General features: G+C 43.9%; 1 protein-coding gene across 4 annotated transcripts; it reads left to right on the forward strand.

The window, feature by feature from the left end:
- Positions 1 to 16,044: 16,044 nt before the first annotated feature.
- On the forward strand, positions 16,045 to 105,269 carry UCK2 (uridine-cytidine kinase 2). 4 transcript variants are annotated; one of them, XM_028164048.2, is made up of 8 exons: positions 16,045 to 16,459; positions 18,570 to 18,954; positions 74,135 to 74,294; positions 75,120 to 75,216; positions 82,416 to 82,558; positions 88,542 to 88,639; positions 90,905 to 90,953; positions 92,313 to 105,269. In XM_028164048.2, exons 2-8 carry the CDS (start codon positions 18,943 to 18,945, stop codon positions 92,450 to 92,452), a joined length of 699 nt encoding a protein of 232 aa, XP_028019849.1. In that variant the 5' UTR covers positions 16,045 to 16,459; positions 18,570 to 18,942; the 3' UTR covers positions 92,453 to 105,269. The 4 variants fall into 4 exon arrangements, with proteins under 4 accessions (XP_028019849.1, XP_028019848.1, XP_057400448.1 ...); XM_028164047.2 differs by lacking the exon at positions 18,570 to 18,954 and having other exon boundaries at positions 16,050 to 16,459; positions 92,313 to 105,266; XM_057544465.1 differs by lacking the exons at positions 16,045 to 16,459; positions 18,570 to 18,954 and adding an exon at positions 16,538 to 16,744.
- The last annotated feature ends 38,910 nt before the right edge of the window (positions 105,270 to 144,179 follow it).

Consider the following 144,179-nt stretch of genomic DNA (forward strand, 5'->3'; position numbering starts at 1 on the left):
CCCTTGATCATTATATAGTGTCCTTCTTTGTCTCTTGTAATAGTCTTTATTTTAAAGTCTATTTTGTCTGATATGAGAATTGGTACTCCAGCTTTCTTTTGATTTCCATTTGCATGGAATATCTTTTTCCATCCCCTCACTTTCAGTCTGTATGTGTCTCTAGGTCTGAAGTGGGTCTCTTGTAGACAGCATATATATGGGTCTTGTTTTTGTATCCATTCAGCCAGTCTGTGTCTTTTGGTGGGAGCATTTATTCCATTTACATTTAAGGTAATTATCGATATGTATGTTCCTATTCCCATTTTGTTAAATATTTTGGGTTTGTTATTGTAGGTGTTTTCCTTCTCTTGTGTTTCTTGCCTAGAGAAGTTCCTTTAGCTTTTGTTGTAAAGCTGGTTTGGTGGTGCTGAACTCTCTCAGCTTTTGCTTGTCTGTAAAGGCTTTAATTTCTCCATCAAATCTGAATGAGATCCTTGCTGGGTAGAGTAACCTTGGTTGTAGGTTTTTCTCCTTCATCACTTTAAGTATATCCTGCCACTCCCTTCTGGCTTGCAGAGTTTCTGCTGAAAGATCAGCTGTTAACCTTATGGGGATTCCCTTGTGTGTTATTTGTTGTTTTTCCCTTGCTGCTTTTAATATGTTTTCTTTATATTTAATTTTTGATAGTTTGATTAATATGTGTCTTGGCGTGTTTCTCCTTGGATTTATCCTGTATGGGACTCTCTGTGCTTCCAGGACTTTATTAACTATTTCCTTTCCCATATGAGGGAAGTTTTCAACTATAATCTCTTCAAATATTTTCTCAGTCCCTTTCTTTTTCTCTTCTTCTTCTGGGACCCCTATAATTCGAATGTTGGTGCGTTTAATGTTGTCCCAGAGGTCTCTGAGACTGTCCTCAGTTCTTTTCATTCTTTTTTCTTTATTCTGCTCTGCCGTAGTTATTTCCACTATTTTATCTTCCAGGTCACTTATCCGTTCTTCTGCCTCAGTTTTTCTGCTATTGATCCCGTCTAGGGTATTTTTAATTTCATTTATTGTGTTGTTCATCGTTGCTTGGTTCCTCTTTAGTTCTTCTACATCCTTGTTAAATGTTTCTTGCATTTTGTCTATTCTATTTCCAAGATTTTGGATCATCTTTACTATCATTATTCTGAATTCTTTTTCAGGTAGACTGCCTATTTCCTCTTCATTTGTTAGGTCTGGTGTGTTTTGACCCTGCTCCTTCACCTGCTGTGTGTTTTTTTGTCTTCTCATTTTGCTTATCTTACTGTGTTTGGGGTCTCCTTTTCACAGGCTGCAGGTTCGTAGTTCCCGTTGTTTTTGGTATCTGTCCCCAGTGGCTAAGGTTGGTTCAGTGGGTTGTGTAGGCTTCCTGGTGGAGGGGCCTAGTGCCTGTGTTCTGGTGGATGAGGTTGGATCTTGTCTTTCTGGTGGGCACGTCCACGTCTGGTGGTGTGTTTTGGGGTGTCTGTGGCCTTATTATGATTTTAGGCAGCCTCTCTGCTAATGGATGGGGCTGTGTTCCTGTCTTGCTAGTTGTTTGGCATAGGGTGTCCAGCACTGTAGCTTGCTTGTCGTTGAATGAATCTGGGCCTTGATGTTGAGATGGATATCTCTGAGAGATTTTCGCCGTTTGGTATTACGTGGAGCTGGAAGGTCTCTTGTGGACCAGTGTTCTGAAGTTCGCTCTCCCACCTCAGAGGCACAGCCCTGATGCCTGGCTGGAGCACCAAGAGCCTTTCATCCACACGGCTCAGAATAAAAGGGAGAAAAAAATAGAAAGAAAGAAAGAGGATAAAATAAAATAAAATAAAACTATTATAATAAAAAATAAGAAAAAATTAAGAATAAATTTATTAAGAAATTTTTTTTATAATTTGTAAAAATAGATTAATTTTTTATAATAAAAAATAAGAAAAAATTAAGAAAAAATTTATTAAGAAAAAAATTTTAATTTTTAAAAATAAAAAATATGAAAAAACTTATTAATTTTTTTTTAATTCCTAAAAATAGGAAATAAGGAAAAATTATTAAGAAAACATTTATTAGGAAAAAAAATTTTTTAAGTAAAAAAAGAAAAAAAAAAAAAAGGATGGACCTAACCCTAGGACTAATGGTGAAAGCAAAGCTATACAGACAAAATCTCACCCAGAAGCATACACATATACACTCACAAAAAAAGGAAAAGGGGAAAAATTAATATCTCCTGCTCCCAGAGTCCACCTCCTGAATTTGGGCTGATTCGTTGTCTATTCAGGTGTTCAGCAGATGCAGGCACATCAAGTTGTTTGTGGAGCTTTAATCCGCTGCTTCTGAGGCTGCTGGGAGAGATTTCCCTTTCTCTTCTTTGTTCATACAGCTCCCAGGGTTCAGCTTTGGATTTGGACCCGCCTCTGCATGTAGCTCGCCTGAGGGCGTCTTTTGGGAGGTCTGACGTCTTCTGCCAGCGTTCAGTGGGTGTTCTGTAGGAGCAGTTCCACGTGTAGATGTATTTCTACTGTATCTGTGGAAAGGAAGGTGATCTCCGCGTCTTACTCTTCAGCTATCTTGCCTCGTCTGCACATATCTTTTTGAATTATGGTTTTCTCAGGGTATATGCCCAGTAGTGGGATTGCTGGGTCGTATGGTAGTTCTATTTTTAGTTTTTTAAGGAACCTCCATTCTGTTCTCCATAGTGGCTGTACCAATTTACATTCTCACCAACAGTGTAGCAGGGTTCTCTTTTCTCCCACCCTCTCCAGCATTTATTGTTTGTAGATTTTTTTGATGATGGCCATTAGGGTTGTGATTTACAGCTAGGAAATAAAGGGTTGGGGTTTTAAAAAGCACAATGGAGATGGTTACTTACACACTAATGGAGAAGTGTATGTTACATTAAGATTTGAGATTTTAAGGTAAAATATTTACATCTGTAGTACACTAACCAACTGCAGTAAATGAAATGCCAAGATAGAAATATACTGCTAAAAGTTCCTATGAGGTGTAAGAATGTAGAGAAAAATGGTAGATAAGCTACAATATCATAATTATATAAATTCAGAGCTGGGAGGGAACTTAAAGCACCTAAATGTCAATCCTTTCATTTAATATATGAATAAATTAAATAACTTATAAGGTCACATAGCTCATTATTGATAATACCAGACCATGGGCAAGGACTCCTGACTTGCTGTTTCCACCAAACCTAAAGAAGGATTGACTATCATCTAAACCAAGGAAAGGGGGGTGGTCAGAGACAATCATCTTGTTTATTGAACATGCTGGTCCAAACTGGTTCTTCAGCCACAAAGAGCAACAAAAATGTGGGGTCATTAAGAATGGCATTGTAAAGGAAACAGAAGAATTCACATCCAGAATACAGTATGTAGTTCTGTGTCCACACCAGAGGAAAGATACATTAAAGCTAGAGAAAGAACCACAGGAGGAAATGAAACTGATCTGAGAGTTGGAAAAATAGGATATAAACACTCTGACATTTCAGCCTGAGCCCTTAAAAGAAAATAATTGTTGGAACTGGACCTGAAACGTTTGAAGTTGTCAGCATAGAGGAAAATGAGACCCTTCCACAAAATAGCCCTGGACACCATTGTCAGATGTTGTCATGAATTAAATGACCCATAAGACTGATCCAGTATGATAATTACTATGGCCTTATTTACAAAACCCTTTTTCTTGTCATTTCAATTCCCACTTGATCCCTAGAAACGCCACCAATGAAAAGGGGACAATGAATGCCTAGTTGTTTCCCTGGGTGACAGTGGTGCTTCAGGTGTCAACAGGATGACACTTACTTGGAGCCCCTCCTCTGTTGACCTTCATTTCATTCCAAATCCTGGATTATTGTGAATGAGAGACACCTCCTCCCCATCAATCATAACTGTCAACTACTGATGTCTTTTATCCATTTTCTCTTGTTGGCGTAAACAGTAATTTCATGCCTGTGAATATTTTCCTGTGTAAGTATGCCTTGATTTGTAATAGCCATAGTGAAAACTGTTTTTTATGAAACTGTCAGAGCATTCAAAAGATAAGTGTTTTGTGTATCCAGAAATAAATAAAGTATCCCTTTGTTTCCCATCTTTGGTGTGTTCCATTTCTTGCTTCAAGTTAATCAGATGTCACAGTCATCGGCTTTCTTTTCCTAGGGTTTTTTCCTTCTTTTATTTTCCCTTTTGTATTTAACTTTTAATGTTCATCTTTTGTACATATATTTTTAAACTCTGATATTTTCATATTTATTTGAAAGCTTAGAGGTTTTAATGGTATTAATGTGTGCATTTTCATTAGATAGGAAAAACTGACCAAATCCTCTGCTAGTGAGCAATTATTGTAAAAAAACTTTGCAAAAAATATGAATTTTAAAAACTGAATAATAACACTAAACTGCTAATAATGATGATCTCTAAAGGAGGGGATTAAGGAGAACTTTAGCATTCTATATAAAACTTTTCTGCATTGCTTGATTTTTATACACTAAACATCTATAACTTAAGTGAGAACATAATTATAATAAATTATTAATAACTGAATACTAAACATGAGATATGGAGCTAATAGAAAGCTGAAGTCAATAAATATCTTTCTCAATGTAAATAGGTCTCTTAGGACCACTTCCAAGCTAGCAAAATACTGTTTAGTTCCTGGTAGGAGATAATTTGCTGTATGGACCCTTGGTTACTATAGACAAGCATTTCTTAGGGTGAGCTCCACAAAATACTAGCTCTGCCCCTTAGTAATAGTCATACAGAAAAAAAAGGATTCTGTGCTTTGGTAACTTTGGTAAAACACTGGTTTAAACAAACATAAATAAGTTTCTTCACTGCAGTATTTCTCAGGGTGTTTAATATGCTAATGCACAAGTGGGAACAGAGGGTATTACACAGGTTTTTCCAAACTTGTGTAATTTGTTCCCAATACCTTTGTTCCTCCCAGAACTACGGTTCCAAGGCACATATTTTGGGAAACACTGCTGTAGGTGTTCAAGAAAGAGTTCATTTCATAGTGATAGGTAATGAAGGACCCTACCCCTTCTTATTTATCACAGGATTTATCCATATATAAAGATACCCTTACTTACTGAGTGAAGTAAGTCAGACAGAGAAAGACAAATATATGATATCGCTTACATGTAGAATCTAAAAAAATGGTACAAGTGAACTTATTTACAAAACAGAAATAGAGTCACAGATGTAGAAAACTAACTTATGGTTATCAAGGGAGAAAGGGGGCGGAAGGGATAAATTAGGAGATTGGGACTGACATATACAAACTACTATATATAAAATAAACAACTAATAAGAACCTACTGTATAGCACAGGGAACTCTACTCAATACTCTGTAATGACCTATATGGGAAAAGAATCTAAAAAAGAGTAGACATAGGCATATGTATAACTGATTCACTTGGCTGTACAGCAGAAACTAACACAATATTGTAAATTAACTATACTCCAATAAAAAATAATTAAAAAAATAAAGTTACCCTGTTTGTTGCATGTCATTTTTGAGCCAGATCTAGAATATTGAAGGTACAGATTTTTCCAATATTAAACTAACCTTACATTTTTTTTAAATAAACAAAACTTGTTTGTGATGGACTGTCCTTTTTATGTATTGATGGATTTAAAATTGTGGTTTATGTTCAGGATTTTTATATATTACGCTTATAAGAGAGACTAACCTTTAGTTTTCCATTCTTGTAACATGTTGTCAGGTTTTGGTGTTAAAGTTCTGCTGGTCTCATAAAATGAGTTGTTAAGTGTTCCATCTTTTTTCTTCTCTCTGGTAGAGCTTGTGAAATCTTGGTATTAACTCTCCTTTGAATGTTTGGTATAATTCACTAATGAAAGTATCAGAGCCTGGAATTTTATCTTGCTGTGTTTTAATTCACTCGATAGTTTTCAGTTTTGCAAGAGAATCTCACTTCTGCAAGAGGAGTCAGATCCCATCCAGTGTAGTGGCCACAGTCCCACAGCCTTGCCAGCAATAAGCAGTGGACTTAGTTGAGCACAAGGAAAATGCTTCAAGCAGCTCTGCCAGCTTGAAGATGAGGTTCAGGTTCAGAGCAAGTGGTGAAGCAGCCAGAAATTTAACAGGGTAATTCTGGAAATGAGACAGGCATAGAATAGCTGAGATAAGCTCCTCATACATCCTTGGCTGACTGAGACACTACACATGGTTAGAGAAGATCCAAGAGACCTCGGAGAGCCCAGCAAAAAGTAAAAGATGAGGGAGACTTGAGCACAGGCTGAAACTTTGAATGCATTCCCCAATCCACACACATATGAGTCAGCAGAGGGTAGGAGCCTAACTGGCTCAAGATGTTTGAGTACAACCTCTGCCCAAAGCCTTGACTGAGCAGTAAGCTATGCAGTCACAGAGGAAATCACTAGAGAGCCAGTTTAAGCAAACATAACAAACTAACAAACAAAAATAAAACAGCAGAGACATCAGTGGCTGCACATCAGGGAGATAGATTCTGCAATTTAAATCTAGGCATGTTATTAAACAAAAAATCAAAAAATCCAACAACCCTCAAAAATATAAAATGGAACTCAGAGTAGCTACAATATATTATCTAAAATGTCCATTTTTTTTAAATCAAAAACTACTAGATATGCAAAAAAACCCAGAAAAGTTCTACCCATATACAGAGGAAAAAGCAGGTAGAAGAAACTATGAGTGGGCCCAGCTTTTAGCTTTAGCAGGGAAACACTCCAAAGCAGCTATTATAAATATGTTCAAATAATTTTAGAAATGCTAACAATGAATCAACACAAAGCAAATCTCAATAAGGAAACAGTATAACAAAGAAGCAAATGGAAATTCTAGATTTGAAAAGCATAATAACTCAAATGAAAAATTCACTAGATGGTCCCAGCAGCAGATTTGAGATGACAGAAGAAATAATCAGTGAATCTGAAGATAGACTAATAGAAATTATCCACTCCAAAGAACAGAGAAAAAAGAGGATTGAAGAAAAATAAACAGGGTCTTAGAAACCTTGGAGTCAAGCATTCCAACTTAAATGTAATGGGAGTCCCAAGATGGGGAGAGAGAAAGGAGTAGAAAAAATATTCCAAGAAATAATGGCTGAAAACTTCCCAAATTTAATGAAAAACTTTAACTTACACATCCAAAAGCTCAATGAAATTTGAATAGGATAAACTAAAAGAAAACCACACCTAGACATATGAGGCAAATTTCTGAAAGCCAGGGACAAAGAGAAAAATCTTGAAAGCAGCAAGAGAAAATGACTCATCATATATAGGGGGAAAACAATTAACTAACTAACTTCTAACTTCTCACTAGAAATAATGAAGGCCAGAAAGACAGTGGGATGACTTATTAAAAGGGCTGGGGAAGACGTAGAGAACGGACTTGAGGACACGGGGAGGGGGAAGGGTAAGCTGGGACGAAGTGAGAGAGTGTCATGGACATATATACACTACCAAATGTAAAATAGATAGCTAGTGGGAAGCAGCCACATAGCACAGGGAGATCAGCTCGGTGCTTTGTGACCACCTAGAGGGGTGGGATAGGGAGGGTGGGAGGGAGATGCAAGAGGGAGGAGATATGGGGGTATATACTTATGTATAGCTGATTCACTTCGTTATAAAGCAGAAACTAACACACCATTATAAAGCAATTATACTCCAATAAAGATGTTAAAAAAAAAAAAGGCTGGGGAAAAAATACCATCCTCTTAACCAAGAATTCAATATCCAGTAAAACCATTCTTTGAGAAAGAAATTGAGATAAAGATATTACCAGACAAGCAAAAACTGAGAGAAGATGTTACTAGCAGACTTATTATATTATACTGTTAGATCTACTACAGATTGTCAGGCTATATAAAGAAGCAAGATCCAACTATATACTGTTCACAAGACACACACTTTAGATTCACAGACACAAAGAAGTTAAAACTAAAAGATGGAAAATGATATACCATGCAAATAGTAATCATAAGAGAGCTGGAGTGGCTTATTAATGTCAGACAAAATAGGCTTTAGGGCATAGAATATTCCTAGAGATAAATAGGGACATTTTGTAATGGAAAAGGATATGTATATCCTTTATATATATCTATATATATATGACCACTCATAAATTTATATGTACTTAACAGAAGAGCCCCAACATACATGTAGCAAAAAGTGATATAACTGAAAGGAAAAATAGATAATTCAACAATTTTAGTTAGAGATTTCAACACTTCACTCTCCATATGTGGTGGCCAGGAGAAATGCCTCAAAGAACTCCACGCACAAGGAACAGAACTGACCAAGAGCCTCAGCTAATGTGCTGCATTTGCTCCCTGACTGTGCTTCCCATTGGCTACTGTCAGCCAATTGGAATACTCCATGTCACTGGAATACTAAGGCAGGTCCATTCCTAGGAGAGATGAGGCTCTTCTGATTGTTAACTTTAACTTGAGGGCTCCCAACAGCTTGGCTGAACCTTTCTTAGTCTACACAGTAGTCTAGCATGCTTCTGCCCAATCTTCCTTACCTCTCTCCTTCACTCAGGGCCAGGTCTGTATTGCAGTCTGAGGTCTCTTCCACGTTTTTCCAGCTCCCTCTTTCCTCTCACAGTCATTTCCCCTAATCTTCATGTGTTTAATCCCATCTTGGCATCTGCTTTTTAGAGGACCCAGATTAGCACCACTGGTACCAAGAGTGGTCCAAGAAAATAGGTGGTCAGACAGAGATTTGGACTGGCTCACTTACTGCCCAGCAGAGGAAGAAGATGCTGTCCTGGTTGGGGGGTGGGACGTGGCACAAGATGGTGGCTCAGTTGCTAAAGGTTTCACTGGTGGTGGCCTGTGAAAATGTCCTGGTGGCGGAGAAAGCTGTGGCAGGAGCAATGTTTCAGGCCTCTCAAAAAATACGGGGGACCAATGCCTACAAAGACCGGAGCTGGCTGGTTGCTGCTAAGTTGTGACATGCTATTGTTAGCAAGCAGTTAATGGTTAAGTGTGAGAGTCAGAGAACCTCTGGTAGCTTACAAAGAGGTCCTGATCTTTTGCAGTGGAAGTGCAGGCACATTTGAACAGCAGGCTGAAGACCTAATTGTTAGAGGCTCAGAGATCAATAGTTGTTTATGCTGGTCAGCCAAGGCGGGACTGGTAGGAAAATGTCAGGGCCTTGTTGATAAAAACCTAGGATCCTAAAATATGGGTGGGGACATCGGGATGGGTGCCTTTGAGGATATTGCCTAGGCAACCACTATGCCCCTGGGTCCTCTGTGCTCGCAGAGGCGGCCCATATTCCTTAAAAAGAGATTAACACTTCCATTGTGCTGGCAATAGGTGCTCTCCTCAGAAGCTGTCCTCACCCCCACCACCTCCCCTGGCCACCAGGATGAAAACTGGGGCTATGTCAGCCCTGAGTAAATTATACGCAAAATTCTACTTGTGGGCTTCCCCGGTGGCGCAGTGGTTGAGAATCTGCCTGCCAATGCAGGGGACACGGGTTCGAGCCCTGGTGTGGGAAGATCCCACATGCCGTGGAGCAACTAGGCCCGTGAGCCACAACTACTGAGACTGCGCATCTGGAGCCTGTGCCCTACAACAAGAGAGGCCGCGACAGTGAAAAGCCTGCGCACCGCGATGAAGAGTGGCCCCCGCTTGCCACAACTAGAGAAAGCCCTCGCATAGAAACGAAGACCCAACACAGCCAAAAAAATAAATAAATAAATAAAATAAATAAAAATAGCATTCTCTCCACTAAAAAAAAAAAAAAATTCTACTTGTGTGTGTATGTGTGTGTGTTCCTGGGGAATCGGTTGCTTTTTTTAGTTTTCTCAGTCTCTGACTAAAAATATTTCTGAAACACTAGGTTCCATCACTCAAAGCCTTAGGCCTCTTTGCCACCAGAAACAGCTGTAATTTCATTATGAAGCAGATTTGAACTAATTTTCTCTCTTAATGATCTGGGGAGAGGTTGCTTCGAGATACCAAAGTAACTTTTCAGCAACATACCATTTGAACCCTGAGCAAAAACTAATCTGCTAAATCTGCGATCTCATTTAGCTTCCAACACCAATTAGCACCTCAGTCCATCACCCTGAGGACAGTCAAACCCGCCATCCTTGGCCACCAGTCTAAATACAAGCCAAGCCACCAGACCAAATGTAGCTACTGCTCTGAGGTTGATGCCATTAGCTGTACTGTCCTCTGCTTCTCCTGTTGACAATTACCAGGGCTGGGACTGGGGTGAGGCAAGGAAGGCGTCTAGAGCAAACACATAAAGAAGACTTCTTTTTAAGGCCCACCCTACGCTAGCACTTCCTCCATCCAAGAGTCAGAGCCTCCTTACATTTTGCACCCTAGGGGTCTCCCTTGTGTCACCCTAGTCCCCAGCACTGTACATCACCAACCACAATGCATCCATTATGATGTAATGGACAGAGCATCAGCCCCAGGGTGGAGGGGGAGGGGTAGAAGTAGAAGTAGATGAATTACAGAGAAAGTGACCTTGTAGCTAATTGAGGAAGGTGAAGGAAGTCATTGTAGAAAAGTGGGATGGGCAGGGTGGTAATCTGGTGATAGGAAAAGAAGCAAAGGGTCAGATGCAGGTCTGGGATAAGACCTGGGAACAAAATGAAGCTAAATGGCTTAGAACATGGAGAGTGAACAAAATAGTCATGCTGGGAGCTGGCTGGGCAAGACAACTGAACTCCTTACTTTATTTAAAGTCTTATTTTCATAGAATCACACTAGAAAATCCTGTTATAAGGTAGGGAGAGAAAATCAGAAAATCCCTATAGAACTAAAATCTATATGTTAACGTTTTCAAAGTCTGGGAAGACTTCTGCGGGCATGTGGGATTTCTGAAGTTGGGCCAGCTAAAATTTAAGGGCCTTTGTATGACTATTATCTTTCTGAGGAAGGGGAAGAGCATATGTGCAAAAATCAATATATTGAATTTAACAAAATTAACGACTTGCATTTGGGTACTGTTTTATAGGTTACAAAGTCCTCTGACCATTGTCTTTTTTGTTTTGTTTTGTTCTTTTGTTTTTTTTTTGTTTTTTTTTTGGCTGCATTGGGTCTTCATTTCTGTACGAGGGCTTTCTCCAGCTGTGGCAAGCGGGGGCCACTCTTCATCGCGGTGCGCGGGCTTCTCACCATCGCGGCCTCTCTTGTTGCGGAGCACAGGCTCCAGACGCGCAGGCTCAGTAATCGTGGCTCACGGGCCCAGTTGCTCCACGGCATGTGGGATCCTCCCAGACCAGGGCTTGAACCCGTGTCCCCTGCATTGGCAGGCAGATTCTCAACCACTGCGCCACCAGGGAAGCCCCTGACCATTGTCTTTTTAGTTCTCAGTCTTTTTCTGTATCTTTGCCATTTCTGTTCCCAATTCTGAAAAATCTCTTCCCCCTCCTAGACTGCAGGTTGAGACCTATTTTTTGAAACTGCTTTGAGATATAATTTACATACCATACAATTCACCAACTTAATGATTCAATGGTTCTTAGGCAAAAGTTGTGCAGCCATCATGACAATTAATTTTAGAACATTTCCATTACCCTAAGAAAGAGATCCTGGACCCATTAGTCACCACTCCCTATTTATCCCCCAACTTCTCTAGCTGTAGGCAAGCTCTACTTGTAGTTACCTATTCTGGAATTATCTTTTCATTTTTAGTTTAAAGTGTCCTTGGGGATTAGGAGTCCTTACCTTTGGAATTCCTAATATCTAAATGGTATGACTCTTGCAATAATCAGGGACCTGTGACAGAAATAGGAGGGAAAGAGAAATGATATTTAACAACCACTATATGTATACCGATATAGATTCATTATTTTCACAACCATCCTATGAGCCAGGTACCATTTAACAGTTGAAGAAACCCAGGATTATAGAAAGTAAGTAACTTGCCAAAGGTTACAAAGTTAGTAACAAAGCAAGGATGCAAAACTTTCTTTTCTGACTAGAGCTCACACTGTCTTTGTTCCACTAAATCAGTAGTTCTCAAACTTTGGTGGGCACTAGAGTCAAGTGGAGGGCTTATGAAAGACAAATTGCTTGGCTCCTTCCACAGAGTTTCAGGTTTACTACCTCTGGGGTGGGGCCCATGGATTTGCCTTCAGAGGCTGCAGATGCTGCTCTTTCTGAGACATTGCTATATCCTGCTGCTTAACAGTATCTGAGAACGGGATTGATTAAGATCACAGAGCCAGATGTTGAAGTAGCTTTCATATCATCTGGTCATCTTTTCAGAACAGTACTTATGACCTGTCAAAGCAATTGCTGATTGATAAAAGGCAGGAGGTAGTTGGAAAGGCAAAACAGGGAACTAACATGCTGCAGAAGACATACTGAAATGTGAGAACATTTTTTTCTGGTTGGTAAATGTGATAAGCAATTAGAGAGTTAGCTATGGTGTATGAAGCACCTAGAGGTAGCATTTGTCAGTTGGAGGCAAAATGTAAGGTTGCTTGTTTAGTTCAGAACTATAGCTGCTTTAAGGAGAGAAGGCAGGCAGACAGAGGACTGTCAACAGCAAGGTCTTTTCTCCTTCTTTGGCTACAGCTGTAGTTGCACACTCATGCTGACTTCATTCCCAAATGTTAACTAGGCCAGAGCTTGATCAGACTGAAATCTGAATTTGTATTAAAAAAATTCTCACAGATACTGAGAAAATGTGTTCCCTTGAATCTGTTCTAGCTCTGGATTTTATTGAAAATGTTTGATGTTTTTTCTTAGTGGGAGGGGAAGGAGGGCATCTGGAAATCACTTAATCCAGAATCTGCAGTGTAATTGCTAGAGAAGGCTCAAACATGATTTGAACATCCCTAGCTGTGGGATTTTGTGACCAGGCTCCTAAGAGAGGATGACACAGCACAGGGAATAGCACAGACAGCCTGCCTTGCTTTTCAGAGAGCAAAGATGCAAAAGTCCTTGTTCAGGTCACCAGTGCTGAGAATATTCTTAATAATTTAAATGGACGAGGGGAACTTCCTTATGTGTAGGTGAGCCTGCCCTAGAGACAGAATAGAGAAAAAACAGCAAAGTGAAAACACGGAGTGCAGAGTGCAGCTGTATTAGGCCTTTATATACATAGCTTTTGTTTTTTTTCAGAGCACTATTTTTTTTTTAAGTTATTTATTTATTTATTTTTGGCTGCGTTGGGTCTTCGTTGCTGCGCTCCGGCTTTCTCTAGTTGCGGGAAGGGGGGCCACTCTTCGCTTCGGTCTGCGAGCTTCTCATTGTGGTGTCTTCTCTTGTTGCAGAGCACGGGCTCTAGGCACGAGGGCTTCAGTAGCTGTGGTTCACGGGCTCTAGAGCGCAGGCTCTGTAGTTGTGGCGCACGGGCTTAGTTGCTCTGCGGCATGTGGGATCTTCCCCAACCAGGGTTCGAACCCGTGTCCCCTGCATTGGCAGGCAGATTCTTAACCACTGTGCCACCAAGGAAGTACCCAGAGCACTTTTATGTATATTAACTCATGTCAAATATTATTATTATTAAACAGGGTGCAGATAAGAGTAATGAGTTAGCTCAGTTAATGAGTTAGTTTAACTAGTTAATAGATGCACATACTAGGATTAGAGGTAGACAGTTACTTGGAATGCCAGGAAAACAAAACATTCAGAAATAATAGTAACCACATAAATGCAATCTGGGGAAAATCACATTTCCTTCCAAAGTGGTGGAAGTGAAGTTTACTTGTTGGTATTTTCTTACCTCTTTCATATTTGTTCATTCATTCATTCATCCATTCATTCAACAAACATGTATTGAGTGCTTCCTATTTCCAATTATTCTGCTCTGTGGGCCTTGGGAATGTAAAAATGAGATATGGTGTCCATTCATTCAACAAATATTTATGAAGGTCCTACTATGTCTCAGAAACTGTTTTAGGTGCTAGGGATATAGTAGTTAAAAACAGACAAACAGGGGCTTCCCTGGTGGCACAGTGGTTAAGAATCCACCTGTCAATGAAGGGGACATGGGTTCGAGCCCTGGTTGGGGAAGATCCCACATGCCGTGGAGCAACTAAGCCCGTGCGCCACAACTACAGAGCCTGTGCTCTAGAGCCCGTGAACCACAGCTACTGAAGCCCTCGTGCCTAGATCCCGTGCTCTGCAACAAGAGAAGACACCACAATGAGAAGCTCGCACACCGAAGCAAAGAGTGGCCCCCGCTTGCCGCAACTAGAGGAAGCCCGCACGCAGCAACAAAGACCCAACACAGCCAAAAATAAATAAGTAAAATAAATAAATTAAAAAAAAAGATTAAAAAAATAGACAGACAAAGCAAGAAATGTATAAAGCAGTTTGGAGTAACAAAGGGAAACAAACTATAATAAAAATAATAAAAATGTGATAAAGGATGGGTAGACAACTAGTGTGATAAAACAAGTATAGTACAATGTTAACAGCAGAATCTAGGTAGTGGCTATATCAGTGTTTACTGTAAAAATTTTCAACTGTATGTCTGAAAATTTTTATGATAAAATATTGTAGAAAAAAGTTATAGGAATGATAAAAAAGGCAGAGAGTTGGGGAAAGTTCATGGAGGACATGGCATTGTTTTATCCTCTTCTTCTTCCTTTCAGCTACCTAATATTCCCTTAGCTATGAGTCCATCAAGTTCCAAATTCCAATAGGCCGTATCTTGGGCTGTGAAGAGCTCTGCAAAAGTCCTTGAAGATCTTATCTTTTTAGTGGAGAAAAACTTGGAGGAAGAGAAGCAAACACATGAATCAGCTAAAACTCACCCACCCCACAGGCATTTGATAAGGCATCCTTCTAGCTAACCTCTCCCAAATGCCTGCCTCTGGGTACCAGGTAGCTGCTCTCCCCAGCTTAGTTTCCTGTCTGAGCTTCTGTGGAGTTTGGTTTTGTATGGTTACCTGAAATATTTAAAAAGTGAAACGAACATTTGTTTTTTCTAATACTCAATTTTCTTTAGTAATTTTTTTTCAAAATAATTCTGAATTTTAGGTAACTTACTAAGTTTTGAAAGAGTATGCTATAGACTTAACTTCTCCTTTAGACTGTAGGACCCCCATCAGCTCATTTATACCAGTCCCAGGTTCACAGGGGCAGCGGCTGTAAGTGACTAGTCTAGTCCTCCCTTTCTCCCCTGTGCCCCAAAGAAGGTTCCCTTTCCAGTTTCAGCCCTTTAGGGGCTTCTCCTCATAGATCATTTATATAGGGTCTTGTACCTGTGCAGGGTACTACGTTAAGTACTTTAAATATAACAGTTCATTTAATATAATAATCCTAGCATGTAACTGCCATTATTATTCCCACTTAACAGATGAGAACATTGAGCAAGGGAGATTAAGTAACTTGCTCAGGGAACTGCACGTCAATGCAGAAATCTGGCTCCAGAGGTGGCGCTGCTCTGAGTCATCAGCAGCTACTGCCTTTGTAACCAAGTGCCTAATTCCCCATCTCTGAAAAACCAGTTCACTTAAAGGTATTCATAAGTCAACGTGACATTAAGTATTATTTTAACGTTTCCACAGCCCTAACTCCACAGGAACCTCAGTGTTTGGGATTTCGAACTATGGTTAGAAAGGGCGTTGATGTTAGGAGGGAGGGCTTCCCTCAGATGAGCTCCTCAAATTACCTTTCTCTAGGAAGGACTCCAGAGAGTCGCCGTTTAAGGAGGATGGTGTTTGGGGGTTTCCAAGAGAGGAAATATTTAAAACCAGCGGCTGACATATGATGGCAAACGGGAGGGGAAAAAAAAAATCTCATTTTCGGAACACAAGTTTTTAGTCTGGATAATGGGTAAATGACATTAACTCTTTGTTTCATCTTAACCTTCCAAGCTTGTTTTAATTTTGCTTCTCAAACCTGAGGCATCTCCTCCATTATTTGATCTGTCCTTTTAGCTTTTTATCCCTTTTGAAATAGGTGGGAGCATACCCAATTAAAACGCAGAAGGCTCCTTTCTTTTCCCTTGGGCCCGCCGCAGGTCGTCGTCGCGGAAAGGGTTAAGCAGGCGGGTTGGGAGAAGGGTCGGGCTCACACCTTTCCCAGAGACCCCAGGCGGCGGCGGCGGCGGGGCCCGGGAGGGGCGGAGGCTGGGGCAGACGCCTCGCCGCCGCTGCCTCGGCGAATAGCAGTGCGCTGTCCGCCCGGATTGGAGCAGCAGCATCACGCTGACCTCTGCCTGGGATGTAAACCGAGGCGGCCGCAGCCAGCAGAGGAAGGCTCTCGGCTCCTCCGGGAAAGCCAGCTCCAGCACCGGGATCCAAGCGGTGCGCAGGGAGCCGCGTCAGCCTCGACCTGGGCAGCGCCCAGCGGAGGCTGCAGGAAGCGGAGGGAGCCCGGCGCGGGCGGGGACCGTGCGTCCGTTCGCACAGGCAGCGGGAGGAGGGGCGGCGCGAGCCATGGCCGGGGACAGCGAGCAGACCCTACAGAACCACCAGCAGCCCAACGGCGGCGAGCCCTTCCTGATCGGCGTTAGCGGGGGCACGGCCAGCGGCAAGGTACGGCGGGGCCCCGGGGCCGCGCTCTCTTCTCCTCCCCACCTCTCCCCACCCCGGCCCCGGCCCGGCGGCGCCGCATGTGGCCGGCGGCCGCGGGCCATGTCAGTTCCTGCAGCCACCGCGTGGCCCGCGCGCCTCCGCTGCTGGCCGCGCTCCAGTGCAGAGTCTTCCCCGCGCAGACTCCGGGCGCAGCGGCAGGGGACGGGCGGCCGGGGACTCGGGCCATCTGAGGTTCCAGGGGTATTCCGGCCACCGATCACAGGGCTGGCACGCTCCCCGGCGGCGGTAATTCGTGGCCGGGGTCCTATGGGGGAGGGGCATAGAAAACGGATGCTTATTGTTTTGCAAGTCCGTCATGGGGGAGAGGGCTTTAAGCGGGGTCCTCTACGAACCCCCGGTACACCCGTCTTCCCTCGGCCTGGCGTTGATGTGCTCGCCCGGCGACGCAACCCCGGTGCCAGGGGCGGAGCGAGCCGGGTAGCCCGACCGGAGGGCTGCGAGAACGTGCGAGGCGGCGTCCCGGGGAAGGGGAGCCCCACTTGGGCTGGACGCCGGGGCCGGGGATTGCAGGGGTTTCCGGGTAAAATCCTGAGAGCCTAATAGGCGAGGTGACATCAATGAAATGATCATAGTCGGGGCTTCTCTTTTTGGGGGGTTTTAAGAGGAAACGCGGTCGGCTTCAATGAGAAAGTTGTGCTGGCCCCATGCTCTTAGATGTCTGGGGCCGTACGCGTCTTGCATCCGCGGAACGGGGTCGTCCTCTGGCTGTCTGAATCCTCTAGGAGCCTGCTTTCTTTGTTTTTTCAGCAAGGCAAGGAGAGACTAGGGATATGCTTTCTTAGCTTTGCCCGCGGCTTTTTCTGCAGGTGGAGAAGGGTGGAGTCCTCTCAGATGTTTTTCTTTGCTCCCCTGCCTTTAAGATGTGGCTACTTGTTTTCCCTACTGTTTAACAAGTTCATTTGGTGCCCGGGCTCCTCAAGGGGAGCCTGCGAGAGATAGGTGCTGCGCGCTGGGTTTGGCGAGGTGGGATGATGCCTCCTAGGGTCAGGGAGAGCGGAGCAGGAAGGCTGGTTGGCGCCATGAGAAGTGAGCCACGAGGTTTTTGCTCCGGAGCAGACTCTGCCGTAGCCCCTCCTCCATTTTGGTTTTACATTTTCCCCTCCAGGTCTGGACTACTTTGGCGCAGGGGGCCCAGGCAAGGCAGCTGGCGCGATGGAACTTCTTTATTGATTAGTTAATCTCGGCTGTAGCTCCCAGGGCTTGGGATATGCCTGCTTTGTGTCCCAGAAGTTTATTTTGAATTTGCCCCTGGTTGAATGCCTTTTTAAATTTTTACATGTTTTTTATTGGTACTATTACTAGTAAGTCAAAGCCAAACCAGGATGCCAGCTCTTTTAGGAAATGTACCTGTTATATTAGAATTTTCTCAGTCCCCCTCCGCACCCCACCCCCCGCCCTTTCCATAGTATATTCGTGTTATGTGGGGCCTTTTTTGTTGTTGATGGCCGTATTCCCAGCGCTCCTAGAATGATGCCTGGCACATAGTTGGACCCAAATATTAACCTGAGATCCAACCCTCCTAGGGGGAAGGAGACCGAAACTGGCAGATGAGTGTAGCATTTAGGAGCAAAATGACCTTGGTAATCATCTAAATAATTTAGTCACTACAGAGGTGGAAACTAAGATCCTAAAAGGTGAACTAACTCGCTTCTTATTCTTGTGTGTTCCTCAATCATCACCTTTTCTCAGTGGATAATCAGTATAAATGTGTTATTTGGTAACGCGTCAAGTAGGAGCTAGGAATGAGCCATTAAGGGATCTCTTAACTCTGCTGTCCCTATTTCTCATCAAGGAGGAAGATACTCCCAAGAAAGGGTCTATTTTCATGCAGTTTTTAAAGCATGTTGTATCTTTTGGGCATTAACAAATACTTTGTCATTGTAAGATTTTATAATTTTTTTGTTACTAAAAAAAGCCCAAAGGAGCATTGGACTTCAAAAATTCTTTACTGCAGTCAGTTTGCTGCAATTATGTCTTGATTCTTTAGTCCAGGCCTTAGTGCCTTTTCTCCAAGGAATTTGAAGTTTTTGTTTTTGTTTTTGTTTTAAAGGATGGTCAGCATTAACAAACTGGACCTCCTTTGGAAGCGTCAAGTCTGAACATTGTGGTACAGGAGGGCCTGGAAGCAAAGTCGATACTCTACCCCCTGCATATTTGCTCTGTGCCTGTTAAAGGAATTTGGGAGAAGGCAAAGGGCCCAAGGACATCAACAAAAAAGGACAGTTTTAGAGCTAGAAGGAACCTCAGAGGCCCTGGAGTCCAACACTTCATCTCATCACTTACGGATGAGAAAAATAATGAATTCAGATCATATATTCGTCCCAGCTATTGGCCTTGTTTAAGAAGAATTGACTAAGGCATGCCCGGAGAACACAAGTTTACACCTTCAACCTGGAAAGGGGCTACTTGGAAATGGCTACAGAATGGTTTCAGAGGTACTTGACCCAAAAGGAAATGGAAATGCAGATTGCTTTGTACTCAGTGGCCCGGCAATATAGATCTTGATTGCTTTTTCCCCTCCTTTATAAGAGAAAACAACTCCCTGTTCAGCTTTTCTTGAGAGCTCTAATTTGTCTCAATGTTGTTGCTGCCCTGAGTTAACAAGTATTTTATCTTAGCCTAAGTTATTTTGGTTGTAGAAGGCAAAAATAGAGATTGTGGTCCATATATTACATTTTTTTGTTTGTTTTGGCCATGCCACGCAGCATGTGGGATCTTAGTTCCCCCACCAGGGATCGAACGCGCACCCCCTGCATTGGAAGCGTAGAGTCTTAACCACTGGACCGCCAGGGAAGTCCCATACATCACATTTTTAAAGTTTGTTTTATACATGAAGATTAATTAGAGCTCTAGAGTAAGCTTTGCTAGGCTGACATGGCAAATCATTGTTAAAAACTCATCTTAAAATTGTGGTGGGTTGAGAAAGTAATTCTGATCTATGTTAAAAATCACATTCTCATATTTCCTCCTAAAGGACAGGTCTAGAGAGAGCAAGAAGTAACACTGGATGGGGAAGAAAAACAGTTTAAACTTCTTTACCTGAATATATATATATATCCATGACTTTAGGTGCCATTCCCTCTCCTCTTTATTTTTGCTGTTTACTGCCCTGTGACTTCTTGGCCAATTGAAATAGCTTCTCGGTCTGCACTGCTGTCAGAGTGGTCTTCCTTAGTGTAGCTCTGACTGTGTCACTCTCCTTTTTGGAAACCTTGGATGCTTCTCCATTGCCCAGGCTATAGGTCAGCTATTTCAGCACAGTGCATATCCCCCTGGCCCCCAAATGTGGTCCCAGACTATTTATTTATTTATTTAAAAATTTTTTAAAAATATATTTATTTATTTACCTATGGCTGTGTTGGGTCTTCCTTGCTGTGCGTGCGGGCTTTCTCTAGTTGCGGCAAGCGGGGGCTACTCTTCATTGCAGTGTATGGGCTTCTCATTGGGGTGGCTTCTCTTGTTGCAGAGCACAGGCTATAGGCGCACAGGCTTCAGTAGTTGTGGCTCGCGGGCTGATAGAGCACAGGCTCAGTAGTTGTGGCGCATGGGTTTAGTTGCTCTGTAGCATGTGGGATCTTCCCGGACTAGGGCTCAAATCCCGTGTCCCCTGCATTGGCAGGCAGATTTCTAACCACTGCGCCACCAGGGAAGTCCCACCAGACTATTTATTTGTCCACTCTTGTCCCCCTTCCCCACACCCAAATGCACACACATACATCTGTGGAACTGCTTTCATTTATACTTTTGCTCCTGGTCTTCTCTCTGGAATGGCCTCTAATCCTTTCAAGGTTTCAGTTTTGTTAATACTTCCCACAGGGAACTTTGTTATCCATTTTCTTAATCAGAATTATTTTTTGTCTCTAATGCTTCCATAGTTTCACCACATTTTGCCTAGTGCTGGGGTTATTTGTTGACTGCTTCCCCCACTATAGTAAAAGTTCTATAAGAGCATCTCATTTATTTCTGCCTTAATGCCCATTACAGTGTTTGATACAGCATTTGTTGAACTGAGTTAGGCAGACCATCATTTGTAATTATCCTTTTATTCTTTTAATTCATAAGACTATTTGAATTAGGCTTTGAAGCCACAGTTGAAACCATATTTAACTGTGCTATTCGTGTTGCAGTGACTAGGCAGTAAAAAAAAAACCCTGAACCCTAGTACTGTGCATTGGTATTGCTTATTCAGAGCCTAGCATTTAATTAGTATGTACTAAATGAATATTTGTTGAATGTCATTGTGCAGAATACTGTATTAAAAGGAAGTCAGGTTATAAGGAAATATGAGAGAAAGTCTTTGTCAGTATTTTATAGTTACAAGCTGCTTAAACAGCTCAATCAAGCCAATTTATCATTAAAGCATTTCCTTATCTCTTCCTTTTGAAGTGGGGCAGGTGTCTTCCCCATTGATGGATAACACTGGAAGGTGTTAGGAGAATTTTTGACTTGCCTGAGGTCATGTGTAGCTAGTAAGTGATAGAACTTGGATTGGAATCCAGGTTTTTCCTTTACTAAATCTATGCCTGTTTTGAACTTTCTCCACAAGCAGGGACCAGCCTTCAGACGTATTTTGAGGGAGGTCAGTCGGACAGTGTATGAATAATACAGACCAAGAGAGGACATTGCAGTCCCCTCAGAGGTGGGGGCTGTCACCTCAGCTCGGCCCGACCATGAGTCAGCATCTGCTTTTGGAGCGCTCTGGAATGCTCCCTGGACCTCCGGCTCCTCGGCTCCCATTGCCAGGTTCCTGGAACCTCGGCAGCCATCCCCATCCAGCCAGATCACTCATTCCGCACCCTCCCTCCATCAGGTGCTCCCAGAACCATGGGACTGCTTTGGTTCTTTTGCTGTTTTTCTCAGAGCTGGCATTGTCTGCTTTGTACCGCCTCAAGCTGCTGCCTGGGAGGTCTGACGTGATCTGGCCCTGCTGACCTCCTGCCACTCTCCCCTTTGCTCTTGATTCCAGCCACATCCCCAGCTTGGCCCATCATGCTTCCCCCCTGCCCAGGGCTCTTCACACTTGCTGTTTGCTCTGCCTGAAATTCCCTCTTGTTCATTGTGCCAGTGCCTAGCACATGCCTGCTAGAATGAAGCCCAAGCAGCAGGTCTTGCTGCTGCTGCCTTTCCTCAGCTGCTGCCTCATTTCTTGTTGGAAAGTCTTTGAAGTGTGTTTCTGATGCACACTGTCTGTGCTCACCTAACTCCAGCTCACTGTACCTATAGCATTTGCTTAGGTCTTCTGCCTGATATTATTTATTTTTTATTTTTTTTAAACATTCCCACCAACAGTGTAGGAGGGTTCCCTTTTCTCCAGCATTTGTTGTTTGTAGACTTTTTGATGATGGCAATTCTGACCAATGTGAGGTGTGATACCTCATTGTAGTTTTGATGTACATTTCTCTAATAATTAGTGATGTTGAGCATCTTTTCATGTGCCTGTTGGCTATCAGTATGTCTTCTTTGGAGAAATGTCTATTTAGGTTTTCTGCCCATTTTTTGATTTTTTTTTTATATTGAGCTATATGAGCTGTTTATATAATTTTAGAAATTAATCCCTTGTCAGTTGCATCATTTGCAAATATTTTCTCCCATTCTGTAGGTTGTCTTTTCTTTTTTTTTTTTAATGATCTTTTGAGTTATGTTGCTTTATATATATATTTATTTATTTATTTTAAGATTTAATTTTATTTATTTTTGGCTGCGTTGGGTCTTCATTTCTGTGCGCGGGCTTTCTCTAGGTGTGGTGAGCGGGGACTACTCTTGGTTGCGGTGCGCAGGCTTCTTATTGCAGTGGCTTCTCGTTGCGGAGCACAGGCTCTAGGCACGCAGGCTTCAGTAGTTGCGGCATGCGGGCTTCAGTAGTTGTGGCTCGCGGGCTTTAGGGTTCAGGCTCAGCAGTTGTGGTGCACGGGCTTTAGGGTGCAGGCTCAGCAGTTGTGGCGCACGGGCTTAGTTGCTCCGCGGCATGTGGGATCTTTCTGAACCAGGGCTCGAACCCCTGTCCCCTGCATTGGCAGGGGGATTCTTATCCACTGCACCACCAGGGAAGTACTGTAGGTTGTCTTTTCGTTGATATTATTTCTTTGTTGAGTCTTGCTCTCATGAGGTCCTGTGATGGAGACAGGTTGTGTTTGGGAATTTCATGGCTGAAGACCTGACCTTTTTTGCTAGTGGGATCTGAGATGGTGCTGTTGGAATTGCTTAAGATCTCTAAGGTCTTTTAGACATGTGTCTCAATTTTTTAAATCAATAAAAACACTTGAGAGTATATTGTGTGTGTGTGTGTGTGTGTGTGTGTGTGTGTTTATGTGCTTTCTTGTCCATTAAACTTTTTATCATTAAACCAATTTATCATTAAAGCATTTGATCATCTTGTTATTGTAATGTATCATGTATCTGAATATGCAAATTATGTAAGTATAATCAAAATAATTAAAAACAAAAATAGGGATTATGAAAGGATAAGAAAAATGAGATAAACACTTAAAAATTGTGGTTTCCTTAGCAGTATAAAGACTTTTGGTTCTTACTGAATGTTTTATTTTTAAAAATCTTATTTCAAATGTGGTGATTCATGAATCTTGGATGATCTTGGTGATATTACTCTTAGTGATAATATAAGGCTGAAAGTTTGGTTCTAAGTTAAGTATCATGAATCTTGATTTCGTGACTGTATTTAAAAAAGTTATTCCCCAAAATGATCCAAGTACAAGAAACTCATCATTTGCAGTATTTATAAAATCATGAGAGTCCCATCCCCCAATTATGCAGCTAGAAAATTTTCATCTTCGTTGTTGTCCATCAGCTATTTTTGCAAACCAAGATGCTCCATTTAATGTTTTCTTTTTCTTTTCTTTTTTTTATACAGCAGGTTCTTAGTAGTTATCCATTTTATACATATTAGTGTATATATGTCAATCCCAGTCTCCCAATTCATCACACCACCACCATCCCGTGTGATCCCACATTTCATTTTGGTGGAGCATTCACTTTTGCAATAATAGTGACAGAAGATTCTACCACTTGCTTTTTGTATGACTTGTGGCACATTATTGTAGAGCTTTGGTAAGGTAAGAATTTTGCCTGGTACATACATGGTAGAAGCATAAGAATTTTGTGTGTGTGTTCTTGAAGTTGAGTTGTGCTTCTTTATTGCTTTAATCAGGCTGTAAGTATGCTGTCTGGTCTGATATCCATACCTCCCTTCCCCTCAGCTGGAGAGCTGTTTTGTCATATCTCAGCAAACATCCTCTGTTTGTTTGCCTGTCCTGTAGGAAGTCCAGAGTTCTGCAGTTGTCTGTAGGGTTGCCTCCTCCCGCATGGTGGAGGGTGAGCTCTGTCTGTGCAGGTTGGTAGTCTCTCTCAGACTCTACACAGAGCTTGTAGTAGAATGGGATGCTAAGGGTGCTGACCTGTGATTTTGAACTGTGGTCTTTAAACATGTTTGCATCCATTTCTGCTAAGAGAATTTTGGAGAATTCTTTATCCCTGTCACATGGTTTTGACATCAGTTTTTTTCATCACATGAATAAAGAGTAGCAAAGTATGTAATTTCTGATATATTGTAAATGTTGACGTTTTAAAATAATAATTGTTTCATTCTCTTAAATGTGCTCTAAATACTGTAATAATTTGACCTATTACCATCCATTTAAGAAATACATGAATAAGCTCTTCATTGAATCAGAAATGTTAATTTTTCATTTTTTTCTCCTTGAAATCTTATTTCAATTCCACTTCCTCCGCAAAATGTTAATTTATTTTTATGCTTGAAAATTTTTTATCGATCACTCTGTCATCCTTCTGCAACAAAAATATATATTACATTGGAATGATCTTTATTTCCTGTTCTCATAAGTCTCTTCAGTGTTAATTTCCTTTGGATTGCATCAGTACAGTTATTAGCATAAATTAATCAGATCAAGTAGATATACATTTTGATAAGTAATTAGACACAAAAGGTAGAATTATGTCGGAAAGCAACTTGATGAGACAGGTGGAGCTCCCCCACCCAATTATTTCATGTATTGGGGGATGATTCCTACTTAATGCTAGAATAAGATTTTTTGCTTGTTTAGATGTAAACTTTGAGAAACCTTGTTGACGTAAGTAGATGGGAATGGAAGAACTTTTGTTATATCAAGGTCACCCAGTTTTCATCTTTCTATTTATATGTCAGAACCTGATGTGTGTTTATGAATCAGCCAGCTTGCCACTCACCTCCCTTTAATTTTGTTGAAAGCAGAAAACTGGAAGCCTCCAGAATTGTAAAAGCATTTGTTACCCACTCATTAGGTCATTCACTTTTTAGTATCGGCACTAGTACTTCAAATCAGTTTATGGCCACTGATTTAGGAAACTTGGGTTTCGGTCCAACTTTGCCAGTTATTTATTAGGTATATTCATCTATAGAAGAGGGTCCTTACAGCTCTTAGCGTTTCACAATTCCACAGCTTGCCTTGAGTATCCTATAATTGTTTTCTTACTACTGGTCACACAGATCAAGTACTTTTCAAATCTTCAACTCCGAACCTCTATGATGCGGTTGGCATTTGTAATCTTTTGGTGGGGTTCTGAAGGACTGTCATCTCTTGGCCCTTGCCAACACCCACCTGAACTGGATTTCTTGGAGGTCCTGGGGCCCTGTGTGCTTTCTCTCACAGATAGATGTTGCTCCTTTTCCCTAGAGTCCCTTCCTCCCTCCATCCTCCTTCCTTTTCCTTACCCGGATAGCCCCTGCTCATCTTTCCATTGGTCTCTCTGTCTCCTAGGCAGTCCTCCTAGGCTGGCATGATGGAGTGACCCTCTGCTGTGCTGCTAAAGCATCCTACCAGACCTCCATTGTAAAATTCTCCCCCAGCCAGGGCAGTCCTTGCTTCTTTAGTCTGTCTTCCTCTCTAGACAGAGCTCTCAGCATCAGAGACTATGTTTACCTCACTGTTGCCTGAACGAGGCTCACAAATGGGCTAAAAACAGTCTATGTGAGTTCTCAATAAGTGTTTGTTAAATAACCAAACATTAAGGACTCTTCTCAACTCCCTGACATCTTCACTTAGATGTATAACAGGAGTCTCAATACGTCCAATATTTAACTCCTGCTCTTCCCTCAAATGTGCTCAACCTGCAGCCTTCCCCATCTCAGTTGATGACATTTTCAGCCTTCTAGTTGCTCAGGCCTAAGACTTTGGAGCCATTCTTCACTCCTCTTGTATTCACTTGTATCCAATCCATTAAGGAATCTTGTTGACCTTACCTCCTTACCTACATGTCCACAATCTGACCACTTTTCATCTCCACTGCTTCCACTCTGGTCCAAGCCACCAGCATCTCACAGCTGGGTCATTGCAGTAGAATTCTGACTCATCTCCCTGATCTACTCTTTTTTTTAAAATTTATTTTTATTTTATTTTATTTTGTTGATTTGAGTCCTCTCCCTCTTTTTCTTGTTGAGTCTGGCTAATGGCTTATCAATTTTGTTTATCTTCTCAAAGAACCAACTTTTAGTTTTATTGATCTTTGCTATTGTTTTCTTTGTTTCTATTTCATTTATTTCCGCTCTGATCTTTATGATTTCTTTCCTTCTGCTAACTTTGGGTTTTGTTTGTTCTTCTTTCTCTAGTTCCTTTAGATGTAAAGTTAGATTGTTTACTTGAGATTTTTGTTGTTTCTTTAGGTAGGCTTGTATAGCTATAAACTTCCCTCTTAGAACTGCTTTTGCTGCATCCCATAGGTTTTGGATAGTCGTGTTTTCATTGTCATTTGTCTCTAGGTATTTTTTGATTTCCTCTTTGATTTCTTCAGTGATCTCTTGGATATTTAGTAATGTATTGTTTAGCCTCCATGTGTTTGTGTTTCTTACGCTTTTTTCCCTGTAATTCCTTTCTAATCTCATAGTGGTGTGGTCCGAAAAGATGCTTGATATGATTTCAATCTTCTTAAATTTACTGAGGCTTGATTTGTGACCCAAGATGTGATCTATCCTGGAGAATGTTCCGTGCACACTTGAGAAGAACGTGTAATCTGCTGTTTTTGGATGGAATGTCCTATATATATCAATTAAATCTATCTGGTCTATTGTGTCATTTAAAGCTTCTGTTTCCTTATTTATTTTCATTTTGGATGATCTGTCCATTGGTGTAAGTGAGGTGTTAAAAGTCCTGCACTATTATTGTGTTACTGTCGATTTCCTCTTTTATAGCTGTTAGCAATTGCCTTATGTATTGAGGTGCTCCTATGTTGGGTGCATATATATTTATAATTGTTATATCTTCTTCTTGGACTGATCCCTTGATCATTATGTAGTGTCCTTCCTTGTCTCTTGTAACATTCTTTATTTTAAAGTCTATTTTATCTGATATAAGTATAGTTACTCCAGCTTTCTTTTGATTTCCATTTGCATGGAATATCTTTTTCCATCCCCTCACTTTCAGTCTGTATGTGTCCCTAGGTCTGAAGTGGGTCTCTTGTAGACAGCATATATATGAGTCTTGTTTTTGTATACATTCAGCAAGCCTGTGTCTTTTGGTTGGAGCATTTAATCCATTCACGTTTAAGGTAGTTATCGATATGTATGTTCCTATGACCATTTTCTTAATTGTTTTGGGTTTGTTTTTGTAGGTCCTTTTCTTCTCTTGTGTTTCCCACTTAGAGAAGTTCCTTTAGCATTTGTTGTAGAGCTGGTTTGGTGGTGCTGAATTCTCGTAGCTTTTGCTTGTCTGTAAAGCTTTTGATTTCTCCATCAAATCTAAATGAGATCCTTGCCGGGTAGAGTAATCTTGGTTGTAGGTTCTTCCCTTTCATCACTTTAAGTATATCATGCCACTCCCTTCTGGCTTGTAGAGTTTCTGCTGAGAAATCAGCTGTTAACCTTATGGGAGCTCCTTTGTATGTTATTTGTCATTTTTCCCTTGCTGCTTTCAGTAATTTTTCTTTGTCTTTAATTTCTGCCACTTTGATTACTATGTGTCTCGGCATGTTTCTCCTTGGGTTGATCCTGTATGGGACTCTCTGCGCTTCCTGGACTTGGGTGGCTATTTCCTTTCCCATGTTAGGGAAGATTTCGACTATAATCTCTTCAAATATTTTCTCTGGTCCTTTCTCTCTCTCTTCTCCTTCTGGGACCCCTATAGTGCGAATGTTGTTGCGTTTAATGTTGTCCCAGAGGTCTCTTAGGCTGTCTTCATTTCTTTTCATTCTTTTTTCTTTAGTGTGTTCCGCAGCAGTGAATTCCACCATTCTGTCTTCCAGGTCACTTATCCGTTCTTCTGCCTCAGTTATTCTGCTATTGATTCCTTCTAGTGTAGTTTTCATTTCAGTTATTGTATTGGTCATCTCTGTTTGTTTGTTCTTTAATTCGTCTAGGTCTTTGTTAAACATTTCTTGCATCTTCTCGATCTTTGCCTCCATTCTTATTCTGAGGTCCTGGATCATCTTCACTATCATTATTCTGAATTCTTTTTCTGGAAGGTTGCCTGTCTCCACTTCATTTAGTTGTTTTTCTGGGGTTTTATCTTGTCCCTTCATCTGGTATATAGCCCTCTGCCTTTTCATCTTGTCTATCTTTCTGTGAATATGGTTTTTGTTCCACAGGCTGCAGGATTGTAGTTTTTCTTGCTTCTGCTGTCTGCCCTCTGGTGGTTGAGGCTATCTAAGAGCTCCCTGATCTACTCTTATCTTCCTGTTCTCTTCTTGTCATCGCAGCCAGAGTGATTCTGTTAAAATGAAGGAAGGTTGGATAGCAGTTTCCCTGCTTCTACTCACAACCTTGCAGTAGCTTCCCATTTTACTCTCAATAAAAGCCAAAGTCCTTACAAAGATCCACAGGGTCCTACAAATGGGCCTTTGCATTGGCTGTTCATTCTGCAGGGACAGCACTTCCTTCAGACATCTGAATAGTTAACTCTCTCACCTCCTTGGTCACCTTATTTAGAATTGCACCCAGTGGGCACTCAAATATTTGTTGGAAAATGGATGAAGAGTTCATTATTTCCTTGCTCAGTTATCCCTTCTAATACTAGTTTTCAGCACTTAAACCCAGTTGCTTTGGCTGTTGCTGGGAGATCACTGTCCCTTTGCTGGTCACGTTTGTACTTCCTCTTGGACATCACTTCACGAGGATAGGATTGTGGGCACGTTGCCAACCACAGAGCTCAGTGTCAGTGTACATGCTAGATGGCTTAGGTGCCTGTTTAATGGCACATTTAAAAAATATATAATGAACCTTAATATCTTGCTGTCAAATTCATATTAGGGATGCCACCTAATTTTGTTTAATGAAATGCTTGTTGATATGAACTAGATTTTTACTTTAACTCAAGAAATGCTAGAAGAGTAGATCTTTTAAACCAAAGCGATTATCTTCTCTGTCTTAGAGGAAGGTAGATGCATCGTCTTTTGAGAAAAAACTATCTCTGCTTTGGGCAGCTTGCATTCCTCTGAATATAGGCCTTTCATAGCATGGATTGGAGTTGCAGAAGTGCTGAGCAGAGCCATAGGGTGGGAAAACATGGTAGCTTTTTAGGTTCTTTTGAGTTTAGTGTGGCTTGTAGGCAACAGAGTATGTCCTTACTGAATTAGAGAGATTCGACATGACAGACACTGTCCGAAGCTATGTGTGTAATTTTGTATTGCCCCATTGGGGTTATTAGTGTTCTTCCTTTCATCAACACAGATGAGACATAATTATATGTATTACAAACTTTAGTTTCTGCTGTAAAACAGCAGTGTTAAGATCTGAGATGCTACTATTTAAAATGTTTTCTTTTTTTTGACAAAAGAAATGCAGATACTTTGTAAACTGAAACAGTTATGGTCTTCACTGTTCTAGTAAATTTATGATAGGACTGATAATAAGTAGTTCTGCGCAGGAATAGAACTTGAAACCCAGGGCAAATACCCAGGAGCCACGGGTAGCCTGCCCCATCTGTGCAGCTGATGGGTTAGCACCTCTGCCAACAGGTGCATTGGAATCAGCGTGGCATTTATCAAAGCAGCTGTGGTATGACTGCCCTTTGTCTCAGTAGAAGGTTTCTTTTCTTTTTTTTTTTTTAATTTTTATATTTTTGGCTGTGTTGGGTCTTCGTTGCTGCGCCGGATCTTTCTCTAGTTGCGGCGGGTGGGGACTACTCTTCGTTGTGGTGCACAACGGGCTTCTCATTATGGTGGCTTCTCTTGTTGCGGAGCACGGGCTCTAGGCGCACAGACTTCAGTAGTTGCAGCACACAGGCTCAGTAGTTGCAGCATGTGTGCCCTAGAGCACAGGGGCTTCACTAGTTGTGACATGTGGGCTCCGTGGTTGTGGCTCACGGGCTCTAGAGTGCAGGCTCAGTAGTTGCGGCGCATGGGCTTAGTTGCTCCGTGGCATGTGAGATCTTCCCGGACCAGGGATCATACCCATGTCCCCTGCATTGGCAAGCAGATTCTTAACCACTGCACCAGCAGGGAAGTCTCAGTGGAGGGTTTCTGAGGACCTGTTTCTGTTGTATGGTGTATTGGTTGTCTGTACGAACTTTCTCCAGAATTTCTCCAGTAGTTGAGTTTGGTGAGGAGATTGGTTAAGAGCCCTGCTGTTTCAGGTGGGCTGCATTTCCTGGGGACCTGTTGATTTTTCTAATGAGGTAAAACATGCTTTAAAAATTTATTTTATTTTATTTTATTTTATTGAAGTACAGTTGATTCACAATGTTGTGTTAATTTCTGCTGTACAGCAAAGTGATTCAGTTATACATATGTATACATTCTTTTTCATATTGTTTTCCATTATGGTTTATCACAGGATATTGAATAGAGTTCCCTGTGCTATACAGTCAGACCTTGTTGTTTATTCATTCTATATATAATAGTTTGCATCTGCTGATCTCAAATTCCCAATCTATCCTTCCCCCAACCCCCCTTGGCAACCACAGGTCTATTCTCTATGTCTTTGAGTCTGTTTCTGTTTCATAGATAAGTTCATTTGTGTCATATTTTAGATTCCACATGTAAGTGATATCATATGGTATTTGTCTTTCTCTGTCTGACTTCACTTAGCATGATAATCTCTAGGTCCATACATGTTGCTGCAAATGGCATTATTTCATTCTTTTTTATGGATGAGTGGTATTCCATTGTATATTCGTACCACATCTTCTTTATCCATTCATATGTCGATAGACATTTAGGTTGTAAAACATGCTATTTTAATTAGTCAGTGGCTTCATTTTCCTCTACCCCCCTTGTAGAGAAAGTAAATTTTTTTTAATATTTACTTATTAATTAATTTATTTTGGTTGTGCTGGGTCTTAGTTGTGGTAGGCAGGCTCCTTAGTTGCCACACATGGACTCCTTAGCTGTGGCATGCATGTGGGATCTAGTTCCCTGACCAGGACCGGGCCGCCTGCATTGGGAGCATGGAGTCTTAACCACTGCACCACCAAGGAAGTCCTGAGAAAGTAAACCTCTGAAAGCATAAGGAGCAGACGACTGAGTGACACATAGCAATTGAATAAGGGGCAGTGAGTACTCTTCTGAAGGCATTGGAGGCAGAGCCCTCCTTGTCTGACTCTGGAGAACACAAGCTAGAGGCTGTGCTGGATTGATCATTTGGGTTCTGGAGGGACACGATCACGGGACATCATGCTGGAAGTGGAAAAGCTTGTGTTTTGTACATCTGAGAAGAGCTAATCCCCAGCCTGCCATGAGGCTCCTTTTGCAGGTCTTTGTGGGGTTCAAGGTCTTGGTGTGATAGAATCAAAGCTTTATGATGTCTCTCCTTGCAGCAGGGATTGCAGTAGATCTCCAGTAGGTCCAGACAGCTCGATGGGCTTTGGAGTCAGCGGGCTTGTGTTAATGTCCCAGTTCCAGCACTCTTCATCTGTTTCTTCCGAACCCCCTTCTCCATCTGTGAAAAGGAGATCATGTCTCATTTGGAGAGTTGCTAGGATTCCATAAGAAGGAGCAGGAGTACATACATCGCAGGGAGTCTACAGGGGACCTGTTCTCCTGCACCGTGGTTCCTGCTCTGCAGCAGCCGTGCTGTCACTGCGGGCTCTTTGGCCATCCTGCTGACACTTCTGACCAGCACGGCTCCCTGAGCACATGAGCCTGGCGCTGTCCAGGCGTTGCGGTGTTGATAGTGATGAGGACCCATTAGGGCATTGTGATTCCCACTTGCTAACCGTGATGCTGTCTCCTTGAGGCCATGGCCTGTCCTCTTTGCTGATAAGGCCATGACTAGTCAGATGTTGACTTCTCAGTGTTCTTTTTCTCATCCCCAACTTGCTGGAGGCCTTAGCGATCCTGTTCTGTAGCTGTTAAGATGGACTTGTTTTATAAAGGGTAGTTATGGGGAAAAAAAGCAATTAATTAACATTCCTTTTTTTTTTTTGGCTGTGCCACATGGCTTGTGGGAACTTAGTTCCCTGACCAGGGATCAAACCTGCGCCCCCTGAAGTAGAAGCATGGAGCCCTAACTGCGGGACCACCAGGGAATTCCCTAACATTACTTTCTTAAAAAAAAAAAACAACCCTTTTAATTAAAAATAGAACATACAGGAATGGGTGTAAATTACAAGTGTGTGGTTCAGTGAATTAATCACAAGGTGACTGCACCTGTGTAGGTACTGGCCCAAGTTAAGAAATATATCGTGACCAGCATCACTGCAAGTCCCTTGCCATCACTACCCTCCTCTCAGTTGTCTCTTGATTGTCTGCTAGATGCGAGGCAGTGTTTCATAGCTGTAGAGTTACCATGTATGACTTGTGGGACTCTAGGAACTTGGTCTTGTATAGGAGATACATACATATGAAAATAAAGCCACGGAAGCTTTCACCCTTGTCTGCCTCTGAGAGAAAAGGTCTTGTCTTCCATTCATTGGTTCATTCTGTAAATATTTATTGATTTCTGACAAAGTGCCAGGCACGCTGTTAAGTACTGGGACTACAACAGTGATTAGATAAAGCCCTTGACCTCATGGGGCTCACATGTCTAGGTCTGACTCACGGGTGCTAACCTACTACCTAACTACGTGGTAGGTGTTTAATAAATGTCTTCCAAACCCAACTAAATATAATCCCTTTACTCTTCTCCTATGGCATTTACCCTTTTGTAGTACTGTGCTCAGCTGTTAGACCTCTGACTTTTTTCCCCCGTATTTTAAAAAAAAATTATTTATTTTTGAGATATGGTTGACTTACAGTATTATATTAGTTCAGGTGTACAATATAGCAATTCAAAATTTTTGTAGATTATACTCCATTTATAGTTACTGTAAAATATTGGCTGTAATCCCTGTGCTATACAATATATCCTTGAAGCTTATTTATTCTATTCATAGCAGTTGGTACCTCTTAATCCTCTACCCCTATCTTATCCCTCCCCGCTTCCCTCTCCCCACTGGTAACCACTTGTTTGTTCTCTATATCTGTGAGTTGGGTTTTTGTTGTTGTTGTTATATTCACTAGTTTGTTTTATTTTTTAGATTTGACATATAAGTGATAATATACGGTATTTGTCTTTCTCTGACTTATTTCACTAAGCATGATACCCTCCAGGTCCATCCAAGACCTCTGACTTCCAGATTCCAGGATCCTGGAATGCAGGTTGTGCATCTTTGTATCCCTAGCCTCTTGCATAGAAAGGACTTCGGTCTGATTATTGAAGGTGTGACAAGTGCCGAGTAAATGGTACAGTCAGTAAGTGTTGTCGGAAGTTAAGAGGAGTTGGAGAATGTTAATGGCTATGGTAAAGCTTTTCTTGCTAAAGTCACCAATAATCACCTAGTCCCTAAAGCCCATTAAAGCTGTTGATTCCTTAGTTTACTTTTCTGTAACAATTGACAATGACCAATTCCTCTGACGAAAGTTTTTTTTTTTTAATTAATTTATTTTTTTACTTTTGGCTGTGTTGGGTCTTTGTTGCTGCACGCGGGCTTTCTCTAGTTGCCGCCAGTGGGGGCTGCTCTTGGTTGCGGTGCACAGGCTTATCATTGATTGAGGTGGATTGTTGCGGAGCACGGGCTCTAGGCGTGCGGGCTCAGTAGTTGTGGCACGTGGGCTCAGTAGTCGTGTCTCGCGGGCTGTAGAGCGCAGGCTCAGTAGTTGTGGTGCACAGGCTTAGTTGCTCTGCGGCATGTGGGATCTTCCCAGACCAGGGCTTGAACCCGTGTCCCCTGCACTGGCAGGCGGATTCTTAACCACTGCGCCACCAAGGAAGTCCCTGGGGAAAGTTCTTTGATTTCACCACTCTAGGCTGACTTTCTCCCTGTCTCATGGTTCTTCCACCTCTGAGGGTTTTTTCTGCCTGTGAATGTGTCATGCCTCAGAACCCCCTTCTTGGCTCACTGGTTTGCACCCTCTGCATACTCTGTATCCTCCATTTGTTGATGACTCCCAGGTGATTTCCTGCCCTGAGCCTGTTCCTGGGTTCCTTTCCCACTTATCCAGCTGTGTCCTGGGCATTGCCCTTTGATGTTCATGAACTAAGTTTATTCAGAACTAGACGCCTAGTCCCTAGTACCCAGTCTCAACTGCTCCCAGCCACAGGTGCTGCACTACCCGTATTTTCTCTCCGCACAAATGCATGGGAAAGAAACCGCAAGTCATCTCTCTCCAGCGCTCCTCCATCCTCCCACACCCATCCTGGCTCCCGGGGTCCCACCAGTTCTACTTGCTGAATTTCCCTTGGAATTACCCCCTCCCTCCCTCGCCTGCATCCATCATTTCTTGCCTGGATAACTCTCCAGTGGCTGACTTGCCAGCCGCCAATCTGGACTTCTTTCAAGGCATTCTCCACACTGTTGCTGGAGTGATCATGCCTGTCACTCCCCAAAAATGCTTTAGTGGCTCTTCTTCGCCTTCAGTCTGCTGTCAGCATTGCCTCCCACCTAAGCCATGGTTTAGTCTCTCCAGGCTTACTTCCTGTTTCTCTCCATACATACACCATGCCTGTCCTTTCCAACCCAGATGTCAGCTTACAGTTCCCAGATCTTGGAGAGCTCACCTCCACACCTCTGGACGTGTGGCTGCTTCTTCTTCACATGTTGTCCCCTCTCCTTTTGTCCCGTCCCTTCAAAACCCTGGGAGGTGTTCTCTGGCCGTCCACTGTGCTCTGAATTGAGGTTCCCATCCTGTGTTCTCCTCCCTCTAGCACGCTGTTTGCTGTTTGCTTATTTTTCTTCCCAGCGGACTGAGTTTTAAGAGCAATGTCTTTCATTTCTACTATGCCTAGAATATCATAGGTATGAGGGTTTTCTTTGTTTTTTTGTTTGTTTTGCTACGAGTGTAGGATTGAGTTATGTGTGGGTTCACCTGGATAATTTTTTTTTTCATTCGAACATCAGAATTTGAGATCTGAAAAATTAATCTCACATATATATAGTTCTTGGTTGATGTGGCACAGATGTTCATGGCAGTTGCTCTCTGCAGAGCTGAACATTAAACTAGTGTTGGTAGGAAGTATACTAGCAGGAGGCACACTTGTTGATTTTATTTTATTTTTTTAATTTTTTTATAAGTTATTTCTGAGATATACATTTTAAAGTAATAACTAGAATTATGACTTATAACATTATACCAGAACATATAAGATTTTTAGAAATTTCATGTAATATCTGAAACATTTATATTAACATATTTCCATACAAATAACCCAATGAAAGTTTAGTATTAGTTGTTTTGCTTGTTTGTTTTTTTATACTGCAGGTTCTTATTAGTCATCAATTTTATACACATCAGTGTATACATGTCAATCCCAATCGCCCAATTCAGCACACCACCATCCCCACCCCACCGCAGTTTTCCCCCCTTGGTGTCCATATATCTGTTCTCTACTTCTGTGTCTCAACTTCTGCCCTGCAAACCGGCTCATCTGTACCATTTTTCTAGGTTCCACATACATGCGTTAATATACAATATTTGTTTTTCTCTTTCTGACTTACTTCACTCTGTATGACAGTCTCTAGATCCATCCACGTCTCAACAAATGACCCAATTTTGTTCCTTTTTATGGCTCAGTAATGTTCCATTGTGTACATGTACCACAACTTCTTTATCCATTCATCTGTTGATGGGCATTTAGGTTGCTTCCATGACCTGGCTATTGTAAATAGTGCTGCAATGAACATTGGGGTGCATGTGTCTTTTTGAATTACGGTTTTCTCTGGGTATATGCCCAGTAGTGGGATTGCTAGATCATATGGTAAATCTATTTTTAGTTTTTTAAGGAACCTCCATACTGTTCTCCGTAGTGGCTGTATCCATTTACATTCCCACCACCAGTGCAAGAGGGTTCCCTTTTCTCCACACCCTCTCCAGCATTTGTTGTTTGTAGATTTTCTGATGATGCCCATTCTAACTGGTGTGAGGTGATACCTCATTGTAGTTTTGACTTGCATTTCTCTAATAATTAGTGATGTTGAGCATCTTTTCATGTGCTTCTTGGCCATCTGTATGTCTTCTTTGGAGAAATGTCTGTTTAGGTCTTCTGCCCATTTTTGGATTGGGTTGTTTGTTTCTTTAATATTGAGCTGAATGAGCTGTTTATGTATTTTGGAGATTAATTCTTTGTCCCTTGATTCGTTTGCAAATATTTTCTCCCATTCTGAGGATGGTCTTTTCGTCTTGTTTATGGTTTCCTTTGCTGTGCAAAAGCTTTGAAGTTTCATTAGGTCCCATTTGTTTATTTTTGTTTTTATTTCCATTACTCTAGGAGGTGGATCAAAAAAGATCTTGCTGTGATTTATGTCAAAGAGTGTTCTTCCTATGTTTTCCTCTAAGGGTTTAATAGTGTCCGGTCTTACATTTAGGTCTCGAATCCATTTTGAGTTTATTTTTGTGTATAGTGTTAGGGAGTATTCTAATTTCATTCTTTTACAGGTAGCTGTCCAGTTTTCCCAGCACCACTTATTGAAGAGACTGTCTTTTCTCCATTGTATATCTTTGCCTCCTTTGTCATAGATTAGTTGACCATAGGTGCGTGGGTTAATCTCTGGGCTTTCTATCTCGTTACATTGATCTATGTTTCTGTTTTTGTGCCAGTACCATATTGTCTTGATTACTGTAGCTTTATAGTATAGTCTGAAGTCAGGGAGTCTGATTCCTCCAGCTCCGTTTTTTTCCCTGAGACTGCTTTGGCTATTCGGGGTCTTTTGTGTCTCCATACAAATTTTAAGGTGATTTGTTCTAGTTCCGTAAAAAATGCCATTGGTAATTTGATAGGGATTGCATTGAATCTGTAGATTGCTTTGGGTAATATAGTCATTTTCACAATATTGATTCTTCTCATCCAAGAACATGGTATATCTCTCCATCTGTTGGTATCATCTTTAATTTCTTTCATCAGTGTCTTATAGTTTTCTGCATACAGGTCTTTTGTCTCCCTAGGTAGGTTTATTCCTAGGTATTTTATTCTTTTTGTTGCAACGGTAAATGGGAGTGTTTCCATAATTTCTCTTTCAGATTTTTCATCATTAGTGTATAGGAATGCAAGAGATTTCTGTACATTAATTTTGTATCCTGCAACATTACCAAATTCATTGATTAGCTCTAGTAGTTTTCTGGTGGCATTTTTAGGATTCTCTATGTATAGTATCATGTCATCTGCAAACAGTGACAGTTTTACTTCTTCTTTTCCAATTTGTATTCCTTTTATTTCTTTTTCTTCTCTGATTGCCATGGCTAGGACTTCCAAAACGATGTTGAATAATAGTGGTGAGAGTGGACATCCTTGTCTCGTTCCTGATCTTAGAGGAAATGCTTTCAGTTTTTCACCATTGAGAATGATGTTTGCTGTGGGTTTGTCATATATGGCCTTTATTATGTGGAGGTAGGTTCCCTCTGTGCCCACTTTCTGGAGAGTTTTTATCATTAATGGGTGTTGAATTTTATCAAAAGCTTTTTCTGCATCTATTGAGATGATCATATGGTTTTTATTCTTCAGTTTGTTAATATGGTGTATCACATTGATTGATTTGCATATATTGAAGAATCCTTGCATCCCTGGGATAAATCCCACTTGATCGTAGTTTATGATCCTTTTAATGTGTTGTTGGATTCTGTTTGCTAGTATTTTGTTGAGGATTTTTGCATCTATATTCATCAGTGATATTGGTCTGTAATTTTCTTTTTTTGTAGTATCTTTGTCTGGTTTTGGTATCAGGGTGATGGTGGCCTCATAGAATGAGTTTGGGAGTGTTCCCTCCTCTGCAATTTTTTGGAAGAGTTTGAGAAGGATGGGTGTTAGCTCTTCTCTAAATATTTGATAGAATTCACCTGTGAAGCCATCTGGTCCTGGACTTTTGTTTGTTGGAAGATTTTTAATCACAGTTTCAATTTCATTACTTGTGATTGGTCTGTTCATATTTTCTGTTTCTTCCTGGTTCAGTCTTGGAAGGTATACCTTTCTAAGAATTTGTCCATTTCTTCCAGGTTGTCCATTTTATTGGCATAGAGTTGCTTGCAGTAGTCTCTTAGGATGCTTTGTATTTCTGTGGTGTCTGTTGTAACTTCTCCTTTTTCATTTCTAATTTTATTGATTTGAGTCCTCTTCCTCTTTTTCTTGATGAGTCTGGCTAATGGCTTATCAATTTTGTTTATCTTCTCAAAGAACCAGCTTTTAGTTTTATTGATCTTTGCTATTGTTTTCTTTGTTTCTATTTCATTTATTTCCGCTCTGATCTTTATGATTTCTTTCCTTCTACTAACTTCGGGTTTTGTTTGTTCTTCTTTCTCTAGTTCCTTTAGGTGTGAGGTTAGATTGTTTACTTGAGATTTTTGTTGTTTCTTTAGGTAGGCTTGTATAGCTATAAACTTCCCTCTTAGAACTGCTTTTGCTTCATCCCAAGGTTTTGGATAGTCGTGTTTTCATTGTCTTTTGTCTCTAGGTATTTTTTGATTTCCTCTTTGATTTCTTCAGTGATCTCTTGGTTATTTAGTAACGTATTGTTTAGCCTCCATGTGTTTGTGTTTTTTACTTTTTTTTAAAAAAATAATTTATAGGCAGGCCTTTTTTAAATTAATTAATTAATTAATTTTTGGCTGCATTGGATCTTCGTTGCTGCATGCGGGCTTTCTCTAGTTGCGGTGAGCTGGGGGCTACTCTTTGTTGTGTTGTGTGGGCTTCTCATTGCGGTAGCTTCTCTTGTTGTGGAGCACGGGCTCTAGGCATGTGGGCTCAGTAGTTGTGGCACGTGGGCTCAGTAGTTGTGGCTCACAGGCTCTAGAGCACAGGCTCAGTAGTTGTGGTGCACGGCCTTAGTCGCTCTGCGGCATGTGGGATCTTCCCAGACCAGTTATCGAACCCATGTCCCCTGTATTGCCAGGCGGATTCTTAACCACTGCACCACCTGGGAAGTCCCACACTTGTTGATGTTGCATCTGGTTTACCTTCTGCTGTGCCTGTCATGTGAGTGTGTAGGTGTGTGAAAGGAGAGGGGCAGGCATGGGGATGGCAGATGGACTGGGCACTGATGTTTTAGAACATGGGACTAGTGCAGAAAACTTTCATCTCTTGAATTTATAAACTGCTAGTTCATGTCAAAAGTTATTATACATGAGTGTGAAAAAGAAGTCAGCTTTAAATGAACCCTGTATTTATAGGAAAACCCATTGCTTTTCTATTGAGCTCCTAGGTAGATATTTCAATTTCAAGAAGTTGTTGGGTCACTGGTGTTTTGAGGGGTGGCACAGTCTTTTTTAAAATTTTAAAATTTAATTTAATTTAATTTTTTTCCAGCCACGCCCCACGGCTTGCAGGATCTTGGTTCCCCGACCAGGGATCAAACCCATGCCCCCTGCAATGAAAGCATGGAGTCCTAACCACTGGACCGCCAGGAAATTCCCAGGCACAGTCTTTTAATTTATTAGAAAGTACAACTTTTATCATCTTTTGCCACTTCTTTTTTTTCTTAATCAGAAGTAACACATGCTCTTGTAAAACATCAGCATGACATGTTGGAGTGCCTGCAGTCACTCTATTCCACTGCCTTATTTTATTTTCCTTGCATCGCTTTATGAAATTATTTGTACGTATGTTGATTTTCTATTTCTTTTCAAAATACTGTTACAAATAATAGCTAATATTTTTCTGAGCACTGACTGTGTACTGTTCCAAGTGTTTTATTAACTCCTTAAATCCTTCTAAGAGCCCCGAGAGGTACGTTACTGTAATTATCCCCGATTGCCAGATGAGGAGATTGTAGTACAGAGAAGTTAAGTAACTGTCTCAAGTCCGTAAGCACTATGTGGTAGTAATGAAATTTAAATCCAAGCAGCTTGGCTCCAGAGTCCAAAACCCCACTCTGTTCTGCTGAGTCTCAGTGTAAGCTGGATAGGACAGGTGGCTTTGCTTCCTGCAGCTCCCAGTGTGGTGCTCTGCACTAGGTGTGTGGAATGAACATGAAATATACCAAGCAAAAAGTGGAAATGAAGTCCTCCTTCAGCACCCTTCTGCAGTACAATTTGGTTGGTTTCCTCATAAAGATTTTTTCAATTACAAGCATACACTTATTCACAGATAGAGTCCTTTTACATAAATGTTATCCCTCTTGGGAAACATTTCTTTTCCTCCATGACTCCTTGGGGACATGTCCCTTGAGCTATGACATTATGTTAGCTGTGCAACAATGAACGGCACTGAAATTGTTTTACGTTACCTAAATGTCAGTCTTCTTGAGATTTGGGGAACATTTTAGCTTCATCAGCAATATCCTGGGGAGAGGGGTGCTCCTCCAGATGGCTGCTGCCATCTATTTTCTGTTGATTCTTACTAGAAGATGTCATCCCTGTAAAGAAAGTTAATGTTGCTAAATTCTAAGTATATACCTTATTTGGAGGTCTGAGCATCCTGGTTACTGACTGTGGTCTTTTCCTAGTTCCTATAATTGTGCTGATGAGAAAAAAAAGACTGTTTAAAATTTTCTTTGTGTAATAACAACCTTTTATAATAACGTTTGGGAAGTGGTTAAGTCATGTCTTTCCTTCTCTTCCCTTCCAGTGGGAGCAGAGGCTTTCCCTGAAGGGCAGGGGCTCTTAGGTTAGCCTGGGGACCTAGGATGGTGTTCCAGAAGGGCCATCAATTTCTTAAACTATGTAGAATCTTGTTAAGTGTGCACATTTTGCTGGAGGAGCTTTCCATCCCAGAATGGAGCATGAGGACACAAAGAGCCCTTTTTGATACGGGTATTAACACACTCTCATTCTCAGGCTGCAGCGGTCCTGGAGGCTGACTTGATTTAGAGATTGGAAATACTTTTTTCTAGTCTGAGGAAATGAGGTGGGTGTGAGTAAAACTCTAGAGAGGGCAGTTTGGACGTTTCCTCATTAGGGCACAGAGGTTCTCACTAATTGAGGAGAATGTGTGGGCTCAGCCTGTATACAGGGGGCACCTGTTCAGATTAAATAAACATTTTGGTGTGACACCACTGTCATGCCCACTTTCGTCCCCATCTGAGCCTTTTATCATGTAGTCTGGAAATAGCTCACACCCTCATATTTAACTGGCTGTTTTTATTTCCAAATGCTGCTGCTTTTGTGAAGGTACCTGATTAAAAATTTAACCTGTATGTTATTACTTGGTAAAAGTTAAAAAAATGTATTTGGTATAAAAAGACAAATAGTTCTGCCTTTGCTCCGCTCCTGCCTAGTGCAATGGGCTTGAGGAAAGTTGCTTGCTGTGCCTCATTTTCCTCATCTGTAAAATGGGTACCAAAATGTACCTCTCAAAAGAGGTGAAATAATACAGAGATGGCAGTTGAAATGTTACTGGTATATAGTAAACAGTCAATAGACGTTAGCTTTGAGGAAGATGATGATGACAATAAGGATAACTACCTCTGCAGAAAGGCTTATAACCCTAAATAAGGAGTCCTTTCTCCTTCACTCCATCCCATTTCCCAGAGACAAACACTTTCAGTTCTTTTGATTATTTCACTATTTCCGAATTTCAAAAAAATCACATTTCACTGCTATTTTCTGATTTTTCCTCTCCCAATATTAAACATTCTTTATTGACTCCCTGTTGTAGATGATGAGGTTTTAACTAACACCTCTTCCCTACGTCTCTTCTTCTAATATAATTATAACAAGTTTCAGTTAGAGCGACATTTATTTATTTATTTGTTTTTTTCTTGTTAAAAAAATGAATTTTCTTTTTTTTTAAATTTTTATTTATTGATTGATTGATTTTGGCTGCATTGGGTCTTCGTTGCTGTGCGCGGGCTTTCTCTAGTTGCGGCGAGCGGGGGCTACGCTTCATTGCGGTGCGTGGGCTTCTTATTGCTGTGGTTTCTCTTGTTGCGGAACATGGGCTCTAGGCGCGCAGGCTTCAGTAGTTGCAGCACGTGGGCTCAGTAGTTGTGGCTCACGGGCTCTAGAGTGCAGGCTCGGTATTTGTGGCACACAGGCTTAGCTGCTCCACGGCATGTGGGATCTTCCCGGACCAGGGATTGAACCCATGTCCCCTGAATTGGCAGGCAGATTCTTAACCACTGCGCCACCAGGGAAGTCCCATAAATTTTCTTTTTTATTAATTAATTTTTATTGGAGTATAGTTGATTTACAATGTTATGTTAGTTTCTGCTGTACAGCAAAGTGAATCCGTTTTGGGTTTTTTTTACATCTTTATTGGAGTGTAATTGCTATACAATGTTGTGTTAGTTTCTGCTGTATCAGTGAATCAGCTATATGTATACATATATCCTCATATGCCCTCCCTCTTGAGCCTCCCTCCCACCCTCCCTATCCCACCCCTCTAGGTGGTCGCAAAGCACCGAGCTGATTCCCTGTGCTATGCAGCTGCTTCCCACTAGCTATCTATTTTTCATTTGGTAGTGTATATATGCAGAGCGACATTTAGTGTTTTACATTATTATGATCATATAAACTTTGTTCATAGCTGAGTTGTGGGATAGTGTTGGGTGTTACTGAATATTTCAACTGCTATTTTGAATTGAAAAAAAATGAAGGGGGCATTGTTGATTTGCTGTCAGTTATGAAGTTAAAGGTTGTCATGCGGTTGCTAACTGCTTAGATGTATTTTGTGACTCGCTTATTTTTCTCCTCGGCTGTTCAGTTTTACCTCATTCGTTCGTATAACCATACAGGAATCTTAGAATTGGTAGAGGTTGAATTTCTAGAAGAAACATTGAGCTTTAGATAGACTGGGAGTTTGGAGCAGACATGGATGTCTGTGAGTCTGTTAGCTTTTGGTACTAGCTGCCCTTCAGGTCCTCATCCTTAGGCTTCAGAAAATATGCCAGGTTTCAGGGAAGCACAAGGTGGGACTGCCTAGGTGGGTGTGGAATGAAATGAGCCCAATGTGGGAAAAGGCAAACTGCTAATATGATTATGAAAAGGAAATACGAATGACAGTAGGGAAGAGCAGAGTCTTCAAAGTGCACTCAACAGAAGGACTAGGCAGATTCTCACAGATGGAATGTCAATGTTGATTTACTTCTATAATGCTTGGTACAGTTTACCCAGCATGGGGGGAGGGGCGGAGCTAAGGACAAAGGAGGAGTTGTGGTTTTGTGGGTCTCAAGTGTTTACCAACGAACCAGACAGGAGGTCAGGTGGTGCGGTGCCTCTGCTCTGAGAATCCTAACTGGAGACAAAACATTGTCTTTGTGTAGTTCATGGTGAAAGTGTGGGTTCTGGATTTGGGACAGGGGTGGGGGACAACAAGACCCAAAGCAGAATTTCTCTCTGGAGCTGCAGTTAATCAAGTAGTCCTGAAGGGATCCTGGTCTGGGACTTGCTGGCCTCTGAGATGTAGCGGGAAAGGGGCAGGGCAGGGCCGGAGTGGGGGGAGGGTGGGAAGGTGGAGAGAGAGGAGGAAGCCAGTGCTCAGGTACTAATGATTGTTTTATACAGAATGATCAGATGCAGCATTGAGGGAGAAACACAAGATTAATTCCTGCTTAAGACAAAGTTCCTTTTCTCATCTTTGGCTCTAACCTTTTTTTTTTTTTTTTTTTTGCAGTATAATTACTTTACAATGTTGTGTTAGTTTCTGCTGTACGACAGAGTGAATCAGCTCTATGTATACATATATCGCCTCCCTCTTGGCTCTTTTTGTGTTGGGGGTTAGTGACCAGTTTTGTAGGGTAATTGTAGTGAGGGTTTATACACACTGGAAAACTGGTTTTAGCTGGGAAAGCATGTCTCTTGGAGTGAGTAGCAGAGGATTTTCTTGTTCACAGTAGTTCTTCTTCCCTTTCTATTCTTGGTGTGGTGCCTTCCTCCACATTTTTCATTCAGCCTTTACCAGGTTTTGCTGAATAGTTAATAGTAAGTCATAAGCCTCTGTAACTTGGTCATCTTCTATATCAAGAAGGTATAATTACTAACACTCATTACTCAGAGAGATGGACTGGATTAACAGGTAAGAGGTTTGACTGGGGTGACCCAGAAATGGTAAGGAATAGCCAGGAAAAGAACCCAAGATTGCTCCATATGCCAGAACAGACACCTTCTTTAGGTCCATGTTGAGGGGAACTGGATTAGACAGCTTTGAAATTCCCTTCCAGGTCACATAGTCTGAATCTTTGGGAAGGTAAACACAAGATTCTTTTCCCTCTGTGATCTGTGTCTCATCTTTGGAGCTGACCCAGCGCACCTGGGTATCTCTGAGATCCGGTCATGTCCGTCAGCCCCCAGGGGAAACATTGAGAAAGGTGCATTGTGATGATGGTTCTTCTCTCTGGTTTATTCTTTTGTCTCCTGGCTTCATCCATAAGCACACAGATTCTCAGTCTCTTTCCTTTGTCTTAGTTTCCTTCTGAATGTTTGGAAGGAAGCTTTCATTTTGTGCCCCAGTTTTTTTTTTTTAACTGGATCTGGGTGATGTTCTTAGGGGTGACCTCCGTGCCCAGCCTGGATACCTGGTACCATCTGGCTTAACTGGGACATTCTGGAAAGTCCTCTTACAGAGTGATGAGAATCAAACTCAAGCCGGTACAGCTCTTGCTGTGGCTTTGAGTCAAACATCTCTCAAGTATCAAAGCAAGGTCTCCCTCGTCAAGGCTCTTGTTCCCCAGGCTGTGCCCCTCTCAGGGCCCTGGCTCTGGTTTCTTTTCTTCTAAGTTGTCCCTTTCGTTGTGAGTTATGTGTCATGTGAATATCAGAGTTCCAGCCTGGCGTCTGTGAGCTCTGAGCGGCCACCTTCCCAGAGTTTTGCAGAACCACATGAATCATAGAGAAAGACTTTAAAGCTATGGATTGCCGTCAGGCTTTCGGATTAGCGCCTGGAGGCACCAGGAAGAGCCCAACCTACTGACAGTTTTTCTCTCCTGGATCTGGTCAGAGATGGGAGGGCGGGATGGGAAAATTTGGGTGCTGGGGAGCAACTCAGTGTAAAGCAGACCATCTCAGTGATTTTAATGCCCATCTGTTTTTGCAAAGTCAAAGGAGAAGGATATTCCCCTATTGCATCTCCAACCCTGAACTTGTCAGGAATATTTATGAGATATTTTTTGTCTCTCCATGAAAAATAAACCAAGCATGCCAGTATACCAAATAGTTATGTCTTTTAAAGCACGCTAAGTATCATGTCTGCCTGCTAAATCCAGTGGGTTCTCTTTCCATCTCTCCCCTCCCCAGCTGGGCGTTTGCAGAAAGGGTCTTTATCCAAAAAGGAATCACCTCCCTTCCTGAATGTCATCCTACGTCAGAATGCATTTCACAGAGAGCTTTTCTTCTCTACTCCCTCCTCTGTTTGGTGCTTATAACCTGTGAAGATAATGGAAAGTATTTATTTTGGGCCCCTGGTGACACAAGGTTAAGGTACTAGTGATATTCTGGAACTTTTCATTTCCATCTCCATGCCTTAGTTGTGTCTCCCTTCATGAGTATTTCACAACTGGGGACAAGTGAGTTATCTCCTTGGGAGTTCTTAACTTGCACAAACACAAGGCTCTGGATAAGCCATCAGAGCTCTTGGAATGTCCGTTTATGGGAGCACTTGTATGTAGTTATCCAAATGTAAAGATCTCATCTTTCAAACTTTCTTCCTTAGCAGTTTTAGATAGAATCTTGGGTACCGCTTTTTCACCAGCCTTCTCAACTAGAGCTGAGCTGTCAGAATCCCCTGCTCCCAGGGAAGTGTGAAGACTGGGGGAGGTGGGGTCGCATTCGTATCTCCCTTCATTTGGGGGTTCCAGTGGTGAGGCAGAATGCCTGCTGAGAGTTCCTGAGGGAGAGGTAGGAAGCAGTCAAGCAGTGGATTCTGGAATGGCTTTCCCCCAAGGCACCATGGAGTGTGGCGGCAGGCCAGAGAATGCGTACACCATCCCACACAAGAAGAAGGGGCTTAGCTTCTGAAACCACCCATGCCACAGGGAGGGATGGGGAACAAGGGGCTCTGGTCCTAGGATATGAGCTAATAACTTCATTCAGGTGATTCCCACGCATCCCATGGGGAAGTAAACTTTGGTTTCTCTGGTTTCCCTCCAGGACTTGATCACTCGGATAATGCAGAGAACTGGCAGGTAGTGTAAGGCCTATGACCAACCCGACCAGTGTAGCTGTGTAGCTGCATGCCAGTGGCCTTTTCAGTGACCTGTGTCCCCTCCCCCAGCCCCACCTCTTAGAGTTAGACTGTACGTTGCTAACTCAGCCTCCTTTAAAAAAAAAAAAATGTATCTTTTGAATCTTCATAGTTTAAAAAAAGAAATTTGTATTTTCCTCTCTTGATGTCCTGATTTTTGTTCAGCTCTTCACTCTAAAGCACCCCCCCACACCATAGCTCTTACTTCACCATATCTTTTTTTTTTTAAGTTAATTAAAAAAAAATCACTTATTTATTCATTTTTGGCTGCGCCGGGCCTTCGTTGTGGTTCAGGGGCTTCTCTAGCTGTGGCACGTGGGCTCAGCAGTTGCAGCACGCGGGCTTTGATGTGTTATGTGGGATCTTAGTTCCCTGACCAGGGATGGAACCCAGGCTTGCTGCATTGGGAGTGTGGAGTCTTAACCACTGGACCACCAGGGAAGTCCCGACCATATCTTTTCTTTTCTCTCTTTTTTATTTGGCTGCACCGTATCTTTTTGAGTCCATAAATAATACCTTACTTTCTTTATTTCAGTCCCCGAACTCTTTCCTTTATGCTTCTGTTTTTCCTACAGATTCCCAACACTTATTGGACCCTACTTTAGAAGGACATAGTTGAAAAGATTTTAACTGGTTTTGAAAAGTTATGTAAGTCTCTTCTGAAGGTGTAATTAACAGTTTGCTAGGTACCTTGCACACAGGGACAATGAAAAGAGAAGGGACAGAATAAAGTATCTTGCTGGAGAAAATGATGATTGCCACTTTTTCACCCTGTGCGAAATGCTTGCCAACCTGTATTTTTTTCTGCCTGTTCTGAACTGTTTTACCTTGGATAGTTGGACACTTGTAAAACAAAGGAAAAGGACATTCTTCATCTCTGGAATGATATAGATTGTAATCGGCAGGGTCCAACTAGCTCTCTTCAGGACCTCTTTCCCCATGTTGTAGGCCTTAGCGTGTGAAGGTTAGTTCCAAGGAGTCAGGCTTTCTGAATTCATTCCATAAACATCTATTCCTGGTCTCTCTGAATCTCCATTTACTTTGCAGCAAAGATGTCCCCCAGTAAGTCACTTATATATATATAGCAACAGATCCTACTTCCTTGCATCTTGTTTCAGAACAGCTCACAGTTAAACACATTTCAGCTGGCACACAGCCCACCACGTTAGGAAGTAAAACTGTTTTCACATGTGGGTTCAGTCACTTCCCAGTTTTTGCATTTTCTGTCACAAGCTCCTTCTGTCTTGTCTAACTGGGACCCACGTGACCTCTGTCCGCCTGTGCATCCCAAGGTTTTCGTAGATGTCCGAACACAGGTGGGGTGGTGGAACACGTGCTGTTTGAACCTTGCTTTGGGTGATGCGCCGGAGTCGCCGTGTCTGAGGCTGTGGCGCGTGGAGGCAGGGCACCTGTGATGTAGGACGTGGGGGCAGAGGTGAAGAGAGGGGCCAGCCTGGTCCTGGGAGACTTGGAGCTCTGTTTCCCTGCCCTGGCCAGCACGGCCCCCGGGAAGAGCCGCAGAGTAGAGAAGTCAAAATACTCTGAATCTGCGCTCTGCTCGGCCTCTGGGTGTGTCCTGGTGCAGGTCGAGTAACTTCCAAGATGTTTGATCATCTCTATAAAGTAGAAAGGAATCTGCCCTATCTGTGGCACTCAGGTGTTACGAGAATAAAAGGTGAAAATAGGTATGAAAATGTTTTTAAACCCTAAAGAACTCTCCATGATAAGGCGATATGCGTTTTCCAGGGTAGAAGGTATTATGTATTATGTGTTCTAAACAGTATGTTACATTTTATATAAAATAGATAACGCCATCCCACTTACTATAGATGATAAAACTAAGGCTCAGAAATAAGTGTCTTCCCCAAGCTCATACAACTAGTGAATAGCACAGCCAGCACTTCAATCTTCTTTTTGAAACCTGGTTTATACTAAGCTAATCAAGGTCCATCAAAGCAGTAGGCAACTTATAGTACTAGGTACCATCTGATGGGTTAATTTCTTCAGCAAATATTAAGTGACTGCTGTATGCCTAATACCTGGCATTTTAGGTGTTAAGTGAGTTGTTTGTTGTCATTTCAGTTTTTTCTTCTAAGTAACTTGTAATGATCTTTAAAAGCATTGGGCTTAAAATTTTTTTCCCTCTTTTTAACTACTCCAACCTTGGTTCTCAGTCTTTTTTTTTTCTTTTTTAAATTTTATTTATTTACTTATTTTTGGCTGTGTTGGGTCTTTGTTGCTGTGTGTGGGCTTTCTCTAGTTGCGGCAATCTGGGGCTACTCTTTGTTGCGGTGCGCGGGCTTCTCATTGCGGTGGCTTTTCTTGTTGTGGAGCAGGGGCTCTAGGCGTGCGGGCTTTAGTAGTTGTGGCTCGCGGGCTCTAGAGCGCGGGCTCAGTAGTTGTGGCTCACGGGCTTAGTTGCTCCGCAGCATGTGGGATCTTCCCTGACCAGGGCTCGAACCCATGTCCCCTGCATTGGCAGGCAGATTCTTAACCACTGTGCCACCAGGGAAGTCCCTCTCAGTCTTAATTTCTTAGTTGACATTCCTGTGTGTATATACCCTGCAACTGGCCAGAGGCGTGTCTCCTAGGAAGAGAAACTTGGAATGACTTCAGTAAGTGAACTAGGAGTTGTGACATGTGATTGTGTCAGCTTTGCTTGTCTTTAGTTGGCCAGGTGGTGATTTAACTGTTAACCTTCCTGACTCTTCAGCTTTGGACTCACCTAGGGGGAGCTGGAAAGCTTTGATAGATAAATTAATTGGAAAACACTTCCAGAGTCAAATGTCACTCCTTTGGCAGTTTCAGATGTCACCCGGGACCAGCATTTAGAGCCTGAGAATGAAGAATATGCGTTAAACGCAACCTTCATGGGCTCCAGGGCTTTCTTTTTAACATTTGGCAACCTGTCTACAGAGATGAGACTGAGAAGGCCTCATACAGGTGATGTGACTTCATTCTCTGCGGAGAGAACGTTTTTTAGGGGCTTGGGAAAGCATTTGCCTGAACAGTTCCCAGAATTCTCTTCTACCTGCTTTCTCGAGATCCTGAGGTCCATCACAGTCATGTAAGGTGGACGGTAGTATTCACCCCTCCTTTTAATACATGAAAAACTGAGGTTCAGAAATGAGCGTCTCCCCAAGTGTCTTGCCTGGTCACATATGGCCAGCAGATGGTAGAGCTGGTACTTGAACCCTCATCTCGCTGAATCCTGGTTTCCACTAAGCTGACGAGGCTCCGTCAGAGCAGGAGGCAAGCTATGGTACTGAATGCCACCTGAGTCATCCATTTACTCAGCCAACACTGAGTGCCTCTTGAGTCCCTGGTACCTGGCACACAAAGACGAGTTAGGCAATAGGAGAAGACAGATAACTGATAACAAGCGATGGCCGTGCAGTTGGGTAAGTGACATGATGTGGGAACACCCAGAGGGAGATGTCATCGCAGGGGTGGGGAGTTGGAGAAGGCGGAGACGGTGACTGAGCTGGAGTAGGAAAGATGAGCAGGAGTTTGCCAGATTGGAAAGGTGGGTGGGGACACTCGCAGGGTGGCGTTCCAGACAGAACTGGAGGGCTGGGGACAGCAGTTTGTGCTCACACGGGGTACATGGCAGAAGCGAGAGGCAGGAGCGGCCAGTAGAGGCCAGCTTGGCAGCTCTGTGTGCCAAGCAGAGGCATTTGAATGATATCCCATTGCCACTGTACCCCACATGTCCTTTACGTGCTGCTCTGGCTGTCATCTGGCTGTCATTCTGGCCACCCTCCCTCCCCTTCCTTTCTCCTTTTTTTTTTTTTTTTTTTTTTTTACACCCCTCCCAGCTCTTTCCTTAGGCTGTCAGTGTCAGCCTCGCACATTAAAGGGTTACAGGCTCTCACCAGGCCAGCTGTGTCCTCTCGGAGTGATTTCCCTATGTTGTTTCCCTGTGTCTGTGTCTGCTGGAGGGATGGAGACAGCGGTACAGGAGGAGTTCTGAGGATCTTGGATCTTGGCCTCTAGAATCAGCACTCTGAGAAAGTGAGGGAGGTGAATGGTAGGAGGACTAGAGAAAGGTTTGTTTTCCAGACCTTTACAAAAAATCTCAAGTTAGGGTACATGAGGTATGTGCATGAGGTTGGTTTGTGAGACCACAAGCATTATTGAGTGTTCTAGCCACTGTGCAGCGTGCACCTAAAGATAGAAAGCTGCCCATTTACTTCTATCCTGAGGTGAGGTTCTGGTCCTCTGTTTCAGGGGACAAAGTGGAGACTCAGAGAGGTTAAGTAGCCTGCCCAAGGTTGCTCAGCCAATAAGGGATGGACCCGGGGATTCACACGTGTGTCTGTCCAGCTCTTCCTGCTTGCCCTGTGCCTGCTGCAGGTGTCAGTGGGTCTGGTGGTGCTGCCCTGGGTGCCATGCAGAAAGTGGCTGTGGTTCCCTGTCTGCCCCCTTGGCAGCCTTGCCTACATTAGCTCGACTTTTGCTGGCAGATGAGCAAGCCAGCAGCAGCTGCTCTGATAGGCCTGGGAACTTGTCCCTGGAGGGGAAGGCTGAGTCCAGGAGGGTTATACCAGGCCTTGCAGCAGAAGTGTCTGGACATGTCACAGAATCTACTGAACTGGCAGTTGTCCCATTTCAAATCCCATTCTACAGATTTACAGGTGATACTGGTGCTGACTCCCTGCCATTTGATTTGAAGACTGAGAAAGATAAGACAGTTCACTGGGTGGTGACATTTATGACACAGGGAATGGAGGTCTGTAATAAAATCTATATAAATTACTGTATATAAACCTTCCCCTGCATTTCAGACCCAAACATCACCCTGTTATCAGGCTCAACTGGAGTGAAGAGAAAGTCCCTTCCCAAACTCGAATCCCGGGGGAGGGTCCCTCACCCTCTCTGGTGAACACTCCGCCCTCCCTGCCCACCTTGCCTCCCCTTGACAGTAGCCCTCCCATCCCACTGCAGTGCCCTCCCCCTTTCCCCAGCCTCCTTGTAGGTTGCTGTGTGCCGGGGCTGTCTGTATTCATCGCTCCCAGCTTCGAATCAGCTCACATCACCATCGCATTTGCAGTAGGAAAGACCCCTCCCGTCCCATGGGAGCTCTGGACTTCCATCTGTACCTTTCATCTGAAGCCCATCTGTACCTTAACTCCAAGCATGCCTGGTGCGCTGCAGGGCAGGTTTGAGATGTTTGCCCTGTTTCCAGTGTTAACTACCTGCCTTTCAGGATCCACTTCTTTTTTATTAAACTGTTTTGTTTTTTTTTAAATTAATTAATTAATTAATTTTTGGCTGTGTTGGTCTTCGTTGCTGTGCGCGGGCTTTCTCTAGTTGTGGCTAGCAGGGGCTACTCTTCGTTGCGGTGCGCAGGCTGTAGGCACACGGGCTTCAGTAGTTATGGCACGTGGGCTCAGTAGTTGTGGCTCGGGGGCTCTAGAGCGCAGGCTCAGTAGTTGTGGTGCATCGGCTTGGTTGCTTTGCGGCATGTGAGATCTTCCCGGACCAGGGCTCGAACCTGTGTCCCCTGTATTGGCAAGCGGATTCTTAACCACTGAGCCACCAAGGAAGTCCAGGATCCACTTCTTAGTTGTTCTTTTCCCCCACCTTTGTCCCCCTCCTTCCTTGAAGTTGTTGCTAAGGCTGCAACACCACCACCATTGAGCTGCCTTTTTCTCTGTTGAAGTCTTTTCACTGTTGTTAAAAAGAGAGAGTACTATGACCGCAGGACTCTAGCTCACCTCCCTGCAATTATGCGTGACGTTTATACAGAGTAAATTCTTCATCTTATCTAATATCTAATCTAATATCCCTTGTTTGGTAGTGTCCTTGGGATTGTGATGATAAACTCCAAGAGAGTAGGGATTAAGTCTACACGATTTTCCATAAATGCCCCATACTTTACCAGGCATAAGTAAGTGCTTGAAACTGCTTTTTGTTTTGAAAAAGAAAAGAAAGCAACTTGTCAAATATAATTTGCGTCTTAGCACCAGTAAAATGAATTAGCTCTGGTTTATTGAATGCTTGTACATTCCTATAAGATAGGTGTCCCCTACCTGGCCATCCTGTGGATGAAGGAACTGAGGCTAAAGGAGGTGAATCACTTTGCTCAAGGTCACCCATCCACATCCGGATTCAAGCACAGATCTGTGTAATGCAAGCCTGTTTTGTCTTCACAGTGCTCTTCTGCCTCCAGGGGAATACATGCCAATTTCATGAAGCCACTTTTAAATTTCAGTAAATTATATTATCATTTTCAGTAAACTGATTGATAATTATTGGGTGACCCTCGGGAGAGAGGAGTTCTGATAGGAGACCCTCATCATTTTTTTTTTTTTTTTATTCTTTAATGAGTCCCACTTGGAAGTCCTTGCTTATTGAAAAGAAAGCCATCAGTCCTCTTAGGAGCCTTGGTAGAAATCCTTACTGAATACTTGACTGAAAACATTCAAGTCCCCAGGTATGTGCTCTCTTCGGTCTCTTTATTCCCATGCACAGTCTCATTTTCTATTTTCCCTTCCTCTTGAGTGGTCTCAGATGGTACTATTCTCGGAAGCTAATCCTGTCACCTGTGCTCTGAAGTGTCTCTTCCTGCTGCTTCAAAAACACTCAGGGAAGCGTGAGGTTGCCCTTGCTAAGGCAGCCAGGGCCAGGACAGGGCCGCATCCGCATCAGAAAGCATCCGTAGGGTTGTAGTCTGGCCACATCTCTGCTGCTCAGGGAATGGCGACCTGAGATGCCTGGAAGTGTGAGGTCCTGGGGAGTAAAAACCCCAACACCCCCCCCAACCCTGCCCCCGGAACCTCGAGGGTGGCACATTTCAGAGAGTCCCCTTTAAGTACCAACACTTGGGAAAACTTAATTTTAGGGAGAAGTGATCGAAAAACATCCCAAGCACCCCTTTGTTTCCGCAGGGAGCAATTAGTGAATGGAGCTGCTGCAGTCTGAGACTTGTGTCAGCTTTTGTTTTTTTTGTTTGTTGTTTTTCTTACCATAATAGTGCACTCAACCTGTTGCTGGCTGCTGACTCCTGGCATTGACTCTGCCTCCAAGGACTTCAGATCCACCAGGTGGGGTCTAGTTTCAGGTCACAGGTCCGATGTCATTGCTGAGTGGCCTTGACAAGACACTTAGACCCTTAAATGAGAATAAAATAGTGCCACACAGAGGCACTCAACAATTACTGTTAGTTAGTGTCCCTTTGACTTGAAATCTGGAAGGGAAGCTTCTTAGATTTGTGGGCAAAAATAAGGAGTAACCTATAATTGAGGATCTCCCTGTGTAGAAAAAGTAGAGCTTTATCTAAATCAGGGACCTTGCTAGGCATTTGGCTACTTAGTGATAATTTTACTGTCTGGTTCCCAACTGCCCCCAGCCAGATCTGGAACTTAGGAAACATGTAATTATGTGTGAGCCTTTGGGCCCCAAGACAACAGATGCACAGCTATTGAGGCCTCCATTTAGAGGCTGCTGCCTTCTCCTGTGCCTGGTTCCCAGCTATGCTAAAGATGTGCTTTGCAGGTTGACCCTAAGGGGGATTTATGCACTTGAGGGCTCGTCTCTGGAGACACAGAAAACTAGTGAGGCCAAGAGGTTTGGAGTAGAGACCTCTGGAGAGATGGTGGACGGGTTATGTGTTGAAGAACCAGCCACGCTGGCCATTTTCTGTGAGTAGCATGAAGAAAAAAGCTTTAGAAGCATAGGTCTATGTCCTCAAGCAGCAGCATTTACTCAGTTGTACTGGTTCTTTTCTACTTAAATTTTAGCAGTGCAGCAGTATTGCTTTCTCTTGTTTTGTAGACTGATCGTCAGTATGGGTTAAATGACATTAGAAGCTATGCTGGGAACCTAATCCTCACTCATTTATGTGGAAAAATGTGTTCCATTTTTGCACAGCCAGTGAACTTTTGGGTGGCAGTGTGTTTGTAAGTTGGGGACTGCTTGTAGGGTATTTTGTAAAGAAGGAAACATTCTTTTCAAGTCAGGACCTTCTGTGGGTTAAAGGGGAGTCACTGGAACCAGATGCTAAAAAAGCATGCTCGAAATTAGTTTTGGACTTGACTGTAGTATGGATTAGCCTGAATAACTTCCAACAGGGTGTTTAGAAATTCAGAATATTAGTAGTAGAGTCATAGAGAAGATCTAGTGCTTCCTAATTGCTGGTTTGCAAACTGGTTTGTCTGTAATAAAGAATTAAGTTGTCTGCAATGTCTATAGAAAGCACATATGGTATATATCAGTTACATTATGTATTTGTGAAATACTGCAATCACCTTACATGTATTATAAAAAGTCATGTCATTTATTTTTTAATAGTTGCCCCCTTATTTTTTCAACAACTAGGTAAGTGACCCTTCATATCAGGGTCCTGGATCTGCCACCTGTTTTTGTGCATTCTTTGTTCTTTTGTAATGGTCAGACTCAGGGTGCCAAATGAGAATAGGAAACCACAGAATTTTTTCCATCTCTACCTGTCCTAATGAATGATAATGGGTTGTAAACCTTACCAGAGTGCACAGCTTTTCCTCTTAGCAGTCTTTTTAAAATAAATAGACTGATTTTTAAAAATAACATTTCAGAAACAAATGTCATTTTATTATTTGTATGGGTATCAGCATCTTGTGTATGGGGTTTTGGATTGGACCTTTTTCTGTTTGAACTTTATCATTTGGTGTGTAAAAAATAAGTAAAATAGTGTAAGGAGGAAGAAAAATGATTTATACTTGCTTCACCCAGACCTAACCATTGTTAAAATTATTAAATTTCTTTCTGAACTGTAATATATATACATCCATGGACCTTATTTTGTTTTTGGACAAAACTGAGAAAAACATAGCTTTTAAAAACTTGGGCTTCCCTGGTGGCGCAGTGGTTGAGAATCTGCCTGCTAATGCAGGGGACACGGGTTCGAGCCCTGGTCTGGGAAGATCCCACATGCCGCGGAGCAGCTGGGCCCGTGAGCCACAATTGCTGAGCCTGCGCGTCTGGAGCCTGTGCCCCGCGACGGGAGGGGCCGCGATAGAGAAAGGCCCGCGCACCGCGATGAAGAGCGGTCCCCGCACCGCGATGAAGAGTGGCCCCCGCTTGCCGCAACTGGAGAAAGCCCTCGCACGAACCGAAGACCCAACACAGCCAAAAATAAATAAATAAATAAATTAAAAAAAAAAAAAAAAAACTTAATATATCCTGAGCATTTTCCCATATTACCAAAATTGTTTTGCAGACATGGCCTGGTACCTGTGTTGTATTTTATGTGCAATGTACAAGAATTTATTTAACAAACCCACTCCCCTCATTGTTGACTTAAGTAGGTTGTCATTAACTTTTTTGCATTGATGAACATCTTCATAAATTTTTTGTTCCTCTTTAATTATTTCCTTAGAATAAATTCCTAGAAGTCTAATTATAGGTTAAAAGGATGAACGTTTTTCATGCTCTTGCCAAGCCGGGAACAAAATCCTCGGTGCATGCCATTGGCAGCATCGTGAGTAGTTTCCCAGGACAGCTGGGCCCCAGATGCAGTGTGTCGCCAGGGCGGCAATGCAGTAAGGGTCTCCCCCACCCTCTGCAGCAGGCGTGGTGAGTGCAGCAGTGAGAGCCGTAGAAGAAAAAATGAGAAAACCGGTTGTTCCTAGCATTTTTTGCTCTTGCTTCTTTTGGGGTTGGGGCGGGGTGAGTTCCTTCTCGAAAACTCAACCCTATTTATATATTCCTTATTTTTTCATGTAAAAAGAGAGACCTATATTATATTGCCTTTATCTATCTGTTTATTTATTTAATATACATGTATCTATTCTTTCTCAAATTCTTTTCCCATTTAGGTTGTTAGAGAATATTGAGCAGAGTTCCCTGTGCTATACAGTAGGTCCTTGTTGGTTACCTATTTTAAATATAGCAGGATTATCATACTAAGTGAAGTCAAGTCAGACAGACAAAAGACAAATATCATATGATATGGCTCTATGTGGAATCTAAAAAAAATGATAAAAATGAACTTATTTACAAAACAGAAACAGACTCACAGATTAGAGAAAGAACTTAAGGTTCCGGTGGGGGAGGGATAGATTGGGAGTTTGAGATTGACATGTACACACTAGATTGTCTTTTTTTTTCTTTTTTTAAAAAACCCTCTCTCGTACAAAAGCGAGCCACTGACTGTTCATTCCATTTCAGAGTGTCCACCATGAGAAGACAGTAGAGGTGATCTGAAAGGAGCAGACCTCCCATCATAGCCGAGGACCCCATGAGAGAGCTTGGAAAAGCCAGGGGGTGGTTAACTAGGGTGACCACAGCCGTGATAACTAATCACAGAGCACACTTGTGGTCAGACTTGACTTCCACCAGTGATGGCAGGACTCACGTCAGGATTCTTGCTTCCGTGTAGGTGTGAGACCAAGCCTGATCTAATTCTCTTTTCGCTAACCTGGGCTTTCTTCTTAGCAGTTAGGTGGTGTGTGGCTGGAAACGGAAGAAGGGCTGCAGAAAACTGAGTGGTTGGCCAGTGTGGGGAGTAGGGAGAGGAAGAAAAGGAGGAGGAGGGGGGAGCAAAGATACTTTCAAGGAGCAATCTTTTAAGTCTTCTTGGAAGAGGAAGTTAACTCTGAGAGATTAGAGTATATGCTGTGTTTTGGGCATATACTAGGAAGTAAGCACCTTTTAAGAGCTTGGCTTGAAGTTGGTAACTAGTAATGCAAACTATTGATTTTTAATTTTTTTTTGTTAAGTATTTGTTAATGAGAGAATTGATTTCTATAACTAAGAAGAGGGTTATAAGACATGGTGTGTGTCTCGCCCCTCCCCCCAAATCATGGCTTCAGGGGCTGCTTTTCAGTACTCTGAACCTGAAGCTGGAAGATATCTTGGTTTTAGACTCTACATGAGAAATGTGACTTTGGCTCAGTATACTTTTATTGAGGGCTTGGCACTGGGACAGGTGTACAAAGATGAATGAGATCAGACCCTTGTCCCTAGTTTGGTGATGCAAGGTTAGTAATATAAATAATAGATAAGTTTTTATTGCGGCAAAATACACATAACATAAAATTTACCGTTTGAACCATTTTGAAGTGTACAATTCTATGGCATTAAATTGTTGTGAATGTATTTACCATCATTCATCTCCAGAACTTTTCCATCTTCTCCAACTTAAAACTCTGTACTTGTTAAACAATGACTCCTCATTTCCCTCTCCCCCCAGCCCCTGGAAACCACCATTCTACTTTCTGTCTCTGTGAATTTGATTATTCTAGGTACCTCATAAGCAAATCATACAGTATTTATCCTTTTGTGATTGGCTTATTTCATTTGGCTTAATTCTTCCAGGAATTAAGTTTCATCCATGTTGTAGCGTGTGTCAAAATTTGCTTCCTTTTTAAGGGTGAATAGATATTCCATTGTATGGTTATATACCACATTTTGTTTATCCATTCATCCATCAATAGACACTTGGACTGCTTCCATCTTTTGGCTATTGTGAATAATGCTGCTTTGAACATGGGTGTACAAATATCTGTTCCTTTCTTTCAGTTTTTTTGGGTATGTATCTAGAACTGGAATTGTTGGAGCTTATGGTAATTCTATGTTTAGTGTTTTGAGGAATCACTGTACTGTCTTCCACAGTGGTTGCACCATTTTACAGTCCCACCAGCAGTGCACAGGGTTCCAGTTTCTCTATATCCTTGCCATCACTTGTTATTTTCTTCTGCTAATAGCCATCCTAATGGATGTGAAGAGGTATCTCACTGTGGTATTGGTTTTCGTTTCCCTAATGATTAGTGATGTTGAGCATCTTTTCATGTGCTTATCGGCCACTCATATATTCTTAGGAGAAGTGTCTGTTCAAGTCTTGATCATTTTTTAATCTGTTTTTTTTGTTGTTGTCATTGTAAGAGTTCTTTGTGTATTCTGGGTACCAATCCCTTATCAGATATATGATTTGAAAATATTTTCTCCCATTCCTTAGGTTGCTTTTTTACTCTGTTCATAGTGTCCTTTGATGGTCAAAAGGTTTTACTTTTGATGAGGTCCATCTTATTTTTTTCTCTTGTTGCCTGTGCCTTTGGTTTCATATCCAAACAAAAAATAATTGCCAAATCCAACATCATGATGCTTTCCTCCTGTGTTTTCTTCTAAGAGTTTTGTGGTTTCAAATCTTACGTTTAGGCCTTTGGTCCATTTAGAGTTAATTTTTGTATATTGTATAAGGTATGGTTCCAGTTCTTTTTTCCCTTCCCTCCCTCCCTCTTCCTTCCTTCCTTCCTCCCTCCCTCCTCTTCCTTCCTTCCTTCCTTCCTTCCCTCCCTCTTTCCTCCTCCTTTTCCTTCCTTCCCTCCCTCCCTCCCTCTTCCTCCCTCCTTCCCTTCCTTCCTTCCTTCCTCCCTCCCTCTTCCTTCCTTCCTTCCTTCCTCCCTCCCTCCCTTCCTGTGGATATTTAGTTTTCCTAATACAATATGTTGAAAGATAACTTTAATTTATGAAAGAAGGTGCTTAGCTGCCACTCACAGGAGTTATTGAGCCACAGTCTCTGTCAAGAGGGTTCTGTTTGACTGATATAAGAGGAAGAGATTCAAGCCTCTCACTGCATTATGGAGAGACAGCACATTGCAGGAAGCTTCCCTGTGGGTACTTCCTGTGCAACGCAAGTCTGGGAATTCCCACAACACAAGTCTGGGAATCTGCAGGAGCCATTTCAAGTGAGAAGGGGGGAAAGAGAAGGACATTATCAAGGTAAGATGAGAAACACATGGTACATAATGTGCTTCTTAATCTGTTATCTTTCGTTATATATGTATTCTTTATAGGAGGCTTGTTTGGACTGGAATTCCCCGTTAGTCTTTAGTTTGTGGGGGGTTTTTCAGTGGGGATGTGTGCGCTTACTTTAGCTATTTGTCACAGTAGAGAAGAAACAGGGTTTCATGCTGGTGGGAAGATATTACCTTGTTTGAAAGAAAGATAACTTTGCACATGGCCTTCATCTGTGATGGACTCTAAACCTGCTGCAGATTTCTCCCCTAAAAGTGGTTCCACAACACAAGTCTGATCTCAGCATGTGTGCAGCTGTGGACCAGAGGGTTGAAAGCAGATCCTGTGTCTCTTTCCGGATGAATTCCAGAGGGACACAGCAGCAGGTTTTTCTGTAACCCTTTGCATGTGCGCAGGAAGTTCCTTACAACCCACTCTGTTAGATCTCATTTCCTTTCAGTTTTTTGCCCTCGGTGCTCCCTGGGTGTCTGGCCTGTAGGTTCAGGGTTCAGAGAGCCTCTGGATTGGTGCCCTCTTGTGGTCCTCCTTTGATCTGGTTGGGATCTTGGGAGTTGAAGGCCAAGAAAGGGTCCCTAAGAAGAAGAAAACTCGGGGGAATTGATTATAAATTTCTGCATGAGGAAGTCTTTTTAAAATACAACATGATAAAAGCATTACGAAGTTAATCAATTTAACTACACAAATAAAAATTTTCTTCAGGAAACAACCCTTTTTTAAGGGTAAAAGTTCACTGGAAAGGATATTTGTAATACAAATGAGAAATGGTCAATTTTCTTAATGGATATCAAGAGCTTTTCAATAAAGAAAAGATCAGTAACTCAACAGAGAAGTGAGGATAGGATATCAACAGACTGGTTTCAGAAAAAGAAAAACAAAGGCTTTTAGGCATATAAAAGATGTTTAGCCTCACCTAAAATGGAAACGTAAATTAAATAGGTAGATAACATTAAGTTAGATACTAAGAGTATGAGGAAATAGATGTATGTAAATCACTGATGCTGGGGGATATCTGGGCTTATGTATGGAAATTTAAAAAAATACAGATTCTTTGCCCTAGCAGATCCACTACTAGAAATGTATCTGACAGGTGTATACATTTGCCCATACATGATGCTTGTTTTAGAAAAAGTTGGGCACGACTGAAATGTTTATCAGTGGAAGACTAGCTGCGGTTCCGTTCATACAGTGGAATGTATGCACTTGTAAAGGAAGAGGTCTTAAATGCACTGATGAGAAAATCTTCAAAATATATGAGTGAATGAAGGTACAGCATTGTGTTAGTGTTTGTTGGAAAAGTTTGCACACACTTCTGTTTTTTATATGCAGTGACCGCCTCTCAAAGGATGTGCATGAAAACCGAAAAGAGCACCTGCAAGAAAGTCAGAAAGGTGGTTGGGATGTGGGGTGGGAAGAAGGCAGACTTCACACTTTGTGCTGTTTCATACCTTTTAGATTTTGTACCGTGTTTCAGATATTGCCTCTTAAAAAGCTAACTGCCTTGAAAAGGGTAATAGAGATTAAGTAAGTAGAAAAACCAAGATAAAAACTAAAAAAATCAAAAAAACAATAAACCCCCCCCAAAAACCCAACAACAACCTAGAATTTCAGCTCAGGTGTTAGATCACCAAGGTTTAACAATGAAGCAGGGACAAATGACAGAATTCTGAGCTGGAGACAGAACGTAGTCCTGTACGGTTTCATAGATGTGAAGAAAATAAAATGAATGGCCATGAATCAGGATGAAGTCTTCAACTGAGTTACAAAATAAAAAGTTTCCCAATAGATTGTTTCTAGGAAATATTTGTATAAATGAAAAGTTAAGGGGTTTTAGAGACAAGAATAATTTTTATTGAGCATGTATTTTGTGTTAGCCACTATCTTATATATATTGACCTGTTAACACTTAGAGCCCATTTGTGGAATGGCTGTCATTCCTACCATTTGCAACAAGGACAGTTAATGGTCTGAGAGGTTGAGTTGTCTGACACATAACTGGTGTAGGTGTGGTAAAGTCAGGAATCAAGCCAGGTCCCGTGTGCCCAGCCTGATTCAAAAGGACCCATTTTTCACCTTTTAGAACTTTGTGCTAAGTGGTAGTTTTTGTCCATCTCGGCCTTTTTTTTTTTTTTAAACCTATCTTGCTCAGAAGCTTAGGGCATTTCTATCACGATACAAAATGGCACTTTTTACACATCTGCAGCCTAATAATTGGTACTCATTTTGAAGACCCTGAAGCACATTGCTGGATCTAAAAGCAACTTCTTAGTTACCAAGGAAACAGTAGATTTAGCCTAGTGCTCAGTCTAGTTTCTTTTGAGTGTAGTTGAAATCTTTAAAAATTGGTTGAGTCTCTTTAGCATGTATGATAATTATTAACCAGGATATTTGATGAAGGTGACACTCCTATATGCCAGCTAGTAATAGTTTACACTTAGAGCAAATGGAAAACATAAAGAAAAATTCTGCAGGAAAAGATTATAGAATGAAATGATACATATCCTTATGGAATATATCCTCTGGAAGAAGAAAAAAAAATTGTGTCCAAGAGTATACATGAATAGAAGTTGAAGAACGTGCTCATATTCTCTGTGATTTAAAAAACGAGAGAAATTGAACTCACCCATTGAAAAATGACAGGTGTATGAGCTTTCTAGGGCTGCAGTAACAAATTGTCACAAACTTGGTGGCTTAAAACAACAGAAATTTATTCTCTTACATTTCTGGAGGCCAGAAGTCCAAAACGTAGATGTTCGGCAGCATTGGGTTCTTCCGAAGGCTCTGAAAGAGAATCTGTTCTGTGCTCCTGTCCTAGCTTCTGGTGGAGTTCCTTGGCTTATAGATACATCACTCCAATCTCTGCCTTCATCTTCACGTGGTGTTCCCTCATGTCTCTGTATTTCCTCCTTTTCTGTTTCCTACAAGGACACTTGTCATTGGGTTTAGGGCCCATCCATTCCAAGGATGGTCTCATCTCGAGACCCTCAACCTTAGTTACATTTGCAAAGACCTTTATGCCAAATAAGGTCACATTCTGAGGTTCCAGCGTTTAGGACATGGTCGTATCTTTTTGGGGGGCCACAATTCAACCCACGACAGAAGTTGAATCACAAAAGTTGGATGGTCATTGATCTTTTTTTCAGATAAACTTCTTTGGGAGATAATTGTAGATTCACATACAGTTGTAAGAAATAAAGCAGAGAGATCCCATGTACCCTTTACTCAGTTTCCCCAATGGTAATATCGTACAGGGCACTGACCTCAACAAAGTGAAGATATAGAACATTTCCTCACCACAGGACCCCTCCTTCATGTTGCCCTTTATTAGCCACCCCTGCCTTCTCCCACCCCTGCGATCCCCCATCGTCCCTCATCTCTGTCAACCAGTAACCTCTTCTGCATTTCCATCATCTTGTCATTGCTAGAATGTTACATAAATGGAATCATACATTACCCCCCTCCCCCGCGCCTTTAGCATCATTCTCTGGAGATTCCTACAGGTAGGTGGGAGCTCATTCGCTTTCATTGCTCACTGGTGCTCCTTGGTGTATGTCACCAGTTTGTTTAAGCATTCACCCACCGGAGAACTTCTGGGTGATTTCCAGTCTCTGGCTATTATGACTAAAGCTTCCGTGAACATATGCGTACAAGCCTCTGTGTGAACATGTTTTCATTTCTCTGGGCTATATAAATGCCCAGGAAGGAGTACAATTGCAGGATCATATCGTAGTTGCACGTTTAGTTTTTAAAGTGCCGAACTGTTTTCCTGAGGATGTGAGCCATTTCCACGTCTACCAGCAGCGTGTGAGTGGTCGCTTTCCTTCCCGTCACCAACATTTGGTGTGGTCACTATTTTTTATTTTAGCTGTGCTGATAGGTATGTAGTGAAATGTCATCCTGGTTTAAATTTACATTTCCCTAACGGCTAAATGATATTGAGCATCTTTTCATGTGCGTATTTGCCATCTCTATACCCTCTTGGGTGAAATGCTTCTTCATGTCTTTTGCCCATGTTCTAGTAGGAGTGTTTGTATTTTACTGTTGAATTTTGAGAATTTTTTATATAAGATACTAGTCTTTTGTTTGATATGTGCTTTGTGAGTATTTTTCTCCCAGTCTGTAGCTTGTCTTTTCATCCCCTTAAGAGAGAGGTTTCACAGAGCCAAGTTTACTTTTGACAAAATTCAGCTTATCAGCTTTCCCTTTTATGGGTCATGCCTATGGTGTCAAGTCTAAGAAATCTTTGCCAAGCACTAGATCCTGAAGACTTTCTTTTTTTGGCTGTGCCACGTGGCTTGCAGGATCTTAGTTCCCCCACCAGGGATTGAACCCGGGCCCTGGCAGTGAAAGCACCAAGTCTTAACCACTGAACCATCAGGGAACTCCCCCTAATAAGTTTTCTGTTTTACATAAGTCCGTGATCCATTTTGATTTAATTTGTATATCAGGTATGAGGTTTAGGTCAAGGTTCATTTTTTTTGCCAATAAATGTCCAGTTGGTCCAGCACCATTTCTGGAAAAGACTGTCCTTCCTCTGTCAAGCAAGTGGACTTATTTGTGTGAGTCTAAAACAAAAGTTTGGCCTGTGTCTACTGATAGTTGCTTCAGTTTCACAAATTAATAAAAGAAAATCATTCTCTGCAAAGGATATGTGCTTTAACGCCTCTTATCTGCCAACAGTAGATTAGCCCTGGTGACTTATGATGATTTACATTGTGGTAAACTCACCATACTTTATAGAGTAACATGGTGTGTAGCTTTGGGAATTCTTTTATTTATTTATTTTTGGATTCCAGAGGAGTTTGGGGGCCAAGGGGGTAGTTGATGAATGATGAATCCATCAAAATCTGGAAGGGATAACTTGAGGCAATTGAATCTCTTAATAGAGGATTTGAACCCCTTTCTTCAGACACTATGAGGAATAAGTGGGAAGTTCAGTTTTCAAGGACAGTGAAAGAGACTTTCCAAAAGGAAGGAGAAGTGGGTGCGTGGCACACGCTTTTGGTTTCCTCTCCCTGCTGTGCTGCAGTTAGACGCAGGTGCTAGAGGAACCCTAAAGAGAAAATTAAAAAAAAAAAAAAAAAAATCTTTTGACCGCCAGGTAGTCTAACTTCTGGTTTTCCACAATTTGGATAAGGATTACTGGAAAGGAAGAGTTAACTCCAATATGCTTTGTACAACAAAGCAGTCTTGTGCTGTTTAGTCCACGTTAAACGTTTACCCATGTGTGGCCTTCAATTTGCAAAGATTCAGCCAAGGATCCAACTGGCACATTGTCCTCGCCTTTTTATCCATTCATTTTTTAAAAACAGGGGGGAGTCAGCTTTCTTTTTTGTGCCTCTCTCCAGAAGGACTTCAAGTCCTGGGCCATAATTTCTGTAATAGGCATATTATCCTTGCTTCGTAAGCCAAACTGTACGAAGTGGGTGGGCTTTGGCACCCCTCGTCCAAAGACGTGCTCAGCTTTTCCTCGGACAGGGGGTTCGGTTGGCTGGGTTTTACCATCTCAGCTTGCCTCCTGCCCCTCAAGTAAAAGGGGAAGAAAAGAGATCCAGCCTCACTTGCACCCATGAGGCAGTGAGAATTGACCCTCCAGCATGCCTCCTCTTGCTTCTACCTTTTGCAGAGGGCTTCATAAGGAGCAAATTCATCGAAGCTAGCAATAAGCCTAGATGCATTCCATTTTTTTAGGAGTGGGGAGAGTGGTGGTGGTGCCTTTTGTGTTTGTCCTGTGGGGAATACAAAGAAGTGTCCACAGATTCCATATTCAGGCTCAGAATCAGCAAGAGGAGGCTGAAATCAATCATTGTTTTATACCGAATAATTGTAACCCGGTGGTGAGGCCTGCATCGCCACTTGAGCACAAGCACAGTCCTGTCTTGCCTGATGTTTTTTTTTTTAAAGATCAAATTTATAGAGAGAATGTTTTGCTTATCTCTTTTTAAATTTTATTTATTTATTTATTTATGGCTGTGTTGGGTCTTCGTTTCTGTGCGAGGGCTTTCTCCAGTTGCGGCGAGCGGGGGCCACTCTTCATCGTGGTGCGCGGGCCTCTCACTATCGCGGCCTCTCGTTGCGGAGCACAGGCTCCAGACGCGCAGGCTCAGTAACTGTGGCTCACGGGCCCAGCTGCTCCGCGGCATGTGGGATCTTCCGGGACCAAGGCTCGAACCCGTGTCCCCTGCATTGGCAGGCGGATTCTTAACAACTGCGCCACCAGGGAAGCCCCTTGCCTGATGTTTTGCCTGAGTTTTTTTAACTTAAGTATAGTTATTTTACAGTGTTGTGTTAGTTTCAAGTATACAACAAAGTGGGGGATCAGAAGTGACTTGTCTTACTCTTTTCCTAGTAAAATATTTCTGAGGAAAACTAACTTCTAAGGAAGTCCAGCAAGCCTGTGCTTTGGAGCCCGAGGGGAGGAAATTACAGAGCCATGCTGAAAGTGTTCTGTTCCTGGCAGCTCCTGTATTTTTTGTTGTGGACACTGCACCTGTGTTGTAGGGTCACTGTGGCTCTCGGGAAGAGAAGAGGTTTCTGTCCCCTTCTGATGCAGTGGCAAGGCAGGCAGTGTGTGTGGTTGTTAAGAGCTGGCGTCCTGAAGCCAGCCTGCCTGAATGTGAAGACCGGCTCAGCTGCTCTCTCGCTGTGTGATCTTGGGCCAAGTCTCTTAATCTACCTCTGTACCTCCATTTCCTGTATGTAAGATGGGCACAGTAAGACCACGCACCTCATAGAGTTGGTTTGAGGATTAAATAACATAGTAAATGTAAAGTCCTTAGAACAGTTCCTGGCGTCTGTTTGTTAGCTATTGTTCATCATCCCTCAGTTGATTCTAAACAAGTTTAATTTCATGAGTGAGTGTTCTTTGAGGGGGTTTCTCTGCAGGGGCTCGTGACTCCAAAGAGAACAGAGCCAACTAGGTAATTTTACAAACCCAGAAGTGAATTATTTTAAATGTCTTTGCTAGGAATAGAGCTTAGATGGACAATTCACTGAAAAGTCCTGGGAATATGTTTATATTGGTGACTGTTGATCAGCTAGAATTTTTCTCAGCTGCAGGCTAATACCTGGGATTTTCTAGGCTGGACTACCTTTGCAGTACCAACACGGATCAGGAATTAAAACTGTGCTCTGTGATGACCTAGATGGGTGGGACGTGGCGGGGGAGGGAGGTCCAAGAGGGAGAGGACATATGTATACATATAGCTGATTCATTTTGTTGTACAGCGGAAACTAATACAACATTGTAAAGCAATTAATACTCCAATTTAAACACACACACACACACACACACACACACACACACACACACACACACACACACACACAAGTGAGAGCTTCCATGGTGGGGCGTTTTCATCTAGTACTGTTTATAATCTGGTTTCCCCCCTCCCAGCTGCAGCTTCCTCTATGGAGTGCTTGGCCTGCAGCACAAGTAACGTGCTAAAAGATGAGGAGGATGTTTAACTCCACTCTGACACATCAGGGTAAATACAGAGAAAGAGACTGGCAGGTGGCAGAGAGGTGCGCAGTAGTCTGGGAACATTGGTCCAGGCAAAATGCTCCTCACCTCACCTTTTTAAAACTCACAAAGAAATTACTTGTCTGAGGGGATGCACGTGACGCCTGTGATGAATAAGGCAGACTCTTGGCCCAGGACAGGAGAATTACTGCAGCTTTCAAGAGGACATTTACACTAAGGTATACTGGGCATGTGGGTGTTGACATTAGGATTATTTAAGTTGAAAGAGACAGAAAACTTCAAACAACAGGGTTTAAACAAGATAATTTACCTCATTCCTATCTTAGTTCCATGATCCTTTGAGTCTGTGGCTCCTTTATTTAGCTGCTTCACTACCCTTAGTTAGCATGATATCAATCCTACAGTGTGGCCGCTTGAGCTCCAGCAATCAAGTCTTCATTCCAGCCAACAGGAAAGAGAGAGTCAAGAGGGGACCCTTATCCTTTTAGGAGATTCTAGAAGCTTCCATTTCACAATTGGTCTAATTGGTCAGAACTTAGGACAATCACAGGCTGTAAGGGAGGCTGGGAAATGTAGTCATGTGCGCAGCTAAAACTCGGGGGCTAAGATTTGGGTACACAACTAGTTGTCTCTCTACCTGAGTATGTGATATGTTTTAGGATGGAATCAAGGCTGATGCTAAGGATGAGCAGGGCAAACTATAGTTTTGAAATTCCAGGTCTGAAGGAAAAAGAAAACTGTTGGGCCATCAATTCAGACATTTCCTGTGGTCATCCATTTAACTACGTTTGAGTGAGCCCCCCAGGTGCCAAGGCCTGCCAGGCCCTAGGAATAAAAGCTGAGTCCTAAATGGTTCCTGTGTTCTAGGAGCTCTTAGTTACTGTAAGGCAGCTATGCTCACCAACGCCTCTTAGTGATTGAACTGATCTGTGGCTACCTCTTGATGTCTAAGACCCTTTTTATCACATAACAGCTTAGTGAGTTTCTGATTTAGATCTTATTTATTTGTGTGTGTATGTGTATGTGGTGGTGGTATTGTAGTTGTAGCTAGGAGAACCCATTTAGCAGTGCATGGGTTCTGGGGTCATCTATGGACCCAAGGCTGGTTGGCCTTACCGATATTCCCAGGGAAGCATTGAGTGACACCTGCCTATTGCTTCCATATAGTTGGCTTGACCAGGAATTGAGTCAGCAGATTTGAGCTCTGTTCTGTCTCAGGGCAAATTACTGGGGCTTTGGTTTTCTCATACTTGTACATTAGAGCTTCTGAGCTACATGGGGAGCAACCCCAGCCCCCAAAGGTGTGATGTAATGTCTGGGGGCCGTGCTGAGCACCATATAAGTTAGTAGTGTGTTTCTTTTTTCTTTTTCTTTCTTTTTTTTTAAACTTAATTTATTTTTGGCTGTGTTGGGTCTTCACTGCAGTGTGCAGACTTCTCATTGCGGTGGCTTCTCTCGTTACAGAGCACGGGCTCTAGGCGCGCGGGCTTCAGTAGTTGTGGCTCGTGGGCTCTAGAGCGCAGGCTCAGTAGTTGTGGCACACGGGCTTAGTTGCTCCGCGGCATGTGGGATCTTCCCGGACCAGGGATCGAACCCGTGTCCCCTGCATTGGCAGGCAGATTCTTAATCACTGCACCACCAGGGAGGTTCCAGCGGTGTGTTTCTTACTTGATGATAGTGACAGGGAAAACTGCTTTTAAGAGTTATCGAGGTGACTTGTACACAGTCCCAGAGTGACGGAGTTAGATGGGGTCTTCCTGCCTGAGGAGGCTAAGCATCTGGCCTTCTTGCACTCTTAGCTGCTGGGTGGTGCCTTCAGGGCAGGTGTTAACTGATGCCCACAACCCATTCTGAAGGGTGGGGAGGGACTGATGAGTCAGGTGCCTCACCTGGAGCTGGCTGACTATTTTAAGCTGCGTGCTGTGTGGTTGCTAGGTTTTCCTCCATCTCAGCAGCGCTCCCTCTGATAATGAAGCAGCTCACTCTGAGCGGGACAGACAGCTTGATGCGATTCTTGCATGTTGGGCGCATAGCCCTCAGCCTGTACTCTTCTGTAAGGTTGCGCATGAGAAATACCAACCCCGTCCCCTGGGGACACACCCAGCCTGAAGCCCTCTGTAGGGCTGAGCTATGTTGCTCTGAGCTGACCATCTTGGGCTCCATCCAGGTTATGTGTTGGTGTGGTTGGTGGTTCACCCAACAAAAAGGCCACCAGAGCTCATTTGCTCTGTTTGTTTCGTTTGTTTTCCTCATTTGGCAATATTGGGATTGGACAAGAGGATCTTAAGGAAGATCTTAGAAGACACACACACGCTAGAAATGGCACACTAAGGTGGTGTCTAGGCTGTCTGAGCCACCTGCTACGTGAGAATCAGTTTAGAGAATTGCTGTACTTCCTATAGCAATATGGGAACCTGTGCAGACTCACCAGCTGCCCTGTTGGAAACCGCTAGCTTGAAGGGCCTGTTGATTGGCTGTTGACTGACTGCTCCTGGGTCTTCCTGAATGAATGGGAAGTGTCCCCGAGAAGGGAGTCTGCCATATTGGTTAGCACATCTGGTGGACTGACCTAATGATGAAGTCCAGTGTTGACATGTTCTTGGAATTACAATGTGGGAAAGAATCGTAAAGTCATTGTGAGTTGTTCTCCATCACTGTAGTTGTTTGTGAGACTTAGTCCTACAGATTTTTCTTCAGAGAATTTTCCGGGCCCTCCAAATTTCTGGCTCCTAACAGCTGGATTTGTTGAATATAATCCAAATTTAGGTTCCAAATACCTTGAGCGTGTGTGTGTGTGTGTGTGTGTGTGTGTGTGTGTGTGTGTGTGTACTTTTAGCTTCTTTTTGATATCACTTGCCTGCCTTGAGTCACATGAAATTCTATGAAAGTTGACTTTAATGATACAGCGGGACAAAACAGAATTACGTTTCTAACCAGTTCCCTCCCTGTTCTCTGGAAGTGGAGTAAACTTAGAGAGAGTATTGGGGCTGATGCCAAAACTGCTTCAGTTTGGAATAGTGAAAAGAATTGTGCCTTTGCAATTAGAAGATCTGTGGCTTGAGATTAGGCTCCATGACCTTGAGCAAGTCATTTAGCTTGATTGAAATCTCTAAGCTTCAGTTTTCTCATTAAGAAAAAAAAAGGGGGGGGCTTCCCTGGTGGCGCAGTGGTTAAGAATCCGCCTGCCAATGCAGGGGACATGGGTTCGAGCCCTGGTCTGGGAAGATTCCCACATGCCACGGAGCAACTAAGCCCGTGAGCCACAACTACTGAGCCTGTGTGTCTGGAGCCTGTGCTCCGCAACGGGAGAGTCTGCGACAGTGATAGGCCCGCGCACCGCGATGAAGAGTGGCCCCAGCTCGCCGCAACTGGAGAAAGCCCTCGCACAGAAACGAAGACCCAACACAGTCAAAAATAAATAAATAAATAAATTTATAAAAAAAAGAAAAAAAAAAGGTAAAATAGTATCTTGTTGTAAAACAATTGAGATAATATCTTCAAAATGGCACAGGAGTGAAGAAATTGTAAATCACCTTCCCTGAGTCTTCCATATGATTTCTTTTTTTCCTTTTCTAAAGCTAACCTCATTGATCTTAACTTTGTATTCAGACAGCAACCCCAGCTGGCTTGTGGCTGTGTGTCCTGTCCCCCACCCCCTCTTCTTTTAAAATAGTATAGTAGAAGTGGCAGGGACAGAAGACATTCTGGATACATCGCGGTTCATGTGGAGATACCATGCAAAACTGAGTTTACCTCCAGCCCCACGGGTGGTACCAGTTTGCCTGGGAGGTGCAGCTGGAAGGAGGGTGGGCTCTGGGGTTGGACTCCTCGCGTTGGAATCCTGGCTCCACTGCCACTTGACTTGGGGAAGTCACTTCACCTCAGGCTTCACCGTAAGTAGAGTGGGTATAATAATAATGGCCAGCACACACGGTTGTAATAAGTAAATGGGATGATTTAAAAATGTTGAGCCCAGTATCAGCACATAGCGAGAAACTGCCCCTTAAATGTGGACTCTTCTTATAATAATAATTATTATTTTTAATTGTGGTAAAATATACATAACATAAAATTTACCATCTTAAACCATGTTTAAGTGTACGTTTCAGTAGTGTTAAGTATATTCACATTGTTGGACACCCAATCTCCAGAACTTTTTCATCATGTAACACTGAAACTATATCCATTACACAGCTCCCCACTACCCCGCCTCCCCCAGCCCCTGGCAACCTCCATTCTACCTTCTGTTTCTATGAGTTTGGCTACTCTACATACCTCCTGAGTGGGATCATATGGTACTTGTGGTTTTGTGACTATAATTATTTAATAAGTCTTAGCTCACCACAGCAATTGCGCTGTCTCCCATTTTTAGCATTCTACAAGCTCATGATTGCCTGCCTTCTTCTCAAACCCTAGTCATTAATGACTTACTTCCTTTCTTGAGGGAACAAGACACCTTGCAGCTCCGTTTCATCCTTTTGAAAAGGGTAGGGTTAGAGAAAAGGGAAATTAAAGTGAAGGAGACATAAAAGGAGGACCTTCAGTAAGGAAAAAACCATTCACTCATTGCAGACGTCCTCTGTAGGACTTCTTCCTCCTGACTGTGTGAAGATTCAAACCTAAGAACCAGTAGAAGCAATGAACCCCTCCCCAAGTATCTGTCGCCCCGATTTGACAGTTATCTAGATATTTTGGGCCCAGCTTTAACAAGTTCCAGAAAGAAGAAAATACTAGAAAAATCTAAATTAACCTACAGGCAAGTGTTTCTTTGCTTGTTCATGCAGTGGTGTTTATCTCCTGAATGATAAAAGGGTTTCTTCTGCTTGGAACTTCTGACTACCTTTTTTTTTTTTTTTTTCTTTTGAAGCATAGTTGACTTACAGTGTCGTGTTAGTTCCAGGTGTGCAGCAAAGTGATTCACTTATACATATATCTATATCTATTTTTCAGATTCTTTTCCATTATAGGTATTACAAGATATTGAATATATATAGTTGCTTGTGCTATACAGTAAATCCTTGTCATTTGTCTATTTTATATGTAGTAGTGTATATATGTTAATCCCAAACTTCTAATTTATCCCACCCCCCACTTCTGGCTACTTTTTTTTTTTTAATAAATTTATTTATTTTATTTATATTTATTTTGGACTGCATTGGGTCTTTGTTGTTGCGTGTAGGCTTTCTCTAGTTGCAGCGAGTGGGAACTACTCTTCATTGCTCACGCGGGCTTCTCATTTTGGTGGCTTCTCTTGTTGCGGAGCACGGGCTCTAGGCACACGGGCTTCAGTAGTTGTGGCACGTGGGCTCAGTAGTTGTGACTCGCAGGCTCTAGAGCGCAGGCTCAGTAGTTGTGGCACACGGGCTTAGTTGCATCCATGGCATGTGGGATCTTCCTGGACCAGGGCTCGAACCCGTGTCCCCTGCATTGGCAGGCGGATTCTTAACCACTGTGCCACCAGGGAAGTCCCTGACTACTTTTAAGTTGAAGAGGAAAGGAACGAGGAGTGTATGACTGTAGCCAAGTCCTTTAATTTGGTGTCCACATCTGTGAAGGGTAACACTTGTGACTTCTGGGGGTAGCTGTAATGGAGCACTTGGCCTAGGGCCTGACACCTAACCAATAATCAGTTAAAATGTTAGCAGTTGGTTGTGGTATGTTTGTGGAAAGAACGATCACCAGCTCAGTCCTTGAAAACATAGAGCTGAGACAAGCAGCTGTGGACCAACAAAACAGCCATCTTTACTCTCTTTTTTGTTTGTTTGTTTGCTTTGTTTTGGCCACGCCACGTGGCTTTCAGGGTCTTAGTTCCCCGACCAGGGATCGAACCCAGGCCCCGGCAGTGAAAGCGCTGAGTCCTAACTACTGGACCACCAGGGAATTCCCCAGCCATCTTTACTCTTGATTGAGAGTGTGATGAGCACTGACGTTCTAGAATTGTACCTATTGTATGTTCATTAACCAGTTTTATTGGCCATTGGATAGGTTCTGTCCTAGGTTGTGCCTGGGTTAAGGGAAATGATGGTTTATCTGTGAAATTAAGTAGTGTAACTTCCTTATATGCTTTCCTGGCAGTGGTGGGATTACTATTCTTAGTAAAAAAAACACATTTAATGTGTTTTAGCTACAAATAAAAAAATACCATTATTTGAATAACCTGATAGATTATATATATCTGGCTCCATGAATCCCTGTTTTCATTTTTGTTCTTTGGACTTCTGGAAGGAATTCTATCTACTAGTGAAGGCTGCAGGTATAAACGTTGCCCTCTCATAGCCTTGTGATGTAAGAAGCAGATGGAAGCTAGGAAAAGGAAATTATGGGCCTATACATGTTTAAAAACTTAGAGGTTTTGATTGCATAGAACCTTTGATTCTGTTGTAGCATTTTCATTTTTGAATGTAGTTTAAGTCATGTGCAAGCTTTATGCCTTCCTGTGATTCTTTTTTTTTTTTTCTTTTGGCACGTCTGTAGTTCCAAAAATCCTAAGTAGTTTTAAATGCTTTTTTGTGTGTTAATGTGTAAAAGTGTCATAAAATAATTTTCTAATAATTAACAGTTGAGTCAAAATATTTTTCCCCCACAGATCCTTATAATATGGCAGTGTGTTTCACCACGTGTACAACAGGACATATTGTGCAAAATAGTTTTTTTTTTTTTAACATCTTTATTGGAGTATAATTCAAAATAGTTTTAATTTGCACTTGCTAGTACAACAGGAATGACCAGTTTTCCTTATGCTTGGACAAATCAAATACATTCTTCATAAGAACTTTTAAAAGTTTCCTGGTTTTTCCCTGTAAAATCAGTTGGTAAAATAAGTTCAATAGGAAGGCTTCTAAGGCTGAGCCCAAGAAACCTCTAACTGCTCATTTTTTTATCGCTTGTAATTAGGTCACCCAGTTCCAGAGGGGGCTTGAGTTACAGCTTCTAGAGGTTTTGTAATGTAGACATTCTTATTTTTCAAATAATCTTTGTATCAAATGAAAAAAAAAAAGAAAAGAGTTATTTGGTAAATACAATCTTTCACTATCTCATTCTTTTGAATGCACTTGGTTTTATAATTTTCCTTTTACAAAGAGCGTATGTTATTGGAGAGAAAAGGAGTCAGATATGTGTATTACTAGCAACACAACACAAAGCACGTAGGTTTGAGTTCATCTGGAACTGGCGTCCGTACTCTTAGTTGGGATACCCCTAGGTTGTTTCAGGTATTGGTTATGTTTATGTCTCCAGCTCTAAAAGCAGGGGCACACATGTGTGACAAGGCTGCCCGGGGTACTGTGAGGGCGATGAAGTCCACGGCTCTGGACCAGAGCAAAAGAAACAAACAGAAGTAGGATGGAAGCCATGACCTTGGCCTTACCGCCAACCAGTCAAGCTCTCTGCTATGAGATTCCTTTGGCATAAAGAGATGTGCAGGGGCTGTGAGATGTCTAGCAAATGCCCAGTCACTTCAGGACCCAGAGGCCCTTTGGCCCATCAGCACAGCCTCAGTGTGCCCTTTCCCCACTTTCTGCTGTCTTTTTTGTGTATCTATCCCAGGGTGCAAGCAAGGAAGAATAAAATAGTGTCACCTTTTATTAGTAGCTTTGGGGAAGGCTTTATGAAAGAGGAGTTAGAGATTACTGCCCTCCTCCCCCTGCCTTCACTGTGATACCTGAGCGTAGTAAATTGTGTTAAGGAAAGAGAGGAAGAGACTTTCGGGGCCCCTGAATTCCTTCTCAGCAGACGTTTCCTCCCTTCCCCTAATGCATCATCCAAGATATGGTAGCCTTGGGGTTCTTCCTTCCAAAGGCCCCCTTGCTCAGGGCGCACACATCAGCTCAGTGACTGGACCTCCCTTATTCCGTGGTGTTCCCTTCTCTCCTTACAGTCTTCCGTTTGTGCTAAGATTGTGCAGCTCCTGGGACAGAATGAGGTGGACTATCGCCAGAAGCAGGTGGTCATCCTGAGCCAGGATAGCTTCTACCGTGTCCTCACTTCAGAGCAGAAGGCCAAAGCCTTGAAGGGCCAGTTCAATTTTGATCACCCGGGTGAGTTGGGGCATTGAAGGGGCATGTGGGGGGGGGATTGGTTGAAGAAGTTGCTTAACCTCTCTGTTTCCCATCCATAAAATGGAGGACTGATAGGTACCTTGCGGGGTTGCGGTGGGGCTTATAGGAAAGAAGCACTTTGCAACGCATCCTCTGGTGCTTGGCTCCTTAAATACTGATAGAATCTGTGTCTGAACAAGGGTGACTCTTGGAGAAGCCTATTACTCAGGGTGGGCCAGACACAGGTTAGCACACACACACAGCTGTTTCTCCCGCCTCCTGATCCGCAGCAGCCTGTGTCACACCCTCCCGCCAGCACCCAGCACGTGCGTGTACATGGCTCGTGTGTTAAACTCTCCGACTGGCAGAGTGGGGTGGAGGGTCCAGGATGGCGGCCTGAATGGTTTTTGCCCTGACAGTCCCAGATGAGCACACTGCCCCTTTAGCTGGTTTGGAGTTCTTATAACTGTGGAAATCAAAACTTGGTGTGATGCCTGCTGCAGTCCCCTAGTTGTGAGTATGCTTTCCAGGTTATCATATGCTGGATTTAGAGAGAGGAGAGAGATGTCTGAGGCCAGAGATGGAATGGCAAGCCAAAAAAAAAAGAATCCACTTTTCAGAACTCATTTATACACTTTGGTTTGAGATGCAGGGAATTCGCATTCTGCTTTGGGTAGAAATCTGGCTTTTTTGCAGGGAGGGGATGCTTCTCTAGAGTGTGATACACATATGTGAAATAATAGGTTTATAGGGATGCCCTGTTCATCATTATAGGAGAAATCATTTTACAATTAAGAAACATCTTAATAGTTTGATTTCCTTCAGATGCCTTTGACAATGAACTCATCTTCAAGACACTCAAAGAAATCACCGAAGGGAAAACAGTCCAGATTCCTGTGTATGACTTTGTCTCCCATTCCCGGTAAGTGAGCTGCTCTGGGCTGGGGATTGTTACCTGTTGCTCCCCAGAGCATCCCCAGAAGTTCCAGGCTTCTTCCCGCCCCCCCACCCCGCACCCCCGCCGCCCCCATGTGCCTGGTGCCCACTGCAGCCTGTCAGTGACAGGGCGGTGGCGTCAGCATGCCTGTAGGTACACGGGGTCAGGAATTCATCCAGGTGCTTCCTGGAACAGTCCAATCGTGATCATCATGCTCTGTTAACTCTGAAGGGATAGATTTGTGAATTTGGACTCAGGTGAGGGACTGCGCATTCGTCCTCATCCACATGCCCAAGCTGTTGTTCCTGGAACAAACGCAAGGGGGTGTGGTAGAGGAAAAACAGGAAGAAGAAGAAAGGAAGCTGTTCTTTCTGCTCTCCTGGTTTACTTGGGATCGAGCTGTGTGGGGAGGTGTGAGGGCACTGGGGTCACCAAAGACTAGACCCACCAGAGAGCTTCTCAATCACGTCAGACCTGTCCTTTCCATTTGTCGATTTTCATGCTCCTAATAATGAATAGCAGAGTGGCTTGACCTCCATCACAGCCTCCTTCCCTCTTGAGTGGTGGGAAGGGGCTTCTGGAGGACTTCCCTCCTGCTAGCCAGACCCCGAGCTCCTTCAGAGCTACACAGAGCTCTCTGCTCACTTCGTCTCCTTCGGGGGACCTCCCAGGCACACTCGATACTCCTAAATGGTGTGTCACACCACGTGTAGCTCCTTAGTAGTGGCTCAGTAAGTGTTGTTTTTAGCTCTGGGCTCTTTTGAAAGTTTCTCCCTCCCGCTTTTCATTTTCCTTCTTGGTTTCTTTATCCCACTCTCTCTTGAGTTGATTTTTTAAAAATGGGAAATTCGATTTCGTACCAAATATTTCTATAATTAAAAACAAATGTTTCTATAATTAAAATGTTTCTACTACCAAATGTTTCTATAATTAAAAGCCCGGGGCTTCCCTGGTGGCGCAGTGGTTGAGAATTCGCCTGCCAATGCAGGGGACACGAGTTCGAGCCCTGGTCTGGGAGGATCCCGCGTGCCGCGGAGCGACTAGGCCCGTGAGCCACAATTACTGAGCCTGCGCGTCTGGAGCCTGTGCCCCGCAACAAGAGAGGCCGCGATAGTGAGAGGCCCGCGCACCGCGATGAAGAGTGGCCCCCGCTTGCTGCAACTAGAGAAAGCCCTCGCACAGAAAATAAGACCCAACCAACACAGCCAAAAATAAATAAATAAATAAATAAAAATTTAAAAAAAAGAAAAAAAAAGCCCTATCTTCATCTCCCTGTTGTGTTCCTTTAGGACACATCTCAGCCTTTAATGCAGTTAGCTCACATGTTCTGTGCTCTTCTCATGAACTTTCTCAGAACTTGAGGGTGTGGCAAAGATTCGGTTGGAGGAGGAGAAAAGAGAGAGCACACTGTGATGGAAAGCCGGGCTGCTTTGGCTCTCACCTTCATCCCTCACTGGTAGCTACTGAAGTACTTCCTACTATGGACCCGATTCTGCTGTGCAGGACATTCAAAGAACAAGATATGCCTCCTATATCAAACCTCTACAGACTGTGCAGGAATAAAGGGGTGTTTAGAATAGGGAACTGGAGCTAACATGAATAATGAGGGGGCTGGGAGAGCAAAGATCTGGGAGGCCGCAGCCAGAGGATCAGAGACATTCGTCCCCAATGATGGCAGCCTGAGCTGCCATCTGGAGAAGAAGCTAGGTTCATGCAAAGTCCAAGAATCTGCTGCATCCATCCGGACCCACAGCCTCTGAATGGGAACTTATGTGGAGTTTCTGCAGTTTCCTTGTCTAGCTATTATGATCTCCTAAAAATTACAGATTTTGTTTCACTTTCATTTTCTTTTTAAATTTAATTTTAAAAATTTATTTTATTCATGTATAGTTGATTTACAGTGTTGTGTTAATCACTTTCATCTTCTAGGTTTCCCATTGGCAAAGTAGCTGGGACCATATAGGGAAAGGGATTCTGGGAATTGTAGTTTCTAGCCTTGGGGGAGTGGTGGTGATGTCAAGTTGACAAGAGACAGTCTAGCCCACCACCTCTCTGGTCCTGGGTGGGGTACTGCTACAGAATTACAGTGCAGCCTGACGACTGAGGCACGGGGATGTGGAGGAGTAGGAGGGAGGAAGGGCTGGATTATTTAGTGCAGGTTGTGTAAAGGAGATGATATTTAAGCTGTGCATTGGAAAGCATGAGAAGTTGTTGGGAAAGGGATTTCCAAGGTGATGGGTAGGGAGGCATTTCAGGGGCAAGCTTGGTGGGGAATTGCAGTAGGTTAGGTGTGGAGGGATGGGGGTCAGTGTGTGGGGAGAGCGGCAGGAGGTGGAGGAGGCTGGGAGGCAGGCAGGCCTCAGATCAGGAAGGACCATGGACCCCAGGGCCAGAGGACAAACGTGTTGGCAGTAGGGAGCCATAGATGGCAGTTATGTAGGAATGGAGAGGTCATTCTGGTGGCAGGAACGAGGATTCACAATGCTGTTTATGCAGCCCTTGGAGTGGCCCAGGTGAGAGGCTGATATGGGGCCGATGGAAGGGAGTGGAGTGAGGGCAGTTGGCAGGAGTCAGGGCCTGACCAGTGTAGTCGGGCGGGGGGGGGGCAGGAGGTGAAGAAGAGTAGCTTGTGCAACACGAGCTCCATCCAGTTCACGTATTAACAACAAAAAAAACCCTGCAGAGTTGCCCATCCAGCTGTGTTTCCCTTTTTTCTCCAGATTCCTCTCTCATACCTTTTATTTTAAAATCCTGTTCTTTAGTGGCCCAGAGCCCATCTCTTGCATGAAGCTTTGTGACCACCTAAGACCACAGCAGTCCCCCCCCCCACCCAACTCTTAAGGGCCACTTGTGAGGGACCCAGCTGTCCAGGGTTAACTGATCCCAACCCACCCATGGGTCTTTCATGGTGACTACAAACAAATGTTGGGCTGAAACTGAGAAGTCACCTATTCTCTGTAAATACCTTTCTCTGGTCTTCCCCTTCTTTATCGTAAGGAATAATTGTCAAATGAGAAGGTTGGGCTAGGTAATCCCAAATGCTCTAATACTCCAGGATTCTTATGTGAACCTCCCAGCCCATCTCTAAATTCCTAAACAGAATATTGCACCATAGGTTCCTGGCCCATCCTGGGCTAGTAGGTGCTCAATAAATGTTGTTTTTAGCTCGAAGCTATTTCTAAATTTTCTCCCACCTAGACCTACATGTGGACTTGGGTAGTGATTGATTTCAACTTTTTGGGGCACCACCCACAGAGCAGACAGTTTGTTCTCCTTACTGTCCCAGGACTGAAGAGGCATGATTGTTGAGTTGGAAAACCACCTGTTCCTTTTTAGTGTTTATCAGTTAGGCAAGCTGATCAGCACTGCCACACAGCGCCAGTCTGGGTAAATTAGCACGGTCATTGCACTCACTCTGTGTATTCCAAATGGAGCCCTAGGAATCCCACACACGTGTTTTGTTTCCCAGCAGAGCCTTTCTTCTCTCTTCTTGGCCCAGGCAGCTGCCTAGAGTGACTTATTATTTCACTCACTCGTTGATCCTTTTTTCTATCCATCTTGCTTCTGAACTCTGCCCAGTTTGGTTCCTTATCCTAAACCACAGTGAGCACCCTGTTTTCCAGTACCTGACATTCTTCTAGGGTTGGCGTGTCTCAACCCTGGCTGCACAGTAGACATACCTGGGGAACATTTTTTAAAAAGGGCTGACATCTTGTCATTTGTGACAACGTGGGTGGACTTAGAGGGTATTATGCTAAGTGAAATCAGTCAGAGAGAGAAAGACAAATACTGTATGATTTCACGTATTATGTGGAATCTAAAAACAAATGAACAAACAAGAAAACAGAAACAGCATCATAGATACAGAGAACAAACAGGTGGTTGCCAGAGGGGAAGGGGGTAAGGGAAGAAGAAATGGTGAGGGAGATTAGGAGGTACAGACTTCCAGCTACGAAATAAATGAATCACAGCTATGAAGTGTACGATGTGGGGAATATACTCAATAATAATAATGTAATATCTTTGTATGGTGACAGATGACAACTAGACTTACCATGGTAATGATTTGGAAATGTATAGAAATATGAAATCACTGTGTTGTGTACCAACAACTAACGTAGTATTGTATGTCAATTATACTTCAAAAAACAAACTCATAGAAAAAGAGATCAAACTTATTGCTACCAGTGTGGGGAGTTGGGGGAGGTGGGGAAATGGGGAGATGGGCTTGCAGGGGGAGGGAGAACTAGATAGTCAAAAGGTATATACTCTAGCTATAAGATAAATAAGTACTAGGGATGTAATGTACAACATGATAAAGATAATTATCACTGTTGTACGTTATATATGAAAGCTGTTAAGAGACTAAATCCTGAGTTCCTTCACAAAAAATTTTCTATTTCTTTAATATTTCTTTTAATGTTCCTTTAAATATTTCATTTATATGAGATGATAGATGTTCACTAAACATTATTACCATTATTGTGGTAATCATTTCATGATGTATGTAAGTCAAATCATTATGTTGTACACCTTAAACTTATACAGTGCTTTATGTCAATTATATCTCAATGAAACTGGGAGAAGAAAATGTAAATTTAAAAAAAAAGAAAAAAAATTAAAAATAATGTATCAAATATGGGAAAAGAACAAACATTGCTTCTAGAAATGGAAAACACAATGGCACATTTTTAAAACTCAGTAGACATATTTAGCAGCAAAATGGACCTAAAAAAACCCAATTCAAACACTAGGGGATTGATCTGAAGAAATCATTCATTAATGCATTAAGGAAAGAAAAAGACAGAAAAAAAAACAGAAAAGAGATTAAGAGACATGAAAGACAGTGAAAAGACCTGAAAAATATTTAATAAGAAGGAAAGAAAGAGAATAAAGGCAATATCTGAAGAGACAGTAGCTTAATTTTCCCCAGAACTAATGAAACTCACTAAATCCACAGATTCAAGAAGCCCAGCAAATCCCAAGCAGGATAAATAAAAAGAAATACACAAGTGAGTTCTACTTTTTGGAATTGGTTAATATTCCATTGTGGTCTAACAGTTAATTTTTGTGCCTGCTGCAGTTGTATTTCCAAGTTTTGTACAAAGTTGTGTGCACGCACAAACATACATGCTTGCTGGGGCTTCCCTGGTGGCGCAGTGGTTGAGAATCTGCCTGCTAATGCAGGGGACACGGGTTCGAGCCCTGGTCTGGGAAGATCCCACATGCCACGGAGCGGCTGGGCCCGTGAGCCACAATTGCTGAGCCTGCGCGTCTGGAGCCTGTGCCCCGCGACGGGAGGGGCCGCGATAGAGAAAGGCCCGCGCACCGCGATGAAGAGCGGTCCCCGCACCGCGATGAAGAGTGGCCCCCGCTTGCCGCAACTGGAGAAAGCCCTCGCACGAACCGAAGACCCAACACAGCCAAAAATAAATAAATAAATAAATAAAATCAAGTAAAAAAAAAAAAAAAAAAAAAAAAACTTTAAAAAAAAAAAAAATTTAAAAAAAAAAAAACATACATGCTTGCTAATTGTGTTATTCATACTTTCCATTTCCTTCTTTATTGCTACTTCATCTGTCAGTTTCTAAAATACAGAAGTTAGGCGTCTCTCCAATACCAACGTGGATGCAGTTTCTCCTGGTATTTTTATCCGCTCAATATACTTCGAACCTCTGCTGTTAAGTAAATAAAGTTTCATGACTTAAAAAAAAAAAAAAAAAGAAAAGAAATACCTGGGGAGCTTTTAAAAAATATCGATGCTCTAGCTCCACCCCAGACTAATGAAATCAGAGCCCCAGGGGAGTAGGGTCCAGGTATAAATATTTTTAAAAGCTCCCCAGATGGTTCTGTGTGCATCCAGAATTAATACCACCTTCCTAGAGAGTCTCCTAATTGCACTAACCTGGTGCTTTTCTGCTGTCTTTTATGCTCCATATTCTGCCACCTTGGTAGTTGCTCCAGCAGTGCCGCCTTAGAGTTTAGACAGGAACCCAAGGGACTGAGCCAATAAAGAATCAAAGCATGTTTATGGGAAGGAAGTCCCTCCTTAGTGGCCAGCTGCTGCTGACTTCGCTGTTTGCACAGATAAAACCTATCATCTTAAGGAACTTTTGAAATAACTGTTTGGTTTTCTTCACAAATGTTTCTTCACAAATGTCTGCTAGTTAGGGTGAGTGGTAAACCTTGGAGTGGCGTCATTACTTCCCTTTTAGTGAATTTTGAGGTGAAGTGCAAGGTGGTTTTCCGACAGAAGCAAAAGATAAGATTGCAGTGAAAGTTGAGACCGGGCGGAGCTGGACCCCAGCAGGCCCCAGTTATCCATTTGGTTTCACTCCCCTGGCTTTTGAAAAGTCGTGTTGACAGTAGTATCTGCCTTGGGCTTCCCAATCCTGTGGGTAGATGGATGAGGTAATGTATGTCCCTGATTTACTGATAAGGAAGACAGTTGTAGGAGCCCGGCAGAGCCAAACCTGGCAGGACTGGGACTCTTTCCCTCCACAGAAATCCTTTCCCCTTCCCACCCTCTTACCTAAAGCTTTCTTTTCCCCTCCCTCCATCTGCCCCTTCCTTCTTCCTCCCAGTTGCCTCAGCACTGGGGGAGGGGGTGGAGTTGTTGGGAGAAAACTGTGAGTTTCTGTTTTTGAAAGTTCAGAGTGTTAGGTTCCATAAATGCCAGGACTGAGAGCATTCCTGGAGACGCCTTCGGAGGGGAAAAAAAAAAAAAAAAGTGATCACATCTTCTTTTGTCTGTCTTTATTCTTCATTCAACAGCAGGTTTTTTTGTTTTTTTGACCGTGCTGTGTGGCATGTGGGATCTTAGTTCCCCGACCAGGGACCGAACCTGCGTGTCCTGCATTGGAAGCGCAGAGTCTTAACCACTGGACCGCCAGGGAGGTCCCAACAGCAGGTTTTTTATTCCAAGGAGAAGGATGTCTACCCTTCTGCTTTATGGCAAAAGCTCAGAAGAACTGGTCACAGGAGACCTTTGCTCCAGCCGTCCTGGCGCTCATTCTTGGGTCTCCCGTGGTGGTGTGAGGGCTCTGTAAGGTTGTGTTAGCTAAACCCTCTCAGCGCCCTTTCAGTCAAGGGGCTGGGACCCCAGACTCCCAGACAGCTTCTCTTGTTTCCTCCTCCTGGGCTCCCCCCGCCTGGCTTGGCCCATCATCTGCTCTGGTTTGCAGGAAGGAGGAGACGGTTACCGTCTACCCTGCGGACGTGGTGCTCTTCGAAGGGATCCTGGCTTTCTACTCCCAGGAAGTGCGAGACCTGTTCCAGATGAAGCTTTTCGTGGACACAGATGCGGACACCCGGCTCTCCCGCAGAGGTGCGTTCCAAAAGCCTCTGATGGCCCTGTCGGTGGCCTGTGACAGGCCCCTGCCCTCCCCTATTCTGGGGCCCGTGCCTTCCCAGAGGCAGCCTTGTGGCTGCGTGGCCCAGCGCAACTGAGTCAGTCTAGCCCCAGGGATGTCCTGCTGCCCAAACATTTGGTGACATCTGAGAAGGGATTAGTCACTTATTGTTTCAGGTAACGAAAGGCTCGTGAGGTCACAGAGATGACATAAGAAGTTTACGTTTTGGTTTTGCTGGGGAAAAGTTTGGTTAAATGCTCAGTTCCTTATGATTTCCCCACAGGTGTCAGAATCAAGATGGGAACTCACTGTAGGACATCCGGGGGGGGGGGGCAGGAACACCCTCTGCCTGAAACTCTGGGCAGCTGATCCCACCTGCCCGCTTCTCTCACCCTTCGCTTTCCGGAAAGTTCTGTGGAGGTTTGGTCACTCTGTCCACCCAGCTTGGGAGCAAAGTCAGTTGTTCTCTCTGCAGGCCTTCCTTCCGCGTGTGCTGAAGACACCAAACTGCTTGCTGGTGGGAGAGCGGAGCCTGTGAATTCAGCTCTGCGGGACACGAAGCAGAGGGCTTGCTTCCACCAGAGAGCTTGGGAGGCTTTGTGGGGGAAGTGGGTTCTGGACTTGGATGTGGTGGGGTGATGGCGTAGGCAGCCCAGGAAAGCATGTACCGCAAACAGAGACACCATGGCTTGTTAGGACTGTCTTGCTGATCTGGACAACAGGTAGGGCTGTCGCCCGTGGGTGGTGTGAGGGGCAGTGGAGAGTTGGGGAGAGATGAGAAAGGTTCCTAGCAGAGTTAGAGCTGACGGGACCCCAACCAAGGCAGTGGGGTGTGGGTGACTGAGGAGGGGGATGAAAGCTGACTTAAGGTTTGAGTCCCCATCGTGCAGAAGAGGAGTGACACAGGAAACGCCAGGGTTAGCTCCTAGTCGCAGAGCAAGTCGTTGGCAGAGTCAAATTTCATAAGCTCCAGCCCAGAGCCTTCTGACCTCAAAGTCTGTGAAGTTTCCTCTTTTCCGGTTCATGAAACAGATTTTCAGTTTATCCAGTTCAGTACTCTTGTCACAAGAACTATAAGTGGAAATGGCAGAATCTAGAGAAATGACTCCCTGGGTTTTGCCCTCCTGAGAAGTAATAGGAGTCACACTCTATTAAGTCAGGGGAGCTGTACTTCCCCTCCCCGGTGGTGTTGGGCAGGGGGAGTAACCTGATGGAAAAAAGGAGAATTCTAGTCCCAGCAGAGCCCCTTGCTAACTTTGTGACTTTGGTGGTTCTTGTGACCTCCCAGGCATGGGTTTTTTTTATTTAAATGGGTAATATGAAGGGGACAGGCCTGTGTTTTAGGGTTACACAGGCCAGATAAGAATTGCAAAAAAAAAAAGAATTGCGTGATCTTTTTTGACAGAGAATTGAGGCTTGAGCCTGACAATCGCTTATGCATCTGCCCCAGGGTCTGGTTTATCACCTTCATCCACAAACCCAGGTCCTACCTAGGCTGATCTGCTCGGATGTCCATATTAGCTTGCCAAATTTGGGAGGCATCACTGGGGGGAAAATTGGAGTCAGATGAACTGGACTTTTTATTTATTTATTTGTTTGTTTGTTTGTTTATTTATATCTGTCATCAATTTTGTACACATCAGTGTATACATGTCACTCCCAGTCGCCCAATTCAGCACACCACCATCCCCACCCCACTGCGGTTTTCCCCCCTAAACTGGACATTATTTAAATCCTGGTTTCACCATTTAGTAGATGTGTGACCTTGGGCGGATTATGCTTTAATCTCTCTGTACCTTATTTTCCTATTGGTTGATCATGTAAGGATTAGTTAGTACTCCTGAGATAGTTGTGCCGATCAGAGGTAATGCAGGTAAAATGCCTGGTGGTGGCATTAGTTGATAAATATCAATGTGGCAGATCAGAAACCTGCTTCACCTGAGATTATGATGTTATGTTTCCCGAGTGTTCTCTCAGGACTTGTCAGAACCTCTGAGTAGTCATGTCCTCAGGAGCTGGTGACACCTGGGCTGGTACCATCATTAGTCCAGCAGGTGGTACTAAAGTCCCAGGGGATGGAGTGATGCCTGAGGGAGGAGCAAGTGCAAGAAATTGCACAGGAAATTAGAACCACGTTTTGTGGAGTGGCAACATCCTTGGACTCTGATTCACTCAAACAAATAATCCTAGGGTAGATTAAACAGAAACGTCTCCCTCCTTTTCTTGTACTGAGATCCTTATGTGAAATGGGGGAGAGACCTGAGGTGATGGTGGGCTTCTCTGGGGATTTCTTAGGGTCAGTTCTCTTCACCCCCTGCCTTCCCTGGTGCCCCTGGGGCAGGTCGCTGCCTTCTTTCCGTTCCGCTGTCTTGTCATGTCACCCACTGCTTAGTCACTCTCAGCAAAAGCTGTTTCTACAAATTCACTCTCTGTCCACCTAGGACAAAAAATATGCCTGGCATGTGCTTTGTGGGTAAGGGAGAGGGAGGGAGGGTTAGTCGGGAGCTGTGGGGCAAAAGAACATTCCTGGAGACTTGAGTGAGCGCTATGATTTCACCCGTCTGTGGGTTACATCCTCCTGGGCACATTCCAAGTTGACCCTCATGTGGGAGGGAGGTCTGCATCAAGTCTCATAGCCTTGGAAGGACTTCCTTCCTTTCCAGGGACCCCCTTGTATTTCTAGGGAGTTGGTTTCCTCCCAGCAGAGCTTGCCTTCGTCTTCCCTCTCTGTGTGAATTTAACCAACCCTTGAATTAGGGACAGGGAAGACGTGAGGCGGGGGCCCTGGGACTGCTGACCCCTAGTCTCTCCCGCCATGGCTCTCTGTGCCCAGTTTACACGGAATTAGGGCTGCAGCGAGCCTTGACATAGTCAATGTGTTCTTTTACTAGGGTAACACATCTCCTCAAGGAATTTTTTAAGTGAATTGACAGCCGTGGAGGAATTGTGTTTATTCTGGGTCCTTCTACGTTTGGTTCTCGGCTTTGGCTGATGTGAAGCAGCACTAGCTGATTTGGAAGGGCTGAGTGGCAGGGACAGGTAGACCTGTCGTTTCCTGCCCTTTACCCTGCAGGGCCCCTCTGAGAGGGCCTATACCAGCCCAGCAAATATGCCAGGGTCAGAGTGATGACGAGGAAGCTGGTTCTAAGTCCCTGGAGTTTCCGGTTTGTGCCCAGACCTTGTTCTGACTTAGTTGTTGGCTTGGCCCCGTTTCCTGACTCTGAGGAGGAAGGCGTTTCAGTGCAGTGAACTGGCTGGCCCCGAGTTGTCCTTGGCTTCAGGAGGGGTCCCGTCTGTTTAAGGTAATAATTCGATGGAAGGCTCTTGGGAGCAGAGGTGGGCGATGCCTTCTGGTTTTGCGTGTTCCCAGCGTCTGGGCAACATGCCGACCCTCTGCCATCTCCTTTTCCAGGCTGGAAGCTGGAAGATGCCTCCTCCCTGTCTTCCTGTTTCTCCCTCTCCATCCTGTCTTTCCACGTGTCCGCCCCCCACGCCTGCACTGCAGCCCCCGCCCCCTGCCCCCCGCCTTCCCTGCTGCTCTGAGGGACTCCCACCCCCACTGGGTCCAGCCTGCTCACCTGAGTTCACAGTTCCCATCCTCCCGATAGTCTGCTGTCTCAGGGAGCCATCTCTCTCCCGGAGCTTCCTCAGGTCCTGTTGTCTTCATAATCATAGAAACTTAGGCTTATTGAATACACACCATGTGCCAGCCACGGTGCTGAAGAGTTTTATGTATATCTCCCTGTCTTCCTAAGTGACCGCTTTGTGAGAAAGTTGCTATTATGTGCTCTGCTTTACAGTTAAGGAAAATGAGCTCCAAAGATGTTAAGTAACTTGTCTAAGGCCACAGAGGTAGTAGTTAATGGGGTCAGGATTCAAACTGGGTCAGTTTTGCCCCCATCGCTGTAGCTGATGGGGCAAGAAGTGGCTTTGGGCTTCAGCGGACGCAGGTGTGACTCACCTGCGTTTACTGCTTTCCCCCTGGTACGTTCCTGTCTCCCGTGACATGACAGGTGATGCTCTTGGGTCTGCAAGACACAAGAGAGCTGCAGGCCTGGGCTGAGGGCAGTGGCAGAGCGATGTGAAAGGGGAGTGTGTGTGTGTGTGTGTGTGTGTGTGTGTGTGTGTGTGTGTGTGTGTGTGTGTTCTGGGGGAAGGACAGGGGTTCCCACAGTGCTGAAGCTGTCAGCAGTTGTGTGAAATGCACGTCTTGTGAAACAAACCCGGCATCAGGCTTTTGCAGGGCTTTTGAGTCAAAGCTGCTTAATAAGTGCAGGCGTGTGTTTGCTTTTCCCCCCCCAGCTCTGATACCCTTTTGGTCTGGCTTCCTTTTTTCTTTGGACCTTATCTGGAGACGTGTGAAGAGCTGGAGGCCACACGGGCTGTGTGTTTTGGTGAGCTCAGCCCGTTGGCCTGAGTGCCCGAGCTCTTGGAGGCCTGTGGGGCTGAGCCACGTGGCACCTGTTGGGGCTCCTACTTGGCCGAGCGTCCCTGACAGAGCAGCGGCGGTGGCAGCTGGAGCAGGGCCCCGTGTCCAAATGCCTGAGAAGACCATTTCCTGGCTGGGCTGGGTGCACAGGCGGCAGGGTTTGTGAGGCAAATCCTGACGGTTTAGGGACCAACCAACCGTTTTATTGCCAGGGCTCATGCGGGGGAAAACTCCCTGTGATTTGAGGAGCCGGTAGAGAAGTCAATGGTGATAGCAGTATATTTATTACCCTGGTTTCTGGAATGGGGTCTTCCTGACAGTTTTCTAGCCATCTGATCGTGCAGACTTCATGCCAGCCTGGACCATAACCACAGGCTCTCCCTGTTACCTGCTCTCCCCCACGTGCGTGCATTCCTGTGTGCACGCCTGTGTGTAAACACAGAATTATTTACAGATGTGGCTTTCCAGAAATTCACTTAGAAGTATTCCCTATGTTTGTTTACAGCAAGTTTCATCCCACACTGAAACGATTACCTGAGAAATGATTGAGAGGAGCTGAGAGCCCTTTGCAAATGATTGTAGATGGATTTGAGACCCTCTTGGGGTGGGAGGGAAAGAGTTAATAGCCCAGATTGAAAACATTTGTAGGGAGGGGCTGTTTTTGATTATGGGACTCAAACTCACTTGCTGAGTTTGGGAGAAACTCAGGCCCAGGGAGGTTAGTGTACAGTGGCGGAACCAGGATTCTGGATGCTTTTCCATGTTTTGATGAAAGACTGTATTAAAAGCAGTGTTTGTTGCAAGTCCCCGAATAACCGCTCCCCCAGGAGGAAGAAGGTAGAAGGTGGTGAGTTTGGGTCCATCTGGGCAGCTTCACAGCTCCAGCCCACGGTTTCTTACACCATGGTTTTCTCATCTTTCACTAAGAGGTCTTCCCTTTGCAGACCTCTGTGCTTGAGGTGGGCAGGAGTGGCTGGCCACAGCTGGGCCCTCTGCCCCACTTCTACCCCCTGTAGGGGCTCAAGTGTGGGTGGGAGCCGGGCAGGCGGAGGGGGCATGTCAGCAGAGGGTTGCCGTCCTGAACACAGGTAAGTAAGTGTAAGGGTACGGGATCAGGGTGGGCAAAGGAGAAGTCTCCGGGCAACCCGCACCCTTTTCCAGGAAGCCCCACCACCTCTCTGGGTCCAGTCCACTTCCTATTATGAGTTTGTCCTGCCTTTTTCTGGGGTTCGCAGTGAAGTTTTATTTGGGTCAAATGTTGCTTGAAACCAGAAGACTATTGGCCTTTCCCGGACAACCTTTTGCTTTGGAGAGCATAGCTGGATTTGACTGTAGCAAGACGTGAAAATGCAACTTGTTTTTCCCAAAGCTGCTGCTGACTGGCTCTTGGTCAAGTCTCTCAGGAATCCGGCTTGTGAATCATCCAGAGTCACTGTGAAGCCTGTGTGATCCTGGTCGGCCTTGTGAAAGGCGGACATGCATTGACTCATGCACTGTTTTCTTGATTCTTGTTTTTCCTTCTCTTCTAGTATTAAGGGACATCAGCGAAAGAGGGAGGGACCTTGAGCAGATTTTATCTCAGTACATTACATTCGTCAAGCCTGCCTTTGAGGAATTCTGCTTGCCAGTGAGTTGTGTTCTTGTTTTTCATTGAATTTAGTCTTTAAAATGTAATCAAACAAATAAAGGTCTGTAAGTTGAGCTCCCTGGCTGGGACTTCACTCATTCCCTCCTCTATCTTCAAGTCCTAAAAAAGGGCAGCCTTTGGCGCTTTGTTTCCTATCACTGTGTTCTGCAAGAGCTCTGTCCTGCCACTCTTTTTCTGGGGTACCCCTTCAGGATCCTGCTGTCTGAGTCCAGCAAGCTGCACACTTCTTGCTTGGTAGGCTCATGGTGTGAGACCCTTTATCGAGGGTGCATCAGTATCCAAGGATACACTCAGCCACTTGGGTCTTCAGAAGGTCTGTGATGGTTGGAGTACTGGTGTAGGAGGCCTCAGCTACAAGGTATTCCCTTCTGAATCTCTTCTGCCACTACATCTGAGCCCCGTTTCGAGCTTGTCATTGGTCCCTGTGTAAGTTCCCATTTGGGAGGTTCGCCATATTGGAACAGGCTTCTGTACTTCTGCCCTAGCACAGGCTCTGTCAGGCCTCCCCACGGCAGCTGGGAACTCTTTAGTGAGCTGGCTTTCAGAGAAGGAAGGGTGAGGGCGGGGGAATTCTCAGCTTTTAGCGAATCAGCCCTCAGCCTAGGAAACACCCCAGCTTCCTCATGAAAGACAGGCGAACGTTGAGGGAAGGCCTCAGGGACATGAGGTTTGGAGTGGTGAGGTTAAGTTCTGAGAGAAAGCGAGAGAGGTTCGGTCTTCGTCTGGTCTTGGGTGATGCCTTCAGGGAGATGAGAGATGTAGAGTGTGGCCGAGTGTGGGGATTTCTCTGCTTCTCCTAATAATTAACTTATTTTTCCTCTCGTGGAAAAATATGATCCCAAACCGTCTTTCTTTCTTTGTTTCTTTTTTTATTTTTATTGGAGTATAATCGCTTTACAATGTTGTGTTAGTTTCTGCTGTACAATGAAGTGAATCAGCTACACGTATACCTATATCCCCTCCCTCTTAGACCTCGCCACCATCCCAGCCATCTAGGTCACCGCAGAGCACCGAGCTGAGCTCCCTGGGCTGTGCAGCAGGTTCCCACTAGCTATCTGTTTTACACATGGTAGTGTATATACGTCAGTCCCAATCTCCCAGTTCATCCGCACCCCTCCCCCACCCCTCCCCCCACCCCGGGGGCCTCTTTGTTTCTTTAAATCTGTTAGTAGGTTTTGCATCAAAACAGACTTGACATTTGTTTCAGTCAGGAACCAGGCAGACTTTGAGTCAGCCTGAGTAACACTGATGCCCTGTTCATTCCCCTGGAGAGGATTGGGTCACAGGATTAGGTTTCTGGGAAGAGGGCAGAGGTGGCTGTGGAGCTGTGCAATTCTATCCATCCATCTGAGGACCTCTCCTGCTCTTTTTAACTTAATAATAAGAATACAAAGGAAACTGATTACTGGACATAGATTAGAGTTTACTGCCAACTTTCTGCTGTTTAACTTAGTTGTAATGGAGCTAAGAATTTTACATAAATATTTTCTAGGTTGTTCTACCTGTTTCTCCCGTCCAGCCACTCAGCTCAGGGAAGAGCAGCTCATTCCCGCATCAACCAGGAACTTGGGACTGATAAACTGTCTGCCTGGTTCAAGTTGGGCCTCAGTCGCGATTCAGCAGTTGTGGCATGGAAGCTGCACAGAGTAAAGATGCCCATGTCCTAAGGCATCGTTTATGTGGTCTCACCAGGACACAAGTTATTTGTAAAATGGTCCACAAAATGTCAGTAAACTTTACAAAAAAAAAGAGAGTCTGTGGGCTTTTTTTTCTTTCTTTCTTTCTTTCTTTCTTTCTTTTTTTTTAAGGCTGTGTCATAACAGAGCCAGGGAAAATGGTCATCAATGGCGACTACTTTTTTTGGGGTTTACCCTCATGCTAGATAAACTGTGTATAGAAATCCAAGGTGAATTGCTCCCCTTTAAGTTTGGTTTTACTAACCGATGGTTTTCCTAGTGGTGAAGAGGCAATTATATATTTGGTTTCAAAGACCATGTTCTCTGTGCAAATTGTAAGCTGAAACAATGTTAAATGCTAATGAGAACTCAGGGAAAAGCCAATTTATTATAAATTAGATAAAATGGATAAAATGTATTAGGTTTAAAGCCACAAGCTGCTGCTCTCTGGGATTGGTTGGAGAAGGCTGGCCCTTTCCCCACATTCCCTTAGAGAGTGGCTTGGGCCAGCTTCTCTCTTTAACGCATTGTAATGCATTTAATGCATTGTAAATATCTTTCTCCACAGACAAAGAAATATGCTGATGTGATCATTCCTAGAGGTGCAGATAATCTAGGTGAGTCCTCATGGGTGCCATCCCGTGGGGCATAACTTCTACCCTTTGTCAGTTATACTTTGGGGTAGGATGTGGTAACCAAACAAGGCTCTATAGATGTGGGTGAGCCACTGACTGCTGCTGTGAGCCAGAAAGGTATTTATACCTACGCGTCTGGCCTCGGGGACAGGCCCCTGTGAATATGCACGTACATAAATGGGGACAGACGTGAACTTGTGCTTCTCTGGCAACAATCAGAGGGCAATAGATTACCTTCTACTGTCATTTCCAGTGATGATACCTGGCTGCCTTGTATCTGAGGCCATTTTTTAGCAAAAGCAGATTTCCTTCTTAATCTAATTTAGAATGACCTGCCACTCAGGTAGCCTTTCCTAAAGGGAAAGGGATTTCTACCACTAGTGCATTTATGCATTAGCTTTGACTTGTCTAGAAAGTAGGACTATCCCTGGACTTAGGCATAATGGGGCAGAGTTGAATTGTGAGAAGACCCTGTCTTCTCATTCTCTTGATCATTTATTTCAATTTTCCTCTGTTTAAAAAGTTAATTTTTGCCGAGCCTTTTGGGAGTTAGTCACAGCAGTGAAAATTTCACTGTCTATTTCTTAAAGACAAAGCCATTTTCATTTACATAGCCACAGTGCACCCATCACATCCAGGACAATTAATATTGACTTAATCTCCTTAACTTTCCTCAGCCTTTCTTTGTTTTTTATGACACTGATATTTTTGAGGAGTACAGGCCCATTGTTTTGTAGAATGGCACTCAGCTTGGGTTTGCCTTTGTGTCCTCATGATTAGCTTCAGCTTATATAGTCTGGAGAATACCCTGGGGGAGGGGTGTTCTTGGGGCATCACCTCAGAGAGCACTTGATGTTTATCCCATTTTGGGTGATGTTAACATTGATCATTTGCTTGAAGCATATGATTTATTTCCAAGGCTAAGGAAAGAGAGTCCCATTTGACCTTTGGAGGAGAGGGCCTTCTGTGGGGTCCCTGTCCTTGGGATGGGGAGCTGCATGGGATGGGGACCCAGTGGAAGGGTCTCACAGCTAATTGATGGTGTCAGAGCGAAGGCCAGACCTCATGTCCAGAATTTGGGTCGATTGCTTTCATCCAGTCCGTGCCTCTGATCGCGTCCTACATTGTCCTACTCCGAGAATGCCCCTGCGGGGGTCATATTAGCCCTGATGGAGGCTTGGGGAGGTGGCATGACCTGCTCGCAAGCGGCAGAGCCAGCTTCCTGGAACAGTTTTTAGCCTTTGGTTCCTGAGTGCCGTCCACCCAAACAGACATACAGCCCCACAGACGTGCTCCCACCCTCCCCGTGTCCCTAACACTCTGCTGGTCTCTGCCCCACAGTGGCCATCAACCTCATCGTGCAGCACATCCAGGACATCCTGAACGGAGGGATCTCCAAACGGCAGACCAACGGCTATCTCAATGGCTATACCCCTTCACGCAAGAGGCAGGCCTCGGAGTCCAGCAGCCGGCCGCACTGACCCCCGTCTCCTCAGCCCCTGGCCCCAATCTCCAAGGGACAGGAGGAGGGGGCAGGAGGCACTGTGCATCTATACATATGGTTTCCTATGACATTGCTGTATTTAAGAAAACACCATGGGGATGAAATGCCTTTTGTTTTTTTGGTTTTTTTTTTGGTACTTCGGAGCAGCGAAATGAAACAGAACTTGACCCTGAGCTTAAATGACAAACTGTGCCAACTACTACTGGTGATGCCTAATTATGACTTCAACGTGTAACCAGTTATAAATACATATATATATATATAGAAAAGGATCTATTTTTGTGTAAATGTACAAATACTGTACAGCTGTTTGCCGTAAGTATTCTGCAGGAGGGCCTGTACTTGAGGCTTTTGGGGGCTGGAGCTGGAGTTTCACCAAAGGGAAGTTGCCTGGTGGGTTCCAGGTGGGGCAGGCTCAGGCATCTGGGAGGGAGGCTCATGGCTCTCGGCTCTCACTGTCTGTGGGACTCGTTGGAAGTGGAGTTTGGAACTTTTGATCGCTTCCCTTGCCAGATGCCACCTTCTTGGTGCTGGAGCTTTAGGATAATGTTGATGAGAGATACTCTTTTCTTTTCTGTTTTTTTTTTTTTGAGTTGAAATTAGGCAAGACCTCAACTCAAAAATCAAACTCAGGGAAGGGGCTCACTGAGGGGAACGAGTCTTCTGCGTTTTCTTCTTGCCCCTGCCCACCTCTGGCTGCTCTGGTAGCTCCACGCTTCCTTCCTGACTCAACCGCTTCTCAGTCTCTCCGAAAGCCAGAGCTGCCTCACTCTCCTTCCCTGGTGGGGATGTGATGGGGTCGCTTCCTGAGGGAGTGGGACTATACCTGTCGTATCGTCTGAGATGCTGGTGCTTCCCAGGGAGGTCACCATGAGATTCCTTGGGCTGTCCCCCAAGCTGTGGAGTGCACAGTGGACCTTGCAGTCTGGGCTTTGGTTGAGGACCTCTGCTGGCAGCCTGCCCCTCACAGGGTGGCAAGAGAGCTCTGCCGTGTAGGGAGCCTGTAGCTTTTGTTCCCCGAAGCGTGGGGATTTGCAGCGAGGTGAGGATAACAGGGACCGTCACTGGCAGCATCACAGCCACATTGATTGACTTATTTACCATGCTGCCGTGTCACATGGCAGCTGCCGGGCATGAGGGGCGGGGAAGGGGAGTGGCGTTTTTAAGTCACAAGTTGGAGTCTTAGGCTGAAAACGTTTGGGGTGGAGAATTCCAGCTTTTCTGAGGGCTCCCTCTTGGTGAAAACTTCCTTCTTTGCAAGAAGTACAGATTCCTGAAGATTCCTGGTGGGGAGGGGTGGAGGAAGCAGGGGACCAAGCGAGAAGGAAGAGGTGTGATTATAGAGGCCTAAAGCGTCACCTTTTAACTGCAGAAGAGCCAGAACCTTGTCACCTCAGTGTGGACCATCTCAGTGCTCGGTAGGCTATGCCCTTAGTTATTCCCTTGTGACTGCCACAGCCTGAAACATTCTGGGGAACCCTTCTCCTTCCATTGCTTTCATAGACCCTTGAGCCATTCAGATAAACTGATGCAGTTAACTCTAGTCACACGGAAGCAAACAGCACCATGCGGTTTGCTTCCCCTTTTCTGGACTCCATTTGACTCTTAACTCTGTTGGACTGTGTCAGAAAGTCAAACCTAATCCCCAGCAGGGCTCTGCCACCCCTGAGACCTTCAGGAGACTGTGCTGCAGGCTCTGAGGGAGCCCCCCAAGGGCAGCAGCTGCCTGGTTGGAGAAGGGGAGGCTCCCGGGGTGCCTGCTCTGAAGGCTGGTACCTGGCGGGATGGCCAAGCTCCGGAGTGCGTGTTTCCGAGTCAGTATTGGTTATCTTTCCAGTCATGCCTTGTGCGGTTCTGAGATGAAGGGTAGATGGCAGGCCTGGATTAGGATCCTGAGGACCCAAGGGTCTCCTGCCTTGTTGGGTGGGGCCTGTCTGTGCTCAGGGGAAGCCCGTCCCTGTCTGGGAGAGCCTCGGCCCTTCGATGGTAGCATGGTCAACTTTACTTGAAGCTCCCAGGTGCCAAACCATTCAGTGCCTTGGCTGTCTATCCCACTGCCTCGGAAGATGGATTCTTCTCATCTCTGAGCCTTGACTCACTTAGCCGCTTCCTCATCTACTCACGGTGTTGGGACCAAGCCTCCAGTGTCTCCGAGAAGCCCTGTCCTCGCTGGAAGCAGCCCTAGGGCTGCACTGCCTCTGGGTAAAACCATCACCAATTCTTGGTGTCTTGGTTGGGGGCTCACTGGGCCGTGCTGACGACTCCTCTGGTTCTGTGACATAGTACGTCTGGGGCAAGGAGGGGACAGGAAGCTCTGCCTTTGTGTGGTGACCCCAGCGTTTAGCCAACTGAGTATCTGAATTTGAGCTTTCTATGTGGCAAATCCCGGACTTGGTATTTTAAGAGTCACTGGATCTCTGATTCCACTGGAGAGTCAGATAGAGTCATTAGGCCAGAAATCATGACGTGAGTCATCTGGGTACTCTTTGCTGCCTGGGGAGGCGATATGGATGAGCAGAGTGGGGCAGTGTTGGTCGTGTGTACATAGGAGTCCCCTGGCTTCAGACGTACCCGGTGGTGCTTGCTTCTCCCAGCTGCGCAGGTGTTGTCCGAGGACCATGTGTTTAGGGAACAGGCATTGTGTCGTGGGAAGGCCTGGTCCCGTGCTCCTTCACCCCAGTGGAGCTTCTGCTGCCCTGGGTTTCTTGTTCTTGGGCAGCCTGAGACCAATAGGAGCAGAGAGATGGCAGTGTGTGTATGGAAGATGCAGTGTTGTGACCTCAGGTGTCCTTTGATTTGGAATGGTTAGGGTAGACCCTCAAAGAGGCAGTGGTCTCTGAAGAACAGGCTGGGGAGGGTGGCAGGGAAAGGTCTCCGGTTCACCCTTCAGAACCTGTTGTCTCTGCAGCAACCCACTGTGGTCTTGGCTGCTGGGCAGTCAAGGACACTGGCTTCTTGCCTCTCCTGGGCTGGCTTGGACACTTGTCTCTGTGCCCAGGGTGGGTTGCCAGTCTCATGAGGCCACTAGGTCAGGCTAAGGCTTGTGTGCGGGAGGGACTGGAGCCCAGCTCGTTTGTGTATCACCTCCTTTGCTGCCCTTGTGTGGCTTCCCTGATTTAACATCCTTGACCTGCACTAGGGCCCGAGGCTATGGGAGGGAAGTAGTAGCCTCTTGCAGGGAAGTGTTTTCCTCTGCCCTGGAGTCTCCCACCTGCCTGTCCACAACCGTGTGGGTGAGGCAGGCTAGGGAGGTTCTGGGTCCCAGGGCTGGGCTTCTGAGAAGGGCTGACTGGACCTCTCTGCCACTCCTCCCCTTCACCCTGACCTCAGGGTGGAGTGGGGAAAGTCTCGGTGTCCGAGCAAACGAGAGGGAGAGCAGGCTGGGGAAACCATCGAGGTGAGCCTGGAGCTGAGTCCCCTCTGATCTTGGTCTCTGGGCCTTCTGCGGCCCTCCTGGGACAGGGGGCTGGTTACAGGTCAGCATCCGGCCACCCTTAGAGGCAGTGAGTGCCTAGCCAGTCCTGCCTTAGGAACAGGGTGAGTAGGTAAATAAAGACGTAGGCTTCTTTTTGTCTTTTAGATGCTTGCGCTTCCCCCTTTTCTTTCTACTGCCCTGCCTTTATTGTTAGCAGTTACATAAATGACCACATACTCTGTACTTTGCTGTAAATAAAGACTGAACAGAAAAGAACCCACTCTTGCCTTCTTTGTGGTGCTTGGGCAGGAGGAACAGTGGCTGAGGCCAGCGAGCTGATGGGAAAGTAGCGCCTCCAGGCCTTCGCTGTGTGGATACGGGCGCCAGCCTGCTGTCTCTATGCCTGCCCTCCTGGGCTGCACCCAGGCCACCATGGTGCACTTGTGCGTTTCTGCTCTGCTTCTGAAGCCAGGTCAAGGTCCCTGGGAGGCTTCTCTTCGCTGGCTCTGGCTGGCTCTGCTCCCTCTGAGGTCATCCGGTTTGTGCAGTCTCCTCCCTCCCTGCCCTCCCTTCCCCATCCCTTCCTCAGCTTTCACAATAAAAGCCAGAACAAAACCTTCTAAATAAAGAAAACTTTATTGGGGTTGGGTGGAGGAAATTTGACATTATGACAATGGGAACAACTTCAAGTTGAATACACATACATATATGTGTGTGTGATTACCCTGCATGACTCTATCTATTTAGTTTATAGTCATACATCAATCAAATGCAGATAATCATCTATCTCTTGTTACTGAAAGATCTAGGTCACCCACCGCTGAGGATTTTAAAATAATTAAAGTAATTGGCTTTTGTGCTCTTTGTAGCACCCCTTCCCCCCGGCCCTCCCTTTTCTCAGCTTCCCTTTCATCCCTTCACCTGCTGCCTCCCAGGCACCAAATGACCCTCATTGATGTGCAGAGTTGCCCTGCTATTTCCAGCCACTTGTTCCAAGGACAGAGGCAAATCCTTCAAGGAATTCAGATCCAAAAGAACTTGGATTTAAGAGGAATCCTTCCTCAGAAGGCCGCTGTGTTTTTACATAACACTTAGGTGTGTATTATCAGGCTCGATTATTACCTGCAGGCAGATGTAGATGTGAGTCATGGTTGTGCAAGCCACTTTAGCTGTGATCCAGTTTGCTCTGTGCATTGCTCTCACATTTCCCCTATCTGTGGACCACGTCTGGAGTTGGATGCTTTGCTTGGGACTCTGCTCATTTCTCAGAATTCAGTTCTGCTTCCTTGTTGTAATTTGAGGCACAGTTGTGCAGGCCAGTGAAGCCCTTGAGCGATTTGCTTTGCCTCCCACCCGCCTGTCACAGCATCCTTTGAGCCACTTTCTGCTCTGCATCCTGGACTCACCCTTTTGACCAGTGAGTGCTGCTTTAATCAAACCACATTGGCTCAGACTGAAAGAAACCTGTTAGGACCTGCATAAAACTTTTAAAGACAAGAGGTGGAGAAGGAGACCTAGGATGTGGGAAAGCTTTGAGAGGATGGGACCATAGGGATTGATTTCTGTCATCGTCTGGTGCTGGGGGATGTTTAGATTTCTATTTTAAAGCAGAGTTTAAACACATTTGCTAAAACCCAGAATGAAGTTACCCTTCCTGCTAAATCTTGGGCTATACCTGCATATATGCTTATGTATCTTTTCAATTACACCGTGAACTAAAATAACAAACTAGCCAACTGAATCAATTTGAGCTAGGACTAAAGATTTATCTAGACATATCTCCTCAGATGAACGGACGGAGTTTAAGGGTGGGAGAACATGAAACTGTGCCTTACACAAACTCATTTTTCGCACAGTCCAATCCATGCTTGGCATCCCCTTTTACAATGAGGATTTGCTGGGACTAGGTCAGTGGTGCCCGTGATGCAGGGGATGAAAATGGCCTGGGGTTCACCACGGTGTTAAGTGCTGACTGCCCTGGGCCAGGGAAAGCCAGCCTGGCCTCTGCCTTACAAGCTCATGTGCTTCATGGGGTTTTATCTGACAAGCCCAGGATGCTCTCACTAAGGGAATTAGAGTTGAGGATATTTCCAGATTCCTCTTTATCAGTGAGCACCATGTACAACATGTACTTTCTTTTCAGTTCTTGAAATTTCCCAACTTTCCTGATAACACCCACATCAGACTTTTCCAGCCTTCAAACAGTCCTGCAAAGTATGTAAGGAATGTGGTCCTGCTCCAGTTCTACCGAGGAAGCAGGACATGCTATAGGAGGAGGCTGCCTGGTGCGTGTCTGCCATCTAGTGGTGGAACTCAGTTCTCAACGGGGGTGGGGGGATGCCTTGGGTTGCTGGACTAATACTATTTGCTTGGCTCTCACGGTTTCAAAGAGAATGGTCAGAGGGCCTAGAAGTCTAACTACTGATGTGATTTCTTTTTTTTTTTTCTTTTTTTTCCTGGAAGATCTTTATTAAAGCCTTCACTAGGGCAGGTAGGAGCATCAGCTCCTACTTCTTAGTTTCTCTGTTGCTGCAGTCTACTCTAGTGGTTCCCCAAGCTGGCCATCATCATCACCGGGGCTTGATAAAGACACTACTGTGATCCACTCCTGAGAATTCTGATTCTGTAGGTCTAGGGAGAAGATCTTTTATAACAAACTACAGGTGAGTCAGATGCATAGGCAGAGTTGAAAACCCAGGACCTTGTGTATTTAATCACGTAGACCGTTTAAATCTGTGATGTTCACCAGCACTGGGGAGCCCATTTCTCCCGGAAATGTCATCTGTGCTGTTTAAAGCCCTTCGCTGCCTGCATGGGGACTGGAAAGGGGGATTAAAGGCTTCTCAGAAGCTCATTCAAGTCCAGCACTGACTCTTAGGTTGTAAGACACCCCCCACCACCCCCAAAACCCAGCACCAGGGGACACTAAACTACGGCTGCATGTCTGCCCTGGGAAAGTTCCTAAGATGTCCTGGGAGCAGGGCAAGCTTTTAGAAGTCATCTAGTCCAGTGCCTTCAAGCATGCTTTTAGTCATGGAGCCCTTCATGAAGTCTTCCTTGAAGTCTAATGTGGAAAGCAGAAAAGCAGCTTCTCCCTTGAGAATTCTCAGGGTTTTCTTTGAAGCCATTGAAGTCAAAGCCCTTCATTTTACAGATCAGGAAACTAGGGCCCAGAGGCAAAACAACTGGGTCCGGATCCTACTACTCACTGGGCTGTAGGTCTGCATTGGACTTGATTTCAGGGTTTGAAACAAAAGTTCCTCCTCCTGTAGTCCTTTAGAGCTTCTCCAGGGCAGGCGTTGGCGGCAGAAGTTGGGGCGGACCACTGTCATTGGACTGATTCTTTTTGGCAGCTACAGGAAGAAGGACCTGGGTGGGTGGAGGGCAGGAGAATGAAGAGAGAGAATCGAACATCTCTTAAAAATTATATTTGGTTTGTTGGGGGTCAGCTGAGTTCTGTAAAAGGGATTCCACCTTCTGCTCAATGATTTCAGTGTTGTCTGGCTTCAAGTCAAAGGGAGACTTCAAGCCTGTTGGGCGAAATCACTGTGGAGTTGACAGATCTAGTTTAAATGTTGACTCTTTCACGTAACGGCTGTGTGGTCTTGTGCAGGCTGTACTCTAGGGATAAGGACCCCTGCTTTGCTCAGTGTTGAATGAGAGCTTGTACACAGGCAGGACTGCCTGCATGTAAAGTGTCCAGGGAGTGGCGGCTGTCCTTATACTCTTAGTAATTGGATTGCAGTGGGTGAGACTGAGTTCCTAGAAGGCTTTTTCTTAGTAGCTCAGGGCATCTGGGAGAGGCTGGCTGGCTTGGGGAATAATTCCTAAACCAGATTTCTCTGTAGCTACTGCTGGAGCCCTGCCCCAGGGCTAATCTCAGGGTTGCCAGAGGAGGGTTTAGCAAAACCACAATAGGGTATTTTGATGCAAAGACCAACCCAATAGGTTCAGAGATTTAGCCCGCCCCCAGGGCTATGAGCCTCCCAGGCTGAAACCCACCCATTTCTGGCCCTCTTGTTGACCCTGACACCTCCCAGGGGTGTGTGAGGCTCAGAGATGGGAGTTGGATTCGGGGATGGAATAAGGAAGGATACCTGTTGTACATATCATTTAGTTATTTTAAATGGATCCAAATACTTGATGATGTGCTTTTTAGGACCTCAAAATGGTGAATATCCAGAAGCCTTGGCACCAAAACAAAGGGGTCAGATATTTTGTTCTCTTGTTCTGTAGCTGAAGATTCTGTCTGTGGGGCAAACAAGCTGAGGGGGCACTGGGCATCTCCAGTGGGACAGCCTACGTTGTCCTAGCAGCCCCTTCAGGGTTAGGGGTCCCCCCTGGTACTCCAGCCGATGAACGTGCCTTGTGTTTCTTGATTAGGCTTTTCAGTCTTTTTTTGTGCCATGGACCCCTCTAGCAGTCTAAGGACACCTGTCAGAATAATGTTTTTACACGTATGAAATAACATCCAAAGAAATTTAAGAAAATAAATTATATTGAAACACAGTTATCAAAATATAAAAACAAATCTGTGATACGTGTGCTTCTTTATTAACACATCAAATAACAAGATTCAGTGGCAGATCTAATAACTACTACATGGTATCATAGTGATGAAACTAAATCGTATTTTGAAATTCTGCGGCAACTGTAAGGTGTTAGGAACATAACTCTGATTTCTATTGCTGCCAAACAAGTCCAAGTACAACTAATGTTCATTCCTGTGGTTTGTTTCCTACATTCATAATGGAAGGAAAGGCTAAAATTTCAAGTAGAGGCCAGTGAAAATAAAGATGTAAATTTTAAAGATCATAGACTACCTGAATTCTGCCCAAGGCTTCTGTCCTTAATCCTCAGATTAAGAAACACTGGTCTAGATCCAAATCTTCCAGGTCACCTGGTGACTAAGGTAGATGAATTTGTCTCTTTTTACTATGTGTCTTGGGTTGAGTGAGTCAGGACCCAGCCATGGCACTGGGCTTGTGTGACAGCTGTCTGAGTGCTGGCCAGTGGACACACAACGAGCAACCCTAGTGTAATTGAAAATGTTCTTGAAACCACACTTAAAAGAGTAAAAAAAATTAATTAATTTTAACATTATATTTTATTTAACCCAGTATATCCAAAATACCATTATTTCAACGTGTAATCTATGTAAATATTACTCATGAGATATTTTGCATTTTCTTTTTGTACAAAGTCTTTGTTATCTAGTGCCTACCGCACACTCACAGCACATCTTGATTTGGACTGGGCACATTTCAAGGGCTCAATGGCTACATGGCTAGTGGCTGCCTTATTGGACAGTGCAGGTCAGTATAGTTAGAATTATATTGTGTCTGGGCCAGGCCAGGGCTCCCGTTAAATACTCTCTTTTTACCAAAGTGGGTACTGAGGTCCAGAGAGAGGAAGTGACCTGCCCAAGGTCATGGCTAGTTAACTAGAGAACCAGGCCTTGGTTAGACCTTTGTCTTGTGGGGCTTCTGCCTTTATGTTACCCTTCAGGAAAGATTACATTTTTCCAGCCCTGGGTCCCGAAGGCCTTGAGTTCTTCAGGAGAGACCTAAGTGTTGGGAGTGCCCCCTCTGAAAGCCCATGAAGAAGGCTAGGAAAACAGCCAAAGAGAGAAAATCCCAGAGGAGTGAAGGGCTCAAGGGGAATTCGGTGATGACAGAAGTGGAGGGTCACCTCACAGCAGGAAGAACATATGTTTGTTCAGCAATGGATGAGGATGAAATGAACAATTCAGAGTGGAGGGAAATAAAAAGAAAACTGGTGAAAAGGAATATAAGGCAAAATCTTTGAGATGATATTGAATAGATGGGAACACAAAAAATCCATTTATCGCACAGAGGTCCAAAGGAGGTGATTATGAAATGGAAGGCAGAAATGACTGGTAATGAAAGGAGAAAAAGGGGAAAATCCCAGAATCTTCTATTTTTTTCCTAAATACAGATAAGGGAAGACACCAGGGAACTGTCTTCACCTCAGCTCAGTCACTAGGTAGAGATGCTGCATGCTTGTCCACAGTACTGTCTGCGTGTGTAAAAAGTTGTCTTTCCTGCATGGGGAGCTCCTTGAGAGCATAGAACATGTCTGGCTACTCTTAGTATCCCAACCCAATGCTTGGCATGGCTTAGTTCTGCCACAGAGCAGGTGTTTGACAAACTTTTGAAAAACAAAGGGGAATAAATGAATGAGGGCGGAGAGCTCTGCATGCACTGTAAGATGGGCACAGAGTCAGGGAACCTCATCTGGTCTGAGCTTCCACTCTTTCCTTGGGATGTTGGCAAGTCACATCACTTCTCCTGCCAGGCCTCTCCATCTGAGAAATGAGAGACTCCTCTCTGCCCTCCTCAACTTAATGGTTTAGTAGATCATGTGAAAGAACAGCTATAACATGAATTAGAGCAATAAAAGCTGTCATACAAACAAAAAAGGTGTTATTTATTTTCAGTGGAAAGTGTAACTGGGCCAAAGTGGTATTAAGAAATGATCAAGCTGGACTCAGACCAATGTGTGGGTGAGGAAAATAAGATGTCTGTACATAGCCAGAAAGGAGGTGAGAGCAGATGAAAACAGCAAAGTGGATTAATGGAGTGAAAGCCTGCGTCAGCCACTCAGACAGCGTGGCTTTGGGGCAGTGTCCGTGAACCTGCAGGAAGCATGAAGACAATGTTTGTTTCTTTACCTCTGGTCAAAGTGTCAACCTGTCACAGGATCTAACCTTCCCAAAGTCTGAGAAGTAGCTCCAACATACCAAGCATCATTGAAAGAGGCTCTGTCAGTTAGGATTAGGTTCAGTTGCATATAACAACAAAACAAACTAACGAAGCACCCCAAATAATTGGCTTTAAGCAAGGTAGTTATTTTTCTCACAAAACAAGTCTAGGGACAGGAAGTTCAAGGCAAACATGGTGGTTTCATCATGTTGTCAGGGACTCAGGCCTCTGTTTCTATTATCAGCACTTGGTTTATATTTTCAAGATTACTTTGTGTTCCAAAAAGGCTGCTAGAGCTCCAGTCAACAGGTTTGCATTCCATACAGAAGGAGGAAAAGAAGCACATGGCTTATTCTTGTTAAGAAAGACTTTTCAGAAGTACCACACACTTCTGCTCATATCTCATTGGCCAGAACTTAGCCTATGTCCGTATCTGCGTGCTAAGGAGATTAAGAAATGTGGTCTTTTAGCTGAGTCACTCCTACTCTGAGTAAAATAGAAATGTGCAAAGATAATATAAGCAAAAAAACAATCAAACATGACAAGTTCTCAATAAATGATAGCTGTTAATGTAATTTTTTGTTTTGTTTTTTAAAAAAGTTATGAGGGTATAAGTGACATAAGCTGCACATATTTAAAGTTTATTATAAGTGACAGAAACTGCACATATTTAAAGTTTACAATTAGATAAAATTTGACATATGTATATATTCATGAAACCATCATCACAATCAAGATAGTAAATATATCCATCATTCCCTGAAGTTTCCTCATAAGCGTCCTTCCTCCTCTTCCCCCAAGTAACTATTGATTGGCTTTCTCACTATAGACTATTCTGTATTTTCTAGAATTTTATATAAGTGGAGTCACACACTATGTACTCCTTTTTCTTGGTCTGGCTTTTTCACTCAGCATAATTTTGATATGGATCCATGTTGTGTATATCAAATTTTTGCCCTTTCTGTTTGTTTTCTTATTGAATTTTGACAGTTCTTTATATGTTTTGAATACACATCCTTTTTAAATATGTGCTTTGTAAGTACAGTTGACCCTTGAACAACATGGGTTTGAACTGTGCGGGTCCACTTATATGTGGATATTTTTCCCCATAAATACATATCAAAGTATTACAAGATTCCCCAGTTGGTTGAATCCACAGATGCGGAACACTGTATGTGGAGGGCTGACTATAAGGCAATACATGGGTTTTTGACTGCGTGGAGGGTTGGTGCCCCTAACCCCTGTGTTATTCAAGGTCAATTGTATTTTCTCCTTTTCTGTGGTTTGTCTGTTCTATGACAGTGTCATTTCAAGAGCTAATGTTAAAAATTTGATGGTCTGATTTATCAAAAAATTTTTATTGATTACACTTTTTGAGTCATATCTAAGAAATTTTTGTGTAATCCAATGTCACAAAATTTTTCTCCTGGGTTGTCTTCTAGAAATTTTACAGTTTTAGGTTTTACATTTAGGTCTGTGATCCATTTTGAGTTAATTTTTGTTTATGGTGTGAGGTATAGATGGAAGTTCATTATTTTGCATGTGACATCCATTTTTCAACAGCACCACTGTTGAAGACTCTCTTCCATTGAATTGTCTTTGTACCTTTGCAAAAAAATCAGCTGTTCATATTTGTGTGTCTGTTTCTGGACTCTCTGCTCCACTGATCTATTCGTCTATTTGATGTCAATACCACATTGTCTTGATGACTGTAGCTTTATAATAAGCCTTGAAATCAGGTAGTATAAGCCCTTCAATTTTGTTCATTTTCAAAATTGTTTTGGCTATTCTAGGTCCTTTGCATTTCTATATGAATTTTAGAGTCAGCTTGTCAATTTTCACAAAATGTCCTGTTGGGACCTTAATTGGGATGGCATTGGAGACTCAGATTAGTTTGGGGAGAACTGACATCTTAACAATGTTTTGTTTTTTGACTGTCAATGCAAGTAATCAATAAACAATCTATGATAGGAATAGAAAAGAGTTTTATTTGAGCCAAGTTGAGGACTATAGCCTGGGAGACACAGATTCAAGAAGCACTTGAATTGTATTCTGTGGACTACAAAATGGGGGAGGCTTATACAGGCAAAAACCGCAAAGTTATATAAATTGTTTGTCAAGACTTGGGATTGGAGCTGGTAAGTAGTAAGGGTGCTTATTAAGCAAGGATTGATTGGGATCCGAAATGGTCACATAGTTACAAGATTGCAGCTGGAAGCTGCTAGCAAATACTATTTTGAAAACAACTGGTGGCATCCTTGAGTTTGATAGAGTTCAGAAAATTTAAGTTCTCAGTGATGCAGGAACATGTCTGAAACCACATCCACAGTGGCCATCTGGCTCCATTTTGAATGCTTGAACCAGAGTTACTCCATTTTGATTTTTAAATGATCTTCAATATGTCATCATAACCTATGAACAAGGTGTATCTCTCCACTTATTTTGCTCTTTGATTTCTCTCAGCAATACTTTGTAGTTTTCAGTTTACAGATTTTGTACATTTTTTATCAGATTTTTTCCTATGTATTTCATAATTTTTGGTGCTATTGTAAATAGTATTTTTAAAATTCTAATTTCCAATTGTCTGTTGCTAGCATATAGAAATACTATGGATTTTTGTATACTGGTTTTTTATCTTGCAACCTTGCTAAACTTATTTATTAATGTTAATACTATGTTTAGAGTAGTTTCAGGAGCGAGCAGAGATATAACAGTGGTTTAATCTACCATATTTAATGAAAAGTTCTTGAGATTTCTGTATTCACTTTCATCATCTCTACAGGTTTGGAAATTACACATATTTTTCTTACTTTGATGATTATCTGTTAAAACTGACAGGCATACTTGACTTGAAAAAAATCTCTAATCTCCTACTGAACAATATGAGCTTTAGAAAGTTTTAACACTGATCACGCAGTCCAGCTTACATGTCAGCATTACTGAGTTTTATTTCTACCTTGCTTTTTAATTTTTAATGAAAAATTAAAATTTTTTATTTTTAATATTTATGTATTCATTTTACTGAAGTATAGTTGATTTACAGTGTTTCAGGTGTACAGCAAAGTGATTCAGATATATATATATATATTCTTTTTCAGATTCTTTTCCATTATATCCACCTTGCTTTTATATCCCCTAAGTTAGTTATCATTTATTGTTTTTAAAAGATCACTATTGTTTTATTCTGTCAGTGCTTGTTTTATATTTACCCAGAGTTTTATAATGCCTTTGTTCACTATTTCATTTTGCATTGTTCTTCTTAGTTCCAGATTCAATTTTTTCTCTAAAGCACACCCTTTAGTGATACTTTTACAAAGGGTGTTAGTGGTATGCTCTTTGTTGGAAACTGTCTATTTTACTTTCACTTTTGAAAGATAATTTAGCTGTATATTTCCTCTCAACATTTGGAACATATTTTTCTACTGTCTTTTTTTAAAAAAAGACTTCTCTTTGTCTTTGATGTTCTGCAATTTGCCTTAAAGTGTTGAGACGTGGATCTATTTTTATTTATCCTACTTGTGCTTCCTGATTGGCAAGAGCTCTGTGTCTCATATATTCTGGAAAGTTCATAGCTATTATCTTTTCTAATGTGCCTTCTCACCTTTAACCCTCTGGATCTGTAGTTACATGTATTACATTTATTCTTTTCTCTAAGTCTCTTACTCTCATTCTATTTTTTCCTTTTTTAACTATGTTTGCAAAGTTTCTCAGATCTATTTCCAATTCACTTATTGTCTCTTTAGCCATGTTCAGTCTGTTGTCTAAAACTTATCCATTGAGTTTTTAATTTCATTGACCATATTTTTAGCTTTTAGAAAAACTATTTCATCTTATGACAAATCTGCTTGTTGATATTCTACAGTATCTTATCCTTACGTTTTCAATTTCTATTCTTGGCCCCTGTAAAAATTTTTAATTTTCTTATGTACTCCACTATGCATTAAGCAAGACATTTTTTGGTATTTTATCTAGAATTTCTAGTATTTTATAGCAAGAGGGTTTTCTGCTTATCTGACTCACAATAGTGAAAAAAATAAAAGTATCCCATTGGTTTCTTTCAAACTTTTTTTCTCCAGAAAAATTCTGCTTTGTCTACAGGATCAAGTCTTACTGGGAGTTCCAAAACTTCCATTGTTCTAAGTATGTGAGTGTGCTGGGATGCCTAGGGTGTGGAGTGTGTTACTCCAAGTTAAACTGTAGGCTCTTTAAGTTCAGGAACTGTGAAATGTGCTTTTCTCATACCTTCATGTGCTCCTGCACATACAATACTTGTCCACATAATCAGTGCCTAATAGTTGGCCATTTACTTGACTTTTGTTTTGGAGCCAGGCACAGTGTTAGCATGAGATGCACACATATTTTTAAAGAGTGTCACGGAAATCTGTCTGAGTTGGTCCCGACCAGAAAAATGGGCTGTAGACTAGGTGTGACTATGCTGCAGCCAGATTGGCTCGGGAAACTCGGCTCCATCTGTGGTCTGTTTCTCTTAGAACTGGCCACTAGATGGCGAGAGTGAGCCACAGCAAGTCAAGTCCTGCTTTAACCTTCAGAACAGCTGGAAGGCAGTCAATTCAAAAACATTGAACGCCTGTCATGTGCCAGATACTGTGCCAAGCCTCCTCTGCCCTCAGGGACCTCATAAATGGCCAGTGGCCACTCACGTATAGACACAGCATGTATCCGAGGCGGAATGGTATGTGCACATTCAAGTTCCTAGACCCAGGAGTCTTTTTTTTTTTTTTTAATTTATTTGTTTATTTTATTTTTGGCTGTGTTGGGTCTTTGTTGCTGCGCACGGGCTTTCTCTAGTTGCAGCGAGTCTTCGTTGCGGTGCACGGGCTTCTAACTGTGGTGGCTTCTCCTGTTGTGGAGCACGGGCTCTAGGTGCACAGGCTTCAGTAGTTGTGGCACATGGGCTCAGTAGTTGTGGCTTGCAGACTCTAGAGTGCAGGCTCAGTAGTTGTGGCGCACGGGCTTAGTTGCTCAGCGGCATGTGGGATCTTCCTGGACCAGGGCTCGAACCCGTGTCCCCTGCATTGGCAGGCAGATTCTCAACCACTGCGCCACCAGGGAAGCCCGACCCAGGGAGTCTTAAGAAGGAGGAACCACTGACCTCTTCCCTGCAGGACTCAGATTGGTCAGTTTATGAGACAGGAGCCTCCAGGAGCGTGTCACCCCCTCCCAGTCTCACCCAACTTCTTCTTACGGTTGTTTCGTGTGTATATATATATCTTATCATTCCCATCAGATTTTCCTCCTAGGCCTCACTTTGCAGTTGACTAGTTATGTGATCCTGGATTAACTGTTCTCTAAGCCTCAATTTCATTTAGGGATCATAATATCGGTCCTTACCACCTCCCAGAATGGTGTCACATTTAAGTGAAGTATTAAAGGTTAAAATGCTTTGAAAATTCATAAGTGCCATAAACTTAGGAGGCATTAAAATAATTGTTCATATAAATTTCTCTAAAATTCCTTCAGGGAAGGTTAGGCCCACTTGGGCATTTGTTGAATGAATTAGAATGTAAGGACTTCCCTGGTGGCGCAGTGGTTAAGAATCCACCTGCCGGGGCTTCCCTGGTGGCGCAGTGGTTGAGAGTCTGCCTGCCAGTGCAGGGGACACGGGTTCGAGCCCCGGTCTGGGAAGATCCCACATGCCGCGGAGCAACTGGGCCCGTGAGCCACAATTGCTGAGCCTGCGCGTCTGGAGCCTGTGCTCCGCAACAGGAGAGGCCGCGACGGTGAGAGGCCCGCGCACCGCGATGAAGAGTGGTCCCCACTCGCCGCAACTGGAGATAAGCCCTCGCACAGAAACGAAGACTCAACACAGTCATAAATAAATAAATAAAAGAACGTGAATTTCTTTAAAAAAAAAAAAAAAAAAAAAAGAATCCACCTGCCAATGAAGGGGACACGGGCTCGAGCCCTGATCCAGGAAGATCCCACATGCCGCGGAGCAATGAAGTCCGTGCGCCACAACTACTGAGCCTGCGCTCTAGAGCCTGCAAGCCACAACTACTGAGCCCACGTGCCACAACTACTGAAGCCTGTGGGCCCTAGAGCCCGTGCTCCGCAACAAGAAAAGCCACCGCAATGGGAAACCTGTGCACTGCAATGAAGAGTGGCCCCGCTCGCCACAACTAGAGAAAGCCTGCGCGCAGCAACAAAGACCAAATACAGCCAAAAGAAAAAAAAAGAATGTAAGCTCTTCCAGAAAAGGAGGCCCACAGCTGGTTGATGTGTACCAGCTGGTTCGGAGCCAAGGAAACAGCAGTGTCAGTGAAGTGCTGGGCTGAGCCTCGTGCTCTGATGTTCCCTGGGCCTGATGCAGCCTGACATCCAAGAAGGGAGGTCTCCTGTAGCAGGAGTTCCTGTCTCAGGCTCTGTGGGAGGGGTCTGCCTCAGCCTGAGGAGAGGGGCTCTTTTCCTTCCCCACGCAGGGGCCTTGAGGAAGAAGTAGAGGGGGAAGTAGGACAGTGTGGGTGGAGTGTGACTCTGTCCTAGTCCCTGAAACAAGCTCCAAGAGGAAAATCCTCTGTCACTTTTCGGGACAAGTGTGATAAAGGAACCTGTGGCTAGTGGGGGCCTTCCTATCCCACTCACAGCTGAGGGAAGGGGACCAAGTCCTCTAGCCAACGGGAGACTCAAGGTACCTTCCCATGGTCCATGGAAAGAGGGGAGAGGAGGACAGCCTGGAGACATGTTACCATGCTATCTTCCTGCCCCATCAAGGAACACCCCTGTGGGGATTCTTGGATTTCTTTGCCACCAGAGTCTATTTAATTTAATTAATTAATTTAATAAATTTATTTATTTATTTTTGGCTGTGATGGGTCTTTGCTGTTGTTCACGGGCTTTCTCTAGTTGCGGTGAGCGGGGGCTACTCTTTGTTGCAGTGCACGGGCTTCTCACTACGGTGGCTTCTCTTATTGTGGAGCATGGGCTCTAGGCGCATGGGCTTCAGTAGTTGTGGCTCATGGGCTCAGTAGTTGTGGCTTGCCGGCTCTAGAGCGCAGGCTCAGTAGTTGTGGCACACGGGCTTAGTTGCTCCGCAGCATGTGGGATCTTCCCAGACCAGGGATCAAACCAGTGTCCCCTTCATTGGCAGGCGGATTCTTAACCACTGCGCCACCAGGGAAGTCCCCCAGAGTCTATTTTAAAAACAATGTGTTAGGGCTTCCCTGGTGGCGCAGTGGTTGAGAATCCTCCTGTCAATGCAGGGGACGCGGGTTCGAGCCCTGGTCTGGGAAGATCCCACATGCCGCAGAGCGACTAGGCCTGTGAGCCACAATTACTGAGCCTGCACGTCTGGAGCCTGTGCTCCACAACAAGAGAGGCCGCAATAGTGAGAGGCCCGCACACCGCGATGAAGAGTGGCCCCGGCTTGCCACAAGTAGAGAAAGCCCTCGCACAGAAATGAAGACCCAACACAGCCATAAATAAAATTAAATTTAAAAAAAAAGCCTAAAAACAATGTGTCAATAAATTTGATCACAATCACTGTTTTTAAAACTTTAGTTAAAATGAGATTTCCATGCATTTTCTTGTGAGTGTGTCAGCATGTGTGTGTGTGTGTGTGTTAGCCATGACATCCTATAGTCATGCCGTCTCCTAAATGCTCCTTCCATTTTCCAATGTGATAGGCTTAATTCCACCAGGGGGGGTAATTGAAATTTCTCCTAATCATTTCATTCATCAACCATGTACCTAGGCTCTGCTGTGTGTCTGTCGCTGAAATACATTATTTTATTTTAAATCTCACTTGACATATGAGGTGAATTATATTACCCCACTTTCCATGAAAGGAACTGAGGTTTAGGAGAGGTTAAGTAAATTATGCCAAGTCAGCAATGCATGGAGGTGCTGGCATTGGAACCCACGTTTTTCTGATTGCAGAGCTTCAACTCTATACCTTACACTCTGCTGCCTCCTCTGTGTCCTGTGTCCCAAAGACAGGGTTCTTGCCTCCCAGTCTCCCCCACCTGGAGAGCTTTACAAGTGCTCTGCTGCTCTCCACTAAGCTAGTTTTCCTGCTCACCTGACCAGGAAATGGTTACCTCGGCCACCTGGCCTGGGCCTCATGTTCCCGATAACATCCCCATTTGGGACAGTATCGATCACAGCTGCACTTTAAAGTCCCTCTTCACTGACCTCTCCAGCTCCACCCGCAGTTCTTTTACTCAGGTCTGTGGCTTGGCCCATCTCCCTTCAGGTGGCTCCCCCCTGAGCTCACAATGGCTTAGAGGGGAGGAATATTCCTTCACTAGACTGTTTCTATCCAACAGTCCTCTGGTCAGGATGGCCAGGGAAGGGGAGCAGGGCCTTGATGGGTGCTGCCTGAGAAAGTCAGGGGTTCATCTTGTCCTGAGTGAAAGGACACAAGAAAAATAAGATTTGTCAAGAGGGGAGTGGACCACAGAATTCTGTATTAAGGATCTGGCCGAAATATGCTTGGGGGTGAAGAGGGCAGCACGTGGGTTAGAGCTTGTGTTACTCAGGGCTTCAGAAGAACCCAAGCTAATCACTATCTCAGCAAAGTTTACGCTTCTTTTTTGTTTTTGTACCAGAACAGAGACTAGGGGGTGAGGTGGGGGAACAGAGGGTGTGTTTTATTGTCCTGTTGACAAACTGGAGTCTTTTTATTTTATTCTGCAGTGACTATATAGCTTTTTTTTTTTAATGTTGTTTTTATTGTGGTAAAAGTCACATGACATAAAACATACCATTTTAACTATATTCAGCTGTACGGTTCAGTGGCAGCAAGTACATTCACACGGTTGTGCAACTCTCACCATCATCCATGTCCCAGATCCTTTACCTTCCTAAACTGAAACTCTCTGCCTTAAACACTAACTCCCCATTCCCCCTCCCCGCGCCCCAAGTTTTCTTCACATTCCACAAAATAAAAACTCTTAGCTTTGAGAATATGGTTATATCTGTTCAAGGACACTGCTCAGGGCTATCGATTTGCTCTCTCCTAAAGGACAGACTTGTCATTAAATCATATGTTCCTGAAGAAGGGATGTGGGCAACCTCACTGACCTAAGGTCTAGTGCGTATCCCTGTCACTGAGCCCAGGGAGGGACTCTGGCCTGGATGCAGGCAGCTCCCACACCTGTTTCCAGAGTTCGCTTTAGAGCTGTCACCTGCCTTCCGGTGCCACCAAGGACACTGCAAGGAGAATGGCACAGAATGGGATGTGGTTGAGGGAAACAGTCCTGGCAATGGTGTGCAGACCCAGCCAGACTGGGGGACGTCCATCCACCTAGTCCTGTGCCTACTAAAAACCCTGGCCTCAGGAGTCCCGCAGACCTGGGTGCAAATCTCCACTCCAAAAACGAATCTAGGGATTCAGAATTCAGGATAGTGCTTACCTTTGGGGAGGAGGGAAAGGAAGAGTTGGGGAAGGGGCCGGAGAGAGGTTTTGGAAGGGTGAGATTCGGTTTCTTGACCTGGCTGGTAGTTACTAGGTGTATTCTCTTTGTGATGATTTATCCATCTGTACACTTAGGATATGTAATCTTTTCTGTACGTGTGTTATACTTCAATAAAAAAAATTTTTAATTTAATTTATTTTTTTAATTTTTATTTTATATTGGAGTATAGTTGATTTACAATGTTGTGTTAGTTTCAGGTGTACAGCAAAGTGATTCAATTATACATATACATATATCAATTCTTTTTCAAATTCTTTTCCTGTTTAGTTTATTACAGAATATTGAGTAGACTTCTCTGTGCAATTCAGTAGGTACTTGTTGGTTATCTATTTTAAATATAGCAGTGTGTGTATGTTAATCCCAAACTCCTAATTTATCCCTCCCCCCTACCTTTCCCCTTTGGTAACCATAAATTTGTTTTCTAAGTCTGTGAATCTGTTTCTGTTTTGTAACACTTAGGATTTGTAATCTTTTCTGTATGTGTGTTATACTTCAATAAAAACTTAAAAATACATTTTTTTAAAAATTCCTCTTCTTACTAAATAATCTTGGTCAACTCACTTAAGCCCTCAGAGCCTGTTTCCTCACCCCATACGATGCGGCTGTGGTACCGCCTGCCTCCCAGTGTTGGGAGGATCAAGTGAGCAATTGCCTTTAAGCTCTTCGTGCACGGCTTGCCTGGCACATTGCTCAGTAAATATTAGTTGTTTCTGCTACAGCTCCTGTTGTTCAGGCCACAGGGACTCCCCGTGCACAGGACTGCTTGGGGTCCATGCTTCTGCACACCTGCCTGCCTCTGTTTATACATGGTCATCCCCTAGACCTGTTCAGGGCACACACATTAAAGACCTTCTCCTGGTCCCTCTCCCTTACTCCTGGCTTCATCCTTCACTCCTTCTCTTGTGTCCCCCAGCCTCTCTCCCACCACCAGGCTAAGAGCACAACACCTTGTAATGTGCAGCTTGGTGCCCCAGCCAACACCTGGCAAGAAGGTGCTCAGGAACATGTACTGAAATGAAGCGTCCCCAGCCTCTTGGTGGGGCACACAGCGTAGCTCCCTGAATGGGAGCGAATTGAGGCGCCTCCCTCAGCGTTCTGCCTTTGTCCCACCATCTTGCATTAAAGTGGCACGCGGTGTTTTCACTACTGGGGAAATGTCATTCGAAAAATACACAGCAAGCGTTAGGTGGTGCATCTGGCCTGCCATCTTGACGAAAGAGGGGCGGGGAACCAAGGACGGTTCCGTGGCTGGTGCTGAGCCTCTAGCCGGACCTTCTGTGTTGCTCTGCTGCCTCCCATGTCGAGGTCCCTGGCTAGGATCAGGATTGTAACTGGGCTAGGACTCTGCTTCCACTCTTGCCCTTTATAACCTGTTCTCCCCGGAAAAGCCGCAGCCATATTTTAAGAATGTGAATCAAATCAAGACACCTACTTGTTCTGTAATCCTCCAGGTTCCAACACATTTAAGAAAAAAAATCCAGGGCTTCCCTGGTGGCGCAGTGGTTGAGAATCTGCCTGCTAATGCAGGGCACACGGGTTCGAGCCCTGGTCTGGGAAGATCCCACATGCCGCGGAGCAGCTGGGCCCGTGAGCCACAGCTACTGAGCCTGCGCGTCTGGAGCCTGTGCTCGGCAACGAGAAGCCGCGATAGTGAGAGGCCCGCGCACCGCGATGAAGAGTGGACCCCGCACCCGATGAAGAGTGGCCCCCGCTTGCCACAACTAGAGAAAGCCCTCGCACAGAAACGAAGACCCAACACAGCCATACATACATACATACATACATACATACATACATAAAAATAATGTAAGCAGACAAGAATAGCATTAAAAAAATAAAAATTTAAAATTAAAAAAAAGGAAAAAAAAGAAAAAAAATCCAAAGTCTTTCCTGTGACCAACAAGTCTACATATTCCCCTCGCTGCCCCCTTCCTGCCCCCAGCCCTAAGACCTCACCTCCTACCACCGTCCTTCTTGCTCTTTTGCAGACACAATGTCTTACTTGCTAGCCCTTGATCACTGCACTGCTCCATTCTCGGGAACTTTGCGTTGGCCGTTCCTTCTGCCTGGAATGCCCTTCCTCTGATACTCACATTCTCTCACTTCATTTGGGTTCTGTTGGATGTGACGCTCAGAGCAGCTATCCTTGTCCCTCTGTCTATCCTTTAACCCCGATTTAATTTTTTCATTGAGATTGTCTATGGCTAGGCCTATATCCACCTACTTATCTTTCCTTCTATAGATAATTCTTTGGGGTCTGTCTCCTCACTAGAATGTATGCTTTTGTGGGCAGGGACTTTGCGTTGCTTCCTGCCAAACCCTCAGCCAATTGTCTAGCATACAGACAGGCTCAGTACATATTTGTTGAATAGGTGAATGAATGAAATGAGATAAGGCACGGGAAATCGCCCTGAAAAGTGGAAGCGTTATCTGTAGGTCGAGACCGTTGTCCAGTGCCTCTGCCTCTAGTAGCAGGAAAGGCTCTCACCTGCTGGCTGGTGGTGAGAGCCTGGGCTTTGCAATCGATTAACTCAGGTTCAGAACCCAGCTGTGCAACTTACTAGTTGTGTGAGCTTAGGCAAGATTCCTAATCCCTCTGGGCCTTAGTCCCTCTTCTGTAACAGGTAAGAGTCATACCTGCCTCAGGTCTCCTGGGTGATTCTTGGAGATAAAAATGGTACATCCCTTAGTCCAGAGTGCCATGCACAAATGCAGGAGGGATATATTAGCCACAAATTGGCCACGAATTCAATCCACATTCTCCAATTCAGCTCTACCAATTAAACTGATTTTATTTTATTATTTTTAATTTGTTGGCCGTGCCACACAGCATGTGGGATCTTAGTTCCCCAGCAAGGGATTGAACCCACTCCCCCTGCAGCAGAAGCGTGGAATCTTAACCACTGGACCACTCGGGAAGTCCCCTAAACTGATTTTAAAAATTCACTCTGCTTCAGTTTTGTCTTTTTTTCTTAACTAGTTCTAGGCTCAGGAAGGGAGGATGGGGATATTATTTATTGACCCCTTAGATGCATGATATTATTTGACTTTCACAAGAGCTCTAAGAGACAGGCAGGTCTTACTTTCCTCCCCCTTTCTCAGGTGAGTAAACTGAGGCTCAGAGATGATGGGTCCTGAGCAAGCCCACACAGTTAACAAGATCCCACGTGGAGCTGGGATCACACCTGGGTCATGTAGCTCTGAACCCGAGGCCCTTTCCTTCTCACCATGGGCACGTGTGGGTGTGATGTGATGATCCCACATGCCAGGGGAGGGGACGTGGGGGACACGATTAGCAAATCTGCTCTGGAGCTGGCAGGAGTGTAGTAGTCAGAGGCACTGGGTCTGAGGCATAGAAATCCAAGGCAGGGTTGGGGAGGAGGGAGGAGGGAGGTGGGGCTGAGGTGCAGGAGAGTGGGCCCGAGTCAGGAGGAGGGAGGCAGCAGAAAGGGCATCAGGGACCCCTCCCAGACTCCAGCCTGGGCTGGGGAAGAGCCGGGGGAGCCCATCAGCTAGACCTCTTGCCTAATTAGGAGCCCCAGCTGAGGCTAAGTTGCCTTGCGAGCCCTTCCCACCCAGAGGGAAGAAACGAGAAGCAGCCTTGGTGGGGAGACTTACGTAAGAAATAAGAGCGCTCGGGGAATCAAAAACTTTTCTGGGTCTAGGAAAGGCCCTGCTTCTCTCTCAAACATGTCTGCCTCTCTCCAGTGTGGCAACGTGAAGATGGCTGTGAAAATGCCAGTGTCGGGAGGGCTGACATTGTAAGCCTCCACCAGCTGTTAGGCCGAAGCTTGCTCATCTGGCCAGCGGAGCTTCAGTCGGCCCCCAGGGCAGAGGCTGGAGAAGCGGCTCTGCGGAGGGCCAGCTGCCCGGAGTCAGACTGGCTGGTTTGGACTTCTGAGCTCTCAGGTAAGGCGGCTGCTTGGATCCAGGGAATACCTGAACTGTTTTCATCCGCACCATCGGCACAGGCTGGGCCCTACTGCTTGGCCTCCTCCTCTAACTGCTTCAGCTCCGCCCCAGGGTCTAGGGCTATGGGGAGCTAGGATGAAAGTGAGGGAGCGCACAAATATCATATGATACCCCTTAGATGTGAAATCTAAGAAAAGGGTACAAATGAACTTATTTACAAGACAGAAATAGACACACAGGCATAGAAAACAAACTTAGTTGACCAAAGTGGGGATGGGGGGGAGTGGGATAAATTAGGAGGTTGGGATTAACATGTACACGCTACTATATATAAAATAGATAAAACAACGCAGGCCTACGGTATAGCGCAGTAGTAATAACGAATAATGGAAGAGAATTAAAATATATATATATATATATATATATATAAAACTGAATCAATTTACTGTACACCTGAAACTAACACAACACTGTAAATCAACTATATTTCAATAAAAATTTAAAAAAAAATGAACCCCTTATCAGAAAAAAAAAAAAATAGTACGAGAGTGGATTCATTGCAGATGTTAGGGGAAATCCTCGTCTCTCCAGGCTCACCCATCCACGTTTTATCAGTACTAGTTCTCCCTCTTCCCATGGTAGGTGATGGGCTTGCAATTTTTTTTTTTAATTTTTATTTATTTATTTATTTTTGACTGTGTTGGGTCTTCGTTTCTGTGCAAGGGCTTTCTCTAGTTGCGGCGAGCAGGGACCACTCTTCATCGTGGTGCGTGGGCCTCTCACTATCGCGGCCTCTCTTGTTGCGGAGCACAGGCTCCAGATGCACAGGCTCAGTAACTGTGGCTCATGGGCCTAGTTGCTCCGCGGCATGTGGGATCTTCCCAGACCAGGGCTCGAACCCGTGTCCCCTGCATTGGCAGGCAGATTCTCAACCACTGCGCCACCAGGGAAGCCCCGGGCTTGCAATTTTAGACTCAGAAAATCCCGATGGGTCTTTTGCTAGCTGTGTGACCCTTGAGAAAGTCCCTTGAGCTCTCTTATCCACAGATTCTTCATTTGTAAAAATTTGCGTCAATACTATCTGTCTCTTAGGGTAATTGTGACTTTAGCAGCCCATCGCAGCTATAAGTAAATTCCCTCCCATCTTATCTTTAATCCCCCTGCATTTTTCCATAGTCACAAATTTCCACATCTGTTATCCCCTTGGGTTAAGAGTCTCCAGAAGATTTGTAGAAAATATTTAAACTTATGCTTAGTTAATCAATGTTGCAGGAGGGTCAACACCTGTAAAGATGCATCCACTAACCCCAGCCCTGGGGCTAGCTGATCACATCTAGTAAGACATGAATAGCAGGGAGTGGGGACAGAGAGAAAGGGACACAGGCTGGGTAAGTATCAAAAGATGTGGCTAGAAAGGCCCAGACAGCCGGGGGAGATCTTACCTTGGGAGGAGGTAACAAGAGAAGCAACCCAGGTCGGCCTCTAAAAGGGGAGTCGTGAGGGAGGGCAGGAGGCAGGCTAAGGGCGGGGCGTTGGCTTAGGCTGCTGGCCCCATTGAACTGAACCAGACCTTGGGCCTGCAGAGTCTCTGGACCAACCTGCTGTGTTGACCACATGACAGCTCATGGCTGTCTTCTAGAAGAAGCCTTCACCCAGAAAGGACTCTGGCTCTCAGCCATCCTCGAGCAGGGTCTGGCAGTCTGCTGCAGGGCCAAACACTCTGCACCCCTCCCGAGTGCTCCCATGTCCCCAGTGCCCGGCAGTGGCTGGCACAAAGTGAGGCCTGTTCCATATCACTGCTCGAGACACAGTCCTGCTGCCCGGAGCTCTCAATTCCCTGCCCAACACAACCCCGTTTCTGACCCCAGTGGGCCTCACCTGCCGCCTGGTCACACTGAGCTACTTTGTCTCCTACAAAGCACTGCTCGGGATAATGAAATAGTCATCATGAAACCCTTAATATTTAAAGCTCCAGGAGCTGCAGCCCTGTACCATATTGAACTAAAGATAAATCATCCTGGTTAGACGGCCTCACTGGGCTCCAGTTTCTCTGCTTCAGCTGCCTTGCCTGTCGGAGCTTTTCTTTGTGAGTGAACTGGAGGCTGCATTTGACAGATCTCCTAGGGAGAGGCGCCCCTATTCATTTTCCTTGGGTAAATTCAATCAAAAAGTTTTGAGGGCCTACTGTGAGAGAGCAGGGCTGGTCTTTTTGTCCATTCTGTTCACTGCTGTAGCCCCGATGCTTAAAATGTTGCCGGCACACAATAGGGAATCAATAACAATTGCCTCACGCACGAATCCTCACCATGGCCCTGTGGAGTACCTGTGTCATTCTCATCTGCAGATCATAAACCAAGGCTTACAGAGGAGAAGTGACTCGCCTAAGTTCACACAGAGAAGTGGGCAAACAGGGCGGTGAGAGCACACATATTCATTCCCAGGTCATCCTGACTAAGTGGGATAGCTTTTTCTGTGCTGTTCTATGGGGAGAGGGTGGAGGGTTGGGTTGGCTTGGTGACACCGTGAGCTATCTCATGGGCCCACCAAGATGTCCTCCTCGACGGATAGCCAGCCAACTTTCATTGCCTATTAGCTGAATACCGTGGTTCTGACATTTAATGGGTGACTTGTGAGCAACAAAAAAATGGGGCAGTAAAATTGGAAGTAGGCTGTCCTCCCGATATTTTGTTTTCAGCCTCAAAACAAGGACAGTCCTCGGTTTCTTTGAAAAGTGGATCCACCTAAACATGAGGCAAGCTGTCTCAGGAATATTCCTCAAGATGGAGTTGATCCCCCTCCACCCTCTTAATGCTGCCTTATCTCTAGATCTAATGTTCTCACAGGGGAGCTATGCCAGTTCCTACCTTGGAATCAACAAGTTCTGACTGCAGTGGGGCTTCTAGGTAAGGAGCTGCTGCCTCCTCGGTGTGGGCAGTGGGAGAATCAAGGCATGCTAGAGCTGCAAGGAGTTTAGCCTTCATCAACACCAGTGGTTCCCCAAGTGCGAGCTGGGGCCAGCAGCATCACACCACCTGGGAACACGTTCTAGGTGCAAAGCCTCAGGTTCCACTCCAGATTTCCTGAATCAGAAACGCCGGGGAAGGGGCCCACAATCTGTGTTTTAACACGTCATCCAGGTGATTCTTACCCACACTAAGAATGATCTGGATCACACTGATCTAGGCCAGGGTTTCTCAAACTCAGCACTATTGACATTTTGGGCTGAAAAATTCTTTGTTGTGCATTGTAGGATGTTTAGCAGCATTCCTGGTCTTTCTCCACTAGATGCCAGTAGTATTTACCTTCCAGCTGTGACACCCAAATGTGTCTCCAGACATGACCAAATGTCTCCTATGGGGCAAAATCATCTCTGCTTGAAAACCATGGATCCAGACCCTTGCTTCTCAAAATGTGGTCCATGGTCCAGTAACATCGGCCTCATCTAGACACTTGTTATAAACGAAGACTCTGGGCCTCAGATACTCCACAAGTTCCTCAGATGATGCATCTGCAGTTAGAGATTGACAAGTGCTGATCTAAAGCGACTGCTTCATTTGACATATGGGGAGATGGCCTTGCAGAGGGGGTAACTTGCCTAAGGTCATGACTCCTGTCTTCTGAGCCCTGAATGTGCAAGTCTAGGTGCTCACTTATCATGGTTATTTCTGAAGTTAGGAGAACCGCCTGCCTGGATCCTAAGGCTTTTGGGGGAGCCTTGGTGGTAAGGGACCAATAGCTTTCACACACTCTGGGGAATGGCAGTCTCGGTAGCTGCCAGTATATGCAATAGTTTGAGGAAACCTGGCTAGATATTTTGCAAACTGTCCCTTAATTGGGATTTGTCTGATGATTGTCTCAGGACTAGTCTGGGATATGAGTTTTGGGGGAAAACCACAGAGGTAAAGTGTCATTTGCGTCTTATCACATCACAGGGTAGCTTTTACTTCTTTCCCCCAATAACTGATTAAAAATGCTCAGATGCCTCCACTCCAGGTAACCACCAGCACAGCCACTTTACTCTTGCCCTGGTGAGTGCAAAGTAAATCTTGTGTAGTAAAGTGCTTTAGAACAGTTCCAGCATCTCCTGCCCAGAGTCTCCTATGGCCGATAAAAGCCAGTCAGGCAATATTAGAGCTGAGATCTGACACAAAGTCCCACCTTTCCTTTATTAATGGGGAGTGATAGACACAGCCCTTCTCTAATGAGCAGCCAACTGCTCAGCAGTTTTCCTTTTACGGTTCCCATTTCTGATCTTTGCACCACCCTAATTAGTCAGGTTGACAGCAGCCTCCTGGTGAACAAAGCTGGCAGTCACCAATGCCAGCACAAAGGCGGCGAGAGTGATATGAAAGCCCCACAAGGAGTAAGGACTCCTCGTGGTCCATCCTGCCCAGGGCTCTTTAGGTCCCTGGATCAGAATCTCGTTCTGGGTGTGACATTAACCACCCAGGGAATTCTCTCCAGGAGGACAGATTGTTGCCATTTGGACGATTTTCCAGATACTCCAACACCTACTCCTTATAACACTTTCCTGCTCACACTCCACAAGACACACTGACACACACACACACACACACACACACACTTATACACGTCTCCCCTGCTGGTCTGCCAGATTTTACAAAATTTTCTTTGTTTGAAGAAACTGCACTGAGTTAAGATGGTAAAGGTCTCTGTTTAAGTGCAAGTATTGTGAAAACGCAGTGTATTGGTTTTCTATTGCTGCTGTAGCAAACTACCACAAATTTATAGCTCAAAATGACACAAATTTATTATCTTACAGGCTGGAGGTCAGACATCTGAAATGGGTCTTATGGGTTAAATCAAGGTGTTGGCAGGTTTTCGTTCCTTCTGGAGGCTCAAGGGGAGAATGGAATTCCTTGCTTTTTCCAGCTTGTAGAGGCTGCCTTGTTCCCAGGCTCATGACCCCTACCTCCATCTTCAAGGTGCACTAAGCTTCCCTCTGTTTCCACCGTCACGCCTCCAGTCCGACTCTGGTGCTTCTACCTCCCTCTTAGAAGGACCCTTGTGGTTATCTAGGATAATCTCTCCATCTCAAGATCTTTAACTTTTTTTTTTTTTTTTTTTTTGCCATGGAAAGTACCATATTGCTAGGTTCTGGTGATTTGGATGTGGGCATTTGTGGTGCCTTGTTTGGTCTACCAAGCCCATTTACTCTTCTGCTAAATGCCAATAATAACACTATTTATTATAAAAGTATAAACTGTGAGTACTAATGAGATGCTATGTGTCATTTGTTGGGCACAGGCCCTGGCACAGAGTAAACCTTTGGTAACTGTTAACTAACTGCTATTATTGGAATAATATCTTGAGTTACTTTCTATCATTGACCCTTTGGTAATCGTTTCATCAGCCAGTCATTTGGAAGGGCCAGCAGGTGATCAGCAATGGAACAGGTATGGTTTATGCTAGGAGTTGGGGAGAGGGGCTGAGAAGGGTGAGAATAGGGGATATGTCTAGGGCAGGACAGATCCAAGTGGGGTGCTGTCCATGAGCAGGCCCTGGGCGACACGGGTGGGAAAGTGAGCCTGCAGGGCTGTGGACGGGGCACCAAGAGGAGAGAAGTGAAAGAGACCAGCGGAGGGAGGCATAATTTTTTTTTCACATAATTTCATCTATAAATACCTAGGTGTGTATTTCGTATTTTTTTTTCTTTTTTATAAATTTATTTATTTATTTATTTTTGGCTGTGTTGGGTCTTCGTTGCTGTGCGCAGGCTTTCTCCAGTTGCGGTGAGCGGGGGCCTCTCTTGTTGTGCAGCACGGGCTCTAGGCGCACAGGCTTCAGTAGTTGTGGCTCGCGGGCTCCAGAGCGCAGGCCCAGCAGCCGTGGCGCACGGGCCCAGTCGCTCCGCGGCATGTGAGATCTTCCCGGACCAGGGCTCGAACCCGTGTCCCCCGTTTTGACAGGCGGACTCCCAACCACTGAGCCGCCAGGGAAGCCCCAGGAGGCATAATTTACTTAACTAACTCTGATATTTTTTCTCAACTCCTTGATCCCTTAATTGATGATGGCTTGTCTCAAACGCCCCTGCACCTTGCTCCTCCTCCCCCTATTCTAGCTCCCCACGCCTCTGCAGCACCATGTAAGCCCTGCTCTCTCTTCAAGGTCTGACTCAAGCACTACTTCTTCCAAGAAAGCCTTTACTAATCATTTAGTAATCATGGTCATTTCCTCTCCTCCAAATGCCAGGAGGGCTTAATTCCAAGCCACTGGTGTGGCACCCCCAGTCTAGTTTTTAACAATCAGATCATAAAACGTTTTGCTGCCCTTCTGTGTTGCCTGCAGTGCCTAGCTCGGTGCTTGGTTTGCAGCTGTCAACGTTTCTAAAATTGAACTCCTCTCCACCCCCCTCTGCAATTCTACCATCAGCTTGTGATTTCCCTTCCTCTGTTTAAGCCCCTCTCCTTTTCCAATCCCCTAAGCATGAAACCTTTTAGTCTGCATTTTCTGCATCACCCATAACCCAGGGGTAACAAAGTTTTGATGATTCTTAACACAAAGGCGATTTGTGTGCTCAGGTTGATTTGGGAAAACACTGGCATAATTAATGGTAAGGACAGTCCTGGGAACCAGGACTCCAGAGCTCCAGTCCCATTTCTACGCTTAAGGAACCACCTCCCTTCCTTCGTCTTCATTTTCCTTGTGTGTGAAAGGAGAACATTGGGCCAGATAGTCATAAAGATTCCTTTGAGCTCTTGCAGGCTTCCTTTCTGTGTGTTAAACCCACTTAGTGTTGAGGCCCCATTCTCAGGCCTGTTGACTGCCCTCTTATCCCTGTTGGAGGTGGGAAAGGATGGAGCTGTTTTTCAGACATCTTAAGTTGGACCCTGGTGCTTTCTCTGCAGAAGATGAAGTCACTGATTATGGAGCAGTTTGTTCAGGAGACATTGAAGATAATTAGCAAGAGAAGAGGCAAGGCATCTGGAATGGAGTCTTTCCAATCCCTTAGCATTGATCAGTCAATTCCACGAGCACTACACTGGCTGGCTAGGACTTGGATTGGGAAACTCACTGTCTCCATGGCACTCAATAGAGTATCGGAAGGAAATAGATATTGGCTTAATTTTACTTGGGAGCTGCTGGAAGCCTGAGAAATGACTGGCATGCTATTTCTTTTTCCTTTTATTTAACATTCATTCATTCAGGAGAACATTGTTGAGTGTCTACGACATATTGTCAGCACCAAAAGTGGCTCTACCACCTTCCCTACCTAATAGAAACTTTTAACGCAGTGGAAGAGACAGATGTAGCTGACCAATAGCTGTAATACGAAGCAGAATGTGACACGTAGGAAATTAGGCATCCACGTTGGGGAAGAGGGAAGTGAGCTCTGAGTTGGCCTGAGGTTTGCGCTGCCTCCAGAAAGCTGGTGGGCTGCTCAGCGGCACAATGCGGTGAGAGGGTACTTGAGGTGGAGGAGATGACATGCATGCAGTTGCACAAAGGGCATCACGAGGGGCAAGTTCTGAAAATGGATGATGTTTGATTTTGCCTGGATCATAGCATCCTAGACAGTGTGAAATAGGATTAGGAAAAGAGGTCAGGTTCAGTTGTTTGAGACTTGGAAAGATATTGGATTTAATTTGCTGGCAGTGAGGAGACACTGGTTTCCTTTGGGCACAGAGTAGCATGATGTATAGAGTCACACATTAACAAGATATTAACAAAGGAGAAGGCATGTACTCCCATCTTGTTCTTCTGAGATGAAACCAGGAAGCTGTAGAAAAGAGAAAGAAGAATCAAAGAATCTCATATTCCCCATCGTTCCGCGAAAAGTAAGAACTGGCAATGCCAAGCTCCATGCCACCGTTTCTGAAATCTCTAATGATTCCCAGGGCTGACGGAGTGCAGAGAGGTGTGACAAGAAGCTGTTTTCCTCAAATCACTCAGCTGCCAGGTGCTACATGCATCTGCTTTAGGAAAAACAAGCACATGGAGATCTGTTTGTTACTCAGAGTTCCCTCTAGGTGGCCAGAAACATCCTCTAAAATGGTTAAATAAAAAAAAAAAAAAAAAAAAAGAGAGAGAGAGAGAGAGAAGTCAGAGAAAGCATTCAAAAGTACTCAGCTGCTTAGCAGCGTATGTGGCTGTTAGAAAAGCTTTCCTCGAAATATGTTCAAGAAGAGAAAAGCCTAATCCTTTCGGTGCCTATCTGCCAAGGGTCTGGTGAAGATTCTGGGGAGTGGGAGTTAAGTAACTTCCACAGTGGTTAAAAGCAAGACAAAATAACAACAATAAAACCAAACCTTGTTTACCAGTGCATTGTCCTTGAGATTGCAGATGTGCTTATCTGGGTGCAGTTTCCTCATTATCATTTCTGTGTGCTGCTTATCATAAGAAAAAAATGATGCAAGGACAGAGAAAAACTGAAGACATGTTGCTCACAATGGGGAAGGACGAAAACTGACACCTGTCCAGTAAGTCTTGTTCTAGGCACACTATGTTATGTCTCATCACTTCTAGATTCTCCAGGGGCTGCAGATGAACCAACAGAGATGGATGACACAGGATGCCCTGGTAGATACAGAAAATAACATGAAGTGTCTGGAGGCTTGGAGGACACTGATGAAGGGTGGTTCGTTAACCCTAAAGGACCACAAGGGGGCAGTGAGTTAAAGTTGCTCAGACGAGAAGAGAGAAAGACGGAATTCACTTAAACCAGTGATTTTTGAAAACTCAGTTGAGGGGAAGTTATTATAATTTATCAGAGTTACCTGAAGCTTTTACAAAAAACATTTTATTATAGAAACATTGAAACATATACAGAGTAAGCATGTCACCAAAAATGACAGTAGGGAACTGAAAAACTATGTCTCTCCACTAAAGGAATGATTAAACTGACAAAAACTGTCAGAATCAACTTTTTCAGAACTCTGGAATCTCCTAAAAAACTTACAATCATCAGGGGAATGCTTAATGAAGAAAGAAGCTGCTGAAGTTGGGGAAGGGAGCACTATGGTTTTAAGTCACCCACTTACAAATCCCCGCTTCTCAGCTGGACAGCAGCCGTGAGGACGGTGATCTGCATTTCTGCAGAAGCTTTCTGGTTCCAGAGGGAGCAACGTGGACCTTTCTTTCAAAGAGCTGTGCTGTGTGTTTTGACCTGTCTTGTGGTTCCCTGGAAAATAGGCTCAAGGGCTTGCCTTTGTTTCTCCTGCCTTGGAACTTTTTCAGGGTTGAAGTGACTTCCCTGGGTGGTGTTTGTTGAAAGCATGTAAAGGTGAATATACTAGCTGTAGCCACCTGTGGCAAGGGAGAACAGTCAGGGCAAGCAGAGACAGATGGGAAATCCTGAAAGGAAGAGGCTTGGGGAAGGAGATGCAGAATAAAGACTTTGAAAACCTCCCTGTATATACTGGGGCATCTAGAAGGCCACACACATGCTCATGGCTGGGCACATGCTCAGGAAAAACCTGAGAAGACCCTATGCTTCCACCTGTGGCTGACCATTAGGATCCATGCAAGCAGGAAGTGAAGGCTAAGGCAGAACAATAAATGCCTGGCTAAGCACTGAAGGAGTGCCCAACACAGATTCGTTTCCAATGTAGGTTATTACAAGATATTGAATATATAATGCATATATGTGGAATCTAGAAAAATGGTACAGATGAACCTGTTTGCAAGGCAGAAATAGAGACACAGATGTAGAGAACAAACGTATGGACACCAAGGGGGGAAAGTGGGTGGTGTGTGGTGGTGGTGGGATGAATTGGGAGTTTGGGATTGACATGTATACACTAATATGTATAAAATAGATAACTAATAAGAACCTGCTGTATAAAAATAAATAAATAAAATAAAATGTAAAAAAGATACTGCATATGGTTCCCTAAGTTATACAGTAGGTCCTTGTTGTTTATCTATTTTATATATAGTAGTGTGTATCTGTTAATCCCAAACTCCTAATTTATATACCCTCCCTTTCCCCTTTGGTACCCAAAAGTTTGTTTCTATGTCTGAGTCTATTTCTGTTTCATAAATAAGTTCATTTGTATCCTTTTCTTTTTAGATTCCACATATAAGAGGTACTATATGATATTTGTCTTTCTCTGTCTGATTTACTTCACTTACTGTGATAATCTCTAGGTCTATCCATATTGCTACAAATGGCATTATTTCATTCTTTTTATGGCTGAGTAATATTCCACTGTGTATATATGTACCATATCTTCTTTATCCATTCATCTGTTGATGGACATTGAGCAAGGGACTTCTGAATGAGGAACACTTGAAGAAATATTTGGCAGGAGATTTTTAGAAAGGTTTAATCTCTCCAAGCCTTTTTTCTTTTTCTTTTGGCCACACAGCGTGGCTTGTGAGATCTTAGTTCCCCGACCAAGGATTGAACCCACGGCCTTGGCAGTGAAAGTGCAGAGTCCTAACCACTGGACCACCAGGGAATTCCCCCTCCAAGCCTTTTCATATGCCATTCCCTTGTCCTGTATGGCCTTCTCTTATAAGATAGTCTCACAAATTTTTCAAGGCTTAGCTCAGCATTCCCGACTAGACCTGATATCCTCCTTTTTGCTCCCAATATGCATTTCTGTTATGATACCAAATCATATCAAAACTACGAATGTGTTGGTGCCGTGGAATAGACTTAAAGCTTTTTGAAGTCAGCATCTAGGTCATATTTATCTTGGTATTTTTAGCTTCCAGATTGGTTGAGAAGTGTCTTAGCCTGAGTTTCCTAGGAAACAGAGACTGAAAAAAAACTTATGAGTTCATGCTCTATAAGGGTGCAAGAGTGCAATCCCAGGGAAGTGACAGTGAGGGAGAAAGGGAAATGAGGCAAAGTGGAAGGGAAAGCAAATACAAGGAAGTGTGTTACCAAACTGGCTACAGTTTACCAAAAAGCATAGCTATTGATGCATCAAATAGGAGGTCTCTGGAGAGGTTGTACAGAAATACTGAGTCTGGTAATAGTCTGTTGGGAGGAGGAAGGGAGAAGAATTGATCCGCTATTTTTTTCCTATCTTGCTGCTGTGATAGCTTAAATTTCTCCCCCACAGGGCTTTAACTCCTTTGTATTCCTCGGTTGTATTATCTGGGTTCTGTGGGCAGCTGCTGGGGAAGCCTGATCTGATGACATAGGTCGTGGCATAGGCCAGTGTCACACCTTCCTTCCTTGCCTGCCTGCAGCAGAAACCTTGTGGGCCAGCCAGTGTGTATGCACAGGAGCTTAGCGGGGCTCAGTGGTTCCCCAGTGTCGGGGGTGGGATGCACGAGGCAGGAGGTATGACAGGTGAGATGTGAGGCACATTGCAACATTGTACCTTGAGCAACACGGGAGACTGGAAGCAGCTGTAGCAGTGGGTCCAGGTGGCCATGTAGGTAAAGCACTATAATGATGTGACCTCTGCCATGAAGATAGTATTGAAGTTAAATGAAGAGTCCTTTAACTATGGCCAAACCCTCCTCTCTGTGGCCTATAAGAATCTGGAGGGTCATCACTAATGCTGAGCCATCCATGGCTAAGCTCACCTCAGGACACATACAAACTGGGTCCTGTGTAATAAATATGAGCTTAGGGGGCATGGTGATGATAGGAAAGAGAAACACAGAAAGAAGTGGGGGACTGGGTCCTTCAGAGAGCAAACAATGCAACTGCAGTGTTGGTCCCCCGCCTCTTGCTCATGGATCATGAGCTCCTTGAAGGCTAGGGCCGTTTTCGGGTCTTGACACTGAGTGCAGCATCTGGCACATAGTAGGGACTCTACAAAAGAAGTGAGGAGGGGACAAAGTGAGTCTACCTAGGGAAAAGCCCTTCACATCCTACTATGCAGCAGCTGAGCAGGGTAAATGACTGCAGTGCAGATGGATACCTGCCACAGTTTCCAGAGCCGTGAAAGGAGGGATTGTCCCAGGGCTGGTGGCTGCCTACGCAGAGTTGTGATTTACAGGATTTTATTTTATTTTATTTTATTTGTTTTTTTAACATCTTTATTGGAGTATAATTGCTTTACAATGGTGTGTTAGTTTCTGCTGTATAACAAAGTGAATCAGTTATACATATACGTATGTTCCCATATCTCTTCCCCCTTGCATCTCCCTCCCTCCCACCCTCCCTATCCCACCCCTCTGGGTGGTCACAAAGCACCGAGCTGATCTCCCTGTGCTCTGCGGCTGCTTCCCACTAGCTATCTATTTTACATTTGGTAGTGTATATATGTCAATGCCACTCTCTCAACCTGTCACATCTTACCCTTCCCCCTCCCCGTGTCCTCAAGTCCATTCTCTAGTAGGTCTGAGTCTTTATTCCCGTCTTGCCCCTAGGTTCTTCATGACCTTTTTTTTTTTTTTAGATTCCATATATATGTGTTGGCATATGGTATTTGTTTTTCTCTTTCTGACTTACTTCACTCTGTATGACAGGCTCTAGGTCCATCCACCTCACTACAAATAACTCAATTTCATTTCTTTTTATGGCTGAGTAATATTCCATTGTATATATGTGCCACATCTTCTTTATCCATTCATCTGTCGGTGGACACTTAGGTTGCTTCCATGTCCTGGCTATTGTAAATAGAGCTGTAATGAACATTTTAACCCTGTTTTCAGATGTTCACTCACCATTTACTGCTCTGCTGCTAATAAACATCTTGTCATAAATGATAAACAGGGCAACTTGGGGGGGACATGGGAGCCATGTTTAAATAGACTTGGTGTTCTGCAGAATACTCAACACTGCCTGTGGATTAGGTGGCCACAAATTTATTTATTTATTTATTTATTTATTTATTATAAATTTATTTATTTATTTATTTTTGGCTGTGTTGGGTCTTTGTTGCTGCGCGCGGGCTTTCTCTAGTTGAGGCGAGTGGGGGCTACTCTTCGTTGCGGTGCACAGGCTTCTCATTGCAGTGGCTTCTCTTGTTGCAGAGCACAGGCTCTAGGCGCACGGGCTTCAGTAGTTGTGGCATGTGGGCTCAGTAGTTGTGGCTCATGGGCTCTAGAGTGCAGGCTCAGTAGTTGTGGTGCACGGGCTTAGTTGCTCCGCGGCACGTGGGATCTTCCCGGACCAGGGCTCGAACCCATGTCTCCTGCATTGGCAGGCGGATTCTCAACCGCTGCGCCACCAGGGAAGCACCCCACAAATTAATTTTTTAAAGACTGTCTCTATTGTTTATGGGACTGGAATACAAGAGAGGCAGACTGTGTAGTTTTGTTGGAAATCTCTGAAAAGAATGGGCTGCCGTGGCTGCAGGGTCTGCAGAGCTTGCAGGGAGCTGTCCAGGGTTCTGAGCTGGGGAACAGAGTTAGGCAATGCTGGCCATTTCTTCCCAGGAGGAAATGGGAGGCGTCCTTGAGGGCAGATTTCCTGAGGTTCCAGGGCAGGGAAACACTACATTCCTCAGTGCTTGGCTGGAATATGAGTTGAGAAAATTGGGAACAGCTTGGTCCTCATGGTACAGTGACAGGTGCTTCAGGCTATGACAGAGAAACTTCCCTTAGGATTCATGCTTCTGAGACAGGGCTGGTGCCAAGTGCTGTCACCCTGTGGATTCAGTCTTCTGTTGGCACCCTCTTGGCCCTTCTTCCCTCCTTTTCCTCCCCTCCTCATGTCCTCTCCATCTGCCCCTCTCCTTTCTACCATATCCAAGCTTCATACCTGCTCCATGATGGAGGGCTGAGATGGGAGAAGGGCCAGCTTGCAGCAGCCGCTTGCAGGTGGGTTTTGTGTTGTTCATGGTGGAAGGAAAGAAAACATCCAAAGGAAAATGAAAAGCTTCAAGGAGTCTGACAACTAGGAAGAGGCCAGTTTGGACTTACAAACTGTGGGTTCAGGCAGATGTGAGGCAGCTGCTGAACTGCCTGTTGCCCATGACACATTACATCACATTTCAAGAGTAATGAGGAAAATGTAGGGATGTCAGTTCCATCTATCTTGGAGAGTCCATAGGCTTCAATTTTTTGAATTGAGGATTTATTGAAAGTAGAAGGAGTTATGCTTTATTCTGATATCATCTGGAATGGAAAGAGAAAGTTCCATAATCCTGGCAGAAACTTGGAGCTTCAGATATCAGAGTTCCTTGGCTTGGGACGAGTCTTGGCAACCCTCAATGCGGGGTTGAGCCTCCTTTGCATCTGAAGAGACAAGCCAAGTTGTGCAGTCATACCTCAAAAGCCTGGCCTCTTCCTTCAAGTCACCTTTTGCAACAACACATGACTTCTGGGCAGAGGGTCAGCACACTTCCAGAGGTGTAGGCCAAGGTGCTAGCCTCTTCTAGCATAAGGGAAAGTGACTGTGGCAGCAGCTTGGAGGAAGCAGGAGAAACTCCAAAGACCCACCCCTCCCACAGTTAAAATATTGTTCACACAATTCAAGCAATTGTAGATTCATCTGGGCGAAAAACGTTCTTCTTTTAAAATTTAAATATTCCCTGGAAGGGCTAAGACTCACACTTAAATGCAAAATTCCTCAGCATTATTTGTGCTGAGTAGCTGAGGCTCTGGGGCCTCTTTCCAGTTGGAATGGCCCACGGGATACAGGGAAGGAGGCAGCTGCCAGCCATCCTTTCTCTGGCGCTACGACTTCTGAGATGCTGGTGAGCTTTAGCTTCTACCTTGATCCCAGAGCGGGGCTGAAATTTCCACAGCTCTGGGACCTCAGGAAAGAGGAAGTGCTGGAAGCTTCTGAGTTATCTTTTTGTTTTGGCAACATGGTGTAAGAACACAGACTTTGTAATCACAAAATTATGTTCAAATCTCAGCTTAATAGCTAGGAAGATTACTTATCTTCATCTATCAAAAGAGAAGAAAGGTGTCACCCCTAATGTGTTGTGGGATTTGCTGAGATAAAATATCAGAAGCACCTGGCACCTAGGCTCATGCCAAGGGTTACATTCTCAGCAGGAAAATAAATCATACTCTCTATCAATAATGATAATTTTCTGCTCTCCAAATGCATGCTTCTTATTATGTTTCATGTCTCATTGAATTGTCTAGAACTTTATAAACAACATAATAAACCATAATAGAAATGGTGGGCATCTTTGTTTTGGGCCTCTAGTATTTTACACACAAATATGATGCCAGCTGAAAATAGTATCTCTGTATCATGTTGAGAAACAACTCATCTAGTCTCACATCTTAAAATGTTGTTTATTTGAAGTGTATTCAAATTTTATTAAATGTTCTTTTCACACCTATTGAAATAATCATATGCTTTTGTCATATGTAACTTGTGATACAGTATATTCATAGATTTCTTAGTATTGGACTATCCTTATATTTATGAGATAAACTTTGCTTCAACATTGGAGATGATTTTTTAGTGTACAGAGTCCCACTCATAATAGTTTAACTTGTCCTTCTGCCTCCACTCTTTCCCTCCAAATGACATATAGCAGCCAGAATTATCTTTCTAAAGCATAAATCAGATCATGTCACTCTGCTGCTTAAATACCTCCAATGACTTGCCATTGTAATGGGAATAAAATAAAACTCCTTATCATGACCCGTAAGACCTTTTATTATCTGACACCCACCTAGCTCTCTCTCCATGTTCCTCCTGGTTCCCTAGATCCAGCAGCATTGGTTTTGAACCTACCAGCCTTACTCTGTCACTGGGCAATGTTCTTCCCCCAGGTCTTTTTTGAGCTACCTCTTTCTCATCATTCATAATCCAACTTGAATGTCACCTTCTCAGGAAGCCTCTACCCGTGCTTTCTAGTTAGCCAGCTTCACAATACCTCTACATCCCATTATCCTATTTACTTTCTTCTTAGAATTTACTGGTGCCTGAAATTACCTTATTACATTTCTTTGTTTATGTGCCTATTGTCTGTTTCCTTCCACTAAAATGTGTGTGTCTTGAGGGTGACAATTTCTGGTTTATACTGGCCACTGCTCATAAGAACTGCTGCCTGGTGAATAATTGTGCTCAGTAAATAGACTCACAAATGAAAATGGCCTATGACACTCTCCACCTTTTCATTTTTGGTCCTTTGTCATCTTCCAATAACTTCAAAGCCTTAACTGGATTTTTTCTCATCCTGTTCTTTGTCTGGAATCACCTTACATAGCATAGGACCTTGGAGTGGAATGGGGTCTTATAGACTATTTAATTCTCTGACTAATTCAGTGCAGGAAGCCTTTTGTCCCATCCTGGAAGATGACCATCCAACCTCTTTAGATCCTTGTAGGAACTGATATGAGTATGGAATTGCTGTACTTCCAGTCTTACTTTTCAGGGGGAAAAATGATTGCAATGGGGAGGCCTGATGACCTTTTAAGACCAATGATGGGAAGATATGAGGTGAGGGTCTCTTTTCAAACAAGAAAGGTGGAAGTCTGACTTGAGTGATCTCTTATCTTCTATAAAAGTTTTTGAGCCATGGGAGGAGGCACTGGTCATTGGTAGCCAACACTCCTAGGACCTGAGTGACTGTGGCAAGTGCCCTATTGTATTTTCTTAGCTTAGTTTGGGGATTCTAACACATAGATATATAATTCTCTTTTCTCTTCTTTCTTTCCTGAATTTATTACATCTTTTCCCCTTTATCTCAAAAGCATTTTATTATTTATGTGTGGCCCTTATGACCCTTTAGGGTCCTGAGGACATTGGAAAAGAAGTAGACTAAAAAAAAAAATCATGCAAGTGACTACCTAACTCTGCAAAGGCATTTCCCACTTGGTGGTGTAATTACTGTTGATGTCTCTTTTTGTTTTTCCTCCTGACTGTGAGCCCCTGGGTGAGGGATGGTGTCTTATTTTAGTATCTGTCACAGAGCAGGGGCTGGATTCGTATTGGTTAAAGTGACCCACATTGTTGGATCACCGGTGGTATCATGGGTATGTGTGTTGCACCCCAGAAAAAACATAGGATCCCCTGCTGGTCAGACTCATGTCTGAACCCTAAAGTCTGCTTGTGTGATCTTGTGCTTGTTGCTTTAGTATTTTCTGAACTTTAGTTCCTTTTTTTTTTTTTCATGTAAAATGAAATCATAAAACCTACACCTACAGGCTTATAGTGGGGATTAACCAAAAAAAGTTTTGCAAAGTGCTTGCACTTAGTAGGTGCTCTGTGATCAGTAGTCATTAATATTAATATTTCATGTCCTCCCAGACCTCCGAGCAGGGCTCAGTTTATTTATCCTGCCTAATTATCATCAACAAGGAGGCTTTCCTATCCCCTCATCAGTCATAATTACTCCAGTGAAGTCATCTGCAGGGAACAGAGCTGCCATCTGCTCAGAGGCCTCCCAGGCTGGGCTCCTCTCCCCCTTCTGGAGCCCAGGAGCAGATGTGGGAGGCTGAGCAGGCAAGACTTCCATTGCTGCTGTTAGCAGCTGAAATTCTGGAATCCTTGCTAATAGCTCAAATCAGAAAGCTAGAGCAGCTGTATGTTTCCCTGGGGCCTGCAGGGCTTTATATGTGTGGGAAGCCCCTTTTTTTGGTTCTTTCCTCTACTCCCCATCAACTCAAAAAAAAATTGCTGGAATTTTCTGTCAGTGGTGGTAGTATAGAAAAGGGGATTGCTGTGTGGGTGTGTGAACTTCTGTAGGATGAGGACACCCAGGGCAGGGGAGAGAAGGAGGTAAGGATGGTGGTGAAGGGTGGGACCCAGCAAAATGGTCTTCCATCTTTGGTCTCCAGGAGATGCATGGTGTAGAAAGAACAGCAAACAGGGGGTCAGGAGGTCTGGAATGGGGAACCAGCATTCTTGCTAAGGGTCTGGGACTATGGGCAATCACTTCACATCCTTGGGACTCAGTGTCCTCATATATGTGATGAGGCGTTGGCCTAAATGTCTTCCAAGATCGCTTTAGATCTGAAGACCAACGATTCTCTTTCTATATTTCTGGGTCTCCCTCTCCCCATTATCCCAACAGTGGGAGTTGTGCCTGATCTTATGGCCCACTCCCTGGATTGGCTCCTGGTTATGGAATCATCTATGAGATGTTGCATGATGAAGGCTTACATTGCTACATAAAACTATTTTAGTTTTCCTAGGGTTCTTTCCTGGACAGATAGAATATTTTCAAACATAAATGATAGAATTTCTAGTGTCGAAATTTGAGGTACTATACAGGGAGTGGGGGAGTCTCTGTGTGTGTGTGTGCATGAGAGAGAGAGAGAGAGAGAGAGAGAGAGAGAGAGAGAGAGAGAGAGAGAGAGGGAGGAAGAGAGAGAGAACCAACCAGGGCTGGTGGGGCATTGTGAGGAAGAAGAAGCCTTGCTGGCCATGCCTTAGGTCTCACTATGGCCACTATGTTAGGGCACCTGTGAGTGTCCATGTGTGGCCTCACTGAGGCTGTCTTGTAGAACAATGGCTGCCACTTACTGAGTGCCTGTTGTGTAGCAGGCATTGTCCAGGCTTGTCTCTAACCCTCATAAAAAAACCCTGCAAGCTGGGAATTACAGTATTTATCACTTACAGTTTCAGCTATTCTCAAGCAACCTGGAGGTCCATGGTGTGTAGCAATCTGCAGTGCTGCAGAGGCTGAATCTGTGTTGTGCTGGAGGCTAGGTGCAGAGGGAACTATTTGGTTGGGGAACTGCTCAGTGCCTGTGCCTCAACCCATCAGAAGCCATAACTCATGAAATAACAGCTTAGTGTCTTGGTGAAAAATGGCCTCTAGAAGAAAGCAACAACTAGTGTTGAGGATGGAGGTGAAAAGAAAATGAAGAGGGTTAAGAAAGTGGGCTAGAAGATAGAATTTTAAGATAAAGACTGGGAGGTTGAATTTAGTAGTGGCTCAGATTTATAATGTGACTGAGAGAGCTCATCATATTTTCTATATGGAATAAGACAAAAGGACTCATGAAAACTGGCTTAGGGAGTGTTCTAGCCTGTGCAAATAATGGTCATGGGGTATGATGTATGAGGCACTCAAAGTGCAGGTTAAATGGAGTGTGGGTCACAAAGACCAATGAGACCCCAAGCCCTGTTCTCAAGGAATTCACAGTCTATCTAGCAAGGACACAGACAATAAATGACCAAATATTCTAGAAAATTGTAAGGGAAATACCCACGAATGGAATACTTAAAGAACTATTGGAATTCACGGTACGACTCATTTCTAACTCAGGCCATCAAGGAAGACCTCTCGGGAGAGAGAGTTACTAAACTGGATTTTATAAGGCTGATAGGATTTAGATGGGAGAGTGGCATTTCAGGCCAGAAGACTAGCATGAGAAAAGGTCTGCTTGTCAGATGGTGCTGGATATGGCTGGAAGATGGTAAATAGACTAAGAGTATAGATTCATGTGAGTATTATGAAACAAAAGCTTAGAAGAGTAGGTACTCTGATGTATGGAAAGGCCTTGAAGGCCAGCCTAAGGAGTCTGGATGGGCTATTATCCTGCAGGAAAAACCAGACTGAAATCTCAGAGGCTTAAATCAACAAAGCTTAATTTTAACTGATGCTGTAAGTCCATCTCAGGTCAGCAAGGAACCTGCTCCCTGTCCTCCTCAATCCGGGCTCATATTGATGGAGTTTCCACCATGTAGGACATTGTAATTTGCTATGGTAGGAGGAAGAGGACATGGAAATTTGCACACCAGTACTTAAAGGCTTCCACCAAAAAATAACATGTCACTTTCACTTACATTTTGTTGGTCAAGATAAGTCATACGGTCATGGGGAGGGGAGGGAAGGACAATGCCACTCTGGACCTGGAAAGAAGAGAGCAGGGATACTGGTGAAAAGAGCACTTGACTGCTGCAATTACAGAGAATGTGCAGAGCGCTTGTAAGCTTTTGTGCAGGAGAGTGACGTGACGCTTTCAACTCCTGAGTGCCCACTTCACATGCCCATTTATTGCCCATATCACACTGAAATGGTCTGCTCCATGTTCATTTCCCAGGGACCAGGTCTTATTCATCTTGTCCCTCAGTGGCCCACAGATTGGATTCTCAAGTGAGATTTGTTATATAGACCAATGAGTTTATTTTTTGAAGGATGGAATGGAGAGAGGGGAGATTGGAGCCTGGGGAGGTCAGTTATTGTATTTGTCCCTGTTAACTTTAAAGAAAGAAAGACACTTTCCTCAGAGTTGTTTCTGCCTTTTTATTGGGAAACATTTTGTCGGTCCTAGTGTACATGACCATCTGTGTTAACAATTAGACATTAAGGAAAATACTTACCTCCTGGAAGCAGAAGAGAGCTGTTTGCTCCTCTAGTCAGGCTCTTCCTTGAGAGGTCTACGCCCAGTTTCCCTTTGAGTGAAACATCTGGGGACTGCTCTGATCTGGTTTGGTGTGTCTGGAATGCTGACCTTTTTGCTAGTCCCTGGTCTAATGGGCACATGAGTCTGGTAGCTTCTGGCTCCAGAGAGATTGATGTGGGCAGCTCTGGCAGTGACAACTCAGGAGATCAAAGTGACTTTTGAAAACTGCATTGCTGCTGACAGCCCCAAGCTTGATTAAATTGTGACTGGATTAGAGGGCCCTGATGCAATTAGCCGCTTCCCTTCCTTCCCCACCCAGGGCAGGCAGAGGCTACCATGCAGGGCCAGATGGAGGCAGGGGTATAAATCCCCTCTCTGGCTCATGTGGAAGGTAATTTGGTTTCAGTCGAGGCATTTGTCCTGATTGGACTGCCTGTGTCACCGTCTGTGTTACCGTCTGCTTCTTGGCAGCCTGAATAGCATTCTAACGGCTCTGCTTGGCCACAGAGAAGCTTTGGTTAAGGGCAAAGGTGGGGGGAATGCAGTCTGGGGTCAGGAGTCCAGGCCAGGGGAGGAGGTGATGAAGGGGGGAGATGGTAGGGAAAGGATGGTAGGGTAAGGAGCGTTGAAGAAAGCCTAGCTCACTCCAGATGGGTTGTGGCAGCAGCCTCTGGACCCAAGATATCTGAACCATGTGTGCTAGGCACAGAACCTGAAGATGTTAAAGGTGTGTGGAGGAGGAGAAAAGATAACATATTTGGGTAGGATTGCAAATAGTAGAAACCACATACCCTGGCAGTAAGGGACTCAGTTCTAGTCTTACCTTTGCTTCTTACTAGCTGCACATCCCTGGCATGTGTTTCCTTCATCTATAAGACAAGACAGTTGGACTCGATGAGCTATGAAGTCCTTTCCAGGGCCAGTATTCTGTGAATCTGTTTGGAAAGTATTGCTTGAGCCTGTAATTCCCTATTTAAAAAATATACACACACATTTCTGGAATCAGTTTTTTGGTCAAAATCCCTAATTTGGGTTAAAGCTCAATTTCTCCATTTGTAAAGTGGGGATAAAAATAGAATCTACTTCATAGAGTTGTTGATAAATTTAAATTAGATGATACTTAGAAAGTGCTCAGCATGGTACCTGATCTATAGTGATGCTCAAATATAGTAGATATTGGCGTTGTTATTATTACTGTTGTGTGATTTTCCATCTGTATACACCCATTGATCGTATGACTGAGAAAATATGCATTGAATTCTTACTGAGCATGTGCAGTTGTGTCCAGTACCCTGGTGGCACTGGGGGAATGCAATATGTAAAAGTTACCCTGTTCTTGTTGGGCAGATGAGATAAAAAATCTGAAGCACTTAAATAGCATCAAGAGGCAGTATATACTCAATGACTAGGGCCAGTAACGTAGAAGCTCAGAGAAGTGGAGAATTTGGAGAGGGCTTCATGGAAGAAGTGAGACTTGAAATATAAGCAAACTGGTGGGGTGTATACAGTGGACATTTCAGGCAAGGGGGAGAGCAATGAGGGGAATGGAGTCAACATGGTGTGTGGGACATAGTTCTTTGTATCCCATATGTATAGGAAGAGTCTTCTTTCATTCCTGTTGATGGGTGATGTATACTAGTCAAGGCTGCTAACCCCTATGCTTGCTCCTAACCTTGCAGGGGTCTGAGGATGTGTGTGTGTGAGCATATTTGTGGTCTTGTGTATCACTGTTTTAGAATCAGACAAAAATAAGATGACTCCCTTCCAAAGGTCAAATCTTATTTAATCCTTTAACAACAATAAGAAGTTTCAGGAATCTGAGAGATTGTTAGAAGGTTCTCACTGCTCTTTTATTCCTTTTCCAATTTAGCATTGGACAATCATGAGACATCTGCACTTTGTCCAGGCTTCTGTTGAAGGTGGAATTTTCAGATGTGTGAACAGTCTCAGACTTTGGAGGCAGATCCAGAGGGGTTGCTCACAGCTCACAGTCAAGCCTTGTGAGCACCGCCAAGACCTGGGAGTTGTGGTAGTGGAGATGGTGAGAGTGGGAAGGGGTGTCGTGAGGCCTTTTATTACCTTCCCTGGAGCAGAAATCATGGACCTGTCGTGACATCAAATTTTAACTCTGTTGCCTCCTTTGGGATGCTGATAGAAGCATAAAGATCAAGCCAGCCTGGTTTCTAAATAAAGAGGCTTTAAATGTCATTGTTACATTTGCTTCATCTTCCGAAGTGTCTATTCAGAAAGGCCCCCCACCCCGCCCCAATCCTGGTGTAATGTACTTAAGAACAATAGACAGTCACAACCATCTTAAATTCCATCTGCTTATGATAGAAAGGGCAAAAAAAATTTTGTTTTGGTGGTATTGGAGGTTGTCAGGATTTTCCTCAAGTGCCTGCCACTTTTCAGGTTCCAGCCAGTGAGAGTAGGAGGCAAGGGTTGTTCAGTGCCAGGTGTCAGGCTGTGTGTGGACTCTGTGTTAGGTACTGAGAGTGGATGGATCTCAAGAGGGTCTTGACTGGCCCTGAAACCCGAGTGGAGCTGCTGGTGGAGCTGGGAATGGGCTGGGAGTGGAGGTGCTGCTGGCAGGTGATTCAACAATGGTCTCAGTACAACCTCCACTTAGGAGATTTTAATTCCCTTATAATCATCAAGCATTGAATATGCTAATATGTTTATTCATTCAACTTCCAGCTAATATTTTTTCAGGACGTACTATGTGCTGGGCACCCTGCTAAACACTGGATCCATCTAAACATGGCAGGCCTGGTTCCTGCCCCTCATGGAGCTTACATTTTAGTAGGGGAGACAGAGAGTAAATGAGTAAATGGAACAATAAACAAGATTCTTAAAGATTGTTATAGCTCCACAAAGGAAATAAGTGGAGTGCTGTGATATAGAGGAAGGGGGATAGTGTTTCATACCTTTCCCCTCAACTTCTTGTAGCTCCTTCTTCCTCACCCCCAGGTGATCATAGTGCCTTAGACTATACTGAGAAAATAGAAGCTGTCAGATATGAACCCCTTCATCTTCCTACAACTAGACCTAAAAATGTAAATACATTTTCTTCCCTCAGCTTAGCCATATAGGATGCATCTCTTTTCCCATTAAAAGCCAATATTTCCACTGCTCTCTGGATCTCATCTCCTCTTGTTCTCTGAGGGATTGCATCTTTTTGATGATTCATTTTCTCTCCAGCATCAGCAGCCTCCCCCTCTCTGTTGAATCATTCCTATACTATACAGGAACACGGATAATTCCAAATCTAAAAAAACTTTTCCAATGACCTCACTTTTCTATGTAGGTACTATTCTATCTCTCTGCTTCATTTCATACCCAACCTTTATGAACAGGTCTCATATACTTCGCTGCTTCTTCTTCTCCCACTCAATTCCACCGCTCACCACACTTCTTTAAATGAACTCTTGTCAAGGTCATGGCTTCTGTTCCCGTCGCCCTTGACCTCTCAGCATACTGAAATCACTCTTGAAACCCTTTCCCCTCTTGGATCTGGTAACACCACTCTCTCCTCTTTTCCTCTTACTTGTCCCCTGCATCTCTGTTTGATGACTCTTTCTGCTCTACCTGACCTCTAAAGGCAAATGGACCTTAAGACATGCCTTATGTCCTTCAATCATTCTTTCTAAATTCTAAATTCTTTCCCTAAGTAATTTTATCCAATTTCATGAATTTAAAAAGACATCTCTATGCTAATGATGACCACATTGATCTCCCCAGCTCAGAATTCTACTTAAAACTACAGAATTGCCCTACTTCTGAAATTTACCATGCCAAATGGGACACTTAACTTCTCCTTCACCCACTTTACTGATCCAGGCATCTCCATCTCATTTAACACCACCATCTACCCAATGACTCAATTCAAAATCAGAAGTTATCCTTGGCTCCTCCCATATCTTCTCTCTCTAAAATAAATCTTGAAAACATCTGTTTCTTTTCAGTTTTACTGCCATGTCTTAGTCCAGGAAACCATTATTTTGCTACTGGACTGCTGCAACCACCTCTTAATGGGTCTCCCCAATTCCAGTCTTGTCATTCTTCAATCATTAAAACACACTAAACAGTATCTTGACCCCAGTTTCCAAATACTCTAAGGATTTTGCAATACTTTATTTCCAATCTTTGCCCATCAGTTTATACATTATCCATGTTCATTTTCTAGTCCTAAACTTTTTAATCCCACAAATAAAACAATTATTATTATTTTATTTACACAGTGTTTGAATTTACATATTTATGGTTTCCTTTGCTCTCCATTCTTTTTTTGCATCTCAGGTCATCTTTCTGGATCTTTTTCTCTTTTTTTTGAAGTATGTCAATTAGAGAAGTTTCTTGGTAGTAAACTCTCAGTTTCTATTTGTCTGTAAATGTTATTCTTTTACCGTCTTTTACCCTCTTTAAACATAATTTTGCTGAGTATATCCTCTTTTTTTTAACGTTTTTATTGGAGTATAATTGCTTTACAATGGTGTGTTAGTTTCTGCTTTATAACGAAGTGAATCAGTTATACATAAACATATATCCCCATATCTCTTCCCTCTTGTGTCTCCCTCCCTCCCACCCTCCCTATCCCACCCTTCTAGGTGGTCACAAAGCACCGAGCTGATCTCTCTGTGCTATGCGACTGCTTCCCACTAGCTATCTATTTTACATTTTGTAGTGTATATATGTCCATATATACACTACCACTCTCTCACTTTGTCCCAGCTTACCATTCCCCCTCCCTGTGTCCTCAAGTTCATTCTCTAGTAGGTCTGAGTCTTTATTCCCGGATTGCCCCTAGGTTCTTCATGATCTTTTTTTGTTTTTTTTTTTAGATTCCTTATATATGTGTTAGCATACGGTATTTGTTTTTTCTCTTTCTGACTTACTTCACTCTGTATGACAGACTCTAGGTCCATTCACCTCACTACAAATAACTCAATTTCGTTCCTTTTTATGGCTGAGTAATATTCCATTGTATATGTGTGCCACATCTTCTTTATCCATTCACCTGTTGATGGACACTTTGGTTGCTTCCATGTCCTGGCTATTGTAAATAGAGCTGCAGTGAACATTGCGGTACATGACTCTTTTTGAATTATGGTTTTCTCAGGGTATATGCCAAGTAGTGGGATTGCTGGGTCATATGGTAGTTCTATTTTTAGTTTTTTAAGGAACCTCCATACTGTTCTCCGTAGTGGCTGTATCAATTTACATTCCCACCAACAGTGTATGAGGGTTCCCTTTTCTCCACACCCTCTTCCTGCTGGGTATATCCTCCTAATTGTTAGTTATTTTCTCTCAACATACTTAAGTTGTAACTCCACTGTTTTTAATTTTGATTTTTGCCATGGAGAAGTCAGCTGTCTTTCTAATGGCTATGCCTTTGTAAGTAAACTGCCATTGTTGTCAGGCTGTTTTCAAAATCTTGTCTTTGTCTTTTGTGTTATGCAGTTTTACTACTATACTAAGTGTGAATTTTCTTTTATTTTTCATATCTGGGATGTTTTTACTTCCTGCATTTTGAGACCTATACTTTTTATTAGTTCTATCAAATTTGTGGAGTCTTGAATATTGCCTCTCTTGCCTTCTCCTTGTTCTCTCCTTCTGAAATTCCAATTATATATATGTTAGACTTTCTCACCCTATTCTCAATGCCTGCAAACCCCTCCTTTATATTTTCTTCCTCCTGATTTCTCTTTGGTATATTCTGACAATTCTTTGGATATCTTCTAGTTCACTGATTCTCTCCTAAATTTCATCTTAACTGCTGTTTAGCCTGTCCATTGAGATTTTAATTTTATATTTTTCATTTTTTAATGGTTCCATTTGTTTTTACTCCAAACTTATTTCTTCTTTCCTAATAGCTTCTTGAGTTCTCGTCTTTGTAATTGCATCTTTTATTTCTTTAAACACATTATACATAACTATTTAAAAAATATATGCTCACATCCTTGGGGTTCCTGGGGATCTAAATCTACTGATTCTTGTTTCAGCTTATTCTCACTCATAGTGGCCTCTCATGCATTTAATACTTAAAAAAAAAAATGTGAGCTCATTGCTTGATCTTAGTTTGTAGGAGTTCTTGAGGCCCAATATGGGAAGCTTCCTTCAGAGATGGTTTGCTTTTGTCTTTATCAGCCAGTGAGCAGCAATTGCCCTGAAACAGGACCACTAAAGCACAACTAAATGGCTTTGACTCAGGTCAAGAGTCTTCAGCTCAGCTTTCCCACCTAGTTATGTCCCCAAATGTCAAAATATCCTGAATAATCTTGATATAAGCCAGTCAGGTTTTTCTTTTCTGGCTGCCTAACAGTCCAGGCCAGTTCCTTGTCACCCACCTAGTTCCCCCACTCTGAATCCTTCCTTCAGCCCTGGCCTCCCACCTCAGCAACCTTAGTTCTCAGCCATTCCAGATGAAGATCACATTTATATGTATATATCTGGGGGTGTGGTATCATTTTTGGATTCCTTTTCTTCCTTCTGTTAGATCTCTGATGACTTAGAGAATGTGTCCTCATAATTTTGGTCTCAACATGTGAAGCAAGTAGGTCTTCAGAGCTCCTTGTAAGTCATCCTTCTTCAATCATTATTTGCACTATGCTGTAAGTGACCAGCTCATGGAACTCGTGGGTCCCCTCGCTCATAGCCATTTAAGAGCTTCCTGTTGCACAAGTCAGTCCACACTTCTTACTCTGTGGCTTACAAGGCCGGTGGGACTTTCCCTTGTTTGTCTCTTCAACTTTATTGCCCATGACTCTCCTTCTTTGTCTCTACCTCCAGTCACCCTGGTCACTTTTAGTTCCTAACTACCAAGCCCTTCCTAACTCTGGGGCTTTGCACAGAGACTTCCTTTGCTTATAACAATCTCTTTCATGCTCTTTACATGGTCCTTCCAATCTCAGTTTACCTTCCCTCATCACCTTATCTAGCTATGCTTTCATTTATTTCTCTTCCTGTCAATCTTTTCTTGGTGGGTAGCTTTTGTTGTATAGATATTTAAAATTATACTTTAGTTAAATTCATAGGTTTTTGGGTTTTTTTGCTTTTGTGGTCAGTGATTTTGTGTGTTGTTTAAGAAATGTTTTCTTACCCCAATATCATAAATATGTCATACATATTTTTCTCTACAAAAAAGTCATAGATATTTTCTTTTAAAGTTTTTCTTTAAAACAGGAAGGAAGAAAAGAGAAGTGCAAGGGTATTCCCTGGAAGTCCAGTGGTTAGGACCCTGCACTCTCACTGCTAGGAACTTGGTTCAATCCCCGATCCCCGGTTGGGGAACTAAGACCCCCACAAGCCACGGTGCTGCCCCCTACCCCCCAAAAAGAGAAGTGTGAAAAGGGAAGTGAAAACTACAAGCAAGAAGGAGAATAAAATAGGGAAGTAGGAAAGTAAGCAAAAAGCAGAGGTAAGAAGAGAGAAGGAAAAAAACCCTCCAGAATTCCTCCTCCTGTTCCACTAATCTTATTGTGTATCTATCTTCCTTCCTCATGGTCACAAGATGGTTCCTGCACTTTCATGTACAGAACTTTCATTCTATGGAGGAAGAAAGAATAAAGGCAAAGGGAAAAGACATATATCACCAAGTCCTCTTTTTACTTTTCAAATAATAGCATTTCCAATCAGTAAACCTATCATGTTGGTTAGACCTGAGTCACATGGACACAATAGCTGCAAGAGAGTCTGAGAAGGTGAGTCATTTTGACTGTTCACATTGCCACCCTAAACAAAATTGGGATTTTGTTAGAGAGGAATAAGGGGGAACGGATATTGCGCAGGCAACCTCCATGCCTGCCATACTATTTTAATTTTTATTGTGTAATAACAAGTCCACTGATAAGGTGAGGTCCCTCCATATTTTTCTTCTTCAAAACTCTCCTGGTTATTCTTTTTTTTTTTTTTTTTTTTAAAGGATATCTTTTTTTTTTTAAATTTTTTATTATTATTATTATTTATTTTATTTTATTTATTTATGGCTGTGTTGGGTCTTCATTTCTGTGCGAGGGCTTTCTCTAGTTGTGGCAAGCGGGGACCACTCTTCATCGCCGTGTGCGGGTCACTCAC

Source organism: Balaenoptera acutorostrata, chromosome 1 (genome assembly GCF_949987535.1).
Source record: "Balaenoptera acutorostrata chromosome 1, mBalAcu1.1, whole genome shotgun sequence".
Taxonomy (NCBI): domain Eukaryota; kingdom Metazoa; phylum Chordata; class Mammalia; order Artiodactyla; family Balaenopteridae; genus Balaenoptera; species Balaenoptera acutorostrata.

Bases quoted from the DNA above. Each gene is read 5' to 3' on its own strand.
- UCK2 (XM_057544465.1), top strand. From the start codon at position 16,559: ATGTCAGTTCCTGCAGCCACCGCGTGGCCCGCGCGCCTCCGCTGCTGG. The intron at 74,295-75,119 runs GTGAGTTGGGGC...GATTTCCTTCAG, and splicing joins GTTCAATTTTGATCACCCGG to ATGCCTTTGACAATGAACTC. The intron at 82,559-88,541 runs GTGCGTTCCAAA...CTTCTCTTCTAG, and splicing joins CACCCGGCTCTCCCGCAGAG to TATTAAGGGACATCAGCGAA.